The sequence below is a fragment of the Perca flavescens genome, chromosome 8 (assembly GCF_004354835.1).
Source record: "Perca flavescens isolate YP-PL-M2 chromosome 8, PFLA_1.0, whole genome shotgun sequence".
Classification (NCBI taxonomy): Eukaryota; Metazoa; Chordata; class Actinopteri; order Perciformes; family Percidae; genus Perca; species Perca flavescens.
Window position 1 is genome coordinate 11,646,296 of NC_041338.1, and position 144,179 is coordinate 11,790,474.

General features: G+C 39.7%; 2 protein-coding genes and 1 long non-coding RNA gene across 9 annotated transcripts in view; 1 reads left to right on the forward strand and 2 right to left on the reverse strand.

The window, feature by feature from the left end:
* LOC114560798 (interleukin-17F-like) overlaps positions 1 to 2,115 on the reverse strand; it is a 3,068-nt gene extending 953 nt beyond the window's left edge. Inside the window, exons 1-2 of the mRNA XM_028586432.1 lie at positions 1,929 to 2,115; positions 1,597 to 1,820 (exon numbers count right to left, since the gene is read on the reverse strand). Coding sequence (XP_028442233.1) covers positions 1,597 to 1,820; positions 1,929 to 1,943 — 239 coding nt within the window. The 5' untranslated portion in view covers positions 1,944 to 2,115. The remainder of the gene's footprint in view (positions 1 to 1,596; positions 1,821 to 1,928) is intronic.
* Positions 2,116 to 15,787: 13,672 nt separating this feature from the next.
* On the reverse strand, positions 15,788 to 70,931 carry zc3h18 (zinc finger CCCH-type containing 18). Of its 7 annotated transcripts, none has more exons than XM_028584749.1 (20): positions 70,849 to 70,931; positions 67,407 to 68,416; positions 57,533 to 57,617; positions 54,509 to 54,657; positions 53,899 to 53,994; positions 51,239 to 51,381; positions 49,336 to 49,365; positions 48,783 to 48,897; positions 48,180 to 48,451; positions 44,852 to 45,034; positions 38,497 to 38,622; positions 35,160 to 35,252; positions 34,512 to 34,790; positions 25,762 to 25,866; positions 24,383 to 24,391; positions 23,991 to 24,202; positions 22,638 to 22,855; positions 21,759 to 21,858; positions 21,038 to 21,134; positions 15,788 to 17,062 (listed from the first exon to the last, which is right to left on the reverse strand). In XM_028584749.1, the coding sequence occupies exons 2-20, from the start codon at positions 68,403 to 68,405 to the stop codon at positions 16,822 to 16,824; spliced, it is 3,552 nt and encodes a 1,183-aa protein (XP_028440550.1). In that variant the 5' UTR covers positions 68,406 to 68,416; positions 70,849 to 70,931; the 3' UTR covers positions 15,788 to 16,821. The 7 variants fall into 7 exon arrangements, with proteins under 7 accessions (XP_028440550.1, XP_028440552.1, XP_028440553.1 ...); XM_028584751.1 differs by lacking the exon at positions 70,849 to 70,931 and adding an exon at positions 70,682 to 70,842 and having other exon boundaries at positions 44,852 to 45,031; XM_028584752.1 differs by lacking the exon at positions 70,849 to 70,931 and adding an exon at positions 70,682 to 70,842 and having other exon boundaries at positions 22,638 to 22,852.
* Positions 70,932 to 72,003: 1,072 nt separating this feature from the next.
* Positions 72,004 to 74,956, forward strand: LOC114560850 (uncharacterized). The gene is made up of 3 exons (XR_003693252.1): positions 72,004 to 72,111; positions 74,243 to 74,450; positions 74,616 to 74,956. It is a non-coding gene; the product is annotated as an uncharacterized LOC114560850 (long non-coding RNA).
* Positions 74,957 to 144,179: the final 69,223 nt, after the last annotated feature.

The window sequence follows — 144,179 nt, forward strand, 5'->3', positions numbered from 1 at the left end:
TGCAGTGTTTTCCCCGAGGTTTGTGGAAGACTTAGTATTCTTTTTCAAAGAATTTTAAACCATTATTATAAACATATCTGAGTAAATATGCAATGTTTACATAATTTTGGACCATATTATTACCATATATGTGTCTAAAACATTGGAAAAGCTAGAGTAGCTAATAAATAAATGACGTTCAGAAAAGTTTTAAGACAAAACTTGCTTAAGAAATCCACCAACTACAATCATATCTGAGAAAAGTCATTTAGTTAGTATTGATGCTCACATTGATTTTACATTATTTCGGCTTAGGTGGTGCCTAACAGCTTGTGTGCTGCGCCTAAGCCTAAAAAATGTATCTTGTGAAGCACTTTGTGACATTGTATGTAAAAGGCGCTATATTACATAAATGTATTATTATATTATTATTTTTATTATTAATTATTATTATTATTAACTTTTTTTTAACTCAAACTCAACAAAATAGTTGGCCCCAGCTCACTGTGTGTTAATGGGATGGTCTTGCATTAATAGTAGGGCAGACCAGGGACGGTTGTAACACTTTTAGCAATTTTCCCAATAAATTAAGAACCATTTACACTGCAATAGCCAATTTGCTATATTATACACTTCACTGTGTCACCTACTGAAAAAAAATGCATTTAAGTTGTTTTATGAAATTGTTACAGGATGCAAAATTTATTTGAATACAGTTACTCCACTGAGTAAGTTGCGCCCCCCTAAAAAGGGTCTAAAATCGCCAATGGTTGCGGCCCTATAAGTTCAATCACAAACTTTGCTACACCTAATGCTTTTTATTCAAACAGACAAATCAAACAGTGAGCTCCTAAATGTAAACAATAGCGCTATAGGAGGAGGACTTTGGAGCATTACTGGACTATTAGACTTTAGAAAGCTTAGGGCCGCTACAAGTTAACAAGAAAGTTACAAACTCTCCAGTCAACCACAAACAGGCAATTAAGAAAGTGCAACAGTGAAGCAATTCACAGTATTCCCAGCGGATAGGCTATGTGGCAACACAGCAGCAGCGTAGCTACAGGGGACTTTCCCTTTTTTTTTTTAGAGATGGGGTGTGGCGCATATTAGCGCGTCATCAGCGCTCAGAGCCTATTGACCAAGTGCACCTCACCATTAAGCCTAATTAATAAGGTGAGGTGTAAAATGATGCACGGATGCAAATGTTGTGGAAATATTAATTTCATCATTTCACAAAAGCTTAGGATGCTGAGTGATACCTGATCTGTGGCTGCACCATTCCATCACATGCAAACTCTTGCTTGAGCCTATCACCTTAGAAAGGTTTTCTCCTAACATGACATATTTTGGGAGGCCTATGAAAACTTTAAGAACGTTTAGGAAATTTCCCAAGACATTCGACTCTTTGTGATAGGGGATTTTTTTTTTTTTTTTTTTTTTTTAGATTATTCTGAGCGAGTTAAAGTTATTATCCAGGAAGCAAAATCACAGCAGCATCCGAGGCGAAAGTTCATCATAGTTCCCTATGGGGCCTGTCTGAAAAGTTTTTTTTTTTTTTTTTTTTTTTTTTTTTTTTTTAAATCAAATAACTGTGGAATGCGACAGGATGCTACTTACACGTATCTCCAGGGGGACAGGGACCTGTCGCCGAGGTCATTCGACTTCTGAGGGAAATGCTCCACGGGGCAAGAGGCAGGTGAGTCAGGGGCCGCGGTAGCCGGACGCTCTGTAGGCCGCGGGTAGCGGCTCTTCAGCCTCCTCTCTGCTGCCTCCTGCAGTTCGCGGTCGTCTTGATAGCACTTCGTCCACACGGGCACGAGCAAAAGCCCAAAGATGAGAATCTGTGGATGGGGCGGACAGAAAGTCAGAAGGCAGCTGAAGTGATGGAGGTTACATACGATACAGCAGCCGGAATCAGCAGCTGACCTGTCTCTCTGTGTGTCACTCACCTGTTTCAAGTCCATCCTCGGTTTCTTCTTTGCGTCTGACTGACTGTTTACGAGGGAATCTCTTTTTGTATTGACTTGCAATCATCCTCACCGGTCTACTATATATTGAGCCGATTGCACCTGGGGAAACCCGTGGCATGAGGAAATGGAAACGTTTTTTTTTTAGTTCCTCACTTCCTCTTTCTAAGTAAAAGTAAAGTAGGTGTGAGGGATACTGCATGTGTTGTCATAGGAAGGTATTAGACCGAGGGCAGGCCAGGAATTTTCTGCACACAGGCACACGCACGCGCGCGCGCACACACACACACACACACACACACACAGAATCAGAGAGTGCAGAAAGGCTGACGTCATACAGGAAATATGCTGTGAAACACACTGTGATGAAACCAGAGACTGTTGCTCACAGTCTACTTTAAGAATGCCCTCTTGACCTGAGAACCAGCATGAGGCAATAATCATCATCATAACATCTCTACAAGTCTTTCATTGGCTGGATCGTATGTTACCTCTGTATTGTAGCCATAGGCGTAGATTTCAGTGGGGATGCCGAGGATATGTCCCCCTAATATTTAGAAGAGGTTAATTTGTCCCCCTCAAAAAAATGAAAGACAACCCACTCCCCAAAAAAAGTCAACATAACCATTTATGGGGCTCAAAACATGTATGTATACTTCTTACCTCTAAATATGTTTCCCAATGATTTCAGACACCCCTGCAGCGCACATTTGTGTTGCAGTGGCTTCTGCTGAGCTGCCGGTCTACGGTTGTTATGCAGAAATGGGGTACTTTTTTCGGCAGGATGATTTTTTGGTTTTTGTTCGCAGGTTGGGTAGAGTAGACATATATTGCATGCAAATAATATTCATAAATATAAAAACCAAAATCACTTAATGAAACAATGTAGCCTACCCATGCCCCACCAAACTGACTTCAGATCAGCAGTCATTTATTTTATATATACAAACATTTCCACAGAAGATATTGCAGTTACTGTGTGTGATTACCATATTTACATGAGTGATACAGATCTGAGAATTCTTCAGAAGGACACACATACAGACACAACAATCTACTTTTAAAAGGACAGTATGGGGCCTGTAAGAGCAGCTTAATCTCTTATGGGAAAAATAAAGATGTGATTTCTTGTCATTTTATGTAGATTCAAACTTTGGCGCTTATAGCAAGGTCTAATTCTCTGTTTTTGAGATATACACAATTCATAAAAAAAAAAAAAATATCAAGAAATGTGATGTTTTGATATGTAGAAAGTCTTAAACTATACAGGAGAATAATTAATAAAATAGTTAAATAATAATAATTTCCTTTACATAAATAAAGACATTTGCAGCATAAATTGATGCGGAAAGGATTTGTTGCATAAAAATACGACAGAATGCAGGAAGGGAAGTGTCAAAATGTTCTGTGGGTGGAGAACCCCCCGGTTATAACGCCCCCCCTTCCCCCCCTTGATGTCAGTCATCCAACCAGTTTAAAAACAACTGTCAAAACAAATCCCATTGCTGTAACTTTAGCACAGGATGACATATTTGTAATACCTGTTTGCAATAATCTAATTTTGTTCATAAAAAAAGGACTGCTTTACAAAAACACGGATGCAAATGAGCATCAGCGCATACTGTGGTTTCATTTTGTTTTGCTAACCTTTTCAAACATGAGTAACTTGTTGGCTATCACATGCCCATGTCCTTATTACCATTAAAAACCTCCACATTGGGGATGTTTCCTGTGGTTGTTTCAGATTACAGTCACACTCCTTATGAACACTATTGCAGGTTTGTTTGGACAAATTTAGCTTAGCCACAGAGTGACAATTATCTCTCATAGTTCCAGTGATGAATCATAATAAAAGTCAATTAGCACTGTAAAGATAATGCCACATCTTTAAAATGATCTTTAATTTATAAAGAAAATGTTTCTGCTACTCTGCTGTACGTGTTTCCCTGTGTTTTACAAGAAGCACAATGGATAGCACTTCCATCACATTTTGGGAAGGCGTTTCTTTGCTGCCATAGAGCAGACATAAACCCAGACTTGTGTACTGTGTGCGGAATAAGAAGCAGCAGGGAAGGCGATAAGGGCTGGATGGGATGGGGGAAGAGATGATTATTTTGAACCGCATTCTGAAAAAGCATCATGGAGACAGCATCTGTCAGCGAAGGGTTACCAGGCTATGTGGCAGATATGATCCGTGGTGCACTTGACCACCATCAACACACACATTCAAAATTGCAAACATATGGTGTCTTCTGACCACATTCTCTACCATAAGCTGTTTTAAAGACCGGTGTCTGAGAGGTTTTTGGAGGATTGATCGATACAGGATTGTGTTCGATACATAGATATATTTACATACATAGCCGAGTAAGACCATTTCTTTTACTATTTGTGTACTCATAAAGAAATACAATACAGTTTTAACTTAAGAGGACATGAGTAATTGAAAAGACACCCACACACACACACACACACACACACACACACACACACACACACACACACACACAAAAACAGCTCCCGGCTGTTTCAGTTCTGATGATGTAATACATCTTGTTTGAAATACAGGTTTGGATTATACAATACAGGTTAGCAGGATTTCTTCATCTTCTTCTTCTTATTATTATCATCATTATTATTCATCCTCTCATGTTTTTAGTGCCAGCAGAATTTCCAGCAGAGGTTTGCATAACTGGCCCCGTAACATTGCCAAACATCCTTTGTAAGCAATTAGGTGTCAGCTATTATTAGCAAACCTTTGTGGTTATATATCAATGGCACTGACGCTTAACAAAGTCTTTGTTGTGACGCGCTCCACGGTCTCATTGTTTGATTAGAGTGATTAAATTGTTGACTATCACCTCACCCATGTGATGACTCCAAACTTACAGGATTACAACTCTCTCTCTGTCTCTCTCTCTCTTTCTCTCTCTCTCTCTCTCTCTTACATCCACTTGATGTAACAAAAAACAAATAACATGTGCATGTGCATATATGTATTAACATGTTTTACATGTTTCTCTTTATTTACTTACATGGAATTATTAAAATCTTTCTCCCAGGTCCATTGTCAGGGAATGGTCTGTTGCTTACAAAAGAAAGTAAAATAAACAGTTCAAAAAAATTGAAAAAATTTGATCGAAGGCAGGCGTGCTTGGCTCTGAAAATTATTGTAAAGATTTACAAAGAATATATTTATGGCATTTACGGCTAAACGCCGACCTGTCAATCATATCACATCTGCAGGACAGAGGCTTAGCAATGCTAACCATGGCACTGTGTACATTAAAATAGCCGTGAACTTGTTTTTTGGTGTTGTCCATGTTTTCATTTTAAACTTAAACCTCTCACTACTGTGTGTTTTCACTTCATATAACTGCTTGATTATGGTTTGGCAATGATTGGGGTCATGGTTAAAAAGGGGGAAAAAAACAATATTGACAGTTGGTAGGAAACAGCACACAAACAGTCATTTTGGTGACATGTCCAATCACCTCAACTTCCCCCTGTGGACTTTGTGGCTCTATAACAATGTCCCACTACTTCCTCTTTTGCTTTCGATGGGCAAGAGCCATTTTGAATTGCAAAATGTGTGTAAAGCAGAAAATGTGTTTAGACTTTTGGAGACTTGAGAAGATGATTTTCTGTGTGTCAGTTTAAATAATTCTGCTATGGATGTCATTTTACAGTTTTTTACAATCACTTTGGCACTAATTTCAGAACCTCAATGTCATTTTTCAAAACTCTAGACACAAAACTCACAACCAATGATCAAAATACACATTTTTTCAAAACTCTAACACTTTTTTCAATTGCTTGGATACAATACACATAAACCAAAGATCATTTGTTCATTTACAGTTTTTTTACAATCACTTTGCTACTAATTTCAGAACCTTGATGTCATTTTTCAAAACTCTAGACACAAAACTCAAAACGGTCATCACTTGTAACACAGGCTATCCAATGTTCAAAACATTGCATTGTGCATTCATATCTAATAAATCTTGCACTTGCACAATCACTGGTTCAAATAACAAATTTATTGTGAAATACCATTGAAACATTACTTTAGATCACCCACACACAAGCTACCCATAGTTTCACTGTGTTATCATTCTCAATCGACTTACCTGGATAAATAAAGGTTAACCTTTATTTTTCCAGGTAAGTCGATTGAGAACAAATTCTCATTTGCAATGACGACCTGTCACATTCACACAGTTCCACATTCATACCTTTAACCTTTATTTATTTATGTGTGTATGTATATATATATATATATATATATATATATATATATATATATATATATATATATATATATATATTATATACTCATACCACATTGGTCTGTAGTATTCTCTCTACTACTGCAGTACTTTTACAGGTATGTATTTACATGTAGTACCATAATGAAACATGTATCACCTATTTTGTACTACAATATGTAATATGTGATTGTACCAACGATGACACAGTGAAACTATGGGTAGCTTGTGTGTGGGTGATTTAAAGTATCGTTTCAATGGTATTTCACAATAAATTCGTTTTTTGAACCAATGATTGTGCAAGTGCAAGATTTCTTTAAAGATATGAATGCACAACGCAATGTTTTGAACATTGGACAGCCTGTGTTACAAGTGATGACCGTTGTGAATTTTGTATCTAGAGTCTTAAAAAATTACGTCAAGGTTCTTGATAAAAACTGTATATATATATATACTGCTCAGTGGCCAGCAGATCAGACTGGGGTTGTACTGGGCAGCTTCCAGGTATGAATGTGGAACTGTGTGAATGTGACAGGTTGTCGTTGCAAATGAGAATTTGTTCTCAATCGACCTACCTGGTTAAATAAAGGTTAAATATATATATATACTGGTAGAGGGGCAGTGAAATGTCCATGTGGGTCTCTAAATCAGAGAACGTGTGTGTGTGTGTGTGTGTGTGTGTGTGTGTGGGCTTGTTTAACTATGTCCAAAAACCGGGAGTCCAGTATACTTGTGGGGTCCCTATAGCTTTGTGGGGCCAAAATGCTGGACCCCACAAGTTTAAAGGGCTGTTTGAGGGTTAAGATTTTTGGTTGTAGGATTAGAGATAGAATTAGGTTATGGTTAGGTTTGGGTTAAGGATAAGGGTTAGGGTTAGGCACAAAGATAGTGCCACAAACCTGTGTGTGTGTGTGTGTGTGTGTGTGTGTGTGTGTGTGTGTGTGTGTGTGTGTGTGTGTGTGTGTGTGTGTGTGGACTTGGACACTGTTATTCATGCTCTTATTTCGTCTCGTTTTGACTACTGCAATTCCTTATATTGTGGGGATTTATCACGCCTGCAGCTTGTCCAGAATGGGCTGCTAGATTGTTGACTGGTACCAGAAGGAGGGACCATATTTCCCTGATATTGGCTTCTCTTCACTGGTTACCAGTCAAATATAGAATTGATTTTAATGTAATGTTAGTTGTTCTTAAGAACTTACATGGATTAGCCCCTTTATATATTGCTGATCTCCTTACTTTACATTACTCCCCTTAGATTGTCTAATCAGTTCTTTTTAGCTATTCCACAGTCTCGGATGAAAAGAAAGGTTGATCGTGCCTTTTCAGTTGTGGCCCTGAGATTGTGGAAAAAACTTCCCATTCTCATCAGGTCCTCAACACACTTTTATTCTTTGGCGTTCGACTCAGTTTAGGGGCATTTTTACTAAAGTGTGTTGTTGGAATCATGTTTTTTATTGTATTCTTTGTTTTTATAATATGATATAACTTTGTACAGCACTTTGTTCAGCTTAGGTTGGTTTTAAATTTGCTTTCTACATAAATTGACTGTGTTGAATTGTGTGTGTGTGTGTGTGTGTGTGTGTGTGTGTGTGTGTGTGTGTGTGTCAAATACAAAAAACTAAAATGAAAGACATTCGTACATTATTGTCACATTATGCCACGTTGGTAATTGAATTCAAGTATATATAGAAGTCGTCATGAACGCTGCTCTGCTCATCTGACAGTACGGTGGTTGACAGGGGCAAACGCACTGCAACTTAATGATTAAGAAAACATCTTCATAAATTTGACAACACATGCACAGCATTTATCAAACGCGCTGCAAATACACATAACACAAGCAAATACACAAATGCATTGCAAATACACAAACAATGCAAAAAAGAAAAGTACACAATCCCCGTAAACAAATGCAACAAAAAAAACGCTGCATATTACACAATGGAAGTTCTCCAGGCCTCTAGGGGGAGCGCTAAGTGGAACAGCTTGATGTTTGACCCCACGGGAGAGAGCGCTGTGCCTTTTTATTACCACGAGTTCACAGACACGTCTCTGCTGATTATCACCTGTGACCTGAGCCAATAAACTAGAGACAGCCGCCAAACAAGAGAAAACATATCTCAAACATAGACTTAATATTTACAGTCTATGATTTCAAAGCAGTTGCACTGATTGAACGTGCCCCCGTCTCTCTCTCACTCTCTCTCTCTCTCTCTCTCTGGGGTTGAAAATTATGCTGTTCCAATTAGCGCTCCCCGTAGAGGCCTGGAGAACTTCCGTTGTGTAATCTGGATGCAGCGTTTTTTTTAAGGGATTGTGTGCTTTTCTTTTTGCATTATTTCTGTTTTTGGAGTTTGCGTGCTTTTCTTTTCACATTGGTTCTTTAATTGCAGCACGTTTGTGTATTTGGTTGTGTGTATTTGCAGAGCATTTGCTAAATGCTGAGCATGTGTTGTCAAATTAATGAAGATGTTTTCTTAATTTGCTTGTGTTTTGTCTATTTGCATGTGTTTCATTAAGCTGCAGTGCGTTTGCCCCTGTCGGCCACTGTATGACAGGGATCATAAAACACAGCAAATGTATGTATTGTATGCAAACAATGGACAGCTAACGCAGCTCTGTCGCATGTCATATTTAAATGATGTTGCTTTGAAATGACAGCTCCGGGCATGGTGAAATGCCTGTTGCCTCAACTCCTCTCTCCTCCCACCTCTTCCTCGATTCCTCCGCATGAAACCTGTTTAAGACGCCAGGAGAGGAGGTGAGGAGAGGAATCAGGATGCATAATCTGGGAATTGGGAAAGGCTCCATGTCTACATGACTTAAATGCAGTTAGTTGCTGCCACATAATTGGCTGATTAGATATTGGCGTTAAGGACAAGTCCTCCAAACCATACAATGATATGAGTCGTTTATTCCTATCCTCTAATATGACCCGCAGGAGCATTTTAAAAAAAAATACAAGGAAATACAACCTTATATCTAAACAAGGTGAACACGGTTTGAAACATGTCATTAAGGTTTTGAAACAGTCACAGTTTGGTTATGTTTAGGCACCAACACTAATCAGTTAAGTTTAGAAACGCACGGGATGCAGAACGTTACTTAGCTCCGTTTATTCCATAAAGTTAAAAATAATCTTCCTGTTTACTTTTATTTTATTAACAGGACTCAAACCCTGGTCTCCTGGGTGAAAGTGAAAGCTAAAGCTTACATCTACAGCGTAGCAGTGGACAGCCCCCTGGCCGTCACAGTGTACGTGTGTTTGTGTGCAGTGGGATAGTTTGTCAATACAATTCCAGAGAGAAATGTCCTGTATCAACATGAGTGAGTTAGGGGCATTCATGGCTAACTTTCCACTGGTCAGTCCCTTCGGAGTGTACTGAACAGTGTGAAGCCTCTGCAGACACATTTGTCTTTTTGTATGCAGAGCAGGGACTTCGGGGAAACTGCTGGCAGCTAATGACAGGTAAGCCAGTGAGACATTACCAATCAAAGGAGTAAAAGAGTACTGATATGTTTCAGTTTGCTCCACATATTAAAGCTAATGTGACTACTGCCTCGGACTGGCTGACATGTTCAGAAACTAATTTTAAAAGACAACCTGCCTCCAAAATGTGAATATAGCCATGAATATTGTGCAAATACAACTTCTGGTTTATCAAACTTTGAAAACCACCTTTAGGGATCATGTCAGCAAACATTTTAGACTAGTCCGTATATTTTAGTTGTGTTGCCAGATTTCCCTCTGTTCACAAAATCTGTCTTGAGAAATATCAGGTAAGCTCATATAAATAAAATAAAATGTAATTAAATTGACAGACTATACAGACAAGAGGCAAGACACAAGGATACCGTTCACACAAGAAGGAGAGATGGTCAAAAATCACACCAAGATTACGCAGACTAGACCAAGAACATGAGGAAGAGGCACCAAGGTTCTGCCTGATCGCTGACTGAATGTTATCAGGGGCAAAAATTAAGACTTCAGTTTTGTCTGCATTTAACTGCTAAAATTGTTTTCCATCTAGTTCCTAATTGCATTTAAATAGTTGTTCAGTACAGAACGTTAATGTGCCTCATCAGGTTTAAATAAAAAATACAACCAGATGTCATTAGCACACAAATGAAATTATTGTCTAAAACTACTGATAATCTATCCTTGTTGCATCATGTATATGGAGAATAAAATGGGTCCCAAAATCAATCCCTGGGGGACAACACAGGCCAAACAGCAGTGTCCGACACAAACTCACCTACAAAGAAAAAGTCCTATCTGTGATATAGGAGGTGAACCACTCCAATGCAGTTCATAAAATGCCCAGATGATTTAGCATGTGCATTAGAATATGGTGATCAACACTATGCTGCACTAAGGTCCAAAAGACCAAGACTGAACAATCTCCATCATCTGCAGCCATTAAAACATCATTAAAGACCTTAAGGAGAGCTGTTTCCGTGGAATTCAGTTTACGGTAATGAGATTGAAATTTAACACCCTGCGCATTTCCAGTATTGAACACGTTGCTTTTCAACAACCATTTCTAAACCTTTTTGAAAAGAAAGTGAGTTTAGAAATAGGCCTATAGTTCTCTCAGGGTGGGTCCAGGTTGGGTTTCAATAGAGGATGAACAATGACCTGCTTAAAATAACACACCCTTATAAAAGAGAGTCGTTTGAAATATTGATTGTGCATGTTTAGCAAGGCTTTAATATCATCTATGGACACAGTACAAAAGGAGTTTAAAATGGATGGATTTTCTTGCTGCAAGATATAAGATTAGAGAAGTAAGAAGATCTCTCAGCCTTCACCATGACATTAAGGGTACTCATATATTCTCTGAGATGCAGTCCGTGTAGCTTTCTACATGTGTTCAGTCATTCGATATTTACACTTTAAACACCGGATGGTTTCATTTATCCATGCAGATTTTTGGAGGGGATCTTTCAATGTTAAAGAGCAGCCACTTTATCCAGTACTGAAGAGCAGTGATCGTTACATGATTGGACTACAGTGTCAACGTTTTCATCATTTGAATCAATATTTCTGTCAAACACCATAAAAGAAAAATTGAGAGCCACAGCCTTGTTTATGAAACGGTCAATTTAATTTACATTTAAACAGATACATAAAGCCTTAGAGCCAAAAGATTCAATATCTACACCTACCTGTGTACAAAAAATGTCCAGAGTGTGCCAGAGTGTAGAGTCAAATATATAGTTATATGTAGTATATAATTTGAAACACGGCTCCGCACCATGGAATCAAAATCATATGCTTCCATAGCTAGCGAGCGCTCCGTAACTGGTGCGGGCCAACATACTGTAACTTCTGTTAGCAGTCCCTCGGCAGGCCCCAAGCCTGTTAATTAATCCTAAACCTAAACTAAACTTTTAAGTTTGAAAGCCTTATTCTTAATCTTCTACATCCAAACATTACAGCCAATTATATTTGTTGTTGTTTACCCAGCTCCAGGTCTGTATTCTGAATGGCATTGAAATTGAAGATTTAATAGTATTTCCACAGAATCCTTTGTTATCAGACATTCTTTAATAACTTTTGAATTCTTACTCCCCCACTATACGAAATTAGATAAAAGTGTCTGCACTAGATGCCTATCTGACAGTGCTATAGCTAAATTTAAGGAAGATATTCCAACAGCATTTAACTCAATGTCGTGCCTTAATATAACAGAGGACTCTTATGTTAACTTTAGTCACTCCCAAATTGATAATTTTGTGTGCTACGACCTTGCTACGGACAACTTTAGACTCTGTTGCTCCCCTCAAAAAGAAGATGATGAAGCAAAGTAAACCCATGGTAAACACTTAATTACTAGATATGATCAATATGTCTTTATTAACAGGTTATGTACCGCAGTCATTTAAAGTAGCTGTGATAAAACCTCTTCTGAAAAATCCTGCCCTTGATCCTGAGGTCTTAGCCAACTATAGACCTATATCTAATCTCCCCGTTCTCTCCAAGATCCTTGAGAAGGTAGTCGCTAATCAGTTATGTGATTTTCTACATAGCAATAGTTTATTTGAGGACTCAGTCAGGATTTAGAATGCATCATAGCACAGAGATGGCGCTGGTAAAAATTACTAACAACCTTCTAACTGCTTTAGACAAAGGACTTGTTTCCGTACTTGTCTTACTAGATCTTAGTGCTGCATTCGACACTATTGACCATACCATCCTTTTACAGAGCCTGGAACATTTAGTTGGCATTAAAGGAATCACACTAAGCTGATTTAAATCCTATTTATCTGATCAATCTCAATTTGTTAATGTTAACGATAAGGCACGCTAAAGTTAGCCTTGGCGTTCCACAAGGCTCAGTGCTTGGACCAATTCTATTCACCTTATATATGATTCCGCTAGGCAATATTATTAGGAAACAATTAACTTTCACTGTTATGTAGAGCACACTCAATTATACCTATCAATCAAGCTAGACGAAACCAGTCAGTTAGCTAAATTTCAAGCATGCATTAAAGATATAAAATCATGGATGACCTACAATTTTCTGATGTTAAACTCAGACAAAACTGAAGTTATTGTGCTGGGCCCTAAACACCTCCGAACCTCATTATCTAAAGATATAGCTACTCTGAATGGTATTGCCCTGGCCTCCAACACTACTGTCAGAAATCTAGGAGTTATTTTTGATCAGGATATATCCTTTAACGCCCACTTAAAACAAACCTCAAGAACAGCCTTTTTTCACCTTCGTAACATTGCCAAAATTAGGCACATCCTGTCTCAAAACGATACTGAAAAACTAGTTCATGCATTTGTTACTTCCAGGCTGGACTACTGTAATTCCTTACTATCAGGTTGCTCAAATAAGTCTCTCCAGCTGATCCAGAACGCTGCAGCGCGTGTTCTGACAAGAACTAAGAAAAGAGATTATATTTCTCCTGTATTAGCTTCTCTGCATTGGCTTCCTGTAAAATCCAGGATTGAATTTAAAATCCTTCTCCTGACCTACAAAGCTCTAAATGGTCAAGCACCACCATATCTTGAAGAGCTCATAGTACCTTATTGTCCCACTAGAGCACTGCGCTCCCAGAATGCAGAGTTACTTATTGTTCGTAGAGTCTCTAAAAGTAGAATGGGAGCCAGAGCTTTCAGCTATCAGGCTCCTTTCCTGTGAAACCAACTCCCAGTCTGGGTTCGAGAGGCAGACACCATCACCACATTTAAGAGTAAACTTAAAACTCTCCTCTTTGATAAAGCTTATAGTTAGGGAGTGAGGAGTTGCAGTGTTTGCCTAGACCGGCGGGGGAGGGTGTATTTCTGCAGACACGGCACCCCTTCTCTTTCTCTTCTTCTCTTCATAGTCGTCAGATTCATCTCCCAACCCTTATAGAACTGGCTCGGGTTTGCTTTGCACCAGCTCTTAATTATACTGTTATAGTTTTAGACTGCCGGGGGACTTCCTTTGACACACTGAGCTCCTCTCTCTTTCTATCTGTGTGCATCCATGTCCCAGAAATGCTTGTTACTAACTTAGCTCTGGGGAGCTTATTATTTGTATATTATAGAGTGTGGTGTTGACCTACTCTATCTGTAAAGTGTCTTGAGACAACTCTTGTTATGATGTGATACTATAAATAAAATTGAATTGACTTGAAATATTTCTTGCTTAAAATCAAAGGACTCAGTGACTATGAGATATTCAGAGGCAGTATTACATTCACGTCATCAATGTAAATATTAAAATCCCCAACCACTAGACCCTTGTCCAGCTTTATAATAGATGATAAAAGGTCTGCAAAATCTGATAAAAAGGGGCTGATTGGGCCTGGTCATTACCATTAATAGAATCGACTCTTGACACTTGCAATTTAAAAGAAGAGTAAAGTTCTGTGTTTTCCAGCTGGCATGTAAACTTGTTTCTAAAAACAACAACAAGTCCACCTCCATGGCCCATTAGCCTGGGTGTACTGATAAAAGAACAACATGCGAGACAAAGCTTGATCAGGTGAGAATAATTCATATAATATATAATAATCCAGAAGTGCAAAAAATAAATGTTCAGACCACTACAATAAATGTGTGTACAATACGCTGAAAGATTATTATGTATTTTTTGCTTAATGACACCAAAAATAAAGTGCCTACCAAAGCTTTAAGTGATAATGACTTTTACTTATGATGGAGTATGTTTACATTGTCGTATTAGTACATATTAAAATGTAAAAACTACAATTCAGGACTCATTTATTTGTCATAATAATTATACTCTAGCATCGCAGGATTTTGTAAAATGATAGCCTCCTCCACATTGGACACTAGGTCTCTATTCCTTCAAATGTCAGGACCAGGGCCTGAAAATAACATATCCAACCACGCACCGAATGCAGATGAATTCTGCCATTGGCAGGTGAAACTGTCAATCTACCTGCCATGTTGGCAGGTAGCCAATGAGAAATGAGTGATTCATTGTTTTTTGCCACTGTTCTTTCACATTTCAACCAAGTCCTCAATTTCCTTGGATTTGAGGCAAAATAATTGGCTTGTAAAAAGCTGGTAAAAGTGTGACTAGTGGTTTTTAAAATCCACCTGCCATAGTGGCTAGTGGCCAAAAAGTTACCTTCAATTACAGGCCCTGTCCAGGACACTCAAAATGGTCAACAGTCCATATTTGCATGTCACAGTTACCAAAGTTGAACTCCAAATAAAAACACTGCATGGATCACTAAGTCTACGTCAGAGACTCCACTGTTTGGGGAGATTCCATTAAATTTGTTGATTTCTTTACACACACACACACAGCCTGATTATAGTATTGTATCCTACCGTAGTCTTTTTGAAAGGGCTATTTACATTTTTATTAATATATAGTTAATAGAAAATGTGGTTGAACTGGTTACAGCTGGCTGACACCTTCATAGTGTGATGCACAACATATGACTAACATTTATGTATAATTGACTGGGTGAGGTGAAAACGTTTCCACACACTTTGACTCAAAACTTGGAATGGTTCACAATTCTTACATTTCAGTGTGCAATAAATGTGATACATCTTTCCACTGGTAATGTTGTGCTCTTACAGGGAGGTTTATACAGTCATGTCAAACTTATGGAAAAATAAGCAAATTTGTGGCTTAGATAAAAGGTCACAGGGAAGGATTCCTACATGCAAAATGGGATGGGGATGTCTATCAAATGGGATGGGAATGTTTGTTTATCAAATTCATGACATTTCTACTCTAAACCCCAAATGTGAACCTTTTGGTGATGGTAGAGGAAAGGTTAGGGAATCACTAATGTCATTAGGATTCTTCGCCTGGAGAAATTCCACTAAAAAACTGTGAGTGGGAGTTATTTTAGTCTGACCAAAGTGATGATAGACCTCAATCACACTTTCATGTCTAAGCTGTCCTGTCTACAATAAACTACAACATATTCTTTTTAGTAAATATTTTCCACATTATTAATGCTGAACACTTTATCTACATGCGTCCAGAAACATGTGCAACAGTACATCTTTTTAAAAACAACCACTCCCTTTGTCTTGCACAATAGCAGAGAAAAAACAGGCAACAGACCTTAGCTTTATCAAAATAGTTTATTTAGAAGGCTTTTGTCACAAAAGCAAGACATATCTTGTCTCTAAATGTCCCGTTCTACCTCTCACACTCCAACTAAAAATGTGACACAAATAAAACATCAGTTTATCACTTAAGAGCTAATAAGAAAACAAAATGCTGTAGATAAAAAAAAAAAAGAGCAATACTTCACATCACTGTTGTCTATAATCATATGCTTGAAACAAGTTGATGACTTGCTATTATTGTACAAGGTGTGACAGTAAACACTGCCCTAAAACAGAGAACGCAGACAAGTCAATGGTTGGTGAACATTGGCCCCCTTTGAACAAAGCTTGGGCTCGTGATCGCTTACAGGGGCTGAATACAAATTTGTAGATTTATACAAAGAAGCGTTGTGAAGTCCTGTAGACTGTCAGTACACTGTAGAGCTGACCCAACAGTCACACCACTCCACAAGAAAATATGTGACTACAAGACAATAAAGGGGAGCAGAGAAAGAAAGACAGAAGTAGTAGATTCAATGTGTATAAATCTGTTATCACACCAGATGAGGAAGATGCTTCCTTTTGACTGCAGGAACAGAGTGAGCAGCAAGTGATCAAGTGCTCCTTACTACCCTTCTGTTTCTATACTGCAAAGTCTACACAAAGTACACTCCATTCCTGAGATGTCCCTACTTCACCAAATGCCCAAATGCTTTCTCCTGTTTTTCATTGATGAGGCAAACTGTGGACATTCAAATACTTTTAAGGGGAGCTAAAGTCGGGCATATGGGAGTTAACAACACTCTAGAATGGAGCAGAGCCAAACCTCTCTGAGGGCAAACAATCAGAAGATGGTTTTTCGTGGCCGCCACTTCCTGTTTACTTACACAATAGCCTTTATACATGAACCATACAACATTTTTACATGTCCATTGAAGGCAGGGGAAAAACGCTCAATCCCATGGCCCTCACTGTTGCCCCGGCGCACAAGGCCACACAGGCAGGCAGGCAGACTGGCAGGCAGGCGAACAGGCGAGGAGCGGGCTTCCGTTTATTTTGCAGGGATCTTTGCTCGTTTTCGGGCAATGGCGTCCTCCACAGCCTTCAGCTGTTTCAGCAGCTCCTCACGGCGGGACAGTGTGTTGCTGGGTTTGTTGGAGCCCGAGCCCGAGCCTGAACCTGAGCTGGAGCCTGAGCCGGCGGCCGAAGTGGAGCCCGGGGCAGCTGGCTTGCCTGATGGTGCAACAGGGCCTTTTCCAGATGTCTTGGGTGGTGGTGACAGAGGACGTTTTCTGTGGAAGAGAAGCAAGAGTTGGGATCACATTTTTACTCATGTCAGTTCATACAGGCATATAGCATGACTCGATTTAGGACTAAAAAAGGAAATAGCCAATTATAACCATTATAACTGTGGAACCAGCTCCCAATCTGTGTTCGTGAGGCAGACACCATCACCTCATTTAACAGTAAACTTAAAACTCTCCTCTTTGATAAAGCTTATAGTTGGGAGTGAGGAGTTGCAGTGTTTGCCTAGACCGGCGGGGTAGGGTGTATTTCTGCAGACATGGCACCCCTTCTCTTCTCTGCTTCTCATCATAGTTGTCAGATTCATCTACCGACCCTTATAAAACTGACTCAGGTTTGTCCTGTATAGGGCTGGGCACTGAACGTCGATACTTTGATGGCACTGAAAAAAATTCTATGAGTATCGAAAAAAGATTTATCTTTCGGTGCCAAGTTTTATTTCCAAAAGCGTCTGAGTGCAAGCTTATCCGTCCTCTCTGCATATTGACACAGAGCGCATCGCCAACCGACACACACGTGCAGAGGTGCGGACGTAGTAAAGTATGAGTTACGGCGATGCCGATAAAGTGATTTCAAGTGTGGTTACGGTTTTTCAAAACTTCACGCAGATAGCGTTTGCTTTAGTGTTAGCGTATGATATTAACGGGGAGCCGAAAGCGCTCGCATGCTGTTGTTTTACACTTCCTCTGAGAGAAGCAGGCACAACAGTGGTTTCTGTGCCCTGATGACTGACTGACAGGCTGAGGTTGTAAGGAAAGGCAACTTTACTTATACAGCAACTTTCAGCTAGCCTAGAAATCTGGACGCACCCTACCGGCAGCAAATGTAATTTGCAGCCAATGGTCAGTCTAGCAACTCTCCGTTGGCTTGTGAGCTGGAAAAACCAAATTCTGGTCAGGCCAACCACATTGTGTATAGAGTCGGTGGGCGGGCTTAACATAAGGACGACAAGAGTTGCAACGGTTCACATTGTGGCTGGTTGGCTATGAGTGCAGAGGGAATTTGAAAGACAACCGTTTCTCCCGCCCCTCAGATTGAGCCCTGCGAATGGTGAGTTCCCAGACCCAACATCTTGATGTGGGTCTGGCTTGTCAGGCTACCTTTCAGCAACAAGGCAATTCAATTAAATTCCTTTGCACTTAAGTTAGTTCTTCATTAGTTCAATGTTGACAACAGGGCAGTCACCAAGTTTACTGTTAAAGGTTTGTGTCATTATGCAGTTTGCTCTTAAAAAGTCTTTGTTCTTTACATTCCTTAGCATTTTAGTTAGTTCAATATTAGCCTGTACACAATGTATTTTGTTTATTTATTTATTATTTATAATATGTTCATGTTGTGTCAAAAAGGTTTCTCTTTTTTTGTTAATTTTTAAAGTTGGGATTGATACCAATCCTAAGTAGTTTTATTAATGTTACTCTAAGTGAGCAGTGTTAAGAGAATTGTTTTATTTTGATAACAGTTTTGATTCACAATTAAGGTGGAAAATAAAATGTTTGTGTTTAATGTATTTTTGTTGATGGTGAAATGGATTTTAAAACATATGAAAAAAGTATCATTAAGGAACCGGCATCGAAACGGAGGTATTGAAATTGTCACCGGATCGAAAGCTTTTGAACGATGCCCAGCCCTAGTCCTGCACCAGCTCTAAATGATGCGGTTATAGTTTTCGACTGCCAGGGGACTTCCTTCCTTTGACACACTGAGCTCCTCTCTCCTTCTATCGGTGTTCATCCACGTCGCAGAAATGCTTGTTACTAACTTAGCTCTGGGGAGCTAATTCCACAGAGTCCTTATGTTTTTTTCACCCAGCGGTTTTCCTTGGATTAGGGTGGCACCTAAATCATGGTTGCAGCTGTAGCTGTGGTCCTGCTCTCCGGCATGCTATGACCTGCTACGCCCTGCAGTGCCCTGCTACGTCCTGCTACACCCTGTGGCCCTGCTACACCATGAAATACTACAACTATTATTTCTAGTCATAGTTTCATTATCTTTATTGTGACTATTACTGCCACTGTTCATCACACCCACAACCGGCACAGACAGACACCGCCTACCAAGAAGCCTGGGTCTGTCCGAGGTTTCTCCCTAAAAGGAAGTTTTTCCTCGCCACTGTCGCACTAAATGCTTGCTCTTGGAGGAATTACTGGAATTGTTGGGTCTTTGTAAATTATAGAGTGTGGTCTAGACCTAATCTATCTGTAAAATGTTTTGAGAGAAATGATTTGATACTATAAATAAAATTGAATTAAATACAGCAACAACAAAAAATAACCGTTGTTAACATCAAATGTGGCTGCAAAAGTATGGCACAGCTGAATATACCGGCGCCGTCGTCGTTCTGCATGCACAGCAATACGTTGAGCCTTAATTGTTTTTTTTTCAACCTGGAACCTATTTTCCTGTTTTGTGCCTAAGCCTAAGTGATGGGAACAACAATCACTGACATCGGTCCAGTATCAAGCAAGACCGCTGCTGTCGAAACTGTACAATGAAGTTATTCTGACAGGCTCATAATATTATTCTAAGTATCTGACAACATTATGGAAAGCATTTCTGAGGAGGTCAACCTTTCTGTTTAAGAGTAAGATTTTAAAAAAAATTTTTAAACATGAAAACATCCGCAAAATTGCGTTCGCTAAAGCCACCAGACTCAATGTAAATAAACAGTAGTTTCAGCAATGTAAAATACACTTCATTCAAAGTCGACAAAGAAAATAAAACTATGAAAAGCAGTTTTGGGTCGTCTTTCCACTCTTCCAACAATAACAACTCTAGTTTTGGTTGAAATAAACAGTTTACAGATTTACATGTGAAAATATGTGGGCCGTATACACACAGTAAAGGTATTGTTTTTTCTAAATGGAGTTTGTTGGGTTTAGGTTTACCTTAGTGTTAATGTATGTGTACAAATACCTGAGTATGAGCGCTTGTGGTTGTATATATGCTAGGGATGCATTATGTTTTATGTTTGTATTGGCAGAGTGCTTGTAACCAATAACAATAGTAGCTGTCCTCACTCTAAACTTACATGTTTGTATTTGTGATGCTTTGCTTTCCCAAATATGTATAGTGTGCTTTGCTGTATATTGGTTGTCTAAATATGTTGCACTTTTGCCTGTTTATTTGCATTTGGAAAAACAAGTATTTCCAAAAAAAACAAAAAAGAGAGACATCAAACTACTAATTGAGACCATTAACTCATTATGAAATTGTTTATGGAGGTAATAAATCAAGGGAAAAGTAGGCTCATTTTCCCATATAAGCTTCTACCCAATCGGACTTTTGCAACCAGTGGAGTCGCCCACTGCTGGACATTAGATAGAATGCATTAACTTTTATGACCCAGAAGCTAAGTCCAGTACTTTCCCACAGAACTGACACAAACAGTCTCCTGTTGCGTGCTAGGGAAACTCTGGACGATACTGGAACTTGATTCCTCAGACAGTGTGTGGAGTTCATATGTGAAAATGGCTTTATTAACAAGATGACAAATGCTGCCAACTACCATGAAACCTAATAGGACTCAAAATTATGACAATAGTCTATCTGCCCTCCATCCCCGGGATCTTAATGGAACCCATTTTCAATGAAGCCCTATTACAAAGCACCTCTTTCATACTGGGAAATTTGTGAAAGAGCCAGTACGTATTATTATTACGCAAAGGTGGTGTAATATTTGTGTGCTTCAACTTCTGTGCCTTGTTCCTCATTTGGGCTAAACAATAAGTTGTCAAGCAAACTTCATGCTCTGAAAACTCCCAAATTAACATGATCACTGTTGACGATATGGATGATGTGTCGGAAATAAAAGTCAACTTAAGAATTTCCGCACTCGAGCTTAAACACCCTTTTTAAAATTAGTTTTTTGATGTTGCTACTTTTGACTTCTGATGTTGTATAATAAAATGTTCAAAATAAAGATGACAGTCCCACAGCAATAACATGCGTAAGGTTGCACAAACCTGTCTCCTTGGGGGGGCATGGGTCGGGGCCCTTGGCCTCTGAGCCGATCCATTCGAGGAGAGAGTGGGGGTCGGCCAGGAATCCTCTTATCACGGCCTGAAAAACACCAGTTTCAGGGTTATTGAGGCTGTTAATACTAAATTGTTTTTACAGCTGTAAATCTCTTTAACAGCGGTTACACTTTTCATGAAATGTCTTAGCTTCCACATTGGGCAAGGTATATTGGTATATGGTTATGTGTGAACATGAAAAAATGAAATCATGGAGACGTCTGAGACTTTTTTTATTTATTGGTGCAGCTCCCTGTAACCCCTTATGAGCCACTTAATGTACTGTATATATTGGGAAATAGTGTACCAGCAAGTATAGCTAAAACAATTAGTCAATTATTTAAACGGCCAAAAATGAATCAGCAACATTAAGCAAAAACGCAGAAATACAATGGTTTCAGCTTCCAGCTTAGTTTTAAATGTAATATATTAAATATCTTTGGGTTTTAGACAATTGGTTGGACTAAACAAGCTATTATTTAGGATTGCCCACCTTTTGAAACTATATTCTGCGTGACATAACCGGCAGACTAATTGATCTTGAAATATTCGTTAGTGCTATCTCAATTATGTCATTAATCAACATGAAATGCATTGGTTGCAGTGCTGAATGTTAACATTTGTGTTAGAGTGAACAGTTGTGGATGCCGTTTGTCAGCATGTTTCTCACCTCTGTCCGGAGACATGGCCATTCTCTTGCTGGCGGGGGAACCTGGCCTGTCTTTGTCTAAAGGCAGGTACCTCTTCCTGTTGCCCCTATCGCCCTGCTGCTGGAAAACGACAGGGCATAATGGAGTCAAGCAGTGATAATAAGGAGTGACATTTAAGGAAGAAGCGAGGTCTGAGTCCAACTGATTTCTTTTCATATCAGAGTGCAACAACAGTCAAGTACAATTTCAAGTCATTTGCAGGTAGAATTACCTGGTGCTTTTCAGAGAAAATATGTGTTATCTTGTTTGTGTGATCCTTACAAAAACCAAAGTGTAAAACCATGGTTTCTACAGGTTTTACCAAGTCAAATGTAAGACCTGTTAAGACCTTTTTAAGACTATTATGAATGAAATGTAAGACCTATATCAAGACATCATAAAAAAGTCAAAGAAACAATTCCCCAATTTCCTCATCGGAATTATCGGACTGGTGTCTAGATTGGCTGTAATATAAGTTGCATGTTGGTCTCATTTGTAGTCGTAATACAGCAAATTATATTTGGACTAGCAACAGCAAGAACTACAACACCACAGAACTAAAAAAAAAAAGAAAAACCATTCTAAAGTGCCGTGGGAACATTTCAATAAGCATTAGTGGTGGCGTTACATTTACGTAGGAAAATTAAGACCTGTTGAACATTATTTAAGACCTAGAACACAATATCTAAGCAAATTTAAGACATTTTAAGGCCTGAAATTTGGATTCTTTTTTCAATTTTTAGTTCTTCAGTGGGTTATGAGGTTTACCATTTCTTGCCTAGGAGCAGTGGCTTCCTAGATATGACTCTTGACAAGACAGAAATAGACCCTTTAAAAATGGAAAGAGAAGCAATAGAAACCTTATTGAGGAGGGTGAGTTTGATGTCTTTATGGGAACCTGAACCCCCGTAGCTTCCTGGGGGCCCCATGTTGCCAGGTGGGGGATGTACAGGGTGGCTACCCCTGCTACCAGGTCCTGATCTGGGCATGGGGTTTGCTCCTCTAGGTGGGGCACCAGATGGGTCGATCTTCCTACGGTCCTCCCTGAATGGTTCATCTTTCTTTGAAGGTCTCTCTGCTATGAGGACAGAAGACATAAGAACTGACCAACCATGCAATGCTAATCATCTAACTATAAAGCAAGGAATCTGTTTAGCATATTTCAAGAAATGTTAATATGATCTACTTCATACTCAGTGGGTGTATTGTTGGGGACCCAATGACTTGCTTTGTGTCGAATTTGGTGTAATTTGGCCAGATGGTGTCACTATAGATCGAATCACGTGACGTTGCACCAACCCAAAAATCCCTTTTGGGTAGACTTCTGGCCGTTATTTAAATAACGGCGATAAGCGCAATCTGGAAACTTGTTTGTTTCTTCTGTGCTTATTTTCTGTACTATGTTGCTTTGCTCATGACTTTGATAAACCAAATGTAGCATTAGGAAAAGCAACATAACCCCGTCGGTCAGACGTTTTATCAAACGGATGTTCTATACTAAAAGCCTTCTAGTCATACAATGGGCATAAGCCCTACCTTTTCTGATAGGCTTTTACTTTGAAATATCTACAGCTGAGTTTAGTTGAAAGGTAGCTCATCAACGATCATAAAAAACACTGGAAAAGCCACTGGAATTAATTCGTGAATGAAAAAAAAAGAGAAAAACAGCAGTATACAGAGTATGACAAGACATTATTAAATTAGTGCTATGGAAATACAGTACATTAAGCTGAATTAACCACAAGAACAGAAACATGGCCCATGCAGTTACACAAACCACTTAACACTTTTTTTGCATCCTGTAGTGTATTACTTGAAAATCGTAATGCAACGTGAGCGTGAGTGCTGCAATTGGAGCGTTGCCGCTAGGGGTGCTATAGCATGAAGCAAACTTTCCGTTTGGGTTAACTTCTGCTCAAAACTACCAAAGAAACTTCATTCAGACAAATCCTTCTTAATCCCATCGTATGTTTTCTTTTTTTCTAGGTTGCGCGTTTGTGCCAGGTGTTGTGATTTGCGTTTGCATTCTTGCGTGGACCATGTTTCTGCCTTAGGAGCCAATGGTGTACAGGTAATTCAAGCCGCCTCCATGTTTTGTATCCCAGCCTTTACTTGTTTGTGGTGGCTATTATTTGAGACTTGGCCTTGAATACTGGTTTATTAGAGAATGTATGATTTGTGCTGCTGTGTATCAGCCTGCTGCCCACACTAACCCCTGTTCTTATCTCTGTCTCTGCCATGTGGAGGCCGGTCCCGCACGGCCCCTCGCTCCTTGCGAGGGTGATTTGGTGTTGGCGAGCGGGAGCTGGCAGAGGACACCGGACTGGCCAGGTCAGCATACATGTCATCTGAGTCGGCGCTACGCACTGAGCTGCTGCTGGACGATGCCGATGACACCGATGACACGCTGCTCACACTCAGCGACCTGTGGCAAGAGACAACAGGTTGACCGTGAGCTGCTGATTCTCAGTCACACAGGGAAGATAACTGAGGCACTGCTGACTGGGTGCTGTCAGCACAGTTGTATGTACACTGCACAACACGCCCACGTGTGCACGACGCGCACGCACGCACGCACGCACACCCTTAATAACAACTAGCATACCTGGATTTCCTGGAGGGTTGCCCAGAAGAGACAGCACGTGTAAGCAAAGAACACAGAATAAAAAATATTAGGCTGTGTAATTTCAATAACCCATTATATGGTATATACATTTAAAATACCTTTATATTTTATATTTAGCTTGCAGACTTACACAGTGACTTAAGATGAATGCAACAGATCATAAGGTACAATCCGAAAAACTCAAACTCGTATGATCAGCTTGTTACTAAAATAGCTGGTCAACCTTAAAGGTCTGTCCACCTTAAGTGAGATAAAGACACAGGAACTTGACTTCTTTCTTGAGGAGTTGGAGCATTTAATCACCGACAAATAGCCTAAACTGTACACACACTGCCTTGCCATGTTTACAGCTAAAGCGTTGCTACTAACTTCCTTGTCATCGCCACACACTCTCTTACAACACTGACCAAGGATTCTTCTATTCCACTTCTGTGTGTGGCAGACATCAAAATTCTACACAGACTACTTTTATCAAAGCTACGGCTGTGGAAGATGTTTCCTACAGTCTACCCCCTACGTGACTATAGAACATATGTTCAGGAAATGTCCTAGACTCTGTAATTATTGGGTCAATATTTTCCAAACTCTGTCTAAAGTTCTTAAAGTACAACTCAAAACCATTTACAATTGGAAAAAGTTCAATTCTCACTCTTTTTGATTTGTTTTTCTGCCAAAACAATCACAAGCCACAGACCACAAACTTATCAGACATTACAATATAAAAGTACACCAGACCGATTCATTTATATGTCAAGTTTTTCAAGAATAGTCTTACAAAGATCCAGGGTCCTTTATCTCCACGTCCTATTTATAGAGGGCTGATGCAGCCCGTTCCATTGACAGTATATCCATGAAGTCCTTTAACCAATTGTCGATGCTAAAGCAATTGGGTTTATGAATTTTCCAATTCATCATAATGATTCGCTTAACTGACAAAGCGATGATGCGCTGAATAAGTGTTGACAATATATTTTCTACCCTACTGCCTAGAAGGCAGATTAGCGGGCCGAGTGGTATTTTCACATTCAGAATCGAAGACAATCTAGAGAAAACCACTTTCCAAAAACCCTTCACTGAGACACATTATGTGTATCCTGCCTCACCACAACCATGCCAACATAAATGTGAGCGGGTGTTGTCCATTTTCGTTGCTGCTTAGGGTTATATAAGCACTGTGTAAACATTTAATTGGAAGAATTTGTAGCTTACTTATTTAGATAAAGCTGAGTCTTAATGTTGATAACAAGATATCTCATACCTTGTAAAAAATGCAATATATGGTCGACAACATCTCTTTAAAAAGGACGTTTTTGGCAAACTGCAGTGCTGTTGACAGTGAGGATGTTCACAGCAAGTACCTGGATTTTCTGGATCCGGAGCGTGAGTTGGAGGAGGATCTGGATCTGGAGCTAGAACCAGTAAAACTGCTACCACTTCCACTAACACTGCCACTGACAGTACGCCTGGAAGACACAGACACATAAGTGAGAACACAAAAAGTAGTTTTTTATGAAAACTATAAAAATCAAGTTGTCCTACTGGTTCCACCAGCCCATTGCAGTAGCCCTGACCAATCACTAATACCCCTTTCACACCAATGGCTCAATCAGGGTTGTACCCAGGTCGACTGTGTGTTTGAATGGGTTAACCCTCCTCGATCTACTCAGCTTCGGGACCCAGGTAGCGAGGTGAGTTTGATCAGGGTAGACTAGGGTCGATTTCAATGTTCAATCGCGCACAACCTGGGTCGCTAACAGCCGGGTCGGGACAAATTATGGGATTATGGGACAGTCGTCACAGGTCGCCGCCTATGTTCAACGTACACTTTGAAGAAAAAAAAATAAATAACCGTTTTGTCTCACAGTGCTTTATGCTGGTCTTTGACTGTATAAAACTAAGATGTTCACAGGCAGCTTCAAAAACAGCAGAGCGGTTCAATTCATTTCTGAACGGTCCGCTGGCAGTGGGTGCCCGGATAGTCACTAGTCTGCCTTTTGCAGAGTGGTAGTGGTAAAAACCCAGCGTCAGAACGTAAACGTATGAAAATAAGTTTTGTTTAATTCTCTCTGCACTGCCGCTCTTAGTCCCCTCTATTGGCATGAGACACGTCTCCAGCCTGAAGTTCAGTGCGGCTGATGGGTAGCACGAATCTTTCTCTTTAAATAAAAAAAAAACCCAACAAAGAGAAATGTTCTTCCCTCGTCTAGTTCCTAGTGCTAGTTCCACTAAAAGTCAAACTTTGGACAATGATCATACAGCCCACCCAATCTAAAACCTACATTGGGCTCTTGAACAGAAAAAACACACAGCAAGCAAACCCACCAGACTCCATTTAAATAAATATAAATTAGTAATATTATAAATAGATGAAAGATGTCAGAAAGATGAAGGAAAAAAAAAGCTGCTTAAAAAAGAACACAATCCAAATCTTTATCACATTGCTGAAAAATTGATGTTAAAACTTCTGCCTAAAGTATACTAAACTATACAACTTAAAAAACACACACACACACACACACACACACACACACACACACACACACACACACACACACACACACACACACACACACACACACACACACACACACACACACACACACACACACAGAGTAAAGTTTAGTATACTTTAGGCAGAAGAAATTATGAAAGACTGCACTACAAAACATCAACGTGAAATCCAAAAACAAAAGAACAGGATCTTCAAATTGTCAACAGATGGCTGACAAATCGGTACCTGTTGAAAGTTTTCCCTTAAATATTTTACTACTGGATAACAATCAAAGATACAGCCAACAATCACAGGTATCGCTGCACCTGTACAGGTATGAGTGCGGGGGTGGGGAAGCCCTCGTATAGTATTCGGGATGTCAATCCGGGGAGCAAATGTGATGAAATTACTGCTCTTCTAGGTAGAGGACACGTGAAGATACTGGGAAAATAGGTCAGTGGTGTATCCTGCGATGATGCGCATCAAAACGCCTCTAGTGTGTGGCCACACAGGAAGAAATGGGTGCAGGTGCATTGACATGTAATGTGCTGCCAATGTGTTGCACTTAAATTACAGTGAATCTTAAAACATGTATGTCTGTAACTGAGTTATGACTCAGAGAAGGAATTACATTTTTGTCAAACTTGCAGCAATTGGGGGCCTGTTTAAGTACCTTAACTGGCTCCATGCTGTGTTTCAAAGCCACTGCTGCAGCTGCCTGTTGGTGAGCAGACCATATCGGCGGGGGCAACTACAATAACTAACTTTGCGTTGTTTTCTGGCATGCACCTATCCCTTTCACCTCACACAGTATCTTTGCTTCATGTCTCTACCTCCACATGGAACAAATTTGATGCTGGATCAGGGAGGTTGGAGTTAAGACGCTGGGCAGCCCTGGTGACAAAGGTTGCCCTTCTCCTCTGTGTACCGCATCCTGGGCAGCATAGTCCGCTTCCAAAGCGACCAAGCTGAACCTAATTAAATGTATCACATTGCAGGGCTCCAGACTAATATTTTTTTTTTTTTTTTTACTAGTAGCACTGTAGTCCCCCAACTGTAAATTTTAGGGGCACAGGGAGAAAAGTTAGGGCCGCACACCTTAAATCGACATGCAACGCAATTTTTAACTTTTTCCCCCATTTTAATTGCATTACTGATAAATGCTTTAGTAATAAATACAGAAACTACAATATGCTGTCATATTTTAGTTCACAGTCACATTTTAATTGTTAAAAAGCTGTTAGTAGCAATAGCAATAAATGCGTGATGCTGTATATTGGAGATTTTTTGCACAAATGTTTATGTCTAAGCATCTGTGCCTATTCAAATAAACATGAAATTTATTGAATGGTGCTTAACAAATGCACATTCAGAAATGTAAACAAAGAATTATTATTGTCAATGTGCTGTATTTTTGCCTCTGCCTCATACAGGCGTTCCCTCCCTCCTCTGTCTTTTTTTTGTTAACACTGAAATAGCAATCATACCTAAAGTGATTAAACGTCCACACAAGTGTAAATCACATCCATGCGTTACCCACGCACTTGACTACTCACGAACCTGCCACACACATTGGCCAATTCTGGTAGACTCGCTCTCCACGTTTTTCTACATGAAATAAAATAAAAAAGTTAACAGTCGGCAAATTTGCATGTCACACGTGTGCAGCCAGTTGTAAAAAATACTCAGTCTTACATTTTTTTGCGCAAAATGTGTTGCAGCCTGGAGCCCTGCATTGCTGCTCACATTACTAGTTGTGTCAATCTTAAGCGTGATTTATAGGGTTTGGTATCGGTTTCCTACGCAAACGGTGATAGGTTTGATAACAAACGGTAGTATTCGGACCGGATTAGAGCGCAAATTTCGGTTCCTCATTTTGGTTCCGACTGAAATATTTTCCCTCTGTCGCTCCGGACAGCAGCAGACTCTTTTTTTCCTTTGTCCCTTTTCTGCCAAGTGGCGCACGTGCCCGCCCGCGGTGTGAAGCGCGTGTCTGCGCTATTCTTGGACATGCACTCTACAATCACTGCTGATAGACGGCTTTTTGTACACGTTCCGAAACGGACATAAAAAAAAAAATCACACTTTCTCCGTAGTCTACCGTTAGCTAGTATCGTAAACGTAGGCTACTTTTAAAATGCCATATTTCCACAGCTCCAGCAGGGGACCCCAAACTTCCCTTTCCCGAGCAACATTCACCAGCTCCGACTGGGGGATCCCGAGGCGTTCCCAGGCCAGGTTGGAGATATAATCCCTCCACCTAGTCCTGGGTCTTCCCCGAGGCCTCCTCCCAGCTGGACGTGCCTGGAACACCTCCCTAGGGAGGCGCCCAGGGGGCATCCTTACCAGATGCCCAAACCACCTCAACTGGCTCCTTTCGACGCAAAGGAGCAGCGGCTCTACTCAGAGCTCCTCACGGATGACTGAGCTTCTCACCCTATCTCTAAGGGAGACGGCAGGCACCCTCCTGAGGAAACCCATTTTGGCCGCTTGTACCCTGGATCTCGTTCTTTCGGTCATGACCCAGCCTTCATGACCATAGGTGAGGGTAGGAACGAAAACTGACCGGTAGATCGAGAGCTTTGCCTTCTGGCTCAGCTCTCTTTTCATCACAATGGTGCGATAGATCGAATGTAATACCGCACCCGCTGCGCCGATTCTCCGACCAATCTCCCGCTCCATTGTCCCCTCACTCGCGAACAAAACCCCAAGGTACTTGAACTCCTTCACTTGGGGTAAGGACTCATTCCCTACCTGGAGAAGGCATTCCATCAGTTTCCTGCTGAGAACCATATATATATATATATATATATATATATATATATATATATATATATATATATATATATATATATATATATATACAGTGAGGAAAATAAGTATTTGAACACCCTGCTATTTTGCAAGTTCTCCCACTTGGAAATCATGGAGGGGTCTGAAATTGTCATCGTAGGTGCATGTCCACTGTGAGAGACATAATCTAAAAAGAAAATATCCAGAAATCACAATATATGATTTTTTAACTATTTATTTGTATGATACAGCTGCAAATAAGTATTTGAACACCTGTCTATCAGCTAGAATTCTGACCCTCAAAGACCTGTTAGTCTGCCTTTAAAATGTCCACCTCCACTCCATTTATTATCCTAAATTAGATGCACCTGTTTGAGGTTGTTAGCTGCATAAAGACACCTGTCCACCCCATACAATCAGTAAGAATCCAACTACTAACATGGCCAAGACCAAAGAGCTGTCCAAAGACACTAGAGACAAAATTGTACACCTCCACAAGGCTGGAAAGGGCTACGGGGAAATTGCCAAGCAGCTTGGTGAAAAAAGGTCCACTGTCATCATCAAACAAACACACTTGCAAACAAAGGCTACTGTAAACTTGCAAACAAAGGCTACTGTACCAAATATTAACATTGATTTTCTCAGGTGTTCAAATACTTATTTGCAGCTGTATCATACAAATAAATAGTTAAAAAATCATACATTGTGATTTCTGGATTTCTTTTTTTAGATTATGTCTCTCACAGTGGACATGCACCTACGATGACAATTTCAGACCCCTCCATGATTTCTAAGTGGGAGAACTTGCAAAATAGCAGGGTGTTCAAATACTTATTTTCCTCACTGTGTGTATGTGTATGTATGTGTATATATATATATATATATATATATATATATATATATATATATATATAGGAAGTACTTTAAAACGTTAATATATTTTAAAATTTAAAGAATTTCCAATAAAAAAAAAACTCCATAAAAAAAAAAAAGCCTTAATTTTTCAGTTTTTCAAGAATCGTTTTAGGAATCTGAATCGTTGTACCGGTTCGCCATCGGAATCGTTCTGCGCATCTTAAAATCGTTAAATCAAAGCCGTGGCTACGTACATAGGTACGTGGAGACAAGGACCCTACGCCGTAGCATGACACGCACCTCTCGAAAAATTTAACTACACGTCGCTCGGCCTTGGCTTGGTAGCGTTGCCTCCATAAACGATACCGGTGCTAAAACGATACTTTTAAAAAGGTGCCGGTGCCTAAACAGATACTTAAAAAAATAGGGTAATAGGGTATTTTACAATAACTTTGAATGCACCATGAGGCTTACTATTTGTAGTTACTGTATGGTACAGCTGCAAGTTATGGGAAAATATACAATAACGTTGTTAAACGTTGCGATTATGATAATACTTGCGATAAATAAACCAATATTAAAATGTACTCCATTCTGCTTTTCTGCTGCTTTCAGTATTCTGCTAAAATACAGCACATTGCTTGTTGAATTAAAAAAACCGAAAGAAAATAATTGCCATCATTTTATAGAACAAATTGAATTGATCATAAAGTGCAGAACTAAAAAAAGTGACAGTTACAGTTTAAAGTGTAGTTTTCTACAGATAATCTCTTTCAGCGAACTCAAAAAAACTAAGTGTCTTTTGCGTCTTTTGTGTGTTCATTGCGCAAGTTGATGATCACAATAACGATAAAAAAAAAAAAAAAAAAAAAACGATATGTTGTGCAGCCCTACTGTAGGGAACCAGTCCTTAAAAAGACTGCTACAAACAGTTGTCTTCTCAAACATGTTCAGAATATTTTCATCCCCCTACCAGCCAGTATCACAAACCTATATCATATCTGTCAATCGGGGGGAAGTAGTTACATAAAACATATTTATATACAGTACAGGCCAAAAGTTTGGACACACCTTCTCATTCAATGCATTTTCTAAAACAATTTACATTGTAGATTCTCACTGAAGGCCTCAAAACTATGAATGAACACATATGGAATTATGTACTTAACAAAAAAGTGTGAAATAACTGAAAACATGTCTTATATTTTAGATTCCTCAAAGTAGCCCCCCTTTGCTTTTTTGATAGCGCTGCAAACCCTTGGTGTTCTCTCAATGAGCTTCATGAGGTAGTCACCTGAAATGGTTTTCACTTCACAGGTGTGCCTTGTCAGGGTTAATTAGTGGAATCTTTCCCTTATTAATGGGGTTGGGACCATCAGTTGTGTTGTTGTGTCTGCAGAAGTCAGGTTGATACACAGCCGACAGCCCTATTGGACAACTGTTAGAATTCATATTATGGCAAGAACCTATCAGCTAAGTAAAGAGAAACGAGTGGCCATCATTACTTTAACAAATGAAGGTCAGTCAGTCCGGAAAATTGCGAAAACTTTGAATGTGTCCACAAGTGCAGTCGCAAAAACCATCAAGCGCTACAACGAAACTGGCTCACATGAGGACCGCCCCAGGAAAGGAAGACCAAGAGTCACCTCTGCTGCTGAGGACAAGTTCATCCGAGTCACCAGCCTCAGAAATCGCAAGTTAACAGCAGCTCAGATTAGAGACCAGATTAATTCCACAGCCAGCAGACACATCTCTAGAACTGTTAAGAGGAGACTGCGTGAATCAGGCCTTCATGGTCAAGTAGCTGCTAGGAAACCACTGCTAAGGAGAGGCAACAAGCAGAAGAGATTAGTTTGGGCCAAGAAACACAAGGAATGGACATTAGACCAGTGGAAATCTGTGCTGATGAGTCCAAATTTGAGATATTTGGTTCCAACCGCCGTGTCTTTGTGCGATGCAGAAAAGGTGAACGGATGGATTCTACATGCCTGGTTCCCACCGTGAAGCATGGAGGAGGTGGTGTGATGGTGCTTTGCTGGTGACACTGTTGGGGATTTATTCAAAATTGAAGGCATACTGAACCAGCATGGCTACCACAGCGTCCTACAGCGAGATGCCATCCCATCCGGTTTGCGTTTAGTTGGACCATCATTTATTTTTCAACAGGACAATGACCCCAAACACACCTCCAGGCTGTGTAAGGGCTATTTATACAAGAAGGACAGTGATGGAGTGCTGCGCCAGATGACCTTGCCTCCACAGTCACCGGACCTGAACCAAATCGAGATGGTTAGGGCTGAGCTGGACCGCAGAGTGAAGGCAAAAGGGCCAACAAGTGCTAAGCATCTCTGGGAACTCCTTCAAGACTGTTGGAAAACCATTTCAGGTGACGACCTCTTGAAGCTCATCAAGAGAATGCCAAGAGTATGCAAAGCAGTAATCAGAGCAAAGGGTGGCTACTTTGAAGAAACTAGAATATAAGACATGTTTTCAGTTACTTCACACTTTTTTAATTAAGTACATAATTCCACATGTGTCCATTCATAGTTGTGATGCCTTCAGTGAGAATCTACAATGTGAATAGTCATGAAAATAAAGGAAAAGCATTTAATGAGAAGGTGTGTCCAAACTTTTGGCCTGTACTGTATAACAGAATAAACATGCTGGAACTAGTTTTCCAGGATGGTTTACACAGTGTGACCCATTCAGCCCACGCTGACACCCACACGCAGAGATTAAAAAGGTATCACACCCTTAAGGTTCTTCCCTGCCCTGTAACTGTTGTTCCTCTCTGGCAACACACACACACACACACACACACACACACACACACACACACACACACACACACACACACACACACACACACACACACACACACACACACACACACACACACACACACACACACACACACACACACACACACACACACACACACACACACACACACACACACACACACACACACACACACACACACACACACACACACACACACTCCTCGAGCCCTCCACCCACTCCCTCACCGATACCCAATCTCTATGGTCTTCCCCTGTGGGATACACCTGCAATATAACTTTTTGCCACACACTCAAATATGCAAATGTATAGGGCAACACAGTTCTGCTTATTGCAAATTAATCTGTTCAACAATGGCATCCACTGTTGACATACTTCCGTGCAAATGCGACTCTGGCAAGCAAACATGCAGGAAGGCCAACATTCTTGCACAGACACGCACGCAACTGAAACAAATAACACAGCACCCAGACAGTTTTCCTGCATGCCCACGCTTTGATCCCATTACACATTTTTAAACCTAGCCAGGCTTTCAGTTCATTGTGACTAAAAACTTATATCATGTCTGCAACAAGAGGGGGGATTCATTAATTTCCCTGAAAACAAAGAGATTGTCTCCACAACTAAACTGTAACCGTTCAAAAAGAGTTCAGCAATGCTGTGGCAATCCATTTTTTAAGTCTACCTTATTCACATTTTGTGCTGATTAAAAAAAAAACAAAAAAAAAAAAAAAAAATATATATATATATATATATATATATATATATATATATATATATATATATATATATATATATATTCGGTGTAGGTGTCCACAGTAGAGGTCAGCAGACTAACTGGTGCGGCAGATCAATCGGCGCTGCTTCCGCCAGTCACACGGTGCGCAACATGTCAACTGAAATGTGACAATGTCACAACTTTAGAGTGCCACAAACTGTTGTCTAGTAACAGACTCTCAAGTTTGCATGGACTAACTGGAACAGAACTTTGCCTTTTCCTGATTACTGCCATAAATCAAATTCATTTTGCAACGTAATGTAATTCAAACAATTTTGAGTTGAATCTGACCCTGTAGGGGTTAATGTAAAAGATCATCTTTTTTATTTAACAGCACGGTTGTACTGTTGCGTCAAAATGGGCCGAGCGCTTGAAGGTGAGGCACCTACCTCCGTGGAGGATGCTGCTGCCGCTCTTTCCGCCTGCCTTCCCTTGGGTTGGAAGGTTTTCCAGGTTCCCTTGGAGGCAGAGGCCTACCCGCTCCACCACTGCCTGCCCCGCCACCTGTGTCTCCAGCCTCCCGGTGATTGGTGGGAGGCTTCCCTCCCTCCGGCAGGGGTTTGGAGGGCCTGCCCTGCGGTCCACCAGGTGGAGGAGGACTGGGAGCTTTCTTCATGGTAGGCTTGTCCCTGCGAGGAGGGGGCATGGCACCCGGCTTCAGCGGCATGCTTCGGGATGGAAAAGGCACTTTTTCAAGCATGCAGACAGTGATGGGCAGGCATGGGTTGGCAACTAGCATGTCAGCAGAGCACATGCAATGCTTTAGCTAGTGATCAATAAATAATCAATAAATAGGCATGATGCACTGTGATGCCTGAGTAAGCCCAAACTACGGACTTCATTGTGCCTTGTTATGACAATTTATGACTTACATTATGTACTACCACACAAAAAGAAAAGAGTGGACACTAATGGATTAGCATACATATAATGGATACTAATGAGAGAATATGTATTTAAGGAGAAACAAAGATAGAAGCAGATAATAGAAACATGGCTGAATATGGATTAAATGGATGTAAGTGCTTAAGATTTACCCTTTAGGTAACACAGGGGGAAGATCTGGTTTGTTCTTAGCATTCCTCTGTGCTGCTGGACTCGGTGAGGGGGATGTGGAGAACGACCGTGACCTATAAATCAACAGTAAAGTAGTCATAAAAATGACACATTATCACAAATCACATTACACAAGAATACAATGGTTTTATAATGCTACATTATGTCACTCATAAAAAAGCAATTGAAGAAATAAAGCTCATGTGCAAAGTCAACAAACATGCTGAGTTTATTGTTTGTGCAGTGTGACTTTATTATCTACAACTGCTTAAAGACACTAACAAACTTTTCCCTCTTCAGTCCCCCTACAGGTTGGAAGCGGAATTGTCCATTACATTACATTGTCCAGTTCATTCGAACTACAGATCCGCTACCCAATCTGGCAAACTTGCATAATGTAATGTAATGGACAATTCCACTTCAAACCTGTAGGGGGACCGGAGCGGGTTAAGTTCTCTAGTGTTGCTTTAATGCTCCACTATGTTCACTAGTTGCTATCTTTGTCTGTGTGCCTTTCAGGGCTAAGTAGTGTACATTAGGTTTTTAGAGGTTTAAACTGAAAACAGCTGCCTGCTGTGGCCGAAAATTGTGTTTTGAGAGTGAATCAAAACAGTTAAGTTGTGGGCTGGACAGCTAAACAATGAGCTGAAACATTTTCACCAACTCTAAAGCTCACTAATGAACAAGTTATATCTTGTTATTTTTTAGTTTTTTTTCAAAATTATTTGCCATCACTCTGATTTATTGCTTGCCCTGAAGGGTTCTGTTTTTGATGTTGGGGGAAACCAGAGCATCTGGAGGAAACCCATGCAAACATGGGGAGAACATACAAACTCCACACAGAAAGACCCGGAACAACCTGGATTTGAACCCAAAACCTTCTTGATGTGAGGCCAAAGTGCTAACCTTTGGGCCACCATGCTGCAGTGTGATCACTGAGCAAGAGATGCCTGTCTTTTCCCTTTTTGCAAAGCCGTTTGCAGGAAAGATTCCCTCTTTCTCTCTAACAAAAGATACCATTACAATTAGAAGTTCTCTTATAAACTAACTTATACAGTACAGGCCAAAAGTTTGGACACACCTTCTCATTCAATGTGTTTCTTTATTTTCATGACTATTTACATTGTAGATTCTCACTGAAGGTATCAAAACTATGAATGAACACATATGGAATTATGTATTTAACAAAAAAGTGTGAAATAACTGAAAACATGTCTTATATTTTAGATTCTTCAAAGTAGCCACCCTTTGCTTTTTTTGATAACTCTGCAAACCCTTGGTGTTCTCTCAATGAGCTTCATGAGGTAGTCACCTGAAATGGTTTTCACTTCACAGGTGTGCTTTGTCAGGGTTAATTAGTGGAAGTTTTTCCCTTGTTAATAAAAAAGCAAAGGGTGGCTACTTTGAAGAATCTAAAATATGACATGTTTTCAGTTATTTCACACTTTTTTGTTAAGTACATAATTACATGTTCATTCATAGTTTTGATGCCTTCAGTGAGAATCTACAATGTAAATAGTCATGAAAATAAAAAGGAAACGCATTGAATGAGAAGGTGTGTCCAAACTTTTGGCCTGTACTGTATACTAAGAGATAAAATCATTTGCCTTTCCAGAAACCGTTTTGACAGTTACTGTATTTACCACAACCACACATTTCATACATGGTTTCTTATTAAGGACATGACATAGGATTATAAGCACTGTTGATTTTCATATTAATAATACCTTTGCCTCATTTACTCAACTCAAAAACTTGAATTTGGATGACCACCCTCCCACATTACGTTCCAATTAAATCACACTTTTGAAATATATAAACCTCCAATTTTGTCTACAGGTGTTGTCAGTGCCAGTCAGACACTAAGAGCCTGATATGCAGGTTTGTAGATTTGTTTTCAGAAGAAACCGCAAGGCTCCAGGACATTTCAGTTTTTGTACGGATTAAAAAAACAAGATACAAAATAAAATGTCTTAATATTCCTTAAACTACGCTAAACAAACTATAGAGTAGCAGGACAGTAAGTATGAATAATTTCATTGTCATACTGATGGAATTGGTGCTATAGAAATGTATTATACTGAATTTGTCGAGACAAATTGACACAGGGACAGATCAGAAAACAGCTGGGCTTCTTCTAAAACATGGTAAAATACACTTGTCTCTCATATCAGCCGGTTTCAAAGAAAGGCCTAGTTCTCTCTACAGAGGAGGTAGATAAAGGGCACCACCACAATTTGAGAATTTACGGTACAGTTTCTTAATGCCAAGAAATAGTTTAGTAGCATTTAGCTTCCACCCCCCCATACAATTTCAACTTTATTTTATCGTCATTTAGTCTTATCGTCTTATAGTCTATGAATTAACATGATTAAGTGTCTCCTGGCTCTAGTAAATATGAGTCATCCCGATCTTCTCATCTAACTCTCAGCAAGGGGGCAAATAAGCAAATATTCCAGACTATTTCTCTAAGTGCTTACTCACCTATTACCGATCTATATTAACCTTTACTTAAGGTTAATGATCAAGGCTGAATAATTAATCATTTTCAAATCTAAATTGAGATTTGAAAGAATGCAAATAGTTAATCGTGAAGACCGTGGTTAATCGAATGTGCAATATTTAGTTGAAAGTTTGGTGTAACATTTGGTTTCACATTTTTTATTCCTCTTTATTATTATATTTATAGTTTGTTCATGAGATAAATGCTGGAATAATGTCATATCACAGATTGTTTCCAGAAATGTCTTATTTTCAGTGGATATTTTAATTTAATTTTGTATTCCTTTTTTAACATGATTGTAGAAGGTGCAATATGTAGATTCTGCTATTATTGAACGGAGGCATATCAGAAATTTCAGTTTACAGGAAAGTACTGAATTTTTTTCATTTGAATTTTTTCTTTTTTTTTAACTTTTGTGATAAATGTTCTGTGTCTGACTATTCAAGGTTTCATGCTTATTAAAAGAAAAACACTTATTGCTGGCAATTATGTATTATGTATGTATGTTCTCATCCTTGTTTAAGAATATAGAACCATTTTGATGGTTTCATGTTATAATGCTCCGTGACATGTTTTATCTATCTACCCATCTATCTATCTACCCATCTATCTACCCATCTATCTATCTATCTATCTATACACAGTGAATACTGAACTTTAGCCAAACTTTAAAAAAAAAAAAACTCTGCATAAACATGTCTGCAGGTTGTACAGAAGTAGATGAAAGACTGTATGACTGTGTTAGTGCAAATTCAACAGCTAGGTGTAGTGAGATACACAGATATACACAGACAGACAAACAAACATTTGCGTACCTAGAGCGGCTGCCACTGAAGGAGCTGTGCTGGGAGGAGTGGCTGGAGTAGGAGCTGAATGAGGAAGAGCGGCTGCGGGAACGAGATGACCCAGAGCCTGTATAGGATGAAGAGCGAGACGAAGACCTGCAACATACATATACACACAGCACATGTAGTTAGGATTAATGAACAGCTTCTTAAACAGACCTCTCTAGAGTAGTGAAAATGGTGACAAGATATGAAACTAAAACTAGAAAATGCATTTCCTGCGGAAAATGTGTGTGAATGTGAAGCTAAACTGGATTAATAACTTAAATCTGTAAGATTAAGTTGAACTAGTGAGAATAGTTGGAAAAGTGGGAATTGTTCTAATTGGTATGAATTTCATTGACTAGTTGAATAACACCACTAATGTAAAAAAGACGTGGAATAATTAAAGTTTTTTTTTTTTTTTTTAAAAGCTTATGCTAAACTGGATTGCTGGTTAAAATGTGTAAGAAGAAGGAGAAGTTGTAAGAAATGTGGAAGTGATAATGGTTTTAATTAATATATCTTTAAAACTTGAATAATAGCCATATTGTATGAAAGTTGTAGGTGTTACAACAGTGGCACAGCAGTGGCAAGCGAACAACATACAACAGTCTGTAGTTGCAATTTGACTGTCCGGCCACTTACTAATAAGTGGCCTTGTTTGTAAACAGAGGAGATCGCTTTGATTTCTGATGTTTGTAATCAGCTAACGACCTGTTCACCTGTGTTAAACTGCTGCCATTAAAAGTGGTAACACACCAACCAGACGGCCGACCCTCGGCAGAAAAGCCAGTGGAAATGATCGCCCGCGTCCCCGAGGTCCAAAAAGTGCCACAGAACACACCAAAAAGACGAGACGAGACGTAATACATCTCTATAACCGCAGGCGGCGCTAATCTGTATTGTTGCCCAAGAAATGAAAACCGGCAGCTGATTGGACGAACGCGTCACATGGGTTTGTTTTCTCCAGAAATTCAAAGCCAGACTGTCATGGCGGCTGTTCAGAATACGATCTCATATTGTACTAAAATAGTTCACTGAAACATGTTTCTGAAAACATTTTAAGCGAGAAATAGGCCATGCAGTTGCTGAATCTGTCTTCATTTCAGCTCAACAAAGATCAGTTTAAAAAAATTTCATCAGATTTTGAGAGACTCTAGTCACCTCATTCCGCTCGCCATTTCCGGGTGAGTCCCGACTGCCCTGCCGCCGACCGAACATGTCAGGTCGGCCAAAATGAACGCCGACAGCCCCCCAGACTGACGACGGCACGGGACACACCGAACAGATTCGCGTCACTGACCTCGCCAGACTGTCTAACGGCCGATAATCGGCTAAGTGTGTGTCGGCTATTAGGGACACAGAGCGACCGGTGAAAGAAAGGCTCAGAAAGCCTAAACTATAGGTGGCATAAGTGAAATGACCTCATCTTCAGCGCTGCAAGTCCTTTGGTAACGTATTGATGTAAAATTTATGTGGAAAACTTAACAAAAGTAAAAGTAGACAAGCATACCTAGATAGATACATTTTTATTGATCCCAAAAAATGGGAAATAACAGAATTATACGTTTTGATGTATATATGTCGCATGACAAGGAAAAATTGTGGGCGTGAAAGCAAGTTATAGAGAAGGGACTAAGATGATTTTTTAAGGCTCCGTGCTCTATCGATGACATCACCCATTGTAATTCACACAATACATACACATAAACTTTCTGAAAGGAACAACTGAAACTTAATTTTCACAAACTGCTGAGATAGAGCCAATAAGTTTAATTGGAGTATGTTGGTCAAAGTATGAAGTAGGAGTAGCATTTTGAAGTAGAAGAGGATTTGAAGCATGCTCTCATTGACTTTAATTGTAAAAAGAAAAAAAGAATTAAAAAGCTTGATACTTTAAAAAGTATAAATAGTAGAACAAATATTGAATAAGTCCCATCATGTGCTTAAAGAGCTCAACATTTTGATTTTTCAATGTTTTTTGTAGGTGAAGATATGCAGAATTTAGAGGCGATCCAAGAAAGTTGAAGAATAAAGGATCGGATAACAATACTGTAAATGCTGCTGAATCAGCATCCACACAATCAGGTACAGGGTTCCGGGGGCATTCTACCCCCATAACATATTTTCAGTGATTTCATTATGCAAATTAGGGCCTTTTTAGATTAGAATACTACGAGAAAACAACATCATGTATTGATAAACAAATGTCAGGCAACCTGGGAGCAGTTCTGGAACCTCTCCTGCTGCCACTCCACACTGCGTACTTGGTCCGTGCATCACTTCACCCGGCCAAGTCCCCACAAACTGACCTACTGCCACCCCATTTGAATCACCATGTAAGTGTGTCATTGGGATTGTAGCCTAGATGTAAATGTAGTGGAAAAAGGAGAAGAGAGGAAGTTTTTTGTTGCAGACATTCATGTCAGCTAGTGCAGTCGTGGTACTGATTTTTTCCCCTACTGCACTCATTTAAACCACCGCGATTAGCACCGTTAAGAAAATATTTTCAGTTATAAAATAGTTCCTGATGTCAGTTGGCATTCACTGGCATTTAAAATATTACATATCAAGATACCACTGATTTAATAAGCTTCTTTTAAATGGCCAATGAATTCACGTGGATAATTGCATTCTTAATTCTGCAATTTTCATGCTTTAAATCAAATATTCACATTCAAATATTATTCAAAAAGCAGTGCAATTATAGGTCTGTATCCTGTGAAAGGGCTAGTTACTCAAGTTTTTCACAAGTGGTACTGTGTACGTTTACAAACCAGAATACAAATCTTAAGGCGCCTGTGATGAGACTGCCAGTCTGTAGTACAGTACTGTAAGTGACACGGAGATGTGAAGTTCTGATCAGCAGAGATTGGTGTATCAGTCAGCTCGCTTTCTTTAAATTAGAGTTTAAAAAAAAAGGATCTGGAATGAAAAAAAAAAAAAACTGCTGGGAGTCGAAGCATGTAAAGCACCACCATGAGCACTGGCCTCCAGTAGCAACAAGGCTGCGGCTATTTGTACTGTACAAACAACATTACACACTGAGGAAATGTCCTCAGAATCTTCTTCTGATATACTAAATGTATGTTATAAAAACATTTCAGACAACGACAGCTCAGCTCAAGGGACTGCTCAGCAATTTGTGAAGATTATTTTTATTGCCAATTTATTTCCAAAGGGTCAAACCATATTAGCCCCGATAATCAGCCAGGCCGATAATTGGTCGATCTCCGAACAGGAGGTTTTATTTTAGTGCTCAACCACACATCACAAAGTCCTGCGAGAAAAAATTACCCCAAGTCTGCCTTGCACATTAGTCAAGTTACAAAATCACCAGAAAGGCCAAATATTTCCACACTTGCAGGCTCAACTTGCAAGCTTGCGCTCCTAAATGTTGTGCGAGTCAAAAACAGGCATATATTTACAATAAAGAGTGAGTAAACTAGACTTCTTCAGTTTAATTGACTCCATCGGCACAGGATTATGAGATTTTATCTATGATGATGATTTTTTTAATACACATCATGGTTAATTAGTGAACAAGTCAATCTTCTACTTCCTCATAACGTTTTAATAAGCATACCTCATACCTAACTTTGCGTGCAATGCAAGATAACTACTTTATAGGTATGCCTGGACATGTTTTATTGTTTTACAACTTTGTATCACGGTCGATGCGATTAGGCTTTTGACATTAACAGAAATGACTAATACAACGGTGTTGCATTCCAGTTCTCAAAATGGTGTCATTAGAAGGACGACTGCTCTTCAGCAGCCACATTTCAGTATTGTTTTGAGTTTTTTTGCTAACATTTTAAAAAGCAAATTGAAAACATGTTTGCAGCTCATTTATGACTGATGTGGCAACAAATATTTTGTAGCTGTATTTTACACATTTTCTCCATCTGTATTTTGTATCTGTAATTCCAGAATAGTTTGTGTTAGCAGAAGTACAACTGTGAGCAAAACTATTTTCTTTACTTTTGCTGGATGTAGGTAAAGCAAGTAAAGGAAGAGTAAAGGAAAAGCCTCATAAAAGTACATTGTACCAAATATATACATTATAAGTGATAAACACCCGAACCCTCTACAAGATTTTTTTGAAATATCAGCTTTAAAATGTAGCACTCTGGTGTACTCTGAGAAGACAATTAAGGAGGACAATATTTACTTCAGGCAAAACCATTTATTATTCAGTGTTTATTCCAGTGTTTCTGCTCTAAGTCACTTTTTTGTTTTAAACAATTTTATCAGGAATTTTTTTTAACATAATGAGCTGCAAACATGACAACAATTTTTCCATTGTTTGCTAAAAACTGTGCAAAACAACAGATGCGTAACCTTATCAAAAGTGCAACTGAAATATTAATTTATCTTAAATAACAATAAATACAAAAATTCCAGATTAAGGATAGGCTTGATTATATGCTATATGGTCAAATTTAAATGATAAATTTAAAATTTAATAAAAATAACGACAACTTCTTTCACCAGTCAATAAGGACATAAATTAAGTGATATCACCATAAAACTTCCCCAGTTGGTTACAGACATTAGGACAAATATATTTTGTATAACAAGTTTTCTGAAATAGTTTAAATATGAAAATGATGCCTTATCTTGCTAAATATGTGCTAATTTGCATACATTTCCAGAAAAAAAAAAAATCAGAACATTGGATTAAGCCAGATTCAAATTTCTTGAAGTCAAGAGTGGTCAGAGCTTTGTGAAACGGGTTCAGGTTTTCTGATTTGACAAAGCAGGAAAGAAAGTTGGTGAAGACTTGCAGTTAATTGTCATGCAGTTTACGGACGAGTGTATGGCTGCTCTGTAGGGCTGTAACGATATGTGTTATGAAACCAAAATTGCAACACTCTGACCCATGAACCTGTGTTGCGGAGTGAGAAGGCAGAATCGCGACACACCCCTTCCAACTCCCAGAGTTATCCTTCCCGTCCGGATCCAATGCTACCACATCTTTAAATTACTATTAGTATTAGTCGTTTTGGTGCCTTATCCCCCTTTTGTCGGGTAAGTTTAGCTAACTGTAAAGACGGCTAAAAGTGAGGGGGGTAGGGGGTTAAACACTGGTAACGCTAACAGAGGCGTAACGTTAGGATTGGCCGCTGTTCTGACTCGGGTGCCCGGGGCTGTTTCCCGACGGTTCAGTAAACTGCAGTTGGTGTCCTTAGCACCGGAGTTAAGTGCTGACCGGGTTTGGATTGCTGGCTGGCTGGGGGCTGACTGTGGATGTGTCCCCGGGCCGGGCCTGTTGTCAGCTCTCATCCTGACTGAAGCCTTGCAGCGCCGGGAGAATTAGGCAGACAGACAGGGGTGTGCTAGCTGGCTAAATTATCGACGCACACACCAGCACACAAGTATAAACATCAGACCACTTACGTGGGCTACGGTGAAAGCTCAGAACTTCCTGTCAAAAGCATAGTGTTTGTGTTTAGTCGAGGGTCTGATTTTTAATAAAAAATTTAAAAAACTGAAGTTTGATACCAATATATGTCTTACTGAAGGCATTTAATGGTCAAAATAGTATTAATAAATATTCCAATATATTTGAATATTAATAAACAAACAAACTTCAAATATGATTTTTGGGCAAAAGTCAAAGCCCTATGAACCACTGAAACGATTTTGGAAACATTATTTAGAGCTACAAAAGAATCTTTGGTGTTGGATCGATCAATATTGAAATCAATCAATATAAATAAATAAGGTCTCTGTTGCATTACTGTGTTTATTACCCTTGTACATTTTTTACTGATGCTTTTCCAGTCCGTTTTCACCTATCTATGGTCTTTACCATCGCGGTTGCAACCTCTCTCCAGGCATTTTCCAACTCTATTTTATTAGAGTGTAATTGCGATCAACTATAAATGCGGATATATATGTATAAGCTTGCATAAGTTTTCCTCTTTGCCCACCATTGTATTCAAACCTATATATACTTGAAATAATGTACAATACTTGCAATGTCGCCCCACCGACAACGCATAGTATTGCGTGCATCAGCGTGTCGCGTAACAAAAACTGGGACGACACATTTAGCTACTCATAATGGCGGCCAAAGCTTACCGATGCGTAGCCTTGCGAATGGGCACCGATGCGTTGACTCTGTAACGGCCCTAATAGTTTTTAAAAGTTACGTAATTAGTTAAATGTAAATAACTCGATCACGCAAGAATGAATCGGAGAACTTCAAAACACAGCATTTGTTCCTCCATTCGAGGGAAATAAACTTTTAAACTGTTCAAATAAAGGTGGGTCATGGCATTCACATATTATAATAATAATAATAATCATATATCATCATAAACATATCTCCTACCTGGAGGAGTGGGACAGAGAGACTGAGGAGCCTGAGGGCCGATGTCGCCGGCGGCCTCGTGGTGGGGAGCCCAGCCCGGGGCGTCTCCTGGGGGATTTGGACCGACGCCATGGGTCCTTCCACTCATCTGGTCGTCTCATGACTGGAACAACCTCCTTCTTTGAGGGAGGTTCCATCGGCCTGCTGAGTAGATTGAAAATCAAAACCAATGTCTGATAAGAGACAAGTGTCTTTTTTCATCATTCTAACATCTGCTTGTCTGGGATATACTAGATGTCCCTGAGCAGTTTTGTTTAAACGAGTTGATTTGTTCAAGCCGACTGAGTTAAAAATGGAAACTGACGGATACCGATTGAAATTCTATTATGAATAATGAAAGTTAAAAATCAATACAGCATAGTATCGCAATATTTTCCTAGGCAATACTGTATCGATACGCAGATGCCAAGTATCTTTTATTATATATGCGTTTGTCTGCTTGACAATCCCATTTTGCGGCAATAAAATTGAAGTGAGATGAAAAGAGAAATGTATCTTTTCAGATAAAACCGATGTTGACAAAGTTTCCTTTTGTATCGTGATGGATATCATCACTTTTCTAGCCTCTACAAGCCTCACGATACGTATTGTAGCTAGAAAAGTTCTCAGCTTCTTCCTACCCCTTTTAAACATGAACAATATTAGAGTTGCTTATTTGTTGCTTATGATCTTGTTAGTCTTTTTTTTTACTTTGTTTGTACTTTGTGTTTGTATTTTTATCTTTTTAAACAGGTTCACTGAATTAAAATTAAAATAAATACATAAAACATTCTGGTGTTTAAAATATTGCATATAATTCACTTGACATTTTACCAGCACATGTATTGTTTTAATTTGGTGCCTGAGCCTGACGAGCAGTTATTATTCAATATCACATTTAAAAAGCAATAATTAAACTAACACCAATATGGAACAGGGATACATACTTGGAATTACATAATCATCTGTTCAACCACGTGTCCTTTAGTGCAAACATAAGTCACATACGCCCCAGTGAATGAGGAATTCCGAAGGTGTGATGCAAGAGCAAACAAGTGACCCAAGGCAAAGCTCATATAGTTTAAAATAGAATCACAACACAGGAGCTATTTTTAGCTCTCAAATATGTTCCTATCAACAGAATGTTTCCTTTGAGGAAATAAAAAAAAAAAAAAAGGAAGTGGGGGCAAACCCATAAGGCACATTAAAATGGCAAAAAAATAAGAAGCAGCAACAGTGAAGTAATAGTGGAGCAACACCTGTGTTGCGCCAATACAGTTGAAAGGGCAATGGCCAATGGGGAAACACAAACACTGATGTAATCACACTCATTCCAACAATGGTGGAACTTCATTTTTACAGATGGGAAACTCAGATCAACAGAGTAGTATGTCTTGATCATATTGTTGTAGTGACTGAGTTTGCATTAAATGGGGAAATTAGGAATAGACCCATTTCCATATTAGGAATATAAGTCTGTTCCAAATAAAGGCAATGCCTCTCCAGTTTGGCTATGGTAAAGTTATTTATCATTTATGGGTAACCGGTAGATTAGTACTGAGGTCAGCTATTGTGTATCAATATCATGTACTATACACAGTACATTTCTTAAATCTTTCATTACAATTTTTATTTTTCAATGGGGGCAAATCATAAAACACAACGGCAAATAGGAAAACAAAACGGTAAATAGGAACAGACTGACTGTCTTTTAACAGGAAGGAGAGGTGAAAAACACGGAAAAGCGCCTACTTTGGCTATAAGTTATACTTCGACCCAACATCTTGATGTGGGTCTGGCTTGTCAGGCTATCTTTTCACGGCAACCCTCCATAGAGATGTATCAGCCTACTTTAAGTAACAGCGACAGTAAACATTTATTTTAAACTATTATTTTTATTATTATACTAAATTAATCCACGGTTCACATGCATTCCAAATCGTGAGTGTTGATCCGTACAGACCACGGTCATACACCACTACTTACTATTGCAATACAAATTATTGCAATATAAATTAAATGTACCGTGATAATAGAATTTTATACATTATCATCCTTTTTTAACATTAACCTGCACACAGCCAGACTAAAATATGAGATTCATACAACTCACATTTCCGTAGTTTTAAGTTAAAACGGGGAAAAAAAGGGGGAGTTGCAACATCCCTAGAAGGCTCATTGATTGCGGTTCACTGGCTACCGGTATCATGCAAAAAAAAAAAAAAAAATCATCCGCCCAAAACTGATTGCTGTCTAACTACATGCAAATGATGAAATTAATCGTACACAAACACGTTAGATGAACTCTTGGGTTAGGGTTAACCCTCTCGAGCACGTTGCCGGTTGTGCACATTTCTCTCTTTCTCTGCGCAGTAGCAGCATCCCCAGCAGGCTGAGCCGGGCTCCCTGCTTCCCCCGCCCGGGCTAAGTCGAATGAGGAATGAACAGGACATGGGACACCTATGTCATCTTTGCAGTAGTTAAGACTTCAACCATTACCCTTTTTAATTTAACATAAAAGAACTACAAAGATGTCAAACAGACCTCTTTTCATGTATTGGTCTTGAGAACGCCACGACTGAAAATGCATTGTTTCGGTGGTGTAGTTCCCTTCCACTCTCCCTGGCACATGTAAGGTTGGTAGATGCCTGAAAGTTTGGGGGCGGTAGGTTTCATGTCATGTTGCTGCTCCTACCGGAAAGTAGCACACCTAGCTTGAATAATAATGGTTGTGCTTTTCAACTTTCAACAGACCGCAAGTTTTACCATGTATAATTAAGATTCTTTTGCTTTTGAAGATGACCCAACAATAACAAATCCAACAGGACCAACAGGGTAGTTAACTTTTGTTTCATTTCCCATCACTATTAGGGAAGACAATTACACAGGGTTGGCAATGCTTTTCTTTTCTTCGTCTTGATTCCTGCAAAGCTTTCTACACATGTACAACACAGGCTTTCCTCAATCGCCTTCAATTAGTTCAAAATGCTGATGCTGGGATTATAATCAATTCAAGAAAACAAGATCATATAACTCCAATTTTGGCCTCCCTGCATTGGCTCCCCATTAATTACCATATTGATTTTAGGTTATGTTTGACCTTCAAGGCTTTAAATAACCAGGCCCCTGATGCATGTCTGTCTGCTTCAACCCCACATCTAATAATTACAAAGATATAACGGTGTCAAATAAAACGAAAAATCATAATGACTGGGAATTACTGTTCTGGCTCCTTACTGGTGTATCAAGACATGACGTCAAAAAATTCTGCAAAATAAATCAACCTAAAGCCAACTGAAACTTCACTTACTTGGGTGGCAAGCTGAGGGGCGGCGAGCGCGGTGGTTTCAGTTTTTCCTCGTCTTTCTTTTCCCTGGCGTCCCTAGGAGGACGCATCCTTGGTCTCTCCTTATCATCCCGCTTCATCCGGTCCCTCTCCCATTCTTCTTTCCGCCGCATCCTCTCCTTCTCGCGCTCCCGCTCTCTCTCCCTCTCCCTCTGCCGGCGCTCCCTCTCACGGTGATCTCTCTCCCTCTCTCGGTCCCGGTGCCGCTCCCGAGGGTCGCGGTCACGTTCACGCTCCTGTCGGAATGGATATGTTCAGTTTTATAGCAAAAACTTTTTGGCTTCCCTACCCTGTCAGTGGCACTCAGCCCCAGAGCCATTTTTAACACTGAACTGTTATGACTCACAAATACTCGGTTTAATTTCTAAAGAATAGGTCTCAGTAATTTTTGGGTAAAAGCTGGCGACCAACAGGTATGTATTGTCGTCTGTATAACTGTTCTCGTATATTTGTGCTATGCACTGCACCATTCACATGTTGTCCTCGACTTGGACTTTATGATTAGACATTTTTTTTGTTGATGTTGTAGTACTCACACATTTTGAGCAGATTGTCAAGGATACTCACGTTGTAGTGGTAAGGAAGAGGAGCTTCTGTGTACTGCACTCGGAAGTTTTCATACTGGCCTCCTCGCCATAGGGCCTCCATTTCATAGTCATAGTATGGATCAGCATATGGGTCACTATTGAGGGAAACACTGTTTATTGAGCACATAGGGCAAAACCATTCTCTGGTTAATTTTCTTTCATGTTATGGTGTATTTAAAAACTGATGTTAAACATCATATTTTACAGAATTATACAGAATTGTGAACATATTTCTGAAAGAGATATTTCAGTTCAGTATTTTCAGTTGTTCAAATTTCAATTCATTGAATGGCAGTCTGTGAGTCAAACAGAGACCCTATACACTACTGTTTTGTGAATGATCTCACTTGGATTAGCAATACCTCCATCTCTGACAAGAGACATGGACCAAAAAGCTGTGCATAAATCAGTAATGGTCTTCTTAATCATGACAAACATTGAGCAGTGTTACAGCACGTTACATTTACATTACATGTCTACACCATGGTCTATTGAAGAGTTTATTAAGGCTATTTAAGTTAGTCTACACTTACCCGTAAATAGGATCTCTGAATTCCATTTCACTGAAAGAGGAAAACAGAATAGTTTCAATGACAAAATCTCGTATTACATTTGGTACATTTACAACACACTAATAGCATGTATGCTACACTAGGTTATAGTGTGTCTGTTGGTGGCCGCAGGGGTAAACACACACACACCAGCCTGCAGTTCAGTGTGTCCGCCCGTTTATCTAAAAAAAAAAACTGTACCGAGACACCATCAGAAAATAAGTTTACATTTTTTTTTTATAAGCACCCTTGTGTTTTCTCTCTCGCGAGACACACGTCTACAGCCTGCAGTTCAATGTGGGTCGCCCAATCGCTATCTTTTTCTCTCCTGCCAACTGCAAAGCCTAACTTAACTTTTAATGTTATCAAACAAAGAGAAATGTTCTCATTGCTCACCTCTTGCATACCTCCAACTGAGAAACCATTATAACAGGGATCTTCAACAGAGGGTCCAGGACCAATTCTCTCTTTTTTTGTCAAAATGTTTTGGTTTCATTACAGAACACCAGCATTTACAGATGGACTGGTGTGATTAAACTAGTGCCTTGCCCATTTAAAGTGAAGTGAATTTGAAGTGTGCCTGTTCGGAACGGGGCGATTGCTTGGTTCCGCGTGTGTATTTTTTTATTTTCTTTTTTGCACTGCTGAAATCAAGATTTTATACATCATCTGACAAAATCACCAAACACATAAGTTAAAGACAACACCTGTGTTGTGAGTTCGGCTGCACTTACGTGATCACACAGAGACAAAGTTAGAAGCAATAAAATGTATTTCTTACTTTTCCTCCTGCACAGCGCACAGACCCCATCTGCAGTACTACACGACACGGCCACTACATATCGCTGCTGCACCTCAGTCAGTGACAGAGAGAGGTGATAGTAGAGCCCCTAGATTTGTCGCTAGTCGTTTATTTTTTTAACCCGCCCCCGCTGCTGTACTGTGTATGTGTGAGACACACACACATTCAGAGAGATTCCTCGATTTATAGTTCGATATAAAAACGTAACCAATGACAAAGGCATAAGGTGGTAAAAGAATCAGAGATGTTCATTGGCTTATTCATGTGAGAGGTGTAGTGAAATAAAGCTGTTATGTAACACACGAATGAATGATGTAGTGAAATGAAAATGATGAAGATACAACAGCATCTCTTAATAGACTACAAAGCACAAAAAGTCTGGACTATATTAAAAAGGTCTTGGGAGTTATGTTGGACTTTAACTACAACCCTGTCATGTATGGTCTACAAAAAACAGAAAAAAAAACAATCTGTTCCAACTGATAATCAGTATTGTATGTGAAAAATCTGAAGGGCCTATACACATTCACAGAGGTTTTTACTGACTGGCCATTAAGGACACAGACTTCTCTATGTACTTTATTACTTTGCCCTGTATATTATCGTAGTATAGTAATTGTAACTTGGTTTATGTAGTCAATGTGTTTCACTTCTGTAAATTCTAACCTTGTTATACTCATAGATTTGTTAACAAAAACAAAAAAGAAGTTTCTCTCTACTTCCTTAAAACAGAAATTGGTCAGCTACCAGCATCCTCATAAAGTCTTCCGGCTGACTGAAAGTTGTAACTGGTGGTGGAGTCACCCAAGGTTCAAATATCAGAAGGGAGTGTTTCCTCCCTCTAGTTTCCTATTTTTGTATGTGTGTATTTGTTTCAATTACTCTGTAGTGCGTCATCTCTCCAAGCTTTACTTAAATTATGCAAGTCTGACGTGATTGTTCGACTAAGGATTTAAATCATTTAAAAAGGTAAACTGGGAAAGAAGCTTTTCGCAAAGCATGTACTTCAGGACTGGAGGTGCAGGCAACTGCAAGATAAACAAGGAATCAGAAAAACTGTGTTTTAATTTAAGAAGGTAATACTCTCGAATGATGCGGTAGCTGCGTTCTCTGAGGAAATCATTCTCTTTGTCAAATTCTCTCTCGTCTTCTCCGATGGTCACATTGAAACGCTTCTCCTCAAAGTCTGGCTCCTGCTCCTTACGGATGGTGGCCTTCTTCAGCACCTATGAGACAGAGCCAGATACAGAATGTAAGGCACGGCACCTGTTTTATACCATGACCTGGGTGAATACTTCAGTCCGACTGGCTGCAAGGTGTCCATTGAAAAGGGATATAGGACACCTAAATAGTTCCAGTGAAACTGTCTGTTTACAGATGTAAATGAACGCTCTACATTAAATGGAAAAAAATGGGAACGTCTTTCACGCTGAGTTTAGTCCTTCCATGCCTCGTTCTCTTGAACATCACAGGATGGCGCTAACACACAACGCTGCAAGAAGTACATTACACTGCCCTCTGAACTTACTTTGTATCACATTTAGCAATCATCTCATATCTCATTTGCTGTTCAGCGCTCTACTTCAGGCAGCGGCTGATAGTACACGTGGTGTAGTATTTGTTCGTAAAAGTTTTGATATTGATTTGGGGACAATGGCATGGCTGGATAGCTAGCTTGTCTGGTTGTGAAATATACTGTTGGATCATATTTACAGTTTGTCAATGGTACGTAACGTTACTGACTTTGAATTTTGCTAGCATAGCGTTCGCTTTCTGGCTCTTAGCTGAGCGAGCGTTTTATGAGCTGAGCAGACTAGAAATATCTCAAGTTGCCAAGTCGTATCTAAGGTCCGTCCTATTTACTGGAGCAGTGATCTTTAAGAACCTTAAATGAGACAGGAATGACTCTTAGAGGTATTAGTTAAACCCTCAGGTGTTACCAGGGAAACGTTTGAAAAAACTTCAGACTTTGATTTCATATAAATGAATGGCCTTGAAAAAATGTTTGTTGGCAGATGACCATGGTATAAGCAGCTTGATGCCCTTCAAGCTGTCCCTTATCCCTTAAGTAATAATGGGCTGTGGAGGAGGCAACTGTTCTGGAGGGTTTGGCCTCGCCGTCATCCATTATTTTCTAATAATGGACACCTTGTCGGGCATTAAACCTTGAACAGCCAATCAACTCATAGCGTAGTCCGCTGGTCAAGTCAGTTACAAACTGGTCGAAATGACTACATTTTGGATGGAGGCTCAACGAGCGCCTGCGAGCGAGAAAGAGCAGCGGTGGTTGAGTGAGCTAGAGAGTGAATGAAAAGAGGGAGCGATGTTAGAACAAAGCAGTGAATCAGAGAAATGAAGCATTGTTTTCACTACTAGAAATGCAACTGTAGCAAGTATGTCACTATTCTCATTCATACTTTAAGACACCAAAAATTAAATCCAGCCCCAATAAAGCCTAAAAAGAACCTATGTACAGAGGTTCGTTGCAATTGAGATGATATACTGTCTCGTCGCATTGCCGTGATCTGGCAGGTTTCAAAAAAAGCTGCAGACCAGCCCACTGCAAGTAGTTGCAAGTTTCAACTGGTATTGTCGCAAATCTTTGTTCTGATCTGGACTTAAAGGGTAACCCGTTTTGTTCAACCTGGATCCTATTTTCCTATGTTTTTGTGTGCAAGTGACTGACAGGAAAAATAATCTTTGAAATTGGTCCAGTACTAAGCGTGAACGCTACAACCGACAGCTACAGACCGGGATACAATGTAACCCTATGGGGCAAATCTGCATTGTCAATTTGGTCCACTAAAAGTGCTTGTTTTGCCACTGAAAGGCTTAGATTATTATTAACATTATGGAAAGGATCCCTACCAAGATGGGCCTTTTTGAAACCTGTTAAACCTTGCTGAACCAGAAACAGCGCTGAGGTCGCTAGCGCTAAACCCACCAAATCCATAAAAAAGAAAAACTATCTAGCGTGTATAGAGCCAACATATTTTTACATGTAAATCAGTACACTATGCGTTTATTTCAACCAAAACTAGAGTGGTGATGGTTGGAAAAGTGGAAAGACGACCCAAAACAGCTTTTCATAGTTTTATTTTGTTTCTGTCGACGAATTAAGTGTATTTTACATTGCTAAAATTAGTGTTAATTTACATGGAGACCAGTGGGTTTAGTGAATGCAATTTCGTGGATGTTTTTATGTTTAAAAAAAAGGACCTTACTCTTAAACAGAAAGGTCGACCTCCTTAGAAATCCTATCCATAATGTTGTCAGACACTTACAATATTAATCTGAGCCTGTCAGTGGTAAAACAAGCACTTTTGTAAAGGTAAATACAAGCTGCACAATTGCCCCATTAACTTACATTGTAGCTTGTTTCGCCGCGCCGACTGCAGCAATCTTGCTTAATACTGGACCAATTTCAAAGATTGTTATTCCCATCAGTCTCTTAGACCCAAAAACATTTTATCCAGGTTTAATAAAACAAAAATCAAAAACCAAACAAACAAACAAACCGGTAGTTACCCTTTAATGTAACGCTGGTCCTATTTCTTACATGAAAAAAAACACGTTTATAATATATGAATAATATAAAAAAATATTTAAGCTAACATCACAGAGAATCATTACACTAACAGGTATACGGTCCAAGTTAGTTTACACACTCTGAGCAGCATGACAGTAGTTCCATTTGGCACAAGCTCAGTTTGGTTTCCTATAGAAGCAGTTAAGTGGTTTACCTCTTTGGCGTGCCTTAGGCCTCGCTCCCATGCACTCTCAACAGGAGGCTCCACTGGGGGAGGTGGTGGAGGGAGCTCCTCCACTGCAGGTCCAGCCTAAAACAATGACAAATTGATTCAGTAGTTTCTCTTACTCAGAGAGATGTAGCAGCCAATGCTAGTTGGTAGAATTGCATATGACATAGATCCAGTTCCTACGCATTTGTACTAGGGCTGGACAATATAGTGTTTTATCGCCATTGCGACACTTTTTCTGTCAGTTGAAAGGAAATATCAGTAGAAAACTGCACTTTAAAATGTAACTGTCAGTCATTTTTTTTGGTGGTGTCTTTTATTTTCAATTCAATAGTCAATTTGTTCAATAAAAGAATGTTAGAAACAAGCAACAAGTACTACTGTAAGCAGCAGAAATGCAGAACTGAGTACACTTTAATATATTTTTATCGCAAGCAATATTATTAACATATTATATTGTGCAGCCCTAAATTGTGCTTTTTATCTTAGGATTTAATTGTTTCATGTTTGTAACGAAATAACAGCAGTCTGTACACTTCAAAATCACAGGTATTATACACCGTTTGAACTGTTTCACAAAAGTAAAAAGACGTACCCAGGGATTATTGGGTATGAGTGGGTGTGGTCCTCCAGGAGGCGCTCCATTAGGTGAGAAGAGGTCTGGTTTACTGATCAGGGAATAATTTCCCTTGTCATTGACGCCAGGGTGGATGAACCTACAGTTCATACCCCAAGTGCAATTTCCTGGAGGAAACAAAATGTACCAGTGTAGTTTAAATCATTTGCAGGGAGTTGATAACACAGACACAGGTGCCAAGAGTAACAAAAAAATAAATTATTTTGGGGTACTTTCTTCGATTAAAAGGTGCCGTAGGTAGGATTGCGAAGATCCAGGACTTAACAACTTCTCAGTCCCTCCCCCCTTCCCGATAAAGCTCAAAACGGTCTCCTAAGCCCCTACCCCCACAAGGGAGAAGGACTGTGTGTGGATGAGCAGTGATTAAACCGCAGTTAGCCTTTGAGAAAATGAAAGCTCAGATGGGCCGATCTGGAATCTTGCTACTTATGAGGTCATAAGGAGCAAGGTTACCTCCCCTTTCTCTCCTTTGCCCGCGCAGAGAATTTGGCCCACCCATGAGAGAGAGACATCATGGCTTTCAAACGAGCAAAGTGGCAGTTGGTCAAGGACACACCCCCACCTTGCCCAATTACCACCAATGAAAAGGGTATTACAGACATTTATAGTAATGCTGTATCCCCCTTGTCTATTCTTTACCTAAAGATCAGTAGAACAATTGTGAACCTTTACATTTGTTGTTAAAGGACTATTAAACTGCCTTTTAAAACTACTCTGTCTATATGTTGTTGTTTTTTATATGTATATTAAGTACAACAGCTCCCCCTGCTGTAGAACAACTTGCATAAAGCTGACAAACCATAACATTCCTCACATGTTCTTCATCACAGTAACAAAACAGATATTATTACAATGTTAGATATATCTCTAAATTATACAGATAACCGTTTTATAGTTATCATTAAATATTCAAGAGGTTTGAGAATTGTAGTCATTGTTCAGAGTGAAATCATTAATTATGTCTGGTCACTGTGTCTAATCTTAAAGATCCAACAGCATTATTTGCGTTCCTGTGTTAGCAAACTTAAGGCGTAACTCTTTTTGTGAATGTACTTGAGTCAAACTTTTGTTTAAAAGCATATTTAGGATGGAAGCGCCACTTTTAAGATTTACCGTATTTTCATTTTTTGGTCAAGTGGCCTTTTGAATGGGAGTGGTAGGTGCACTTTTATGCTAGCCTCAAAATAGCTATTTTTAAAACACTAAGAAGGCTCGACACAACATGAAACTATGCTCGAAGTATCACCAGGGGCTCTACACCTTAAACGAAAGCATTGACAACATTGTTTGTGTACCCAGAGTTTACTAAAAAAAGAGGTTTTGAACAACTCACCGTAGCTCTTGTTGTTTCCGGCCGCAGCCATTTTATCAGTCAAAAACAATTGATTTCCGGATGCAACGTAACAGGGAGGAGAGTAAAGATGGAAAGCTTTAGGAGCTTTCCATCTTTACTCTCCTTTCTGTTCCATAGAAATGCACGGATAAGTCGGCGTTTTGTCGTTATTGAAAAACAATATTGACCTTGTAGTTGAAAAAGGAGCCTCATCGTTTTGACTGCCGAGGTGGTTGTGGCCGGAAACAACAACATCTGTTGTGAGTTGCTCAAAAACCTTTTTAGTAAATCTGTGTACACAAAGAATGTTGCCATTGCTTGTGTTAAGGTGTAAAGCTTCTGGTGAAACTTGAAGCAAAGTTTCATGTTCTGTCGAGCCTTCTTAGTATTTCGAAAATAGCTATTTTGAGACTAGCATGAGAGTGCCCTATCACTCCCAAAGGCCATTTGACCGAAAAACGAGAATACGGTGAATCTTAAAAGTGGCGATTCGGTCCTAAATATGCTTTTAAACTAAAGTTTGACTCACGTACATTCACAAAAATACCCTAGGATGCATTTTGGCGAGAGTTATGCTTTAACAGAAGTCAAAGCCTGTTATGTTTACTTTTGGCACTTCTGCATAGGCTTCATTTTCAGCACCAGAGGGTGCCACTTGGTAGGAATGTTAATTTTGACAGATAATTACTATTAGTTAAACAGTTTAAAACATTACAAAAGAACATTTTTAACTAAAAAAAAAAAAAAAAAGTTTGTTGCATGGTAAAAGAAAAATTGCAATTTATTTCTTAACTGCTGGATAAAAGTTGCAAAGTTTGAACTAGCAAGTTGCGTTTTGAGCTCCTTTTTTTCTGGACAGCAGCCACACACATGTTGATGAGTGACAACTGACGGCAGTCCTACACACAGAGCATGCCAGGCAGACAGAGATGACTAGGGCTGGGTATCCGTGACTAATACATTACATGTTACGTTTGTAATTGAAATTGGGTATTGAATGACGAGGCATTTTTCGATACTCAATACTTTAGAGGCAAATCGGTCAGTGCCTATAAATTATCGAATTCGGTACACAGCCCTACAGATGACACTGACAACCTCGCAGGTGGAGGCAGGACAGCTGCATACTTGTGTCGGTCGCTGGGACGCTCAAGCGGTTCCAGGAAAACGGCTGCATGTGCATGCAACATCTGGTTGCGCGACTTGTATTAGTGTCCGTGAGCATGTCCGAGCCTCCGGGACAGGTAAACGGTGACTCAGTTGCCTGCTTGTCGGTTCACGGTCAGTTAACAACGGTCGGCTTTCGGTCAGAAAAATAAATCAAAATTGACACCCCCTACACGTAAGTAATCAGTTGTAAAAGCTTTTATTCTATTGGTGTCCCACTGTAAATATCAGGAATAGAGTGGTTATTAAAAGAATTCTGACTGTGATATGTACTGAGTGAGACATTTTACTGTTGAAAAATTAACTCATCAGTGCTGTCTGGTGGCCAGTGTGGCACTGCAATTACTGGTTACTTACCAGCTTACATACACCTACTGATGTATCTGTCATAAGTTAAATTTGGCAGATAATATCGGCCATGCTAATGTGTGTGTGTGTGTGTGTGTGTAGCTCTGGGATGAGACCTGCTCAAGACCACCTACCTTTGATGAAGAACCTGCAGATGGGACGTGGTCTGATCTTCCTGTCCGAGGGATCTTTGACCTCCCCCTCCTCCAGGTCATCATCCTGCCCACAGATACAAGAGGCAAATCATGACACCTTAGATCGTATAATTGTATCGTAAAAAAATAAGGTATCTAGAGAGTGTGTTATTTGTATTTAATTAGTGTAGTGCGGGGTCAAAAAAGTTGGGACAAAGATTGTGCTTGTTTGGACGGGCAGATTGCCCCCAAATTTACAGAAGGCCATCAAAGCACTTAATATAAAGTAATATGCATCCCAACTGTACACTACTGACTTACTATGTACTTCTTCCTCAGAGGAAAACACTGTATTGCTGCTCCCATTCAAAGTATGCCTGTTTGGAAGGGGCCAATTGCTTGGCTTTCTCCAGAACCATTGTACCCCCAAATTACTAACAGAAGGCCATCAAAGCACTTAATATTAGCCAAGCTGGATCCGAATATTCGTTCAATGTTTAGGTATTTGATTTTCAATTTTGGGATTCAAATATTCGTTTCCATGCAGGCTTACTGAACGGGATAATCACAGACCAATAAAAGCCCGACCTTGTGTGTTCCTTAAAAACACCCATACTGACAAGTTTTGTTGTTGCAGGAAACATTCAGCTGTTCCACAAACTCCTGGTTGGCCACAGCAATAAGTTATAAGTTAGTGATGTTTCGTTTACTGAACGTTTCACACCGACCCTAAAACACACTGACAAGTTCTTCCACGGTTGGCCAAAAAGTTAAGTCTGTCTCAACTTTTGCGTTTTTTTGAGTGTCCCCTCTGCGGCAAACTCCGCCGCAACCTAACTGCACTACCCCCATTTAAAATGAATAGAAAGACATGGCCGGCTGTGTGTATGAGGCCTTAAGCAGCTAGCTGCTGGCTAATTTATGCAGCACTATGTCGTCCATCTCAGCCAAGAATGAGAAATGTTGAGTTACAAAGCAAGCAGTCTGATGTGTGTAGAGGTCTGTAATGGTTAAACTGTATTATCCTGGGGTCGTTTTCAGGCGATTTGATTAAAAGTAAAGATAGTACAACCGTTCATAACACTAATGCTCTAGTGAAACGTGGGCTTGGCTGAGCATTCATTCACAGACACTGTGGAAGAATTCACTCGTCAGACAGTCCGGCAAAAACTCCGGTCTTTACATTTATTTTGAATGCCTAGAGCAAAAAGTTAAGACCGATTTAAGTTTTGGAAACAAAGCAACTGGACGTCCCCCTGCGGTAGACAATCGTGTAACCGGAGATCAGACTCGTTAACGTTACTGTAAACAGGAAACATCACTGCCACAAAAAAAGTTGCAAACACTATGGAGGGTAAAAAACTTAACACAAGCAGTGAATTGCCGAGTAGTTTGTGTAACAATAGATGACTGTGTCCTGCAACAACAAAGCAAAGTCGCTTCAACTCTCGCTTTTTTTTTTACACCCCTCCCTGCCAAACTTCAATTATTCGCTGTTGATAAGTACCGAAGCTTTGAAGCTCAAAAAAAAAAAAAAAAAAAAAAAAAAATAAAAAATAAAAAAAAAGGTATAGGTGGTACAGCCCTACTTAATATGCAACCACACTTTATAACCTAGTACTGACTTTCTGTGTATTTCTAATTCAGATAAAAACATTGTACTGCATTTACCTGACAGAGAACGTGTAGATTCGGAATTTACTCACAAAATATCACAATTAAAATGTGGAGTAATCACAGACATTTGCCTCATGGATTCATGGTGCGGCCATTAGCAAATATCTGCGTCAATCAAGCACCAGAACCGGACCGAGTAGCCTACAGAAACAAACTCGCACTCACAAAGAGGGAGTGCGAGTGTGTTGCTTAAGAGAGAGGTGGGAGAGAAAAGGTGGAAGGCAATGCAAATAAAAGTTTTTCTTTAACTACATTTTAGTGTCGCTTTTTTGTCAACGATATTGCAGTGTTTAATGACGGTGGTGCTGTCGCGTCATATATCGTCAGCTCCGAGATGACGTTATCTTCTGCTCTGTGCTTAGAAGTGGGGAATTTACAGGTCATGGCAACTTAAATACTATAGTGTCTGGCTTTTTGTTAAAAAAAAAATATATACAACGAATCGATAAAATCGATAAAATTTGATTACTAAAAAAAGTTGGCAACGAATTTAATTATCGATTCGTTGTGTCGCTCAACTATTAGGCCACCTAGTCGCGGAGATAAAAAAAAAAATTTAGTTGAGTGCGGAGCAGCGCGGAGCGAAAGAAAAGAAAAAAAAGAGCAGAGCGGGGGTAGAGGAAATACGGAAAGAGACCGGAGAGACCCGTAACGTTGTTCTGAAACACTCGGCGGAGGCAGAGAAATCAGTACGACCCAAGTCATCCAAGGTGTGGGAGCATTTCACACTAAATAAATCAAAAACGTGTTAATTGCAAGATAAGCAAAAGCGACACGGCATGGCACGGGCGCACCACGGTGATGAGTCAGCACCTAAAACGTAAACATGTTTGAGTCCTTGATGAGAAGGAAGGGAGTTCAACAGCAGGGTAAAGTCACTACACTATCCTACTTCTGTTTCCGGTCTGAAGTGAGGAACGTACCGTCCCTCCAGTAGCTCTTCTGGTGCTGCCGTTTACTCGTTATCCAGCTGACTAGCATGACAAGCTAGCGTTAGCTCGGTGGTATACTTTGCAAGACTAAAGACACTGTTTTATTCACTCGCTTTTTTTGGCCCATTAATTTTTCAATCTGTTATTTATATATTATATGCTTTGTCCCATATCAGTTATTGTTGACAAATATAATAGTGTGTGGTGTATAAACAAACTTAACTTGCACTTACTACAATGATGGTAATAATTTAATGAATAAGTGTGTGTGTGTGTGTGTGTGTGTGTGTGTGTGTGTGTGTGTGTGTGTGTGTGTGTGTGTGTGTCTGTCTGTCTTGTCTGTATCTGCTATTACCTTTACACATTACCTTTACACAACTATTAACTAAAACAATAAGTCAGCATGTATTGAGTTGATGTAAATTAATGCTTTTTTTTTTATCAGATTCATCGATTAATCGAAAAAATAATCGACAGATTAATCGATTATTAAAATAATCGTTAGTTGCAAACATTTTTGGATTGATTTACCATCTGAAATAAAAACACAAACCAAACTGAAAAAATTGAATAGAAAAGGTGAAACACTGGCTGAAAGAAAACCAAACATGTAGCCACTGAGTCAGGTCCATAAATGCAGGAGCACGTACACACACACGAACACACACACACACAGACACACGCGAACACACACACACGAACACACACACGCGAACACACACACACGTCCCTGTTGTAATGTATTGTTTGTGCTAGATGCCTGGCTGTTTGCGCATGGCTGCCAAGGTTCACCCCGCGGGGCGGGGTCTGGGAGCTTAACATGTAGGGTTGGGACAATTTGCCGACGTAATTGATGGCTTGTTGTCAAGCATTTGTGTTTTTATTAATCATTACTTTATTAGCCTAATTGGGTGGGGAGAAAGCTAGGACTCTCCAGCTTCTCCCGTAGCTCTAGGTGCATGTGCTAAATCGTGTCTCCCCCAACTGTAGCACTGTCTTTGATAATTGCGCAACCAGGCCAGATTGTTTGTTTGTTTGTTTGTTTGTTTGTTTCTTTCTATATATATATATATATATATATATATATATATATATATATATATATATATATATATATATATATATATATATATATATATACACACACTCTAGTGTTGACAAAAATGCCTTTTTATCAAGTTTCCTCTTTGCGAAATAGTTAAGCTTGGCTTTTATTGTGAAGCGAAATAGTCTGAGTTAATTCAAGCAGGACTTTTTCCATGACTGATGTTAATGGCCAACCCTTCCCCTTTAAAGCTGCTTACACACCAACCAGACAACCGACCGTCGGCAGAAAAGGCAGTTTGACTGATCAGTCTCCCCAAGTTGGTCAAAAAAGTGCCTCGGAACACACCAAAGAGACGAGACGTAATACGTCTCCATAACAGCAGGCGACGCTAATCTGTATTGTTGCCCAAAAAAATGAAACCGGCAGCTGATTGGACAAGTGCGTTACGTGAGTCTGTTTTCTCCAGAAATTCAAAGCCAGACTATTATGGAGGCTTGTTCATAATCTCATATTGTACTAAAATAGTTCACCGAAGCATGTTTCTGAAAACATTTTAAGCGAGAAATAGGCCACGCAGTTGCTGAATCTGTCTTCATTTCAGCTCAACAGTTTCAAACAAGATTTTCATCAGATTTTGAGAGACTATTCACGCTCATTCGGCTCCCAGTTTCCGGTTTAGCACTCTACCAATCAGATGGGTCATTTGAGTCTGACTGCCGGCAGTGCCCGCCCCGCCGATTATACATGTCAAATTGGCCAGAATGAAGGCCGACGGCCCCTTGGACGGACGACGGCACGGAACACGCTGAACAGACTCGAGTCACTGACCTCGCCAGACTGTTCAACAGCTGATTATCGGCTCTGTGTGCTGGAAACTAACGCTAATCTACAAGTGTGTCTGATATAACGTCATTTACACCGATTTAAGGGTTCCTGATACATAGAGTTTGTTGCTAGCGCGTGACATGCAGGCTCTGCATGCACAGCGAACCACTAATCACAATCAATGTTGATCAATTAATCAAACAACTAACGACCCAAGCCCAATTTGGCATTATTTATTATATCAGACATAAAAAACAATAAACTAGGACATTTTTAGAAAATAAATGTGACCTTCAACAGTATGTGCCAGTGCACTGTCACACGGTCAAAGTAGTACGACATCACAGGTGAAATAAATATGAAAGTTTCCCAACTCAAATTCAATAAATACATGAACAAACTCTGTTCATGTAACTCTCAAACCTGAACTGTTTCAGAATGATAAGGCATCACATACCTGTCAAGGCAGCTTTACTGTTATTTCATGCCATGATACTCTCTCACTTATCCTACTGTGTTACTGTATGGGTCCAAGCCTCTCAGATTCATAATAATTATATACATCATAACATTATTCAAACAGGCACTAAAAAAAATAATGGATCAGAAACCAACAATGTGGCACCACTGTTTGATTGTACAGAAATACAAGCTTTTAAATTTTGATAGCTTTATTAAGTTCTCTTTCTTAAATTGACTTTTAAATGCACAAATAATCTAGCTCTCGCCGTACTTTGTCCTTTTGTGACTAAAACAAATACAACGAGAGTGGCCACAAGGGGAGCAGTAGGTGGCAACTGCATAGCAGAGGGGTGCCAAACCACTTTCGGCCAGTCACGTTTTTTTTAGTGATAAGTGACACGTTTTTGGATTGATTTACCATCTGAAATAAAAACACAAACCAAACTGAAAACATTGAATAGAAAAGGTGAAACACTGGCTGAAAGAAAACCAAACATGTAGCCACTGAGTCAGGTCCATAAATGCAGGCACACACACACACACACACACACACACACACACACACACACACACACACACACACACTAATGTATTGTTTGTGCTAGATGCCTGGCTGTTTGCGCATGGCTGCCAAGGTTCACCCCGCGGGGCGGGGTCTGGGAGCTTAACATGTAGGGTTGGGACAATTTGCCGACGTAATCGATAACGTAAATGATGGCTTGTTGATCAAGCATTTGTGTTTTTAATAATCATTACTTTATTAGCCTAATTGGGTGGGGAGAAAGCTAGGACTCTCCAGCTTCTCCCGTAGCTCTGGGTGCATGTGCTAAATCGTCTCTCCCCCAACTGTAGCACTGTCTTCGATAATTGCGCAACCAGGCCAGATTGTTTCAGATATCTCACGAGTCCTTTATAACGTCAGTTATAACGGCCCACGTATTAACAAATTGTTAAAATCGGGCTTGGTAGGGCTTGATTTTTTGTGCCCGATCTAAGCGTTACACCCAAGCATGTGCGATTATCAACATAGTGACACGCAATGTGTTCCCACTAGAAGCCCAACGGTACGTTAGTCCGTTGATTCGTTTTAATGCCCCGCTATGACTTAACATTAAGCATCATCAAACGCTGTCAGTCGGTTGTGTTATTCTTTTGGTTTACCATCATCATGAATTATATTAGACACTCTGCAACTTGCCTTATGTTGGATTTATTTGATTTCATATGTTGCTAAAATTGCACTTTTTCTTACTGTAAGATTAAAGGGTGAAGAGCTTGGATGTTAAACAAGAACTTATTCATTATTTTACCTACTACTGTTTTAAAAAAAAAAAAAAAAAAAAGCAAATACAGGGTACTCTTTTTGCACTTGCTCTGTTTACTTTAAGTTTTTATTTTTGTATTCCTCCTGAAATTGACTTTATTTTGTTGTTGGATTGATAGCCTACATCTGGCTTCAGGTTGCACTACTAATTAATTTTTCTTGAACAGTGCAGTGTTAAACAATTTTAATAAATAGAGATTTGAACCTTACTGAAATGTGTTTGTGTAAATGGTTAATAATTGAGCAATGGGAAAATAATCGCGAATTGAAACATTGCAGTGCGCTGCTCATGTAATGTGGTCATGAATCTGTGAAATGTTGATGTAATATATATTAGTACACAATGCATCTGCTGCATGATTGTGTAACACACACTATGTAGTTCTTTAAAAAAATATATATTTGGATTATCTTTTTAGAAAGGCCTGACCAGGGAATGGGGTTGCAAATTAGCCTAATGGCTAGAAACATTTTATGCAACACATCTACACATATTGTTATGGCTTTGACTGTGATAATTGTGTATGTAATAATGTGCGCTGCATTGTCCCTGACAAATAAACAAATAAAAAAGTATTTTGAGGACATAATATATGGGCGATATTCTAGGGTTGACAATTGGTGCTTTAACAAAATATCTTCATACTTATAACACAACAACTAATAACCCACAAATAACTCTCTTTAACAGGATAAAACACCATAGCACACAACAATTTCTAACACTAATAATTTTACATTTATGGGTAACATTACAGTTGCTAGCTAGCCAGGTAGCATAACAGTCTGTTGTTCCGAAGGTTTTCGTTTCTAAAATAAATCGGACATAATTTAGCCACTGTTGTTGCCCGTCGCTCTACCATTACTTGGTTGCGCTAACGTTACTCGGCCGTGCCAACGTTAAAGACATGTCACTTCAAGCAGCGGAGCAACATTACAAACGCAATAACAATCCAGCTACGGTCCCGCTACAGACCGTTGAGAAAGACGGGTTCAGAGCAATGATTAAAACACCAGATTTAAGATGTCTTTCCTCCCTGAAATACGTCCGCCAACCTGCTAACATTATTCAAACAGTGAAGGAGGCTGACAGAGGAGCTACGTTCAGTCGCCCACTTTTCTACAACAAACTAACGTTACCCGTGGCCAAGGTAGTGTTTATACAACTAGCTTACAACTATTTTGTTTTGAAAGGGAAACAATGTTAAAGTTGTTTGTATGTGTATTCATTCGATTTGAGTTTATTTTACTATTTTGCAGTTTGCACAATGAAAATAGTTTAGATTCTGGAACTGTTTCATGGATTCCCCTTCATTTAACGTTATTGCATAACTTTGTGGAGCCAAGCAAACCCTTTAATTCAATTCAATTTTATTTATAGTATCAAATCATAACACGAGTTATCTCGAGACACTTTACAGATAGAGTAGGTCTAGACCACACGCTATAATTTATTATTTATTATTTATATTTTAGTAATCAAAGCTTTTAGTAAGCATGATGACATTAAAATGTTTTTGTGATATTCTATGTACTCCTGACAGTAGAATAAGCCATTATAAACCTATATAAAAAGGTGGCCCAGTCAAGCAAAAGAAAGAAAATACCGTGATATACCGTGAAACCGCCAGAATCTTTAAAAAATACCGTGATACAAAAGTTTGGTCATACCGCCCAGCACTAGGACAAAAGATTTGAGAGAGCACAAAAATAATTCTGAGCTCTACCCAGTCTGCAAGTGAACATTCAAGAGTGCAAGTGCATAGATTCATAGGAGCAAAATCCGATTTACGTATGCAATTCCAATAGTGCACGTTTGTTTCTGAGTCTGCTCTCTCAAGTTTCTTCTGCTGTTTTTTGCAGCTTCTGGGCCCTTGAGATCGCAAGAATTCACTTACAAAAATCTGCAACTTTTACAATCTGTGACAAGACACCCTTGCATCCTGAGATCAGAATCATGTCTTTTCATGTTAAAGTCGGCACAAGGAAAAAAGGTTTTTTTAATATACTAGTGCAGTGCCTGTTCATTACATTTGAGATTTAGATATGAAAAATATTGAAGTATGTTGCCATTTTGACACATTGTAGCCAAAAAATAACTCACAAAAGGCCTCCAAATCACTTATTTATACTTATTAATATGCAACTTAACTGTATACTATTACTACTGTGTACTTTTACTACAGACCGTGAAATGTTGCAGATTCAAAAGATAATTAAAACATGGACTATAATTCATTAAGCTATCCAGCATTATGATGTTAATATTCAAAGCTCCACCTTGAACAGATATGGAGTACATTTCACTCTGCAAGACTACCCACTTATACCCTTTTTCCACCCAAATTTGTGTGTGTGTGTGTGTATATGTATGTATGTATGTATGTATATATATATATATATATATATATATATATATATATATATATATACACACACACACGTTTTTAAACACCTGTAAAAAAAAAAAAAAAAAAAAAATAAATAAATAAGGGGGGGGTTAACCTCCAAACTGCGTGATATGTTGCTTCTCCACCGCAGTATGAAAAAAAATCTAGACCCTCACAGCCCTACTTGCCGCTCCACCAGAAACATCTGTAAATGCACAGTAGGGTGCAGAGATTATTTTTCATAACAACAACAAAGTTTTGATAGTAAGTTGTATAGTTAGTCACCTTAATATCGGTGTGGAAAAAACAATGGGCGATCACCCCTCTAATCGATGATATACGATCTGATTCCCAATAGCCACAAGCCTAAAGAACATAAATCAACAGCTGCAGCCAAGAAAAAGCTGCAGGTGTGTCTGCAGCTGCAGGAGGGCACATAGAAGAAGAAGAAAAAAAAAAAAAAAAGTCTCTAATTTGCCTGCTCAACCGCTGCTCTCGGTTTTGCTCAGCACCACTCCTCGATTACCATTTTGTATTTCATGTGAAATCACTGTAACATACATATTCTGATAGCCCGGTTTGTCCCGAAAAAAAAAGGTGATATAACATGCTTGTGCATTACAGTATTAAGGTTATACTTGCATTTTAAGAGCTATTTAGTAATTGTGCCATTCATAATCTGAATAGTCCATTATTCGTTTCTATAATTGATAGATTATTCGACTATTAAAATAGTAGTTAGTTGCAGCCCTAGTTTTGTGCACTGCACGGGGAAAGAGAGATCTAGAGTAGAATGTTAACAAATCATAACGTTTTTTTTGCCAAACTGGACGTCAGAATTCAGAGTCACTCGCAATCACACTGTGCCAAAATGATTTTTCACATTACCGGTACTTTAATTTTCACTGTCCTTTAAGAGTGACATGCACTGTTGGCTGCAAAGCAGGAGAGCAGTGTACAACACCAGCGGGCTAAGTTGGACAAAACACAGGAAAGTGCAGTAAAGAAAGTAAAGCCAATGCCAACACATTTAAATGTGTCCGGATCGGCCCCGATACGAATGCTTTGGACCGGTGTCTATTGTCCTGCCATAACTGCAGTCTATACATTTAAGAGATACTATTTTACAAAGTTTTGTACTGATGAATTTACCTGCACCCAGCCAATCACCTCACACTTAACATATAATAATTATGTAATAACTACAATCACTTACATCAATCTCTCCTTCATCAATCTCTCCATCATCCTCATCCTTCTTCTTGTCTCTGAAGGAATCTCTGCGCATCCTCTCAGGCCCTTTGGAGTCACCTGTCCTCTTGAATTCATTGTCTTTAGGAGATGGGGGGAGGATTGGTTTCTTCTCCTTTTTCTTACTGCTTTTGTCCTCAATCTGCTCTCGTTCTTCTCCCTCCACTTTTGTGTCTTCCTCATCTTCCTCTACCTCATGTGCAGGGATGCTGGGCTCCTCTGGGACCTCCTCGTCATAATCCAGTTCGTGCTCGTCCAGCTCCCGGGAAACGGATGCTGAGTCATCCTTCATCTCCCTCACCGCGACTGCTCTCCTCCTCTCCTCTTCCTCAGCTCTCATCCTTCCATACGCCACGGCCTTGCTTTTGTCTTCTTCCTCCTCCTCCTCCTCCTCCTCGTCCACCTCAGCAATCTCAGGATCTGGCGAGTCGTCCTTTCTGTATTCACCGTATCCTCCCTCCCCGTCCTCTCCATCCTCTTCAGCAATGAAGCTCTTGCTCTGTTCTGGCTCTGAGTCTGGAGACTGTGGGGTGTCAAAGATTCTATCCTCTTGCTCCTCTCCTTCCTTCTCGTCCTCTCCATCAAACTGGTCCCCCTGTGGACCGTCTTCATCCCCCTCCATCAGCAAAATGGCCCCATCCTCCTGTCCCATCCCTTCGGTTTCTCCTACAGGCTCCTCATCTTCTGTGTCAGAAACAAAGTCAGGGACTACCTCATCGTCTTCTTCCCTCTCCTCCTCTAATTCCGAACCTCTTCCTCGGCTTTCCACCATGTCCTCCTCCTCCTCCTCCTCCTCCTCCTCATCAACAAGCCCCCCATTCTCCTCTTCATGGACTATCTCACTGTCTGAGATGACCCTGCCCTCTTCTTCATCAGGTGAATCCAGCAGCTCACTGTCAGAAAGGCCCTTCTCCTCTTCCTCAGGAGACTGAGGGGACTGGGTAGGGCTTTCAGGAGTATCCATAAGAGAATATTCTGTTGTAAAAAGAAAAAAAACAGTAGTCTGTAAGAAACATGAATGAGAATTGTAAATAAAATCACTTACAGAGCACCAACTAATTCACTTTTCATCAAACTAAAATTTAAAGATATTGTTGACTTTAAAACTGCACAAATCATGTACAAAGTAAATAATCAACAGTTATTGAACAGTATCCATGGGTTGTTTCAAATGAGAGCGAGCAAACATCACTTAAGAGGAACTTTTGTATTTCAAAAGAAACTTGTAAGAACAAATGCTAAATATCACTGCATCACAACCAAAGGAGTTAACTAATGGAACAGCTGCAGTGAAGAGATGAAATAATGTAAAACAATGAGCAATTTTAAGAGACTATTTAAAATGAATATATTGAATGGATAAAAAAAAAAGGACTTGAGGTGATAGTATTGTATACCGACTGTATGGTTCCTGGGCTTATATACCAAGTCTAGTTTGGATGGGTTATTATTTGGTTTGATGTAGATGAAAAAGAAAGAAATGTGTAAGAGCGCGCGCACGTGCGTGTGTGTGTGTATGCATGTATGTACGCATTAAGGGTGTCAAGATTTCGAAATTAAGTCACAATCTTGAATATCGAATAAAAAAAAAAATGGAATCGTCGATACTGCCACGCCCCCATGTCACGTCCGGTTGCCTTGTCAAGTGAGAGAAAAAAAAACACGTGTTGAAGTGCTGCGAGTCAGTTAACCTCCTGTAACTTAGCTAGAGCCAGTCAAAAGATAGCATGCCAACTGCAGATGCTGGAGACCCATGGACAGAACTTGAGCCCCCTCCTCTTTCACTGAAGTGTGTGAAAGTATTTCGGATTTCCTGTGAGTTACGTTGACAACGTTCGCATTGTCGACAAAAAAGCCACAGTTTGCAAGCTCTGCTATGTGCGTCTACCATATTCTGTGTGTTCAACATTGCACATTAGCCTAGCAGCTATTCCTTCTGCTTATAGTTTTATCCCAACAAAACCACACGGTTGAATTTCAGCCTGCATGCATGTTTTGTAGTGCAAACAGAGCAGCTCATACTGGTTATATTAGAGAGAGCAACAAGTTTATTGCATATTTTATTTATTTATATATATATATATATATATATATATATATATATATATCTAAAATAAAGTAAACTAAGAACCCACACTTTGATAATAAAGGTTTACTTTCCTGTATCATGAAAAGAACATATTATTCTAAAGAATTGTCAATTTAACATATTTACACGTCCGCCAGGTTACATAGCAGGTAGGAGTTCAGAACATTAACTTACCATTAAAGTTGTTAAAATATAAACACACACAGAGAAAATATATATAAAATGATTTTCCAACTACAAACCACAATACTACTTGGGAAATGTACGGTATTGCGTATTCAAGAGTATTTAACTTACAAATAATCAACCTAATACTATATATATATCTTAACCGAATAGAAAGAATAAAAGAATTGCCTTGCCAGACGTTTAAATAAGTTTGGCATATGAAACTCTTCATTATACAGTAGAGCATATATCGGACTAAGGGGTGATTTAGACAAACAAGACAAAGACAAACTAGTTAGCTAGCTTCCTAACAATCCTAACAATCTCAATGGTGAAGACAAAAAATTTAACTCTAGAAACACTTAATATGAGATTTAGACATAACAATATGTTTATAACTGACAACAGGATTTACTTCATGAAAAGTTTACGTTAGCTTCCGGCGCTGCAAGATCAACAGCAAAGAAAAGCAGACTAGCTAGCTAACAACTAACGTTAACCCATATAAATAAATGAACTAACCTTATCTGCCAATGGTAGGAGCTAAAACCTCATATACTTCAAATGTCTCGTAAGGTTTAAACTACCTACTAATGTGAAGATAATTTGACAACAAGTCCGATTTTGTACATACTAAAGTTGACCTGCAGCTTAACATCACTGGTAACCAACACTTCTAACAGCTAGCTAGGTCGTGCTAGTTGGCAACAAGGCCCATAACTTCAACGTCAACGCAAAGAGAGCCGGCTAACCAACCAGCACACTGCACCACCGAACAACAAATCTTCCTTTGAGAATATAAACAAGAAAACCGGTTGTCTTTACGTCATAACTAACCGAACATAACGGCTTCAGCAATGCGCGGACATTATAGCACACCCGTCTGTCTTTCAATTAACGATGCAGCCTCCGCTGAAGCTAACTTTAAGCTAAAAGCGCAGCTACACTTTGCTAACGGCTAACAACCACACATTTATATTCACCTTGCCGACCCGGAGCTCTTCAAAGACAGCACTACTGCGGTAAGAACTACCCTCTCTCCTGCTGATGTTGTTTTTTACAATCTACAGTAACTATTATACGGTTTAATTTAACAGCTATGGTGGAGAAAATAAAACACTCCTCACGGCACAACGAGAGCGGCCATTACCTTTACGTCATCAACATACGACAGTCCAAGGGGGGCGGGGGAAGCGAAAAAGCGGGGATCTCCATGGGTTGGAGGAGCAGATCAATATGGATGCCGTTTTATTCAATAAAAACATAAATGAATAAATATGCCTATGAAATACATCCTGAAATAAGTAAATGAGGCAATAAATATATATAAATAAATATAATATACAGTACAGGCCAAAAGTTTGGACACACCTTCTCATTCAATGCGTTTCCTTTATTTTCATGACTACATTGTAGATTCTCACTGAAGGCATCAAAACTATGAATGAACACATGTGGAATTATGTACTTAACAAAAAAGTGTGAAATAACTGAAAACATGTCTTATATTATAGTTTCTTCAAAGTAGCCACCCTTTGCTCTGATTACTGCTTTGCACACTCTTGGCATTCTCTTGATGAGCTTCAAGAGGTAGTCACCTGAAATGGTTTTCCAACAGTCTTGAAGGAGTTCCCAGAGATGCTTAGCACTTGTTGGCCCTTTTGCCTTCACTCTGCGGTCCAGCTCACCCCTAACCATCTCAATTGGTTCGGTGACTCCCCACTAACACAGAACGTTTAGGGAACGTTGGGGAACGATAGTTTTTGGTTCTCTAAAGGTTAGTTCGAACCAAACTAATAACTGTTTAGGGAACGTTCCCTCAAGGTTATAACGTTCCCTAAACGTTAGGGGAACCAACCAACTGAAATGTTCTCCTGTGGTTGCACTGTACCTCCACACAACGTTCCCGTTTGGTTGTTTTTGGTTGTTTTTGGTTGTTCTCAGTGCAGTTTTGAAATGTTTATTTAAACCAGCTCCATTTAAGTTTTTGAAGTAGCATATAAAAGGTTTGCAGTCACTTGACTTAGATTCACTCAAAAATGATTGGTCTTATAAAATCTAAGTAAGATAAACAACATAGCAAGATAATATTTATTTTTAGGCTGATATCAATTTTGCTAAAAACTATACTTTTGTGCTTGATTTCGTTTTTTTTTAACTGTATTAGGTGAAAATACTTAAAACAAGAATCTATCGATTTTCACAACTAAGAAAATTCACTCCTTTCATTTCACTTCTAACAAGTGGCTCAGTTCAGTGTTTAAATCCAACCGCTACACCCCCACGCCAGTAAGAGAAGACCGTTCTTCTGCTCTCAGGTGACTGATTCACTTCAAGCCCTGTCCTCCTGACTTCCATTTGATACACAGACAAAGAAGATTCAATTTGCTTCGCCAGACGGTCTCACGAAAGAGTAAGTGAAATACGTTACAGTTTCATGATGTTATGGTTGTAACGCAACGGTTTGGGATTTAACCGTATGCCCTTTCCCTCGTAGTGCTTTGTTATATTCCGGTTTTGATCAGACTGACCAAAAAAGGTTCAACAACTCACGTTAGCAGTTGTTTTTCCCCTCGTTGCTATCTAGCAAGTCAGGCAACGAGTTGTTCAAAACTTTTTCTTTTTGGTAAAATCTTTGTGCACAAACAATATTCTCAATGCTGGAGTTCATGAGTAAATCCCCTGGTGAGACTTTGTGCAAAGTTTCATGTTGTGTCGAACCTTCTTAGTGTTTTACATATAGTGATTTTGATGCGATAAAAGTAGCCCCTTTCATTTTGGCGAGAGTTACGCTTTAAATGGACTGCATATATATTGCGCTTTGCATATACACTCACCTAAAGGATTATTAGGAACACCCTACTATGACCATGTTTGACCCCCCTGCGCCTTCAGAACTGCCTTAATTCTTCGTGGCATTGATTCAACAAGGTGCTGGAAGCATTCTTTAGAAATGTTGGCCCATATTGATAGGATAGCATCTTGCATTTGATGGAGATTTGTGGGATGCACATCCAGGGTATGAAGCTCTCGTTCCACCACATCCCAAAGATGTTCTATTGGGTTGAAATCTGGTGACTGTGGGGGCCATTTTAGTACAGTGAACTCATTGTCATGTTCAAGAAACCAATTTGAAATGATTCAAGCTTTGTGACATGGTGCATTATCCTGCTGGAAGTAGCCATCAGAGGATGGGTACATCGTGGTCATAAAAGGATGGACATGGTCAGAAACAATGCTCAGGTAGGCTGTGGCATTTAAACGATGCCCAATTGGAACTAAGGGGCCTAAAGTGTGCCAAGAAAACACACACCACCACCACCAGCCTGCACAGTGGTAACAAGGCACAACGGATCCATGTTCTCATTCTGTTTACGCCAAATTCTGACTTTACTATCTGAATGTCTCAACAGACATTGAGACTAATCAGACCAGGCAACATTTTTCCAGTCTTCAACTGTCCAATTTTGGTGAGCTCGTGCAAATTGTAGCCCCTTTTTCCTATTTTTAGTGGAGATAAGTTGTCCCCGGTGGGGTTTTCTGCTGGTGTAGCCCATCCGCCTCAAAGTTGTGCGTTGTGGCTTCATAAATGCTTTGCTGCATACCTCGGTTATAACGTGTGGTTATTTGAGTCAAAATTGATCATCTATCATCTGGAATCAGTCGACCAATTCTCCTCTGACCTCTAGCATCAACAAGGCATTTTCACCCCCCAGGACTGCAGCATCCTGGATGTTTTTCCTTTTTCAGACCACTCTTTGTAAACCCTAGAAATGGTTGTGCGTGAAAATCCCAGTAACTGAGCAGATTGGGAAATACTCAAACCAGCCATTCTGGCACCAACAACCATGCCACACTCAAAGTTGCTTAGATCACCTTTCTTTCCCATTCTGACATTCAGTTTGGAGTTCAGGAGATTGTCTAGACCTGGACCACACCCCTAAATGCATTGAAGCAGCTGCCATGTGATTGATTGATTAGATATAATTGCATTAACGAGAAATCTTACAGGTGTGCCTAATAATCTTTAAGGTGAGTGTATTTTGTGCTTTGTTTGAGTCTTTGTTTGCTGCTGTGCACGACATGTATGCTTTGCCGCATTGTGTGTTTTGTGTCAACCTGTTTGCGTTGTTGTTACAAATAAGGCATACCAGTTCTTTCAATTAGTTTTAGTGTACTGTACACTAAAACTAATTTGATAGCCAGTACAATCAGTCATTTTAGGCAAGTCACTAGGCAGCCACCTTGCAACACACTTTGGGTAGTTATCGGCAAGCTATTTTCCTATTTAAGTGAATGGGGAAGCATACAGGAAGAGACGGAATATGTGTAGGCTACACAGCTGCCATACTGGCTTTACAAACTAACCCCATGCATTTCTATGGATGCTGTGTCTCCCCATTAGAAAGTATCTGGGCTACAATGCAAAAGTCCTGAGAAATGCTGTCACATACAATGTTTATGTTGTAATGTCTATGTTTACACTGTATACATTCATATATTCTTTTTGCAATCAGTAGAAATTGTATGGTCTTTTATTTCAGATAACTCTGGTCCACAAGCAAGAAAGCATTCCAGGATGGAGCGTGTGTCTGGAAGCCCTGTCCGTTAGTTAACATTTATACATGCATTTAAGAAACCAGAGTCATATTCCAACCATGGAACTACTTACATTCAACCTGGTGCATATCACGTGACTGTTCTGATGTGTTTTTTCAGATCAGTAGACATCACTGCCTCCACCACCTGCATGTAAGTTTTTTTTTTTTTTGCGATTGTCTAACGTAACAGAGTAGTTTTGCAATGGCATTTGCAAGAAACCTACCATAACTGAATTGACTTCTCTTACAAAATGAGATTGTACAAGCTCTCCACTTTGTTCTACATGTGTAATTTGTATTTCTATATGTTTTACAGCAACTTTTCCTGACAAGCCTTAGAGGTTCGACAGGAGGTACTGCCATCCGTCGCATGCTACGGCGAGTGGCAACCAATGACGTTTCTAAATCAGTATAGCCTGTGGGGCAGAAAGGCAAAAAAGGCCTTCCAGGACCTGACAATCTGCAGGGTTATAACATGCAGGTGTTATTTAATTGTTCACATTTTATTTTTTATTAAAGCAATTGTATTTGTGCCACTTTGGCCATTCACCTACACATTACATACTTCATCATTCCAATATGCATCTTGCACACTACGTTTGCACTATTTATTTGCACTACATCCTTTTATCTTTTTTGTAATATATATATGCCTGTTCATTCATTTCTGCTAATATATAATAATTCATTCCTGCTCATGCATAGACAGTTTCAAGTACTAATACAATTGGTATGGTTGTTTAAGTTTGTTAAAGGTTAGGGGAATGTAAAAAAGAACGATAGGGGAACATTCTCTAAAGGTTGCAACGTTAGGGGAACGGTAGGGGAACGTTCTCTAAAGGTTGCAACGGTAGGGGAACGTTCTCTAAAGGTTGTAACGTTAGGGGAACGTTAGTGGAACGCTCTCTAAAGGTGGCAACGTTAGGGGAAAGTTAGGGGAATGTTCTGAGAACGTTAAACCAACTTTCCATTACAACCAAACAACCAAAACCTAACCAAACCCAACCTTCAGGGAACTTTCCTGCAACAAAAAACGAACGTTCTGGGAACCAAAAATTGTTAGCTGGGCTGTGGAGGCCAGGTCATCTGGCGCAGCACTCCATCACTCTCCTTCTTGGTCAAATAGCCCTTACACAGCCTGGAGGTGTGTTTGGGGTCATTGTCCTGTTGAAAATTAAATGATGGTCCAACTAAACGCAAACCGGATGGGATGGCATGTCGCTGCAGGATGCTGTGGTAGCCATGCTGGTTCAGTATGCCTTACATTTTGAATAAATCCCTGTGGAGGTGTGGAGGGAGTGTGGGGAGGAGGTGGTGGCTCAGGTGAGCAGGCAGGGAGGGACTGATTGTTACAGCTGCAGCAAGTTGTCTAATCATGCTCTCCCTTTAAAGCAGTAGTGAGCCGGAGCAAGCTCTTGATGTCCGACTGTGAGAGAGGAGACGTGGACACTGTGTGGTGGGCTGGACAGCGCAAGTTTTGCCCTCGCGACCAAGAGCCTCGGGCCAAGTGGGAGCGAGGGAGCTCCAGACGGATTGTGGGACAATTCATTGCTGATGCAATCATCAAATAAAGAGCTGTGGCAAATATTTCTCCCTGTGTGTTTGTGGTTACCTGTGAACAGAGGTCTACAGCAGTGGAGCTGCTACAGGGGCGCCCAACGTGCCACTGTTCACATGGGACATCAGGCGATGGTGGATTCAGGCTGCATGCAGTCCTTAATCCACCAGAACCTGGTTCGTCCCGGGGTTTTGGTAGAGGCATCATGGGTTGAGATAAGATGTGTGCATGGGGATGTTCACCGTTACCCTGTGGTATCGCTTGAAATTAGAACCGGGGGGAATAAATACAGAGTACGGGCCGCGGTTAGGGTTAACCCTATCCCGCGGTTAAACTGCACATGATGGCAGACAATGCTAATGTTGTTGACCTGATTTTGGCAAAGCCATTTGAAAGTCTTCCTTACAAGGAGAAACTTAGAATTAAGCAGCAGGGCAGATCAACACCTAAGATTGATTTAGTGCAAAAGACAGGGCAAAGTAACAGGTCATTTCAGCTCTCCTGGTATGACAAAGTTAGCTGGCTGACTGGAAGTGCTGTGACAAAGAAAATGTACTGCTGGCCATGCCTATTGATGAAACCATCTCACTGATATAATAAATTATTATTATTATATAATTATATTATTATTATAATTATTATATTCTAATAAATAAATGGACAATTTTTATGATGTAGGCCAAAAATTAGCTTCCCCTCTTTGAAAGACCAGCAGCTGCCACTGAGTTAACCATAGTCCTCATAAATCGACCGGAGTTTAAAATTCAATCACAAAGAAGGCGGAAAGTAACGGAAATCCGGCCAAAACTTTTCGACAGAACAAGAGCTATCCCGGAAGTGGAACATCGTGGATATAGACTAATGCAAAAGTGAAGCTAAAACATTGATCGCCCCCTGGTGGCAGGTACATATCACATACATTTTTACCAAGGATGGTTTCTACCATTTTAGGTCATTCTTATGACGTTTGTTGTAGTGTTCATTTTTCTTTTTTATTAGTTATTTGATGCTATAAAAAAATTGGGTAAAACATCATGAATGATAGTTGTGATTGATTCTCCATTGGTCGGTGAATGCATGATCCACTCTACTAAGTAATGCGGAGTAGGGTGGGACACAGCGATTCCAGGTTCAGAGTTTTAGGGGTGCCTGGGACCATTTTAACGTAATATTTTAAAACGTTATTCTACTTTGCTAACATTTTAACATCATTTTGGACCATCATGGTAGGGGGAAAAACTGAATTATGTATCTAGTTGTCAGAACTCAGATGCGGAAACTGTAGTGGTGCAAAAGAAAAATATTTATTTTGATTCTGAGTGAGAATTTGTAGTGGAAGAAATCTGGTCCATAGTGGGTTGGAGACTGGCAATGAAGATGGCAAGGGAAACCGGGTTTGAGGAAGGCAGGAGACTGGTGTAGAGATGACTGGATCCCAGGTCTGGTAATTGCTGAAGGTGAGTATTCTTCTAAAACACAGAAACAGACAAGTTAGATTAAGGCAATAGTCAAAACTGTAACAATCCGGGACAGAGAAGAAGGTCACACTGGTTCTTAAAGGTGGCTGATGAGCTGAGGCCCGTTCCAGAAAGCAGGTTAAGTGAAAACTCTGAGTTTGTTAACCCTGAGATGAGGTTTTCCGTTCCAGAAAGAGAGGTAACTTAACCTCGGAGTCAGTTACTATGGTAACTGAGTCTGTGAACCTAACCTGGTCAGGAGCAGGTTTTCTTCAAGAAACCTCGAGTTTCTCTCAGTGAGAAACAGGGGAAAAAACTTGAGTTTCTCTCAGTCATTTCCTCATTCATTCATTCAGTCTGTATCAGGCGCATTTTAATGCAGTTTTATCTGCATGAATGAAAAAACGTATTGGTTTATATTAGGCAGATTATAAAACGTTTTTTTCTCAAACATGTCATGTCCTTTTGTCGACGATCCCATTGATGAAAAAGCTGTATTAATTCACAGAGAGTTTACGTCGGTATTGAGTCCCAACTAGATGTAGGCTATTTTCATTTCCACATAACCGATTTGAGAGGTATTTTTTTTATCACAGTCCATTAGATATGTAGATACCTTATCCGTCCTCATATCACTAACATCAACCATCGTGGACAGGCTTTAACATCCCAGCAGATTCTTTGTATCGCTTTATGTTTTTTGCAAACGACAGTTTTCTTTACAACAGTGTAGCGGATCACACTGTAATAGTAAAGCCACTGTAAGCAAAGCCATCAGAAAAGTGTGACTCACTCTGAAACGTTTTTTAAACGTTTTTGTAGTGTTCCCTGGACAGTAGAGCCATTGAAAAGAAATAAATGATTATACATTATAGTTCTGTTAATGATCATGGTGCTGCGGCCTCAGAATGGGATTAGTATAGTTTACTTTTTCGCCCACAGGATTGCACCTAAATGAAATTATAGGTGTAATACAATTCCAGTTTTTACCAGTAATATTATAAGTTAACTGTGATTAAATATAAAATTAATACACTTTGAATGCGTACGCATTGACTCAAGCAGCAATTTTTTCCCACACCAATTCTCTCTCTTTTGCAGCAGCAGCCGCTTTTTTAACGAAATACATGTTCAAACTCGCTGTTTGTGCGCATGAGTATTTCCGCCGACCCGTTTGATTTGTGGTTGTTGCCATGGTGAATCGTAGTATCATGCTACCCGGGTTACCCCTTTTCCAACCCAAAATTGACAGCTTGTAAACGTAGTCAATGTCACACCAAACCAGACAGTCACTGGGGCGTGAAACTAGTAGAAAGACACCAACAATTCTAAGAAAAATTACCTTAATGCTGTGCCATATATATATATATATATATAAAAATTACCTTAATGCTGTGCCATATATATATATATATATATATATATATATATATATATATATATATATATATATATATATATATATATATATATATATATATATATACATATATATATATACATATACAGGTGAGTTGGTATTACAAATTAAATTGTATATTTATCCATGGAACACATTTCCAAAAAGCAGTACCAATAACTTTTGAAAATTAGAGATTTATGCAATTTTGACTAATGGCTGACAAGCACTATTTCTGAAAATGGCTCAGAATTTTCTTCTGAATGATCTCTGCATCTAGATTCTGGGTTTAAGTTTCATGATGCTGGGATATTCCCAGAGCAGAACTCCTTAGTTCACAACAGATTAACATTTTTATAGCTATTATTTTTTTAGGGGTACCAGGATCAAGTTCAGCACCCCTCAAAAAGGGCTAAAATCGCACCTGGTGGGAGATGCCTTCGCCATCCTAGGAAATGCAAATTTGCACCCGGTCACTACGGCGCAGACTCTGGCTCCATTCTTACAAGATGGCAGCACCCATTTTTGGCTTCACTTTTATACAGTGGGAGGAGGTGGAGATGCGTTGTCTATGTTTTTTTACAGTCCATGGTCTACAGTGGTAACCAGATTTGTGAAAACTCTCACGAGACTCACTGCCCAACGTCTTATCCTTACCTTAATCATTGGAGGTCAGTGCCTAACCTTAACCATCTAACCGTAACCAATGGGCAATGTCCTTGTTATCCCTCATGCAGCTGTTTTAGTGTAGCAGAAATGACAAGCCTGTCTTTAGTTATAACCCTGCAGAAATGGGAACAGTGTTGTCCTTGATGGCTAAACCCATTGGTATGAAACCCAATGACTGGATGCAGCTTTGTGGAGAGGTCAGGCAGGAACCTCCTTACATAGTGGCCAAGGACCTCACGCAGCTCTTTAACGTTGGTAGGACATGGCAGTTGCGTGACAGCTACATTTTATAGAGTGACTTAAGATGTTGTTTTCTATTAGGTTGGGATTTCCTCTACCTCCATGTACTGTATACACCCACACTGAACACGGTTTGTGTTTCTAAAGTTATCACTGGAAAAAGCACAAACTGTGATTAAGATAGACTTAAAATCTCTTTTTGAACTACTACAGTTTAGTAGTGGAGAAAATCTCTTCATTTTCAACCCCTAGGTCCTGTCTGGAATGAGTTTTTATTCACACTGCCTAGGTTCCTTAAAGTGTAATGGAAACAAGAAAAACTGTCTGGATGCTGTGTTATTTGGTTCAGGTGCATGCGAGTATGTTGGCTTTTCTGCATGCTTGTTTACCAGACTCGCATTTGCAAGGAAGTATGTTAACAGTGGATGACATTGTTAAACAAATACATTTGCAATAAGCAGAATTGTACATTGGATATTTGTGTCTGTGTCTGGGAAAAGGTTATACTGCAGGTGTATTCCACAGCTGAACATATTGGGAGAAGACCATAGATATAGGTTATAGTTGAGGGTGTGGGCGTGTGTCTCTGTGTGTGTGCGTGTGTGTGTGTGTCTGTGTTTGTCTGTTTCCCTCCAAGCTCGTCAAAAAGCTCAAGGACCTGGGATTTAACACCTCACTGTGCATGTGCATGCTTGACTTCCTGACAGACCCTGGGTGGTGAGGGTAAGCGGACACACCTCTTCCACCCTCATCCTTAACACTAGAGCACTCCAGGGCTGCGTTTTGAGTCCCCTGCTGTACTCCCTGTACACACATGACTGTGTAGCCACTTTCAACTCCAACACCATCATCAAGTTTGCTGACGACACAGCTGTGGTGGGTCTGATCACAGTCAACAATGAAAAGGCCTACCTGAAATGAAGTCGAGGACCTGACCTGCTGGTATCAGGAAAACACTAAAGAGATGATAGTGGACATTTGGGAAGAGACAGGGAAGAAACAATGTCCCCAATATCAGCAGGTCCTTTGTGGAAATCTTCAAGTACTATAGGGAAAGAGTCAATAGGTTTCCATTAAAGTCAATGTGTATTTCCACTGACTGCGGAACTGCTGCGTTCGGATTCTGTCCCAGCTCCGGCGATCCACAGCCCTCCGGAGGGGATACGCAGAGCTTCTATTTCAATTCAGCACAATTCAGATTGTGCGGGACAGGACGTCAATTTAATTTAATTTTCAAAATAAAATACACCATGCTCACTACACCTTGAAAACACAGCACAGAGTTGTTTGCCCTATACTCCTCTGGATGGAAACAATCTGTTGTTGGTTTTGTGGTTCTATTCTACGTGAATTCGCGAGATCTCGTGGGTCCTCGTGACTACAGCTGTCAGTCATGGCCGCAGCGGTTCTGCAACAAATCCGGAATTGAAGGACGGTGGAGCACGGAGCCGACACGCAGCGGAGCCGATCCGCAGCCGTACCGTAGTTGGTGGAAATGAGGGGTAAGCTAACTAACTGTGTGTCCCAAGTCCATACATTATACAGGGGATACAACTTTAATACTGAGAATAACACATCTAGATTATAGAAATATTTCTACAATACCTTGGTGACCACATCACTGAGGGTCTGATCTGGGTACTGCATACTGACTCAGTGGTGAGAAAGACAAGGCAGAGACTGTTCAACCTCCGAAACCTAAGAAAATTCCAGGTATACCCTCAAATACTGAGCAATTTCTACTCCTGCATCATCAAGAGCGTCCTGACGGGGAACATCACTGCCTGGTACATAAACTGCCACCGAAGAGGACCGCCAAAAACCACCTGGGTAAAAGCCTTTTCTCCCTGTTGAGGTCAGGAAGAAGGTACAGGACCAGCACTGAGAGACTAATGGTACGTGTCCATGAAGACAGATTCAGCAACTGCATAGCCTATTTCTCGGATAAAATGTTTTCAGAAACACGTTTCAGTTAACTATTTACGTAAAATAAGTATTCCAGGGGCGCCCTGTTGGTTCACCTGGTTGAGCGTGCACCCCATGTACTAAGGCTCAGTCCTTACCGCAGTGGCCCGGGGTTTAAGTCCGACCTGTGGCCCTTTGCTCCATGTCATTCCCTCTCTCTCTCTCTCGCCCATTTCCTGTCTTCAGCTTTCCCATTGTATAAAGGCCAACCAAAATGCCCTAAAAAAATTTCACATGACAAATAATAAATGTATTGTATGGTGGCCTATATGGGACTTAATTCAAATGATAATGTAAATGGGAAAATTAAAAGGCACACACACAATAGAATTATCATTTTCACAAATGCATGTGTTTTTAGAGTAAAAATTTAAATGAAAATGCAATAATCCAATTTTCCTTTTCACAATCTTGTATGGGCATTATATGATTATATTAAAATGATAATGCATTTTGCTAACAATATGAAAATGTAAATACAAACTCCATTCAAACCTTTAATTTTAAAATCCTACCTCTGAATGCTCTGATATCACCCGAGTGACAGTCTAGGGTGGTGTACTATCACTCTGAAGTGAAATGAGTCTGGCTAAAGAGGAGGTTTCGTTTTTACTTCTTCTCCTTACATTTTAAAAATAGCCTGGTTACTCCTATTTCATTAGAGTGAATTTGATTGTGGTTGGATGAGAAGTATAAACATATACCATTCCGACACCCTTTTGGTTTGTACGTGATCCATCGCACTTGCACAGACCCGGTGCTAATACGGCACCGGTGCCTTAATGACCGAACAACCGAATTGCAACGCGGATTTCGGTGCCTTATTTAGGTGCTACTTAAATGCCTGCGCTTCTCTCTGATGCTCTGAAAACGGACGTTAGAGGGAACTGAAACATAGTCGCACGGGACGCTAGTTAACACTACACTTAGCAGCAGGTAACGTTAGTCTACCGTTAACTAGCAGCTGAAGTAAACACGGTTAAAATGCTGACAGCTAAATGATGTAAAAGTGTGTTTGTATTTCACTGGAGAGGATTGTAACACCAGACTGTAGCTGCAGTTGTCTGAAAAACACAGAAGAGATGTGTCACCTTTTTCAGCCCTTCTGAGTTTGCAGGTATGATTTTAATATAACATTATAGTCATTATGGCCTTTAGAAAAATGTTTTTTTGTGGAGGTGGGGTAGTGCACTATTAGGCCCCTGTGGGGCGGGCTAAGCTTTTTTTTTTCTCTTACATTACTTTTACTTTTATACTTTAAGTAGTTTTGAAACCAGTACTTTTACACTTTTACTTAAGTAAAAAGCTTGAGTTGATACTTCAACTTCTACAGAGGTCTTTTCAAAATCTACTTCTACTTGAGTAATGAATGTGAATACTTTTGACACCTCTGCACCTCAGGGTGATAGGTCACCACCCCCAGACTGTCAGTTGGGTAATATAGCACTATTCTGTTGTAGGATTTTAAAATTAAAGGCTTTGAAAATGTCCAATATAAGCAGTGCTGCTGCTATCCATTTTGGTGCCATAAGCATAATTCCTTTATGATGGTCACTAGATTTAAATCAGGATAGATCAGGGGTCAATCACACAAAAGCCCAAAAACATATATCGGACATGTTTAAAGCAGTTGTGGAATCCCACCATCTTACAGATATATGGAGGATGCACAACCCTACTAGCAAGGATTACACATTTTCCACACATCACCTCACCCACTCCTGCATTGATTATATTTTGTGCTCCAGTGAGCACGATAGCAATAGAACCAGCGATTCTGTTTGATCACAATGCGCTGATAACCGCATTGCATTGTGATATGTTAGGAGAAAGATCTAGGAGGTGGCAATTTAATAATTCCCCTCTCCAGAACACAGCTTTTGATGCAGAATTTAGAGCCAAACTGGCTGAGTTTATATCAATCCACACCGACTCAGTTTCTGACCCTGCATTTACCTGGCAGGCAACTAAAGGATTTATTAGAGATTTCACATCTTCCTTCGCGGTCAACTTGAAGAGGAAAAGAGAGACAATTGCGGAGTTGGAAGAACGCTGTAAGTCTTTAGAGCAGTCTCTTAAAGTGGCCATATTATGCTCATTTTCAGGTTCATAATTGTAATTTGAGATTGTATCAGAATAGGTTTACGTAGTTTAATTTTCAAAAAACACCATATTTTTGTTGTACTGCACATTGCTGCAGCTCCTCTTTTCACCCTGTGTCAGGTCTCTGTTTTAGCTACATAGTGAGACTTCTCAACTTCTGTAACATCTTTGTTGTCAGTTGCACATGCGCAGTAGCTAGGTAAAGATTACATGAGCTAGCTAGCTAGCCGGGAGACTTCTTCTAAATGAGGGCGCACTTCCAAACAAAATAACACCCCAAATCCCAGAAAAAGTGATTTTTTCATAATATGGGTGATAGGTTGGATATTTCAGCCTAAATGTTTCAAATGTATTTTATATCTTGTATTTAGTGTACTACACAAGAAGGTTAGTCTGGGAACAACCTTCACCCACAAGAATGTGTAGAATCTATTATGAGTTTGCGTACAACTTTCACACAGAGGAATTGGAGCCAGGAATGTGGGCATCTATTAGGAGCATAGGCCATAAAAGGTGTAGTTTGGAAGTAAACTGTTGCACTGAAATAGATAGCTTGAAGTGTGTGAGGACAAAAAGTATAAAGGAGGAGTTATTCTGATGTTCGTAGAGACACTATGGGTACATGCTCTTAGGAGGGTGTAAACATGGTTATCTTCCTTTCTAGGAGAGAAACCTTGGCATATACATTTGGTGCATGTCAACTGTTCTCCCTTTCATGAAAGTATGTTTGTTTGTTTGTTGTGTGAATAAAGCTGCATTAGTCTGAACTCATTGTACTCAGCATTTGTTCAGTCTCCATCTCATTTCCAGATATTTCCCAGATATCAATTGGCGTCACGAACAGGATGATAGTTCAGCCTACATGTTTCAAATGTATTTTATATCTTGTATGTAGTGTACTATACAAGAAGGTTAGTCTGGGGACAACCTTCACCCACAAGAATGTGTAGAATCTATTATGAGTTTGGGTACAACTTTCACACAGAGGAATTGGAGCCAGGAATGTGGGAATCTATTAGGAGCATAGGCCATAAAAGGTGTAGTTTGGAAGTAAACTGTTGCCCTGAAATAGATAGCTTGAAGCGTGTGAGGACAAAAAGTATAAAGGACGAGTTATTCTGATGTTCGTAGAGACACTATCGGTACATGCTCTTAGGAGGGTGTAAACATGGTTATCTTCCTTTCTAGGAGAGAAACCTTGGCATATACATTTGGTGCATGTCAACTGTTCTCCCTTTCATGAAAGTATGTTTGTTTGTTGTGTGAATAAAGCTGCATTAGTCTGAACTCATTGTACTCAGCATCTGTTCAGTCTCCATCTCATTTCCAGATATTTCCCAGATATCAATGGCCACTTGTTTTTCTAAATCTACACTCATCTTCTAGTCACAAGTCGAACAGAGCTAAATGATCTACTAAGAATGAGAGCTGAATTCATAATGCAGAGTGAGGCAAAACTATTATTTTAATGGCTGTAAACCAAGCAAATTGCTTGCTCTGAAATTAAAACAAAGCAAATCCAGAGCTACTGTCAACAGCATCCGCACAGATCGAGGTATCTCAACATATCCTAAGGATATCAGTAGGGTTGGGTACTAAAACCCAACCCTGTTCCTACGCAAACGGTAGTATTCGGACCGGATTAGAATGCAAATTTTGGTTCCTCATTTCGGTTCCGACTGAAATATTTTTCCCTCTGTCGCTCCGGATAGCGGCAGACTCTTTTTTTCTTTCTCCCTTTTCTGCCGAGTGGCACACGTGCTCGCTCGCGGTATGAAGCGCGTGTCCGCTCTATTCTCGGACATGCGCTCTACAATCACTGCTGACTGTCCGAAACGGACGTAAAAATATCACACTTTCTCTGTAGTCTACCATTAGCTAGCTACCGTAAATGTAGGCTACTTTTAAAATGGCATATTTTCCCTCTGGGCTCACCAAAACGTACGTAAATGCATATTAACAATTCACTGACTGCACGTGATTGCTAGTAAACATATTACACTTGCTCTGCTAGTCTATCGTACCCTGTAGCCTGGTGGTGGGGGAGGCAGGACAGCCTCCTCAAATTGTCTGCCCTTTCAAACTCATACCTGTGTGTACAGTCCTCTTCGACACCATCTGAGAAAGGTTTCTCCTGTGCAGGACAGGCCATAAGTCAGGAGAGGTGTAGTATATTGCCAGAACCGCTAAAGTTTGAAGCTGGTTGGCATACCAATTGTTACTTCTTAATAGTGTAACTGTTATTTGTTAAATTATTGTAGTTGTGTGTTAGGTTACTTAGGTTTACTTATTATATATTTAAGTACTTTAAAATGTTAATATATTGTTAAATTTAAAATAATTTTCAATTTAAAAAAAAGCCTTTCTTTTATGTCATTTTTCAGTTTTTCAAGAATCCGTTTAGGAATCGGTTAGGAATTGGAATTGTTTTAAAAGTACCGGTTTGGCATCGGAATCGTAAAAATCCAAACGGTACTCAACCCTAGATATCAGCGCCACTTTTCCATCCTTTTATTCAAAGTTGTATGAGTCCTCCTGCAACCCAGATCAGACACAGTGCCAGAAGTTCCTAAAAGAACTAAACCTGTCTCTCCTTGACCCAGAGGAGGCAGAAGAACTGGGTCAACCTATTACGTTAGAGGAACTTAAATCAGCATTAAAAACAGTTAAAAAAGGGAAAACGCCAGGGTTGGTGGGAATTTCATCAGAACTTCTACAGTATTTTGACATATTAGGACCTACCATTTTAAAAGCTCTAACTTCAGCCATAGAGAAGGGTACTTTCCACCAACAAACCAACACTTTGCTAATTTCTGTTATACCCAAAAAGGGCAAAGATCTTACGGATTGCTCAAATTTCAGGCCCATCAGCCTCATCGGGACTGATATTAAAAGGTCCCATGGCATGAAAATTTCACTTTATGAGGTTTTTTGACATTAAAATGAGTTCCCCCAGCCTGCCTATGGTATGGCTGGGGTGGCAATATGGCAATAGGTGTAAACCAAGTCCTGGGTATCCTGCTCTGCCTTTGAGAAAATGAAAGCTCAGATGGGCCGATCTGGAATCTTGCTCCTTATGAATGCATAGTGTTTCACAGTAAAATCTCAATTTAGCTTTCACCTAAGTTATAACATATTTGAATTTGCTAACATTAACAATAACGTCAGCTAGTTCGAGGTGTATGCATAGGCTAACCAATTACATTAGCAGCACATTTCCCGTATTTAAGAATGATTAAACATGGACTTACCTGCAAATGATGCACAGACATCACCTCACAGTTTCTTCTTCTTTCTTTTCTCTGCTCCTGACTCCTGCTGTCTTTTCGAGGCCATTTCCAAAAAAGTTGACTTAGCCTACTGTCAAACTTCGTCAGATGCAATCCAACAGACCACTGAGATAAGGAAAGGCACCCACGGGGAGTTTGGGAAGTTGAGTGTGTGTGTGTGTGTGTGTGTGTTTGGGGGTGGGGTGGGGCACATTCGTTACTTTCTTGAGCAACTCTTGTCCTGCCTGTTTTGTGATATAAATGCCTAAAAAGTGCGTAATATTTCTATACTGAAATAATATCAGCATTATTATTATTTTTCATTAGGCTATTTTGGTGCCCCCCTCAACACTTGGTGCCCTACCCCCTAATACCCTAACTGTTTTTTTTCAAGGTTGACGGGAAGACCATAGAATACATGTTGGGTAATGCACCATAAAATGATGCTTCGGTAGCAGCCTCTTATTTGGAAATAAACGCTTGAATAACCTGTGGTGTTTTGTTTCAAAAATATAGTAATACCCTTTGATAACATTCGAGAAAATAATAATGTTAACAATTTGAAGCAACAGCAGTAGCAGATACCAGTGCTGATCATTTGGACAAACTAAGTCTCCAAAGATTAGTGGTAGATTGCGAAGTAAACACCAAGATTGGATGGCATTTAACCCCAAGTCTTCAAGTTTTCACATGTATTGAAGTACCGCAAGGAGTTTAGAATGCAAGAACGTTTAATAGCCGAGACACACCAACCAGACGGCCGACCGTCGACAGAAAAGCAAGTCGGAATGATCAGTCGGATCCTCGAGGTCCAAAAAACTGCCTCGGAACACACTGAGGCGACACCGACTTGAGAAACGTAACACGTCTCCATAGCAGCAGGCGGCGCTACTCTGTATTGTTGCCCAAGAAATGAAAACCGGCAGCTGATTGGACGAACGCGTCACATGGGTTTGTTTTCTCCTGAAATTCAAAGCCAGACTGTCATGGCGGCTCGTTCAGAATACGATCTCACATTGTACTAAAATAGTTCACTGAAACATGTTTCTGAAAACATTTTAAGCGAGAAATAGGCCATGCAGTTGCTGAATCTGTCTTCATTTCAGCTCAACAAAGGTCAGTTCAAAAGATTTTCGTCAGATTTTGAGAGACTCTAGTCAGGTCATTTCCGGGTGAGTCCCGACTGCCATGCCTCCAACTGAACATGTGAGGTCGGCCAAAATGAAGGCCGACAGCCCCTCAGACGGATGAAGGCACGGGACACACCGAACAGACTCAAGTCACTGACCTCGCCAGACTGTCCAACGGCTGATTATCAGCTTGGTGTGTCTCAGGCTTAACACCCATCACATAGAGAAGACTGGGATTTGCCTTCATTTTTTGGCAGGGTTCTGCATGAAGTGCTTGAGTTCGCATAACTATCTTGGGTGAATCTTCATTAAATCCTGTCTGAAAGTCCTTTTTCTCAGCAAGACAAAAGCGGCAACAATATCCATAAAGACAACTAAGACTTTGGACCCCAGGAAGACTAGCTGGTCGTCTGAATCTGAATTGCATGCTTCTGTTTTGAAAATAGAGCATGATTCTTGAAAAGATCTTCATCGCACAAGTCTTTAAGAAGATTTTCTCTCAAACTAAAAACATCATCTCCTTTATATTAGGGTGGTTGTAAATAAACTGTAATGTTTTCAAAATTGGGATATAAACAAATGTATTAGTAACAACCTGATCATAGGCTTCAGTAGTCCGATTCTTTCTTTCTTTATTAGGATCCCCATTAGCTGATGCAACAAATGCATCCGCTACTCTTCCTGGGGTCCACACACAACACATTACATGAATAAACAAACAATCCTACACCGAGACAGCTGATTCTCATAAAATACAAATATACATATATACACACTCACATATGGACATATACATGCACACACACATATACCTCTATACACATACAATATATTCTATCTACCAATACAAGTTAACATAAAAAATTCTTTTATTTGTTTTTTAAAACTCACAATATTTTGAATTTTAGCAATATGACCTGGAAGAGAGTTCCATTCAACCATAGCTCTATACAACACTGTACGTTGTTTTGAGTTTGTTCTAGATTTTGGAATAATATATTTACCAATTACGGCATGCCTCGTGTGATATGTATGTACATTAGAACTCAGAGTAAGTTGCTTTTAACCTCTCATCAACCGGTAACCAGTATAGTTTGCTGTGCATTTTGTTAACATTCGCTCTTGTCGTACAACAAAGGGCTAAACGTGCAGCTCTATTCTGGACCCTCTGTAGTTTCCCTAAATTCTTCTTTGTAGTTCCTGACCAAACCACAGAGCAGTAATCTAAGTGTGATAACACTAGTGTCTGCAAAACAGGTTTAATTAAATATGAATTTAAAAACGAATAACACCTTTTAACTACAGATATATTTCTCCCCATTTTTTTCACCACTTCATCTATATGTCTTGACCACGACAAAGTACAGTCTAATGTTACCCCAAGAAGCTTTATTTCATGTACCTGTTCAACAGCAACATTATTTAGTACTAAATCCAACCTGGGCCTTGTTTTTAGTGAACATTTTGTTCCAAATAAAATACTTTTAGTCTTGTCTATATTCAGGACAAGTTTATTATCAATTACCCAATTAGATACCATCTGCAACTCATTGTTGAGAGCTGCAGAAATGTTTTCTAAAGCTGATGCCGGCATATAAAGTGTTACATTATCCGCATACATAGACACAGAAGCTCCTCCACAGACCAGTGGGAGATCATTCGTGAAGATAGAAAAAAGCAATGGTCCTAATGAAGACCCTTGTGGAATCTCACATGCTACAGACCTCACCTCAGAGAAGCTTCCATTAAAATACACCTTCTGTGTTCTATCTGTCAAGTAGCTCTCTACCCATGCTAATGCGGATGGTGCAAAACCATAACATTTGAGCTTCCCCAATAACAGACTATGGTCAATTATGTCAAAGGCAGCACTAAAATCTAATAATACTGCTCCGACAATATTTTGGTGATCAACATACTTTAACCAATCATCTGTGATTTGTACCAGAGCTGTAAAAGTTGAATGTCCTTCTCTATAAGCATGCTGGTATTTACTTAACAATTCATTTTTGATGAAATAACCTTGTATCTGGTTAAATAATTTTTTTTCTAAAAGTTTACTTATAGAAGGTAACAAACTAATTGGTCAACTATTAGAGCCAGAAAAAACTGCAAGAGCATTTTTCGCTAAGGGGATTACCTTTGCTTCTTTCCACACTTGTGGACACACTGTATTCTTAAGACTCAGATTATAAATATGACATATGGAAGTGGCAATGTGGTCTGCTACCATCCTTAATAGCTTTCCATCAAGGTTGTCCGTCCCAGATGGCTTGTCGTTATTAATAGACAATAATAGTTGTTTTACTTCTTCTCTTGACACTTCTTGAAATTTAAATGAACAATGAATAATATCATTCATTATTTCTTCTGATATACATGAATAATTTGACTTACAGTATGATGTTGGCATTTTCTGCCTTAATTTACAAACTTTATCAATGAAATAATCATTAAAATAATTTGCAATGTCTACAGGTTTAGTTATAAACGATCCATCCACTTCAATCCATGATGGGGTCAAATTACTTTTTCTACCCATGATATTATTTAATCCAAAGCTCCAAAGCTTTTTTCCATCATGTTTTATACAATCAATCCTAGATTCATAATACAGTCTCTTCTTCTTTCTATTAGAGTTGGTGACATAATTCCTCAATTTACAATATATTTGCCAATCATATAAGGATCCTTGCCACTTCTTTTGCATTTTCCCTTTGACCCATATATCCTTTTAATTCCTCATCAACCCAAGGAGCCCCAGCAGTTCTAACAGTCAGCCTCTTTACAGGTGCATGCTTATCCATAACAGGGGCCAACAATTGCATAAATACATTAAGTGCAGTATCCGGGTCTTTCTGTTGAATGACATCAGACCAACAGATATTTCCAACTGACTGATTGCGCAGTGTATTAAATCTTGTACCAAGAACGTATTCAACTGGGTCTACCCTTCCCCACTTTTCTGTAAAATACTGCCTTCTCTTTGTTTTAGAATTTACACCAAAAGGGTTTTCCATTTTTTCAAAACACTGATCAATTTTACACTCAATGTCACTTTTGATAGGCTCCTAGGGCTGTGCAATTAATTGAATTTCGACTTCAATTTAGATTTTGGCTCCCAACGATCACCAAAATAGTATAATCGAGAAAAAACGATTATTTATATGTTCTATTTTGCAAGAACACTCTTATTTTGTCTTGTGTTCTGAATGGCACGCGCACATCTGCACGCGCACATCCGCCCCTCCTGAAGCCAGTCAGGGAGGCAAGTCGTGTGCATATCATCCGCTGGAATTTAAAAACTCAGCGCGAGTGAAGATGGCAGCAGCGTTTGGTGAGCAAAAAAAGGCAAAACCAACTCAGTTGTCTGGGAACAGCTAACATTCACTAACCCTGCGGTCCCACTGCCTTTGCTCCCCCGCTGTAGTATACTGTCTATGGACGTTGTATTCACTTACTGTTTAAAACTTTTTCCAGCTTAGTGGGGGTGGATATAGGCATACTGCTCAAAAACAACATGAAAAAACATAGTAATGTTCCCTCAGCATTTAGTTTTGTTGTTAAACTGTATGTAAATGAGCAGGGACGTTAAATCACCTGCTTCACGTAACGTTACTCTAAGGTACCGTCTATGTGCTGGATTGTTCCTAAGGTTAGCTAGTAAATAAGCCCACTGACGGCGACATTATTGTTGATATTTTGGCACAAAGTTTCGTAATGACAAGCAACAATCATATACCTGTCAGTGACTGATGTGGGGTCTTCTTTTGTCCCTGTGATGATTCCTTTTGAACAAATTTCAGTCTCCATGCCAGATACCCACTCCCATCTTCTGCATTGTAATAATGATCCTAAAGTAAGTAGAGTAGTAGAGTAGAGTGTTATTCAGTTATTCAATTTTTTCCACAAAAACTACACATGATGTGAAGATGAAGAATTTCTCTATCAAGGCCAACAGGTCTGACCCTTGCAGCGCTATACTCAACTGGGCTTTGATACCACCATAGTTAAACTTAGGAGAGATGATGGGCATACAGAAAAGTTAACAGATCATGCGTTAAAAACATCACCCAATAATAAAACAATTTAAAAATGTACATTCTGGGCAAAAAAAGTCATGTTTAAGAGTCCCAGAGAAGTGGGATCAGCCAGGTATGGAAACAAGGTAGTGATGCCCTTTGCATAGTCCTCTTTAACATGCCTCGAAGGACTGGTCCTACACACACACACACACACACACACACACACACACACACACACACACACACACACACACACACACACACACACACACATTTTATGAGATTGAAACTTAATTGTATAAATGACAACTTCAGCAAAAAGACGGGTGTTGTAATGCCCTTTAAAGGGGTGATAGAATGCAAAACCGATTTTACCCTGTCATAGTTGAATAACGACAGTTCAGTGGGTAAATAGGACATACATAGAAGCTCAAAGTCCCATACACACCCCTTTACTATGAAAATCTCATATTTTGAAACTGCCGCTGAAAACGGGCGAATCTCAACAAAGCTAGTTGCTTACGTAAGCATCTCAAAATCCGGAACCTTAAGAGAACAGTCACGCCCCAACATTTACATAGGCTACACAACTGACCTGAGATCAGGTAGTCTTCTGAATCTAGCTAGGTCACGCAGATCTCTGCTATTCCATTACAAAATTCACTTCTGAAACTTTTTTATGCGAGAAATCAACTATGTAAAGCTCAAATATGGGCCGTTTTACGAAAATGGATGGCTAATTGCAAATTTTGTCCAACTGTGTGTCGGAGTTCAGCGCCGGTTCAGCTGTTTATGAAATGTCATAAAGTCGCAGAGTAGGCTAGTCTGCTCTACTGATCTCAGGCGAACGGTCAGCCGCTCTCTCTCTCCCCTCTGAGGCTGAACAACTGGAACAGACAGCTACAGTTTATCAAAAAATAGTCTTGGGCACACTGACTTTGATGAATTCACTGTTTATCAGACCCCAGATGAGACAAGAAGCTAACGTTAGCTAACGTTAGCGAACGCTGCGGTCCCTCTGCCGCCCCCGCTGCAAAAAAAATAAATATTTGCGTTGGCTGGAAAGTGGTTAGAAAATATGAAATCGGAATCGGCTAAAATCGGTATCAGCAGTTCAAACTCAATGAAAAATCGGAAATTGGAATCGGTCTAGAAAGTTGAAATCGGTGCATCTCTACAACATACCCATGTTCACTTGTCATATGAGCAACCAATATCTTCTGCTATATGTTAGGCTTTTTGTCCGAGCATATTCATTCAAGATCCTCTCTCCTCCAGGTTTGTTCTTGAGAACGTCTTCAATTATCTTAGTGGGAATAAAAAAAACAAAAAAAAGATGTTGGGTGTTCTGAAGCATTTAAAATGTTAGTAAAATATCAAGTATGTTTATCACTCTGAATGGACAGCATCACAAGAATTAGAGGAGAGTGACAAGGCAAGGTGTGATTTCTCTTTTTGTTTATTTGTTTGTTTTTATTTTCCTCGAGACTGCAGAGGGTGGGAGGTGGGTTTTTGGGTTTGAGGGTTTTTGTTCTTGTTCAATTGTATCTGTATGTTCTGTGTGTTCTAAATATAAAAAAGCAATAAAAAATTGATCTAAACAAAAAATTGAAACATAGACTCTGATATGTGTTAAATCAACCAAATAAAAAAAAAAACTGTCTGACTGTTCAGAGTAAAACACGTGTTGCATTACCAAACTTCGCCTGAAAACTGTCCGCCTAACAGATAAACCAAGACTCTGTTACATCAGTCAAACTTCTAAAAACTGTCCGACTCTGTTCAGAGTAAAACACGTGTTGCATGACCAAACTTTACTAAAAAAACGTAACTAAAAAAAAAATTTACGGTAAACTAAGATTCTATTTCAAGTAAAACATGTGTTGCATCAACCAAATTTCACCTCCCTTAACTGTAAACTAAGGCTCTCTTTAAAGAGTAAAACGTGTTTTAACGTTACCTGCTGTCGGCAATGTCTGCTATACTGCTGCTAATACCTAATAACGTTTCTGCTCTGTAGAGAATGTAATGCCAACGTTGCACCGATTCACTTGGCATTAATACTGCCCATAAACCGACGAAAGTAGCTAGCTAGTGTAATGTTATTAAAAAGCCAACGTTAGACTAATGTCGAACAGTTCAGTAAGCTAGCTAGTCTAACATTACACTGCAATGCTAATGTTGCTCAAAAATATTACCTTACACACATTAAGTTAATAATAATAATAATTATAAACGTAAAATTACCTTGCATTTTATACCGAAATGAAGTAAGCAAAAGGTATTCTGTGAATCTCTTCTGTTGTTCCTCTGCAAGTTCCTCAGTCCGCTTTTTCCAAGTACGCAAAAGACTGTAATGGCGGCAGAATTGAAACAAGTTACATTAGTGAGTGTGGTCATGCTAGATTACTCCAATAGAATTTGTTCTGTATCTTTGCTCTCACTCTAATGGCTGCAGGTTATATTTACACTCCAAAATGATTCAATATTATTCCCTGAGAGGAAAATAATATTTACTGAATACTTCTGAATCTGCCTTTGGGGTCAAAACTAAGTGCAAACCGTAACAAGTAGTCAATTTTGATTGATACTTCCAACCTGACAGAATGATCTACCATACTTTTTACTTCATTTATATAGGAAGTAGGCATTCTGATGGATATTTGCTACCTATCAGAATGAGCTACCCTACTTTTAACTGCATTTATAGAGAAAGTAGTCTCTTTTGATAGATATTTCCTACCTGTCAGAATGAGCTACCCTGCTTTTAACTGCGCTTATAGAGAAAGTAGTCCATTCTGATATACATTTACTACCTATCAGGATGAACTACCTTACTGTAAATTGCATTTATAAAGAAATTACTTCATTCTGATTGATATTTCCTACCTGTCTAAATGAGCTACCCTACTTTTAACTACAGAGGTAGTTATAAATATTTCCTACCTGTCAGAATTAAATTCAATTTTATTTATAGTATCAAATCATAATAAGAGTTATCTCAAGACACTTTACAGATAGAGTAGGTCTAGAACAAACTCTAGAGAATGAGCTACTCTACACAAAACAAAATGTATAGAGGAAGTAGGCCATTCTGATATATATTTCCTACCTGTCTAAATGAGCTACCCTACTTTGAAATACATTTATTTCATTTCAATTAGCATTACTTAATGCATTAATAGGCATTAATTAACCGTTAATTAAGGTGTCTAATAAACATTTATTAACAATGCTCATGTTTGTTCATGTTAACTAAGGTATTAATTTCAGTTCAATTCTATTTATATAGCACTTTAAAAACAACCTGAGTTGACCAAAGTGCTTAACAAGGTCCAAAATCAAAGAGATAATATACGCAAACAATACACAATATACAAAATAACCAACAGTAGAAAAATAAGCATTATTTACCATTAGTTAATGCCTTACCTAACCGTTAATCACAGTTAATTAAGGTGTCTATTGTATCATTAGTAAATGCAATATTAAGCCTTGACTAACTGTTAATAACAGTTAACTAAGGTGTCTATATTACTATTAGTTAATATAGAAAAAAGCCTGGACAAACTGTTGTTTGTAACAGTATGGTTGTATGTAACAGTTAACTAAGGCGTCTCTTTACCATTTGTTAATGCCTTGACTAACTGTTAATATGTGTCTATTTTATCATTAGTTAATGCATTAACAAGCCTTGACTAACTGTTAATAACAGTTAACTAAGGTGTCTATTTTACCATTAGTTAATGTAGTAGCAAGCCTTAACTAACTATTAAGAACAGTTAACTAAGGTGTGTATTTCAACATTAGGTAATGTAGTAAAAGCCTAAACTGGAAATAAGAGCTAACTAAAGTGTCTAAGTAAACCCTTAGTTGATGTTAATTAAGGTATTTCCTAATATTACTAGGTGGTTGATAAATATGTTTGATAGCATGTATGTCTTAAGGTTCACAGCATCTCATTATGAGAAAACCTTTTATTGTTTACTTACGGGTTATGGTTGTCCACATACTTTTGTCCACTATATGTATCCACCCTCCAACATATGACTTACTTTTGGTTGAGGGTGAGATCAGTGAAAAGACTCCATAGTGTCCATGCAGAGGTTTGCTTGTTCCTTTTATAATAATACAGAATAAGCATTAATAAACCATAACTAAACAGTTATTAATGCTCTTTGGTATCCTTATTGTAACGTTAAGAACATATGCACCTTAACTAACACTTGATAAATGCATAACAATACTGAATAAGCATTTCTAAACAATGATTCATAGTTTATTAATACTCTTTGACTTAAACATTCACTCAACTTTTAAACATTAGTGAAACATTGTCAATGTGAAATCAAATCTTCATGACAACCTTCTGTTATGCACACATATTCAAATTGTAAAAAAGGTTTTCATTTGATTCTCAGTTTTCTTCTTTCTCTCCACTGAAGACTCAGAGCTATAACAGAGTGAGTCCTGTATGGAGATTACACTGGACAATTTCCCCCTCTTTTCATCTTTACTGGCATGTCTTCAGGATAGTTGTCCTCTCTTGAAACCTAATAAAAGCCAAGTGGGATATATCAATTAAATTTTAGATGCATGCAAAAGCTATGGAAACGTTTGCTGTTTGGATTTCATTCTAAAATTTTGACTTGGAAAATGGAAAAGTATCCATAGCCAAAAACAGAAAATTCAACCATCAGAATTGTTGCACCGCAGCCATCAGTGTATCATAACTCTCTGTTCATGTCTGTGTGTTTTTCTTCTGAGTGATAGAACCAAGAAACCACAAAATCAGACAAAAGGAATTCCCTGAGCAGAGTTGGTCTGAATATCTCAGCAATATGCTTTTCATTCACTTGAGGAATATGAGTTTCACTTTTGGAGCCTCCCATTGTTTTCCTATTAGAAACAGGTGCGCATGGTGTCTGATTCTCGTGGCTGGATAAGAGTAAATGTAAGAGAAAACTTGAAAGACACAGTATTTAACCTCTAAAAGTCTATCATATGGCAATTATTTTCTATTGTATTTTCCGAAATTGTGCTGTATTGTATTCTGCTCTGTTAAATTTAAAGGTGTTACTCTTGGTATTGTTTTGAAAAGGATGATGGCTTCCTCAAGACAGTTTTCATGCAGGGAGGAGGATGGCTTCAGCTCTGCTGAGTGAAATGTTTGAGATAAATGTTCACGTCTAATAACATAACACATAATAAGGTCATCCGTGTTACAAAACGGCTTGTACAATATCTTTGTTAATTTGTTTTCATTAAAAACTAAAAAGATAAGGGATAAGTGTTTTATCATTTAATATAACAGTACAGCTAAACAATGAGCACACTGTATAGTCAAGACAAATTCAATCACTGTTCCATGGAAGGGTTTTAGAATTAGAAAATGTATTGAAAGATCTACTAACACAGGATAAATTATTGACAAAAGGTTATGTTGTGTCATGAATTTTCCTGTAGCCCAAACTCATGCAAAAAAAAACCTGTTGCCCCATTACTGCTGTCACATATTCTTTTTGTTCTGTGAAGAAACATACATATACTTACAATAAAAGATGTCTTCTCTATAGACTCTTACAAAAACAGAACTATGTTGCCATTCTGCATGAAATTACTGAGCTTTAGGTTAAGTCTCACCTTTAGTCCGACATGGTGTGACACCTGTTCTGATGCAGCAGTAGAAAAGACCAACAATGACCATCCTCCAGGACAGCAAGGTGGCCTGATCGCTCTCACAGTGTTAGTTGCATGTAATTGGGACTGGACAGAGGTCTCAACATCTCCTACCACTGTCTCTGCCTGTTAGCTCCCAGTGTGCCCTCCTGTTGCATGGCTTCCCTTGTCTCTACTGTGCATCTGCACTATACACCTTCTTCATCCCTGCTGTTCTCTCACTCCCTCTGTCATTAGGAGTGTTTTCTCCCCCCCCCTTCCATCCACATCTGATCTCTCTCTTTTTTCCTTTCTCTACCCCTCATAAGCCGACTCTCTTTTAATGGTTTCAGCTGGTTGTCATCAGGTTCGCTGCAGACACACTTGTTTTTAAATCCTTCAGATCTCAGCATTCCTCTTTGTGGTTTATATATCTTCTATTCATTGTCTCTGAAAGGTTTTCCTCTTCATCATCTGAGTACTTTATACAATAATACCTTGTGCCCCTGGCTCTTCCTTTAGTCAAAACTGCTGTTTTTTAATGCAACTCATCCATTTATGCAGCCATACTCCTTTTAAATCTGATTATCTGGTTATATAGCTAATTTGCAACCAGCAAACCATGTAATCATGTCCAATATACATAGTCATTATTTTCTGCCTCATTTGAGTTATCTGCCACTGTCGTTTACAGTCTGATCAGCCTTGGAAGAAGTTTATATTTTGTGTCTGTCGAACATAAAAACAACGTTGGAGCACGAAGGGTGAATTTGCTTGGCTTCTATTTGTGGGCAGAATAACTGATCCGGTGAGAGAGCATGTTTATTTTCCCCTTGGACATGTTTTTTTGTGTGTATCTGTAAGCTATAGTTCTGTTTTTACCAACATTGTGGTCCCTCAGCGGGTTGGAGCGTATGTGGCGGTGCCAGGATGACCACGGGCAACCAGCTGGGTTTGTGTTCTTCAGGAGGACAAATGTGGAAAGTTTACACTCCTAAGTGATTATTTCTAATTATACAATGCACACACCCCGAGTAGTGGACAGAAAACATATGCAGAAAACACAAAGAAAGACTTTGTTCACTGCTTGGCACAATTCACCTCCTCCACATGCCTTAGGAACAGTTACCAGAAGTACAACCTTATAAAATAACTTGTATTTGTTTTAACACTATTTTAACATCAATTTAGTTCATCTGGGCATGCACACTGACGCCAACATGTATGCACACCGTTCCATTTTGTAGAGGTCATTTCGATACATCTGGCCGCCCTCAGGAACTCATATGTGCTTCTGTGAAAGTCAGAGGTGGACAAGGCTGTGTCTCAGCCTGAGATGTAGCAGTCGCGCTGCTGCTGCTGCAGAGGAATGCAGACACAGACTGAAACTGGCAAGAGACCTGTGGCCTCTGTGAAACCTCCAAGAATTACATGAACAAGCATATTATTCTTTCAATGGGCAAATTCAATGAAAATGTTATTCTAGGCTGTACCCCAAATCATTTCCTTTTTTAAATTGACTTGACTTACTGAGTGACTCAGAGGTGGAAAGAGTCCTGTGTTTGGACTAGGTTTATATTTTTGATTATATCAAATAACATAGACAATGGATAATCTCCTGGTGGTAAGTGATAATGAGTCAGTAATTGTAATCACTAAGGCTTGATGTGTATAATGTCACACTTCAACTCCTTCCTTGGGGTGGCAGTAGCTCAGTGTGTAGGGACTTGGGTTGGGAATCGGAGGATCGCTGGTTCAAGTCCCAGTATGGACCAAAGTACAGAGTACTGTCAGGTGCTCTTGAGCAAGGCACCGTACCCCAACCGCTCAGGGCGCTGGTCCAGCACTGGCAGCCCACTCACTGAATAGGTCCTGAGCATGTGTGTGTATTTCAGGCCTGTGTGTGTAGTGATTTCTAACAAACAGAGTGTAAATTGTAATTTCCCCTCTGGGGATCAATAAACAGTATAAATTAAATTAATAAATTTACAAAAAACAAGTTGGCAATGCTGACGAGAATAAAAGTTGAACAGGACACGCCTGTGGATAGACAGCAGCTTTTTCACAACAGCAGAGAAAAGCGTCCACGTAGTTCTGGCTGAATGTTTGCACTTGGTGACTCCGCTTATCTTAATGTTGATTCAATAGTGTCTGACATCTCCATTTATACTGTAACTCACTACAATGTAAACTATTTATAAGTAGCTAGTCTATATCACCGATGTTTCACTTCCGGGATTGCTCCGGTGCCGCCGGAAATTCCGCTGGATGTCTTTTCGCCGATGTCCCTTACCTTCTGCTTTCTTTGTTTTGGAATTTTAAACTCCGGTGGATTCATGAGGACTATCGTTAACTGCTCCTCAGATCTCTGCAGGGTAAATCCAGACAGCTAGCTAGACTATCTGTCCAATCTGAGTTTTCTCTCGCACAACTAAAACAACCTTTGAACGTACACATGTTCCACCAAAACAAGTTCCTTCCTGAGGCCATTTTGCAGCAGCTCATGACGCCCATGATGATTCTGATTGGTTTAAAGAAATGCCAATCACAGCCAATTATTTTCCCATCCTGGAATGCTGTGTGGACTAGTCAGACCCTCCTCCGCAGCTCAGCATTGTGGAGGAAGGTCTGGCAAAGGGAGACTAATAGTAAACTACTACACTATGCACGTCAGTGTGTGGGTCGGAGCCCACACACAGACGTGGGGGCTCCAACGTGGGTTGGCAGGGGGAATGGTTAGACGGAGCCCAGACGAAAAGCAACTTTCAAATCTTGCTAGCTTTTTAACTTTTTAACCACCCTGCTTTTAAGTAAAGGATCTGAATCAAGGGTGCCAAACATAGGGCCCTTGGGCCAGAACTGGCCTGCCAAAGTGTCTGACTAAATTTGCAAAGTGTGAAATTTGCCGAAATGCAAAGAAGCAAAGCTTTAATTCCAAATTTTCAATATTCCTATTTGTACAGTGAGGCTTGCGCTGTCCTAATAAGAGTAGCAGTCCCTATGCTGGATATGCTATTACAGATCCAGCGTGCTTATGTACGTACAGTACAGGCTACACACTGTCAAGCATAGGCTACTGTTCATGCAGGAGCCACCGGTGGAAAATGTCTTTGTCAAAAAGGAAAAAAAGGAGACACAATGTCAGGTTTTCCAAAAAAAACATTTACCAGTTCCTATTTCTTATAGGCAGCCAGCGTGCTTGGTGTGTTTACGGCACCTTTCAGTGTTCAAGGAATATATTCAGCACCACAATCAGACTCCCTTTTCTCTTTTTTATGCCCTATAATTTTCTTTCTATTGTGAATTATGATGATGAAGACAGAATGATTATGTGAGCAACTGTATGTATTTGACTGGTTTTGGGCTTGTGTTGAGTGTTGTGTGCTGATGTATTGTGTTTATTTTTTGTTATGTTATGTTGTGAGTATGAATGTTATGTATATAAGTTTATGTTTTGTTGTACCTTTGGTGTATGTTTTGTTGTTCTTTTGATGTACTGTGAGCATTTATGTTATGGGTGTATGTATTTCAGCTCATTTAATATTCTAATGAAATAATAGAGACCCCAGGAAGAGTAGCTTCTGTTTAAGACATAACAACAAACAAACTTCCTTTTCTATCTTGACCTTAATACAGCTGACAACTGAGACATTGTTGAAATTGCACAAATGTTTCTAAAGATATCTCATTTTCATCATCATCTATGAACATGTTTTGTAAATACTGTGGAGGGTTCATTATGTAGGCTACTTTGATTTGTTAATAATCGGTTATTATACAACAAAGTTGTATATCTACAGCCCCCATTGATGTAGGTGGCCCATGAATGAAATGAGTTTGACACCCTGATTTAAATACTTCTTCCACCACTGAGAGGAAATGAGCGAGGGATTCTGGACACGGCACAGACCTTTCTCATGGCAGGCACTTGAGCCCCAGTACATTAATATATTTCACTCCATAGGGAAACATTATATAAGGCATAGAGTCCATATGTAAATGCAGTTCGCAGTGTGACAAAATATTTACTACAAAAAAATTGACTAAAAACACATAATGACGGGTGTAGAATAGAAGGATATGCCTTTACCATTTCTATAAAGCTCCTAAAATTTGTAATAGCTTAACTCATCCACTAGATGGTAGTATCTTTCTGTATTTACTTTAATTTACTGTGGCCTGCCTTACAGTGATGGACAACCCAAATCAACATTTTTAATTGAGATTCTTCTACTTCATAAGAACTTATATGATAAGCGTGAAAATGCGTAACTGATGTGAACATGCATCACAATTTTGTAACATATATATTAGCTTTGGGGTCTAAAATTCCACTTAACTCAGGAGCGCTGAACTTTGAATACCTCTCTAAACACACAATCTTGGCAAGCTGTTGTATAGCTTTTATAACAACACATCAGCATTTCCTCTGCCTGTGTTTGGAGATACTGTATACAGCATCCACGCACCCTGGGCAGTTGCCACTTCACAGCCTGGTACTGCAGACATCCCAGATTTTTCACAGACCATCTGTCATCACTATGCAGTTGTATTGTATTGTATGCTGCTGTCTTCGGGCCAAACCCAGTTTATGATCCGCTCAGCCACCCTCCTGCTTTTGAAATGATACTAACTTCTCATATTTTCTGACTTCTGGGACGCGGTCCCTGACCAGATCTTTTGCTGGCGCAGTAATGTGTCACAGAGTCAGACTGTCAAACCCTTTGTCCATCTGTTCCTCATAGACACAGAGCACAAGAGCATAGCCATGACTGTAATTAGCTGCATGGAGAAGTTCAAAATCCCCACAGACTGCAGTCGAAACGTGACTTTCTGGGACAGTCTGCATCTAAATAGCAACCAAAAATAGCATTGTGGGAACACAACAGATTTTGGACCAAACACAGTTTCCGTACTTTGACAAATGAGCTGCGTTTTTGCATTCTGGGTTTAAGTTGCAACAAATATCCAGTCCTATCAGGACGTCAAAACAGCAACTGAATTGTTTTAGAGCGATGGGAATAAAGTGCTCGGATGGTATTCTTTTTCTCTGTGGTTTTAAGAAGACACAAAGGCAGACTGAGCGAGAAAGAAAAAAATAGGTTAAACAGCTCTTTGAGTGGAAATAAATTACAGATGGTGGAAATCTATATATATAAAGTATTGTTCTCCTTAAAGGAAGAGTTGTTTTTGAATGCTATGCACATCTAGGACTGACAACACTATATGGAAATCATTTTAATGCAATTTATATTAAATTTTTTCTATATGTGTGCCTGATATTTGATTTACAGTACATTCTGTACATTTGTAATTCCAGTTTTAATTTTTAGGTTTAAAAATGAACCATGATTGCCAACATTAAAAAGCAATTAACACTGGCTATTTATTTTTTTTTGCCAACATTAAAATGCAATTAACGCTGGCTATTAATTACACCAACAACAAAGTGTCTTTATTTGTGCATATACAATTAAAAAGAAGAAGAAATATACAATAAGATAATAAAATGCACACACTGGGCCTCTGACTCTGAATTTGAATTAGCTCTTTAAATGTAATATTCTATTTTACATTTTTTATTTTAATAAAAGCTAATTTTTTCCCTAATTTTTGTTGTAGTTCAGGAAGCATATTAATGTACATGTCAATTTGACAATGAAATGTGCCCCATTTTACAATTAGTTTCATTAAAACAATAGGATTACACTTATAAGGATACTAAAATGTGTCATTTGAGTTTTAGTTTGGCAATACACATGCATTTTAAAACATGAAAATGCTAACTTGTATTTTAATTTAGTCATTTACTGTACCATGCACACAAATAACTGACAGAAACATTGTTCTGAACTTCCACACCTTTCAGTGTATGGAAAATGACTGCAAGCAAATCCTTGAATACACTTTCCGTTATTGCTTCTTGTTTCATTCAAAGAAGGTATTGAAAGATTTTAATCTTCAGACAGAGAAAGAGACACAGTGTGCCTCCCATTCTGGACCCATCCCTGCCCCTCATCACTCACATTCAGATCTCACTCAGAGTCTTCGTGTGAGGCTGTGTGTGCATGTGTGTGCACTTTTATTAGAATATGCTATGTTTGCAAATCCTCAGCCAGATCCAGAGTAGTCGCTTATGTAAATCCAAAGTCTTTTGCTCCTTTCTTTACATATCCCTCTTCCTTCACATCCTCTTCAGCTATTTGTGCCGTCTCCTCTCATCCGCCTCAACCTTGACATCTGCCATCTACCTTCAACTGTCTTCCTTAGAGATCAGAGGGAAAACGTAGAGATGCACCGACAATGACGCAAAATCACATGCGAAAAACATTTTTCTTTCAGTACTACACAGGCAATACTTCAGTTTACAACCAGCTCACTTCCATTCCTTTGAAGTGAGGTTGGTTCCATTTCCTTCCCCTAGTTAAGCGGTAGTAATGGCTCAATAATCTGGGCAAGTGACCATAGGGCTCTGTTTCAGGCTGCACACTCTTGAAGTTCAAGGCCATTACCCCAGTTTTAACTGCAGCTCCTGCTGAGAGCTGGGAGGTTGGTCTGCGTCTCACCCTACTGGCCACAAAGAAAATCATTTATTTAATCATAAAGCAAAATATTACAAAGAAAAGGAAAGGAAATTGTGAGCAAGGTCTGTAACACTGGTGTGTAAACACTGAAATACTTTCAATGTCGCACTCAATCCATTCGGTCTTCTTTTTCTTATGCTGAACAGCTATTTTGTATATATTTGTTTCTGTTATTATTGTTTATTTCATATTAATGTTTAATATGTGTGTTTGTTTATGTATGCCCCAATCACCAAGGCAAATTTGCCGTAAGTGTAATTTACTGTGGCAATAATGCCACATAATAATGGCACGTCCTAAGGAAAGCTCATTGTGGGACTGGCTCGTAGTGGCTGTAATTCTACACCAAAGCTGAATTTCGGGAAAGAGACTTCAGATACAGTATTAGGGGACCACTAAGGTCTATATAAAAGCATCCAAAAAGCAGCCTGTCATAGGACCTTTAACAGGCAAATGGAGATTACATTAGTCCCCTTTAGCTCCTACTGTCTCCTTCACTCGGTCTGTCCGTGTAATCCACTTGATCTGAGCTCTCCCTTTCTTTGTTTTTCTGCCTTCCTCCTCTTTAACCATAGTGGTATGACATAGGGATGATAATATATGTCTCTGTCAGTCCACCTCTTTGGTCCAGACTGAAATATCTCAACAACTACTAGATGGATTGCCATGCCATTTTGCACAGGAATTCACAGTCCCCAGAGGATCAACGCAACTGACTTCAGTGATCCCCTGAGTTTACTCTAGTGCAGAGGTTTTCAAAGTGGGAGGCGGGCCTCCCCATGGGGACTCCAAACTGTTTTAGGGGAAGCTCAGTGAATGGAAGAGAAAAATATTATATTGGTTATCAAATGAAGATCACATAGAATAGCCTAAATATGTGTGATTTGGTTAAAGAAATAGTTTCAAGATAGTTTTGGGGGAATTTTACTGAGTTATAAACCAAGAAATGGCTAAGGACATACCTTCATTTAAATTTTGGTGGTGTGGGTTATTTACAGTACCATCATCAATTTATTTATTAATTTATTTATTTTTTCCAGTTTTAGTTTTATAACCAAATAACTCCAAAACTAACAGCATTCCCATCAGCCTCTGTCGTAGTTTGTGTTATATGCTGATTAGCAAACTAAACTAAACTAAGATGGCGAGCAAACATTATACCTTTAAATCTGCTATGCGACATCAACGTGGTGTCAATGTGAGGCTGTTAGCAGGCTGACGTTAGCATTTAGCTCAAGTACAGCCTCACAGAACCCATAGCAGGACAGCGGACTCTTACTCACGTTTCTCTACATCTTCTTCGACTGTGTGGGTGGAACTGAACATCTCTGTTTCTGTGTGACAGGTATAGTGTGACCTAATCTTGTCATCCTGATGGCTTTCTTTCTCAGTAACCCAGCAGCACTGACAAGCAATAGACAACTCACTCTAACCTGCTTCAACATTTCTTGTGTGAATATACAGGTACAAGCAAAAGCCCAAGCACAAAATGATTTTAAGCGAGTAGAATTGGGATACAAATGTGAAATGATAGTTTTTACAGCTGTTAACTTGGCGCTGATGCTTCAGGCTGGAGTGAGTGGTATGTACAGTATCAGGCAAGCTGAGCTCAAAAGGGGGGAAAGGGACTGGGAGTGTGCTTTAACAGTGAACAGGACAGGTTGTGCTGCGACGTACGGGGGAGATGAGGGTTAGTTGCAGGTGATTGATGGTGCTGCCTGCAGCGCTGTCATTGAGTAATTGACCAGAAGACATCTGAGTTGTTAGTATTGAATCAAGCATCGGTAATGAAATCATAGACCCAGGCAGTGCTAAACGCAGGGATCTGGCTCTAATGCAGCAAGAGTGATGAGGTTATTGCTGCACTCATGTTTCATGTCCCTGTGTGCGGGTATCCTGGTTGGACTTCAGTGGGAGACACAGAGGTAGTAATATTCTCTAATGATTCATCAATTGTTACATATAACATGCTGTTTTTTTTTCTTCAAAATGATTTACAAAGAATCTATATTACACCTGTTTGGGAGACAGAGGAAAATTGGAAAAGCCAGCTCAACTGCAACCAAGAGAATGATAGCTCAGTGCTGGCTCCCCCCCCCTCCCTACCCCCCACTCTTTCCCCCACTCGCTTTGTATAAAACAGTGGTTGGCATATTTTCTGGACATAGTGGCTCGAGCTCTCTACAGCAAGGATTAACAAAGCCAAGTCATCGACTATCAGCCTATGGGAAAGCGCAGCAACACAAATATCAGACTTATGGCGCTTTTCCATTACATGGTACCTGCTCAACTTGCCTCGACTCTACTCGCCTTTTTTGGTTTTCCATTACAAAAAAAAAGTACTTGGTACCTGCCAAAAGGTACTTTTTTTAGTACCACCTCAGTCGAGGTTCCAAGCGAGCTGAGGAGATACCAAAAGGTGACGTGAAAGCGACAGACGGGGGTGTCCTGAACAAACCCGCCATTTTTAAATAGTTTAGCTAACTGTGTTTTTTTTTTGTTTTTTTTGCTGCCTGCAGCTTCATTTGAAACCAAATTTGTCTTCCGGCTGTGGCAACAACAACACACCTTTGATGTTCTGTGTGTATGTGTCGCATTAGGTCACGGCAGTTTACTGCGGCGCCGCTATGATGACCAGCCACGCTGAGGCGGTATTAAAATCTGCAATGGAAAACGGACGCACAGTGAGTCGAGGCAAGTCGAACATGTACCATGTAATGGAAAAACGCCATTAATGACCTCGCCCCACAAGAACTAGAGGAGAGTGATTAGGCAAGGTGTGATTTGTTTGTTTGTTTGTCTTTCCTCGAGATCGCAGAGGGTGGGGGGGTGGCTGAGGGTTTTTGTTCTTGTTCAATTTGTGTTTCTGTTCTGTGCACCATCTGCTAGTACCGGTCACACGTTGTGTAATTTGTTTTGTATGTCTGAAGGTGCCAATAATAAAAATTGATCACAAAAAAACAACAAATGTACAAAATAATAGATTTGTGTAATCTCTGTATAAAGAAGTACAAAGTATGTAGTGATGATGATGCAGTATTTGTAGTTTACAGTGCTGGATTAAAAACTTTTAATCTTTTGCTTAAGTAAAAGTCGCAATACCACAGTGTAGAATTACTCCGTTACAAGAGAAATTTGTATTGGGTAAAAGTGCAAAAGTATTAGCATTCAAAATATAAAGTAAAGTAAAAGTACTTACTATGCTGAATGGCACATTGCAGAATATTGCATGTTATTGGATTACAGTTATCAATGCATTAATATGAAGATCACTTTAATGTTGCAGCTGGTAATACAACTTAACCTGTTAAGTTTATACGGTAAAGTAATACAACTTAACGTGTTAAGTTTCACCTTGTATAAAAACTTAAACGGTTTAAGGCAACGGGTTTCCACACACACTTCTAGTAAGTCAACAGTGTACATAGAAAAATGGAACTTGCAAAGAAAAACTTTAGAAGTGACAGCAGTGAATACAGTACATATTAGTCTGCAATCAGCATTTTGTGCATGTTCGATGTATTAAAGGTCCCATGGCATGGAAATTTCACTTGATGAGGTTTTTTTAACATTAATATGCGTTCCCCCAGCCTGCCTATTGTCCCCCCAGTGGCTAGAAATGGCGATAGGTGTAAACCGAGCCCTGGGTATCCTGCTTTGCCTTTGAAAAAATGAAAGCTCAGATGAGCCAATCTGGAATCTTACTCCTTATGAGGTCATGAGGAGAAAGGTTACCTCCCCAGAGAGAGAGACATCATGGCTTTCAAATGAGCAAAGTGGCAGTTGGTCAAGGCCACACCCCCGCTGTTTAGGAGGGTTCAGGTTTAGAGGTTGATTGCCATCATTGTGTTGTGAGGCATTTGAATATTATACCCCATCTCTTCTCAGATCGGCGGCCGATCTTGACATTGTATGGTCCAAAACAATCTGTTCCTGTTGAGTAGAAGGAAGGTTTAAATAACCTGAGATGAGCAGCAGGTAAATCAGCCATCTTTGGGAAAATTGGTTTCGCTCTCCCCTGCTGACATGAAACACAGTTGCGCTAATGTCGGCGTACTGCCTCTCGTCCTTTCAAGATCCAAAACTTTCGAAGTATTTCAGCAAAGAGTCTCTCTGATCCAGTGTGATGCAGAATTTCATCATAATCCTGAATGATCAGTTTTGTCACATTGTGAGTGGGATCAAGTACAATTGGATGAATTGACTCCACATCTAGTTGATCGTTTTGACGTAATTGACCTCCAACATGAATTAGTCCAGTGGTACTGCACAGTTCTGGGGATAAACATAGTAAGCGACTGTGTGGTGGAAGTGGTTTCTTGTCTTGGAGAGAAGCTAGGTCCTCACCAAAACTGTCCGCCTGTGCTTGTCGAAGGATTTCCTGTTCTGCTTTCAGGTAGTCAGTTGCAGAAGGATTTTGACTAGTCAGGTTGGTGAGGGATTTGGCAGTGACATCCAGAAGCTCTTGGTAAGTCTTGAAACTATTAGCAGTGTTGATAATACCACAGAAGTAAGACCTTTTCAACTCCATCCAGTCATTAGATTCATCAGGTTCAACAGATTGAAGTTTGGGCCAAGTATCTGGTGGTCGATACAAGAATGGTGGGCCACTGTTCCATCTGTTTGGACGTTGTGTCTCTGATTGGTATGGTCAGTTCTTTTCTGATAAGGTCACAAAGGTGTGCACCGGTTAGTGCAGCACATAGCTCCAATCTTGGTACTGACAACTGCTTCTTTGGGGAGACACGTGAACGGGCGAACATGAAACCAATCTCCACTTGGCCTTTGTCATCTTCGGATCTTAAAGTATGCAACAGCACCATACGCATGCTCAGAAGCATCACAAAAGATATAGATGTCTTGCACCGTGGGGGAAGTATCCATCTCTTTAGAAGTGTAACATCGAGGGATGGTGATTTGAGGGAGGTAGAGAAGTTCCTTTTCCCAGGATATCCAAGCTGCTAGGATGTCCTGTGGAAGAAGAGGATCATCCCATTCTCTCTCCTTTCTCCATAGTTGTTGAACCAGAATTTTTGCACGAGTTGTTTAAGGTAGGAGGTAGCCTAATGGGTCATACAGACGAGCAAGGACTCTGTAGATGTAACGCATTGTTATGGTATGTACTTCCAAGGTTCTGTATTTGTACCTGAAGAGGTCAGGTTTGCAGTCCCACAGCAATCCTAGTGTGCGTTCTTGGGGATCAGCTCGGCCTTCAGAGAGCCAAAGTTCACTGCTTTCGGATCTTGCTTCAGATGGTAAATGGCTGATCACAGCAGGATCATTGCTTGCCCATTGACAGAGGTCAAAGCCTCCAGTTGAAAGGGTAGCTCTTAATTTGTCAAGGATTGTTTGAGCTGCGACGGATGAAGGGAAGCTTTGCAGGCAATTGTCAACATAGAAGCACTGGGTTACTGAATTCTGCACCAATTCATCAGGTTCGTTGTCCTTCACATGTTTCTGCAGGGCATAAATTTCACAACAGGGACTACAAGTGGTACCAAAGGGTAGGACTTGCCATTGGTACACTTTAGGGGGAATATCTTTGTTCATATCACGCCACAGGAATCGAAGAAGGGGCCGGTCTGGAGGCAGGAGACTGATTTGGTGAAACATGCCTTTAATGTCACCACTTACTGCTATGGCATGTTTCCTGAAACGCAGCAGTACACCAAGGAGTGACGGCCCAAGGATTGGTCCTGGTAACAGATACTTATTGAGGCTTTGTCCTTGGAAAGTGAATGAACAGTCAAACACAACTCGATCTTTGTTGTTATGCGTTACCATATGGTGAGGAATGTACCAAGCTTTGTTGCTGCTGTGAACCTCTTCAGGGGTCAGCTTGGCCACATAAGCAGCCTTCTCAAGCTTAGCAATTTGATCACAGTATGATATGGCTTTCTCTGGATCCTTTATAGTCGGGTTTCAGTGTTATGAAGTCGTGACATTACTGCAGAATGGGGAATGTTTAGAAGAGGAGAATTTGCTAGCCTAAGAAGAGGAGTGGCATAGCGTTCAACTCCATTGACTTGAACTCTCTGTGGCCTGTTCAAGACGCTTCAGGGCTTGTTTGTCTTGCCTTGATCTGATGACTGCTTTCTCACTGTGTATAGGTAGAGTGTCAAGTTTCCAGAGTCTTTCAACATTGTAGTGCAATTCATCTGCAGGGGAACGGAAGGATATAAACAGACATTGGACAGGCACAGCCTAATCTTGTGGTTGGAAGTCTGTGATAGGGCCTTGAAGTGTCCATCCTAGACAGGTTTTGACAGCTGCTGGTGACCTAGGAGGGCCTAGTCTGACAGGAACAATAGGACTGATTAAGTGGATATGATCTGAGCCTATGAGCAGCAGTGGTGATGCTTTGTTAATGGATGGTAATGGAATCCCTTGGAGATGCTTGTATTTCCTTTGAAGAGAAAGCACAGGGTAGGTGTGATTCGAGAGTGCTAACTGGCTTGCAGTAAATGCATGATTGATGGTGAAAGTTTTCTCAGGGTATGCAACAGGAGAGAGCTGAAAACTTACAGATGAGCCATGAAGAGTTTCAACATCTTGGCAAACAGTTCTGAGTGATAGTTCTTCAGCTTTACCTTTCAGGCAAAGATGCTGAGCAGCTGACTGCAGAAGAATGGTACGTTGAGAACCATCATCAAGGACAGCATAAGTCTCCAAGGTTTTCTTCCCATTCTGAAGCAGCACTTTTACAACTTTCAGGAGTACGCCATTGCAGTCACTTGGTCGGTCCAGATATAATGTCCTCACAGAGGTAGAAGGATTATTGGATCTTTGATTCATCTCACACAGTATTTGTAGAGGTCTTCCTTTGCAGGTGGCACAGGACTTCTGCAAGTCACACTTAGCGGCTTGGTGAGTGCGAGCACAGCGCCAACAGCGTTTATTGTCCTTTATCCAGTTTACCTTTTAAGCCTTTGTCTTATCTATGAACTCAGAACATCTGCTGATATGATGTTCACATGATCGGCAGTATGCACAGGTTGTTCTTGACTTTGGAAGTAGTTCTTGAGTTGGCGTGGATTCATTGAGTTTGTGTGCCCCATGTAGAATTGTGGTTGGAGCAGGTATGAACTTACGGGGATGTCTTTGTTCATTGGAGAAGATGGAAATCTCTTTTCTGGATTGACAACGAGCCTCAGATTGCAACCAAGATGAAAACACAAGCAAGTCATACTTCATGATACCTTGGTTTCTGTAGACATGCCGTTTAAAGCGACTGGAGTGTTCTGCAGGCAGCTTGTCAAGTAGACGATCCACATGAGAGCCACAGAGAAGTTCTGCATGTCCTTGATCTTCCATAGTGCTAAGCAGACCAACCAGTGCTTGAACACGAAGAGCAAAGTTATCGAGAGCATGACCATCACCTGCTCTAATAGGAGGGAGATCCATGATGTTCCGGAGCTCCTTCAGTGCTAGTTGTCTAGGTTGCCCATAACGTTCATCAAGAGCGTCAATGGCTTGTGTGTATGGGTCAGAAGCATAGGAAAAGGCAAGGGCTAGTCGTTTGGCTTGGTCCACTTTAAGATGATCTAGGAGAACATGATATTTGAAATGCTCCGTTTCATTGGGATTGAGTAAATTATTAAGTGCCATCCGTAACATCCTGTACTGCATTTCATCCTCTCGAGTAAGGTCTGGGAAAGAAGGACCCTCAAGCTTGTATACATGTGTTCTGCCTGTAGAGAGTGCCAAAGGTCTCTGTTTGTGGTGACTAAGAGATGTAGAAGACTGAGGCCTTAAAGGGGAATACTGCCCCTGCTGGGGGGAGAAGGAAACAAGAGGCTGAGCACATGAACTTTGTAGGTTAACCTGTGCTGGTGCTGCAGGAAAACTGGGAGGTGGCAGCTCTTTTAAAAGGATTGGTCCAGGTGTACCAGCTGAAGGAATTGCATTATCGAGGTTTGGAAAGTCAGGTAAATAGGGCAGGCTCGACGATATAGCAACAGGATGATGTCTGATCACTGGTGGACAGGAGGAAGAGTGATGTTGCAATTCAACACTTGGAAATCGAGCAGCTTGCGGTTGTGCTTGAGAAACTGCTGTTGAGTGTCTACTCCCTGTAGATAACCCAGGCCGGGATGAACAGGAGGAATGAGGAGTAGATCTATCCATCATATGCTGAATACCCCTCATTGTCACAAAAATTTCCTTCATGATTTCAACATGATCAGTTGGCACAGGAGGATCATTCATCTTATCTTGCCCTTTACTGTCATCCTGCGACCCATGTGTGTCTGTTGTAGGATGTGGGCATACTGTCTGGCAAGCAGCACCTTTCACTCCAGGATATTGAACTTCATAATCTTCTAGATAAGCAGGAGGTTGAGTTTTCCGATCAGAACGTTGAGGAGTCCCATCTAATGGCTTTGCATCCATGACAATGGTATATTCCGGCTCGAAGGACCATGTTTAGGAGGGTTCAGGTTTAGAGGTTGATTGCCATCGTCATGGGGGCATCGGTCAGAATGCATGAATAAGCCAGAGAGAAGTTCAGTCCATTCAATGAAGATTTATTTTACAAAGGGTGAGGCAAATGATACTGGATAACATAACAGAACAGACACCCATGGGTTGGAGAATCTGGGAAGAAACAAAATAGAAATTACAACTTAACAAAGTTAATATCCTCACATGATAATCATAAAGTAACTAAATAAAGCTGTCATGCAAATATCAAACAGGTTATCAAGAACAAAAGTGCAAAGTAAACTTCATCTTACCAGCTGCCGCCCCATGTGAAGGTGTTGAAGAGACTGACTGAGAGTGAGTGCAGTCTTAAATAAGGAGTGACCAGGTGAACTCAATCAGGTAATCAGAGCAGAAACAAAAGCCATTGATGAAGACAGGGGAGAAAAGGAAGTGAGGTACAGGAAGTGAGGTAAGTGTGAAAAGAAAGTGTCAGAATAACATAAAAATAGGGATCTTTAGTACACCCGCCCTCCACCTTGCCCCCCCTCTCTACTTCTCAATAGCTACAGACACAGAAATGGCACATACTATGGAAAGCTCATTGTGGGATTGGCTCTAGTGGCTGTAATTCTGCACCAAGGCTGAATTTCGGGAAAGAGACTTCAGATACAGTATTAGGGGACCACTAAGGTCTATATAAAAGCATCCAAAGAGCACCATGTCATGGGACCTTTAAACACTAGCTACAGTCCAAAGCTTTTCAAGGTAGATGACTAATAATGAAAATGCTGCACTTGGATGACTAGACTGGCCTCGTGGCAGGTTGCATTGTTTTACTGGAATCAGATTTGTGCAGTCTCAGGGATAATTCCCCTGTCACATGCGATACAGTTTCAATCCAAAAAACGTTTCCCTTCTACGGGAATGTTGGGTGGGTGGCTCACTCCTCCTGTGGTCTGACCACTAACCGTGTCACGCACTAAAAGGAGGGTTTGGTTCTGTTTGGAAGCAGGTATTTAGTTCTTCGTGGTACTTACCGAAAATGACCGTCTTGAGGAACCCGCTAAATTTCATGGCCTCAGGGAGCAAATTGCTGCACATTCACCATTTCACAAGCACTTTCAGTCCTTTTCTCACTCAGCAATTCTCATATGCGGTACAGTATGCATTTATTTTACGTATATGCAAGAACTCATACAAGGGACACAAGGCAAGCAATATAATATACAAATTACAGAGTATATATTGATTCAATAGGGCAGCTACAGCTGTATCATAAAATAATAACAGATAGACACCATGGACAATACGTCTGCCAGTGGATATAAAAACCACATGGTCAACAATGACTAATGGTTTGTCAAAGGTAGAAAACAAGGATATGAGCAATACACTGATCGTAAGAAAAGGATCTCTGACCTGTGGTTACACCATCTATGCTGGCAGGAAACAGATCAATGCTGACTCAATGGAAAAAGACAGTCACAGACATTTATAATACCAAAACACAATTATAGCGAAATATAAATATTTTCATCCGGCTTTGTATTGAAATAAGGGGATTTGTATCGCAGATACTGATAGATACAAAGAGGTTGTAAGCTTTAAGATAAAGAAGAGCTGCAATTTGCTAATAAGTGATTCCTAATCTTGTATACAGTACATACCGTGTAAAAGATTACTTTGGGTGTGTGTATAATTAATAGAGATGAAGCCACGTGTCTTTGCACTCTGTCATTCTTCAAACATCGCCAACTACATAACTGAAACTTCATTGTCTGGTAAAAAAAATAAGAATACAAGGCAGTTATTTCTTTGTGTAATGACCTCATCTGCTGCACAATCATGTCAATTAACTTGGACAGGTTGTTAGTTACACTTTGTGTAAGTGGGTGGAATTGAAAGTGGGTGGAATACTTGGGATAATGATTTCAAAATATAATGCAATATAAAAATGAAGGCCAGATTGCTAGGTTGCAGTCATCATGGAAATGATATGTAATGTATGTAATATAAGCACGTATTGCATATGTGGATCAAAAATAAACAAGCCAAGGATACTGTGTCATCAGAACAAATTAATTACACAATGCAATAACTTTCATTTCATTAATTTATCTCCTTTTGTAATTATAAGGAGGGAGTAGCGCCTCACTACAGTGTAATTAAAGGATTCCTGTGTGTTGTTCTGGCTCTAAAGGCATTTGTTTTGGTAGCTTAATTAACATTCTGTGGGGAACCGTGACATTTCCTCGCTGACTGTATCTGCATGGACATTAGCAGGCCCAGAGAGCTACTCTTTTGGTGTTGTAGTGAAAGGTGATATGTGAGAGCAGCTGTTTGGTCTCCACATCTGCCTCCCAGCAGCTGATGTGTCTGTGTGTGTGTGTGTGTGTGTGTGTGTGTGTGTGTGTGTGTGCGTGTGCGTGCGTGTGCGTGCGTGCCTGCGTGCGTGCATGCGTGCATGCGTGTGTGTGTATACACACGTGTAGATATGTGTTACAGAGAGCAGTTATCACAGAGCAGTTATCACATAAATCAACGACTCTGCTGAGGATCCCCTTGTTGTCAAACCTGAACCATGCTTTTGTTACTTTACATTTTCCATTTTATTTGCGTTGTAACTCTGTGTGTTAGGATCTGGGGGAATTTGAAAGAGGTAAAGAAAACAGAAATTACTCACACATGTACATGTGTGTGTAAAACATAGTGGATTGAATAACCATTTACATGATTTAAAAGGACAGAGCCTGTTTATCCATTATTAAATTACTGTAGAACTTGTCTCTGAAGAAGTCTGAAGGAAGTAGTTATGCAAGTTTCACTGTGTGTTTAGACAAAGACTGCAATAAAATCCTGACCTCATACTGCTTAAATCAAATTTTGCCACAACCTCACTTCCAACCAAGTGCATGCTGGGACTGAGTCCAGACCCCTGTGACCAGGAAATGAAGTTGGTAAGTGGTTAAAAAAAGAACAAATAAAGGAAATACATTTTGCCACTTTTGTAAACTGACTTTGGGTTTTATCCTGTTTGTGTGCTAAAACCTTGACAAGTTGAATAAATAATTGTCATAAATAGTTCTCCGCAGGCTAAAAATTGAGACCTGAACCTACTCTGCCTCTGATTGGCTAATACTCGTTGCCTTCGTTGGTTGGGTTGGTTAGGTTGGTTAGGTTTAGCCAAGAGGAATGAGATTAGGGTATGAATATCAGGGTAAGCCAATCAAAGGCAGACTAGGATAGATCATGCCTTCACTCCCATGGCTATGGCCATCCTAAAAAGAATATTTTGGCCTGTACCCATACCTTTAAAATTCAACCCGGCCAGGCTGAGCCCGTCTGGTACTGCTGACTTTGAGACCTTAACCCAACCTGAGACCGAGATACGAGATAACATCTTTTTTAAAGACAAAGCTCAAACCGAGTCTGAGAAGTACAGAAAAAGATGGGTTAGATTGCTAAACTCTACTTATAAAATTATTAGTTATTAAGACTTATCCTCTGAGAACCATGAATATCTGTACATAATTTCAATCCATCTGAAATCGAAAGTCCCAGATCAGATGAATTAAAATGAGGAATTGGAAAATCAGCAATCAATGAAACCGCTTTTTCTTCTTTTAGTTTACTTCACAGATATTAATACATATGAAAGTTATTTCTATATAGGTCAGAAATCTCATGTTGTTGAGACAGAATCATTCGAGATTATATGGAGCTAGAACAGTCTCAATAAAGATAAATGCACACACTAAAAAGCACAGAAGATTCACAAAAACATACAAAATTCACAAATGCACACAAAATTCATAAATGCACACACAATTCAGAAATGCAAACAAAATTTACAAATTCACACAAGATTCAGAAATGCACAGGACAAGGTTCAGAAATGTATTTCTGATGCACACACAAATATATCTTCATTTACAAACTGCTTGCGGTCTGTGGACTTCTTTGCATTTGTGTGTGAATTTTGAGACTCCCCTGATGTGGCTCAACTCACAAATGCATTTTTTTAAACAGGGAATGATCTGCAACCAATCAGATATCTCCCTTGTTTTAGCCAATCACAAGAACGCACCCCACATGACATACGTCACGATTTGGGAGGTGCCTATGGCCTGAGCCCGTCCACCATTTCGGCATACCTACACTATCGGTAACCAGGGGCAACCATAGACTGTATATGGGGCAACAGTGTGAATGCTGCATTTCAAAACACTTGAAGAAATCGATGTGGAACTGTGAACTGGGCTGTTTAATTTGTTTTGTTGAGATGGTGAAAGTGAATCATGCTTGCAGGAGGAGAATATTCTGTCAGCAACTTTGGCTGCAATGTGCAAAGGTAGGTAACGTTACTACCGTTTTCTTATTTATCCCATGTCAATGAATTAAAAACTTTTCAAACATTCATGTTTGTACTTTGTTGTTGTCATAACACTTACCGGTAAGGATAAGTGCATTAATTAATCTAAATTACATTAAGCTTACAGTAGCTAACAGTTTACATTAGCTTGTAGTTTACTGCATGTAACATTAGCTCATTGTCCAGTAGCTTCTAGCTTTCAAACAAATGCGGTGCAAAATATGATCAGCAACTACAACAAGGTAAACACTACCAGCTAATGAAGGTTGCCACAGGTAGTATGATATGCAGTAAACTGTAAGTGAGAAAGGTTAAATAGTACTGTAAACGCACAAGCTACAAGGCTACAACCAACATAAGAGCTAGGTGTAGCTAAGTGTGTTAAATGATCAACAGTCAGTTAAGACCATGATAAATAAACTACACCACTACATATTTACATGAAGTACCTTCATGTTACAGTATGCTAAAATATACTTGTGATACAATTCTAATCTTACCAGGACAGGTTGGATAACTACTGGACTAACCTAAAGCTTTCTCTTTCTGTCTGCAGCCTGGAAGCAACACCATCATCGGCAGCTGAGTCTGATCGTCGCTTCATGTTAAATATACTTGTGTACAGTATATAGTCATGTTTGAATAAATGTTATAAAAAAGATACATGTTTCGTTAATGTCTTTTAAGAGCTTGTATACCTAACTAGTTATTAAAACAGGTAACATCTGAGTATAATTATTCAGCTAGAAGTTTCCTGTCTCCAGGTCACAATTTGATGGAAAGATATTGAAAAACTGTTAACATTATATATATATACACACACAAAAGACACAGACAAATTAGTTAATTTGATGCATTTATTTTTTGAATGGCAATCTCTGATATAGCAAATAATCTATTCAACATCTTTTGCTTTCCCTCTCCTCCTCATCTCTCCCTTCTGGTGATGCTAGTGCAGCCTCCGTTTGTTCCTTAGTCCCTGTTAAAAGACAGCAGCAAACACAAGACAAATGTTTACCGTTATGAATGCTCTTCACATGGGAAACTACTTATACATTTTAGCTTTCATTTAATGTTGCTAGTGAAGTAAACAAGGTGCAGCTTTACTTCCCATCCTGCAGCTACAACTGATAAACACACATTTCTAAGTCACTGCTAACGTTACGCATATACAGTAACTGCTTATAAAAAGAGATGAAAATGACACCGGACATTAAACTTTACAAACACAAATGGCACGAAAGACAGCGACCCAGCTAACAGCCTTGTGTTAAATGATTAGCATGGGTGTGTTCACTTATGCTTAGCAGGCAAGGCCACAACGTTAGCTAGGTGCACTTCATGGCTTTAAGAGCCGACAACATAAACACATTTTAAGAGAACTTACCCGAATGAATATGCAGAGAACACACTCCCATCGACTGGGAGATTAGGTCAAAAGTAAAGTCCTTTCTTCTAATTGCAGCCACCAGATGAATCCGACGTCTCTAGAATAAAGACCTCCGCGACCAACATAAACAATGAACGTGAGCAGTTCAAAATGGAGGAAGGGGGATCTCTGGGGGCGGGGCGCTGTGCCGTGACAACACCTCCTCATTCTCACTTGGCTAATAAGTAAACAATCCCCCACGTGGGGTGCGTTCTTGTGATTGGCTAAAACAAGGGAGATATCTGATTGGTAGCAGATCATTCCCTGTTTAAAAAAATGCATTTGTGAATGCAAAGAAGTTTACAGACCGCAAGCAGTTTGTAAATCAAGATATATTTGTGTATGCATCAGAAATACATTTCTGAATCTTGTCCTGTGCATTTCTGAATCTTGTGTGCATTTGTAAATTTTGTTTGCATTTCTGAATTGTGTGTGCATTTATGAATTTTGTGTTCATTTGTAAATTTTGTTTGCATTTCTGAATTGTGTGTGCATTTATGAATTTTGTATGCATTTGTCAATCTTCTGTGCTTTTTAAATTTTGTGTGTGTATTTGTGAATTTTTTGTGCATTTGTGTATCCTGTGTGTGTATTTATGAATCATGTGTGTGCATGTATGAATCCTGTGTGTGCATGTGTGAATGTAGTGTGTGCATTTATCTTTATTGAGAATGTTCTAGCTCCATATGATTAGCACTCTGTCCATTTAAAACAAACAAGATACTGTAGGTCTACACATATTGTACTACAATTGAGACAAGGAAAATTGCTCTAACAAAAAAAGTATATGCAAATTGTGCAAAATTAACCTCTCCAGGTTCAGTATACTGTAATCATTTTTCTGTGTATTTCCACAGCAGTTTATCACTATGAGAATGTTCCTGTTGGAAAGTCTCTTTGTGTATGATTTTTTTACAGAGATTTTGACTTTGGTATTTGTTGGCTTCACTTGTAGCCAAAGGTTGATGATAAAATGTTGCGCGTATCCATTAAAATGTGAAGTTATTATATCATTATAACAATTGCCACAAGTTTAATAGAAACACAGTCTCACCCTTTCACCCTGACCCGTTCTACTAAGTTTGGGAATCCAACAGCTGCAGACAAAGCTTGTGGTTACAGTATAGAAGAAGAAAAAAAGGATTACATATAATGTTTCTGTATCACTAAGTACAGACCCAATGACTCAATTGTGTTATTAGTTTAACGAAAGAAAGAAATGCTTTTAGATCTCAAATGCACGGCATTTTGTACGTACATTTATTGTTGAAAATGACTTTGTGCTCTCAACTCTGAATTGTCCTCCAGTATAGCTGCTGACCTTCCCTTCCTGCTGGATGTGGCAAAACATGATCAACGCTGCAGGTATCAAACACTTCATCACATTAGGCCCTGCTTCATCTGTTCTGAAACTCTACAGCAATGCTCTCTTGCTGTGCCGAGCGCTCCATACCAGTCCTTCCTAAACATGATGACTCTTACCTAACGCACATTAGTCTTAATTAAACTAAAGTGTTTTCTTTCTCTAGACTGCATCCTCCCTCCTTCCCCCTCTTCACTCCTTCACTACTCCAACCCTCCCTTTTCCGTCCCTTTCTAATTTTTTCCTCTCGGTCCTTCCAGCAAAGATTCATCACGTTTAATGACTTGGTTGTCTGTTCTCATGGGAGGTACAACCAGTTTACATTCATTTATTCACAACTGGAGGCAATAAAAACTGACATTCAGTTCACAAACCAATGGGATGTTTCCAAGGCATTTGCAATGACTCTCTACTGTAAATCACTGTGTGTAACGCATGGTACAGATCTCCAGGCTCTTAGTATAGAACCACAAGTGAGCACGACAAACATTGTTTTGTTCGGAGCTGATATAATTTTATACATGAACATATTTGACTTTACACTAGAGCTTAGATCGTGCACAAAAAATCAAGCCGTACCCGAGACCGTGCACGTTGTGTCCGAGCTCAGCCCGGCCCGACACATTAACTGGAATTATAAGAATGAGCACGATTTAAACCTGACATTTTTTTAATACGTGGGGCATTATAACTGACGTTCTCAACTACAATTCTGAGTTGTTTGAACTACAGAAATGTGTTTAGAATTATCTTAATTAATACCGGTAATGCAACAAGGACGAAGCAAGTAAACTGCGCTGTTTGTTTATTCAGAATGGAATGGATCGCAAATGGATCCGAATGAAGAAACGTAAAAAACAACCTCGACCCTCGCTCCCTCAGTCAAATAGTGTGGGTAACAGCTCAAGGCAGCAACATAATCAAAGCCCTGGAACCATATAGGAGACTTTCTTCTTCGGTCTGCATGCTGAGGCACTGGCCGGCAACAGTGCTGCAGAGGGGGGGGGGGAGACACGATATCAGCACAGTTTACCTCACACTCAAGTCAGTGCAGGATATGTACCCAGAGCTACGGGAGAAGCTGGAGAGGCATAGCTTGCTCCCCACCGAATAAGGCTAATAAAGTAATGATTAAAAAAACACAAATGCTTGATCAAGGGCCCGGCCCGATCATAGCAGCGTACAAAATCTATCTAATCTCTATCTAATTAAACCAATTACAATCGTCATGGGCCGCTGTAAAATAGTCATGCGAGAGAAAACTCAGATTGGACAGATAGTCTAGCTAGCTGTCTCAACTCACCGTGCAGATATCTGAGGAGCAGACAACAATAGTCCTCATTAATCCACCAAATTTAAAATTCCAACACAAAGAAAGCGGAAGGAAACTTTGGTTTTGGTCTTTTCATTGACAATAAGAGACATATGGAATAACACCATGCAGACTTACTGTATACTTTAAGCTTTTTTTTTCATGCATGTTTCTCTTTAGTTTATGTTGTGCAAATGAAACCTGTTTAAAACACAAAGGACACAAGGCACAAATAGTGACAGTGAACTTGTTTGATTGCGCAACTTGTATTTCTTGTCTTCTCTGTCAAAAATCTCTCCCTCTTGTACTTTATATGTCATTTGATTTCTAAATGAATTCTGCTAGCATGAATCTGTCAGTCTCAGAGAAGTCCTGTTTGTTTGAAATGATTCAGTCAACTACATATTCCCTGTAGAGGCTTCCCACATTGCAGTCAGCAGTGCTGGGAGAGTGACCTCTTTTATATATACCACATAATAACTTTTTTGTGGAATTCGTGCACAGTTTCTCCAAATAGATAAATAACCTGAATATAAACACTGATTTGTAATAATAAAGTATGAAGAGATGTTCAGAGATGATTTTATTCTTCTTATTCCTTTGGAAAACAATAAACGTCATTATCGGTGGCTGGTTTAAAAACAGAAAAATACCTCTGTTCCAGCTTGGCGCTGTGTCCGCCGGCTTCCTTCCTGTCCCTGACCTCAGAGGTCATGGCAGCATAATGAGCGCACTCTAAGGTTTCTCCCTCTCCTCTGCTCTGTCCTGTCAGTGTGCCTTTTGCAAAATATCACTGTTTCAAAGTTGTTCCGCTTATGCTGCTTCAATATGACCCCCTGAGTGTGAGTTTTTCCACTTGTGTATATTCAGGGACAAACGGCCAACACGTATGACAGTGACTTATGACCAAGAGGAAACAGGACTGGCTGCAGAAATATCACTGATTGTGATCAACGTAAACACACACCTCAGCCTTTAGCTGAAGCTCTGCTGTAAAACAGTCATATATCAATGTCTCACTGGCTAATGTACAGTTCACCGCATCAGAATAATGTTTGTTGTCTTGTGGCTGATGCCATCTACCCCAGACACCATTACCCTATCCATATATGCTCCCCATAAGATTTAAATAATTACATAAACTTGAGTATTAGAGAGTAACTTAGCCGTACGGCAGACCACAATACCTTTGGGTAGCAGAGTTTGGTAAACCTCATTAACATTGCCCAGAGAGAAAAGCCCTTCTTAAAGCCTCCAAGTGGACTGTAAAAGGGACTGGGTCAATTAAGTCTTTATTTGTCTATACACAGGCTGTCAGCAGGTTCTCTCTGTTGTTTTCCTGAGAGTCACTTTTGATTTAACATATAATCCATTCTAATACAGAGCGGCGACTGCAGAGCACTGAAGCTTAAGTTCTAACTTGAAAGAAAACCATTTGCCAAGGAAATGCATGGAGTGAATCTATTTCAAATGTCAGTGCACGCGGTGAAGGTAAGATTAGATTTGGCGGCGCTTACTCATACCTACTACTGTTACTATGTTTAAATCACAGCCAAACAAGCATCATACAGTAATTTGAAGTTATAATCCTTAAGGTGAAATCAAATTCCATTTTTATTTTATTCTGTGGTTAGCATTTTTTTATTGCTACAAGCAGAGTCTGCCATTCTCACGCTGGATTTAGACTGCCTACCTATGCACACAGGAAATGACTAATGCATGCAATCTAGCACAGTTTTATGACATTGATATCAGTCTTACTGTTTACTGTTCACTCTCTTTACACCGTGTCAGAGCTACAGTACATTAAGTTACTGTGCAAACGGAAAATCATACTGGTGCTTTAAATCCAAACCATTCGACTGGCAAAAGACGGATTGGCTTTTTTTCGTGGAGAAGCCAAAGAAAATGCAATGCATTTGTCATCAAAATGCATCCACAAAACAGGCAACACTTTTTTTTTTTTTTTTTACTGTGGACGAGTTGTCCATATTGCAGGAAGTTTAATGTGGCTACACTGTAAATACACACAACAGTTGCTCTTCTGTTGGATTTCTGACAAGTAGCTGCTCAATTAGGTGCTTCTGATAGTATTAAACTGCACTTGCTATTGCAACACATTCTCACTCCCGACTCGACAACATACTGACACTGTTACCATCAACTGGTGGTAACCAAAACGGAAATCTTAAGGATTACAACTTAAATCACTTTACAGATAGTAATGTAATATTGTCTTAAGTTAGGTTTGAGCTGTCATACATTACAAGCCAATCTAATCAGTCACTGCTCATGTTGAGAAAGATGAAAACTGAGGGAAGAGAGGTTGAAGGTTTCCGTAGCGATGCCTGTGCACGTCTGGAATGTCTCTATATGTGCTTGAAGCTCTCTCCGTCCCACTGTGCTGTGGATCCCTGTGGTGGAGAAACCACTCAGCCTCTCAGCTTTTGCCTATAGCACAATTTTATTCTCTTTTTTGGCAGTGTATAAAAGTGCTGGCCAAGGCTGCACAACTTATCAAAGGCCGCCAACAAAGGTTGTGGCTAGGTGGAGGAGGGTGGTAGCCTGCTGGTGGATGTATAGCTGCAGTGTGCCCCTGTAAATTAAACATCAGATAAACCTCTATCTGCCTTCGAGGCTGTGGGAGTGTGGGAGTGTGGGAGTGGAGGTGAAGAGTCCTTTGTGGATGGCAAGGCAGCTGAAGTCAAGGAGGTGCAACACACGCTGAGATGTGAAGAGGAATAATCTGCTGATGAAGAATTGGCGTTAATTCTAGAGGATGTTTTAGAAAAGGGAGGGTGGGCAGTTGAATAAATAACTGGTTTGTGTCTTTTTCAAATAAAAGAGGACTAGTGTTCTTTCTTTAACCCCTGCTGGTGGAGGAACCATGGAACGCTTAATCTAAAGTAGACCTCACTACAAGAGCTGGCATTTTCCCCTCATCTTAAAATGATCAACTGCCACTTTCAGTTTTTTGTCTGCACTTTGTATCTCATCTCTCACCTCAGCTGGATCAAGCTGGAGGTCTGGCACCAGACATCCTGATAATAAGGAGAAAATGAGAGGAAGCCCTGAAAGGAAATATCCCTTCAAATGTGCCCCCTTTTTCTCCCTTCTGCCTCCGCTCCCTCCTCTTTGTCCCCACTCCAACCCTTCAACCTCTATTCCCAAGCTGCACACCAAGCCGGGCCCTCCATGGAGAGCAGGAAGCTGGACTGGGAACTGGGAGCCTGCTGTCTCCAAGCCAAGGCAAGCGGGTATGAGATGTCTGCCTAGGAGAAGGTGGCCACTTTCCCAACTATGAGCCAGAGTCAAATTGACAGCCATGTACAAGAGACCCGGGGGAAATTACAGAGTCTGAAAAAGCCGAGTGCACAGGGGCAAAACTTGAAAACCAGCACCCAGTGGATGAGCATAATAACACACATTGTGCTCACCAGTCCTTCATATGAGGAATAATTAAGCAAAGCTCTATCTGGCACACAGAGAGCCTGGGAAAGATTTGTTGGGCTTAAGTGTCTTTTGGGAGGCTTGGCAAACCACAATCCAAAGAACTTTATGAATCCAAGTTTTGTCACCAAGCAAAAACCACCAAACTTTATCCCCATGATTACAGATGTACACAATAATTTGTTGCTGCCTCCAACATGTTTTTTGGATGATGATGAAATATGTTGTTCATAGAAATTGTGTGAATGTAATTTTTTTGTTGTTGTACAAGATGTCAAATACTTCTAAACATCCAAAGGGCTGTCATACTAATATAATTCACGGCTCTACCACCACAGTGCAGTGTAATGTGCAATAATACTGTAGTGCAGATTTCATAATTGTTACTGTGGCGTTGTCTTTTGTCCGATCCCACAAAAATGTACATTTTGCTTGAGGGAGGGAGCCTATTTTTGTATGAAAATCCAGTAATCCACAGTCAGCTTGATCTAAAAATTAGAAACTTATGACAAGCCTCTCTGGCTGTCTGATTAGCAGTGGGCGAACAAAGACATTTTATTTTCTAAACTGTGATTCATTGAAAATGAGTATTATGTAGACTTCAAGACAGGCAGCTAAATGAAGCAACCTATGGTCAAGCTGGTTTCATATAATTGAAAACATACTGCTCACTCACATTCTTGTGGCGAGAACAAGACTTGTTTTCTAGAGGTTAACCTCTCTCTTTTTGTCCTGCGTGTGTCATACGTGAATTATACTTTAGAAATAAGATTTAACATCTTCCACTCTGTTCTCACCCTGAGAGCTCTTTTACTGTAGGATGTTTTCAACCACATCATGGAATGTCTCAAACATTAGTTAGATGCTTAGAAATTGTTTCTTAAGTGCTGCGGAAAGCTGGTTTTTGTGTTTGGTCCAAGGGGTTTCCATAAAACATGTTTTGGATTTGATTTAACTGTAAATGTAAGCTCTGTGGGACTATTTAATTGATTTAAAATAGCCCTCAGATGTTAATTAATGTGCAGATGATAAAAATAATGAAGAAAAAAAAATATTAAAATAAAAAAGAGATTAGGACATTTACTAGATTTAACAATTTGAACCACAATGCCAATAAATGTCCCCCTTTCTTCTTCTTGAAGGGTCAGTTGACCCAAATTTTCTCACTTGCTGTACCTCTAGCGATTAACCAGTCATGCAGGTAGTTTGGTTTTTACTATATATGCAACATTTTTTAATGGAACTTATGTCATCTGTTGTGACATATGTGGTGATAAAATCATTGAAAAACTACATTTTAAAAAATCATTACAAACATGTTGAAGTCAGCCTCCCCGTTACCCTAGACCATCCACAGCTCTTGCTGTAAACAGTTTTTATTTCAGGGGCGAGTTCAGTAGAGACTATAGTTCCAATGAAAAATGTTGAATATTCTGTTGAATATCCACAGTACAGGGACACTGGTTCTGGGTAGACAAGATGTCGCTGACTTTTTAGCAGTGCTTACCGACAGGACTCTAGGGATGGCAAAGTTGGTTGTTGACAGTTGGTAAGTGGGTCCACCACTTTGGTCCAGACTAAAATATCTCAACAACTATTGGTCCCAGGCCAGATTCGACACATCATTAAACTTTCAGCTCCATGACCCTGCATTCAACCATGAATTTCAAATACCTCCCTTGTTGGAGATATTTCATTCCACCTCTAAATTGTATGTTAGTAATATCCACAATATTACTGTGAAAAGGCTAAATGAAATAGCAAGGAACGCATGAAGCTAAATATGTGAAGGCGTATCTTGTTTGTTCTGAATGGACGGAGCACTAATCTCAAAGGGTTCTCAAAGGATATTTTTACGACAGCAATTAACCACAACACGACAGCAAATTGCACAACACAAAAACAATCCACCACTACACAACAGCTATTAACCACCAAACGACAGCAAATCGCACAAAACGACAGCAAATTACACAACACAACAGCAAATTGCACAGCACGACAGCAATTCAGCCCAACACAACAACAAATACCCACAATGCCTTCAGCACCTTCATTGAATATACAAATACATTGAGATATCCTTCAGAAATTCAAAATGGGTTAATATAACCAAACCGAAACTATTTGCATGGCTGGATAGGCCACGAGTAGACCCTTCAAGTAGACATAACATACCTACAACAACATCTCATTAATAATCAGTATCTGGAGAGCAAATCTGATACGCTGTTGTTTTTTTTAGGACGGCAGCATCTAGATATGCTGTGCATCATTTTCTACACAATTCCATGTAATTCAGCCCAACATTTTGGGTATCTTTTGAAGCCTTTGTCTAGATTTGAGAATAAAGTACTTTGGGTTTGAACAATACTTGTTTGCACAGCATGAGTATGTTACCAAACCAAACCAAACCAAACCAAAGGGTTTGTGTGGTTAAATTGCATCACAAATGAATTATTTACTGGTTACTATTTGCAATTGCTCAGTGTTAAAAACCAAATGTCTAGTATGTCTTATACCCGCACTTACAGTATTTGTTCCCTCTAGCATTCTTTTAGACCCTCACAAAAAAAGATTGATTGTCCCAATGCCCTGTGAGAACTGACAGCTGGTCCCTCATCCCCTCGGTGGCCTTGCTAACCAGAGAGCTGTAATCATTTTTGACTGGACAATATCTATGAGAAGAAGTGCAAGCTGAGGGCAAGGTGTCCTGTTATGTTATGCCGAAGATATTAAAGGAATCCATCTTCATCTTTATCTTTAGGGAGCTTTCTTTTTAAACCACTCAAAGGACGGCTGGCCCTGTGTGCTCTTCCTCTTATAGAATATTGAAGGATGGGTGCCTTGACACACTCATAAAGCTGAGAGACGAGACAATCGTATTATTTCTTTGAAATATTACAGTATTTCCAGAACAGATTTTGGGGTCACGTTATATGTGCCGACATAAATAGCTGAAACCTTTCCCTCTCAAAACTTGGTATTGTATATCAAAACAGAAAAAAAACTTTGCCCATTTCACATGGAGTCTAAACTTTGGAATGAATAAGTAACTGAAAAAGTTTAGATAAAAACAAGGGCATGCATCGAAAAATAACACCAGAGCTTCTGTCTCCATATTTGGAATATGTTAGCAACTAGAATGATCATCTTTGCTCAATGCAAAAACTTCAGCAGTTCCATAATTCAGGAAAGAATGACTAGATCCATAATTTAAAGCATTTGGCTCTTGTCTGACAGAGACAGCAGCAACATAACAATTGTATACATATATGTACTAATACATAATTCAATAGTTAGTGAGTTATAAAAAGTGCCATCCAGCCTTTTTATGGAGAGAGAGAGAGAGAGAGAGAGAGAGAGAGAGAGAGAGAGAGAGACAGAGAAGGGTAAGGAGAACCAGATTACAGCATCATGAATCATTACAGATTGATGGATCGGTGCAAGTGGAAACTGGGATTAGGCCTTTCGACGCGGCTTGTCATGCTAGAGTCTTCAGCTACTGTGGGACTGCGGGACTATCTGACTGTGCCTAATATTTCAAAGCCTCTTACTCAATGAGCGTGACGTCCACGGACGGGAACAGGCATCATGACAACTTCAGACGAGCTTACCACATTAAACATCCAGTATTAGGGATTTAGCTTGATCTGCAGTGGGACTAAAACCAAAAGTTAGATTGCTTCTCCAGCACATGCACGACTCCGAGTTTAGTTTGATTATAAAAACTTAAAATTAGCTGGCGCTTTTAATCATTAAGAGGAAAGGTTGAGGTCTGGAAAAGCAACGGTATCCACGTCATTGTCCTGAATATCATTACTGTCTTTCAGTTTTACTGCCAAACAGATGGTTTGTTTGCTCTCTCCACGCTTTATGGTCACATAACCTCCATGTGTATAATATATGATGACAGTGCTCTTCACTCAAAGACTCAGTGCACTGTTTGAGCAAGAAGTGATAAAGTTTTGTTAGAGTGCTGCTGTTATCACAGAGGGAGGTCTCGGCTAAAATAGGGCACTTTTTTTTATATCTATTTGACTTTTACAGGGTCATGAAAGTAGGACAGACTTTACTATGTAATTTCATTTAAAAGAGTCTTTATACTGCATTATTACTATTTCCAGAGAAATTCTCTCAGCTTATTTACTCACTAAATGCATGCCTGCTGTTGAAGGTTGGTCAGTTATTTAGCTCTGAATGATATTTGCCTTGATTCAAAACTGCAAAAAGTCTGTTTAAAATGTTCACTGAAATTAATTAAAATGTATTATTTTGATTGTATTACATTATATTCAGCAGCAGTCAAATGTCCTTAGGATATTTGTTGTGATTATACTGAAACATTCTGCTGTCATTATTCCCTTATCGCCCCTATATGCTGCTGAAAAGCGTAACACCAGGCACATCATGGTAAACTACTTGACCTCTGAAAATGTTGGATGTAACTTCAATATATGAGGCCCCCTTCTAGCCTCCCACAAATAATGCACAGGGATACTGAAGGCAGAGCCCAAAAGTGCAGTTTTTTTGTATGGACAGCAGTTTGACCCCTTTCCAAAACTGGAAAAATGAGCAGACCAAAAGAAATGAGGATTTGATGAGGGATATAACAATCCAATATTACTCAAAGAACATTTCTGGTAAAGACAGGTATTTAATAAATTTAATACCTCATAGCCCTAATCATTTATCCTTTTACCTCTCCTTTAAGGAAAGCTACGTGCATGCAATCAGGGGTGGGTCTGTCATACAAATCATACTGCACCACACACACACACACACACACACACACACACACACACACACACACACACACACACACACACACACACACACACACACACACACACACGCACGCACGCACACACCCACCCACACACACACACACACACACACACACACACACACACACACACACACACACACACACACACACACACACACACACACACACACACACACACACACACACACAGAAATTCTCCCCCACAAAAAACAAAATGATGCATTTCTTCTTCATGCCAGCAGAGGGCTACACATTGCCTATTACTGTAACGTTTCCAAAAATATTTTTGAGTTTTTGCCCATTGCTCACACAGTAAAAACGAATGCTTAGACCAAAGCCTCAATACCTAAACTTCTTGTAGCATACCTTAAACACAGTGTAACCATAGCTTTAACACATTGTCCACTTTTCACTTTGTTTGCAATTCTTTAACACACTTATTGCGAAACACTACACACGTTTTCTTACATCACTTTGTTAAAAAAACGAAATCCCCTGTTGTCATTGGGAAAACACTCTGTTCAAAATGCAAAACTCATCTGGCAATTGTAGGCACTTACATACAGACCTGAAAACACTTGCACAGAAAACAGAACACCAATCGGTCTGAGCCTTAGCACTACAAATAGGACGTGGAAGAAACATTTCCTGTGATGTTGACAAGGTCCCCCCCCCTACCACACACACACACACACAAAACAAGTCTATGTTTTTTTTTTCCAATAGCAATTCATCCAGTAATAGTTTTTTTTACTTTTGTTTTGTTTCTAAATTTGATGATTTGTGATTCTATTTTTCTTTATTTCTGTACGAATGTTTGTTTTTTGTAAACAACTCTTGTTTGATTACTGCAAAAATTCTACTTTTGAGTTTTACAGAAGACTGAGTCTGAGAAAATGACAAAAAAAAATAGAAACACAAAGACTGCAGTGTTTTATATAAAGCCCATCAGTGTGTTGCTGGTGATATGAAAGAGTAATTCAAATGGTGCTTGTGTGTATGATTTTGTTGCAAGAATTTCATTTTTAGAAAGGAGTGTTTCATTTTGTCATAGATGTGAGTTGTTAATCTCCAAGTGCTATGTCTGATTGGCTTGTGTGTAGAGTTTTGACATAATGAGCCAAATTCTGAAAAAAAGTGTGGAAGCAATAGGCAAAAACTGTAAGTTAAGAAAAAAAGAAGATATTCTGTATACAAATGTCATTAGTATATAAAAGGAGGGAAAAGTTGTAATGTTTTGTAGATGTGCAACATCAGGAGTAAATGTGGGTGATAGGTTTAACTTCAAGCACTTTATGATCGATTCAACCAGGTGAGATGAAACATGTTGTGGTTTTTGTGAGAGCCAGTTTATTTATTTTCTAAGTTGAAATGGTTAGTTTAAATCAGTGGTTCCCAACCTTTTTTCCTTGGCGCCCCCCCTACTCATGTCTAAGAAAAGCTGAGCCCCCGAAACCTAAGTTGAGGTAACTCTCGAGATAGAGCCTTACTTTCTTTTTTGATACAGAGGAGTTATCAGCACTGTTACGTTTCTCCGCCATGTTTCATTCATAAAATAGTGATGCCGTGACGGCAGGAAAAACGAGGATACAACAGAATATAAAGTTTTTATATAGACTTTTGTATACATTATATATTCTAGTGTATTATCATAATTTCTTTAACATGTGTAAATATTTTTTTTTTCCTCAACCTCAAACCAAATAAAGACTTGCGCCCCCCCTGTGATCTTTGCCGCCCCCCCTGGGGGTGCCCGGACCCCAGGTTGGGAACCACTGGTTTAAATGATTAAATGCAAAAAGCTACTGCCAGATCATGTTATTCCAGGTAATCTTTTCTTCCAAATCCAACATGTTTTTAATTAAGAAGTCTCAACATGTTCACTGATGCAAATGTCCCAATTCTGACGGGTTGACAGCTTTACCCGCACTTTTTATTTCACAGCCTACTGCCAAAGCTTGTTAAACATCAATAAATATCACACCCACCCTGAATTTACTATGGTTTAAATTCTAACCTGAGATAAGAGAATAAGCTCTGCTGGAGCTCTTTGGTTCAACTGTTCCTATTTCAGCATTTACTTCTTAAATGACTTGGAGAGACTGGAGCCTTGTCCTGTCATTAGCATGAATATGCCATCACAATTATGCCTGAGAGATAAAACAATTCAATTTTTATGCAGTATGTTAATACATGAATCACCCTTTAAGGCATTATGTAAAGATAATGCAAGCTTTGTGTGCTTTCTGCATTAACATGCTGCAGAAAATGCATTAAATCCCCTGGGGTGCCTCTTACTTTCTGTCGCTGTCTCCTCAATCACAGTCGGGCCTTCTTCTGTTCCGTTTAAATGTAAATGTGCAATAAAGGGCCCACATACACGTGAACTTACAGAGTGGGAGTGTGCAGCTGCAGGGAAGAGCTGCCACTGAGGTGCAATTACTCGGCTGGAGAGCTTCAGAGCATTCAGAGCATTGACTTCAGTCAGGCCTTGAGATGTTTGATGAGACATCAAACAAATTCCAGTAAAAACTTGTGAATGTGAAGATTCTCCGGCTTCTGGCTCCTCTTCTTTTGTCATGAAACAGATGAGGGATATAATGAGGCAGGCACGACGACACAGATGGTTTGCTTCACTTGTTTCCATCCAGCCGTCTTGTTTGCCGCGTTCATTACATCAGTTTTCACTGAAATCTGAAATCCCAGCTCTCCTCTCCTCTCCTCTCCTCTCCTCTTTCTAACTTCATAAGATGACTTTGCTTTTAGTGCCAGTCTTCCAAGAATAGTGCCCTGCTCTTCGCTGTAATGTCACAGCTGTTGCTGATTTCCCCTTTGCCAGCTTCGCCACAGCAAGAAACCCCTGCTGCATCCTGGGTCCTTGATCCTCTGTTGGCATAGAGTCACTAGGGGGAAGCTGCAGGAATTGACTTAGAACATGTTTTTGTGCACATTGGGGATCTTAAATGATGACGGATATGCCTCTATTTCAACATATTCTTGTACATTCAGATTCTTGGGGTTGGAATAATGGGAACAATAAATGAATTAAAGGCAAATTCACAGATATTGAAACAAGCCCACACAGTCAGCCAGGGGCTTGTATAAAAACACTCCAGCAAGACACTCATGGCAATGTTTCTGCTGTATTTGAGAATCTAATATTACACCCGCACACATTCAGTGACAGAAGCCGGAGGCTCAGACATGTTGAGAAGCTCATTAATCACCAACCTGCTGCCAGTGTGTTTTGTGTGATAGATTGCAGCGCGCAGACAGTGTACAAATGACAAGGAGAAGCCTCGGTCTCCGCGTCTGTGTGCTGTGATACCACTACGCGTCTGTCCAGCTGTGTATGTGTTCCTGTGCTTATATTTAACCCTTTGCTTCATTATGAGTGATGCATTGTGACTTTGCACAAACATGGCATGACTTACCAGCAGGGGCATACGGCGCTGGCCACCTTGAGGCAGATGGCTGTGATTCTGTTAACATCTGTGTCGGGCTGCCCCTGCTGTAAAACAAATTTCCCCTCTCGGCCTGAGACACGGCTTTGTCTTCAGAAGCGTTAACATGCCATGTAATCACGCCGCGTCTGTGAATGTCATTAGCTTCCTTTTGAAATACGTAAGGGGATAAGAGGAAGGAGGCTTCGCTTTTTAAAAACAGGTGTGTGCACGTTTGCTTCTTCCTACGAAAAAAATGGTTTTTAAACTAGGGACTGCTGTGTGCCAGTCATTTTCATAATTCACATGAAATCAATCAAAAGAATAAGACAGCTCCAGGAATGGTGCACTGTTTCTCATTCATGGACGCTGTGCTGAAGTCTTAATCATACAGTATATTTACAGTAGCCACTCCAGCAGCCGTATGCCTTACAGTATATGAAATAAATTGTGATTGTACACTAATGAGCCTTGAAAGAGACCATATTCCACATAGGTTTGCCTTTCATTTGTCAAGTTAATGCTGCATTCAGCAGAACAGGCCCCGCAAGGACTGACCTGGCAACCTACAGTCCTTTCCTTTCCTTTCCTTGTCCCTTTCATGTCTTTTTCCATTCCTTCTAAGTAATTTCCTTTCCTTTCTGGTCCCTTTTCAATCCTTTTTCTTTCCTTTTCCTTTTCTGTTCTTTCCTTATGTTCCTTTCCTGTGCTTTATTGTTCTTTTCCTTACCTTCCAGGTTTGACTACAGTACTTATGTATTCCACAAATGAGACAAACTTTCCTTCTTACACTGGCTTCTCTTTTGGCTTGAAATTTACGATGCTGAGGTGCAGCAGGGGGTTTTGCCCTGAGTACTAAAGGGAGAACCATGAAAAGGGCATTTTTGCAAGCTGTCCTCTGACATGCCACCCGCAGTCCTAAACAGGGTGTTATCCTCTGCAATAAATCACATGGGTCATTAAATCACACCCCAGACACTCTTCTGCCCTTTCTCATCGCAGTGGTTTCTCTTCATCTTTATTCAATTAGGGAGATTAATGGCCCAGGACACATTGCCAGGTTGACATTCTGTTATGGGGGACATCACTGAAAAGTCCAACCCAGTATCACGGCAGTTTGTGACGGCATCCCGAAAAGAAACCTATTAGATTGTGATACCATCACGATATTATCTTTAACGCCAGTATCCCTTCAATGTACATATTTAATCAGAAGTTTTGTCACCAGCAACAACATGTTGCTCAGATTTGTTCCAGTAAGTTATGCACCGTAATAATGTTTAAAGAAATCAGCGGAACACTCCGGAAGTGACGTAGTAGTTACCGCTCGTGGATAGGAAAGATACAAATACTTAATATTCGTAATATTTATGTTTGTATTTGAGGATTTAAACAATAAAGATAACAATAATAATAAAGTACAGTTTAATGTATTTGTCTCATGTACTGTTTGCTCGGTCGGCGGCAATCTGAAATGGAATGAAGCCCATTCACGGCAGACAGCAGAAAAACAGGAGCCGAACAAGTCCACCCACCCTTCCCAGAAGAGCTACAAGTGCACCAGCTACAGTAACAGGTTCTAGCAGCAGTGAACAAAAACCTTGGCAACAATCTGCTTATCCTTTTAATTTCCTAAAAATGCTTCCTAAAACTAGTCCCTTCTTAATTTTGAAAAGGTAGTCTATGTTAAGGCTACAAAGGTTAGGATGGCTACAAGCTGTACTGTAACCACGGTGATTGATATGAGGATCATCTTCTGAATATAATAATTAATGTTAGGCAAACCATAAATTGTTATTTCAAAAAAGTCATTTATGTAAAACAACTAATAATGCAGTGTGATGTTAAACCAAACAAAGTCCCACACATAAATATCCTCATGTTTTTTTCCCTTTAGTCTTTATTATTAACATTCATCAACCGCAAAATTGGAAAATTGCATTTTTAAATAACAATGCATGGAAAATGAAATAAAAAATGCTTCTCTTTGTTTGTTTTTCACAACAGTACAAGTCAAAACAAATGCACATTTGTCAAACAAGCCATTAGGCTGTATTAATAATCACTGAACTGTATGTTTTTTATATAGGCCTAGTATTTTTCTGCGACAAGGCAAATCAAAGTGCTTAGCATAAAACACTATTTTTTCATTATTGGTATTTTTATTATACAAATTCTCACGTAAAACGTGCAGCAATCTTTCACAGACGAGGAGCGCTGATTACTACATCACTTCCAGAGTGTTCCGCTGATTTTTTAAAACATTATTACGGTGCATAACTTACTGGAACAAAACTGAGCAACCACTGATTATATATATATATCTACATTGAAGCGATACTGGCGTTAAAGACACGCTGATCGCTGTCCGATTCTCTGATATGAATGCCCGCATTGCATTGTGGCTAATGGGCTTAGAATGCGCCTCGCTCGGCCCATATCGTAGTGTTCTGTCTTACAGCATACTGTAATATTTCACCGGTAATAAGACAGAAATAATATTATTAAAATAAAGAAATGAATACCATGATAATATCTAAATAAATGTTGATGGATGTAGACTTATAGTTTTAAAAATATCAATAAACCACAAAGCAATCCAGGTTCCCTGGCAATAAGACACATTAAAAGAAATACATATAAACCATGATAAGATCTTGTGAATAAATGATGATTAAAAGAGCAGTTGTTGGGCTAAAAATATCAATAATAGCAAAACTGTATACAGCTTCTTTGCTGCAGCTCGACTGGCAGAAAGAATCGTGCTGTGATCACGAAAGATGCTTCCCATTGAAATACATTAGTTCAAAAAACGTGACCCCATCACAAAAATCTTTAAAATTTCGTGACGGTATCATGATCTAATAGGTTTCTTTTCGTGATGCAATCACGAACTGCCGTGAGACTGGGTTGGAAATGTTACAGTGTGAAGAGGGCAGGGAAGGATGTGAAAGGATAGGGATGGGATGCTCATTTTATCTGGACACATGGTGATAAGCCACACTTAGGGGACTCTTTATCCCTGTTTAGATGGATAGATACACCTGTTGCTACTGGCTTGATATGGATTGATACAAATTTAATTTATGTGCATTTCAATGGAGAAAAACATATGTTTTTTTTTTTAACGTCGAATGACAACGCAGACTTAAAGTTCTGTCCTCACCAGCACCATGAATGAAACCTCATCACAGCGTTTCAGACAGAAATCATCCTTTCACCGTGACTCACTCTGAATATAAGCGGTGCTCTGTGAAGCTATGGAGACCTGAGGACATGAAGCTCACTCAGCAAGTCAGCAACAGCCAGAACCCACAGTATTTCCCTACAATAGAAGAGGAAAACGAACTGGAGATTGACCAGTGTTTCATCTGTCAAACAGTGGACCACATCTGAATAGAAGCCCTAGGCAAAGGCTTTGAAGCTTCTTGTAAGTCTTGCCACTAGATCTGCCACTGTAGTGTAAATTAGGTTGTCAAAAAAAAAACCTGTTAGGTAGAAATATGAAAATGTAAAAAGGAAAGACACTAATTGAGAAGAGCGCTTGCTTTGTAATGTATTGTTCTGTTGCCATGGAGAGCAGATCTCCTGTGGGATACTTCAACACGATCTTATCTAAATATAGATTTAAAATGCATATTTCATACATTGGTAGGCCTTGCTGCGATGGTGGGATTAGGATGATAAGATACTGAGTTGAATGGTTTTAAAGGTAGAATAAAGCCTTTCATCTGTCAACTGAGATTTTTATCCAGCCATGTCAGCGGTGCAGTGTCTGGCATATACATGATGCAGTGAAGGGCACATTAAGAATGAGAAAATAGGATTTTTGTGGATGAATGAATAAGGGCTTTGTTGCATGAGAGCAGCTATACTACTGCTTACTGTGCTTTACAGCCAATGCTAATGGCATGGCTCCAGAGATTCTAATGTTGATCTGTTGGTTAGTCAATTAGTTGATTGGCCCACAACTTTAATCCAAATCTCTTAACAACTATTGGATGGATTTCCATTTTGCATGGTCCCCAAAGGATGAATCCTACTGATTTTGGAGATTTTGGTCCCCCAACTTTACATATAGCGCCACCATAAGTTTGACATTAGTGGTTTTAAGTGAAATATCTCAACCACTCTTGTATGTATTGTATACACTTTTCATGTTGCACCATCATCAGGTCAAAGTTTTAATTTGTCATTGTTTTTTGACCAAATAGGCTACCTTAAAAATCCCTCCAGCCTGTACTTTATGTTTAGTGCTGATTAACAAATGTTACCATGCCAACGCAGACTAAACTGAAATGGGCAACGCGGTTAACATTATACTTGCTAGACATCAGGGTGGGGGTGTGGCCTTGACCAACCACTTTGCTCGTTTGAAAGCCATGATGTCTCTCTCTCATGGGTGGGCCAAATTCTCTGGACGGGCAAAGCAGAGAAAGGGGATGTTGCTCTTTATGACCTCATAAGGAGCAAGATTCCAGTTCGGCCCATCCAAGCTTTCATTTTCTCAGAGGCAGAGCAGGATACCCAGGGCTCGGTTTACACCAATCGCCATTTCTAGCCACTGGGGGACCATAGGCAGGCTGGGGGAACGCATATTAATGTTAAAAAACCTCATAAAGTGAAATTTTCATACCATTAGACCTTTAACTACTGTGGCTAAGTACATTACAGCCAACAATGATGTGTTGACATCATTACTGTGTTAGGATGTAAAATGCCCTGCTTCAAATGCAACCAATAACTTGACTCATTTCTAATTTGAAATTTGTTATTGTTAACCCCCTCTCCCTGCCCCCTTAAAGGTGCCCTGTCACACATATTTCAGTACTTTGTGGTATTGTCTGAAGTTCTACCATGGACTCTGTAACATTTTTTTGTGGAAAAAATGCCTTGGTTACCTTGTTTCAAGCCATTCTAGTGTGGTATAGAAAGCCTGCAGGAAGACTCAGCTCGATTTGTGCCAGTTCTCATTAATATTCAACAAGCTAAGCTGCTTGACTCTGATTGGCTAACAGCTAGCCAATGAGAGCCTGGCTATCAGCATCCTTTACCCAGCGCAACTGGGCGAGCTCATGAATAGTGATGAGCTCCGGCAACACCACATCAGACTGGCCAGCTTTTGTAATTGGCCTGATTTTTCCTCTTCTTTCTTTTCAGTGGCTAGAGCTAACAGAGGAGGTAGCAGTTCATTTTCAAATTCACGACATAACACAAACATATTTAAAAAAAACGGTGTTTTCCCCGGTGTTTTGTGTACCAGGGCACCTTTAACACACTCCCAGGAAAATGAATGCGGGAGAAAGGAGAAGGTCTGGCTGTCTGGCACCGTTCTGGTCTTGGTATTGACTCGGTCTCAACCCCTCAAAGTCTAGGACTTGACTTGGTCTCTATACACTCTGGTCTTGGTGATGACTTGGTCCCGGTTTCAGTGGTCTTGACTACAACACTGGTTTTCACCTTTAATTTGACAAATTTATTTTTATATATGTTTATCGGTTTATTTGAAAATTTCTTTATTTACATTTTGTCATAGAATATAAAAAGAAAACTGTTCTTATTGTTTGGAAACAAGATTTGTGTTCGTATATTTTGGTTTACTGGTGTTTTATATTGCAGAAAAAACAAGAAATGTTACTATTTCAATGTTTTACAGTGATTTTCGTCCTTTTGCAGAAAAAAAAACTTCTGTTCGTATTCTGTTTGCAAATTCACATTAATGGAAAAATAATGAGCCGGTCTAACATAAATTGCAACAGCTTGTATCCCTTTAAACTCTTTCCATCTGTGGAGGCTTTTCTACATTATCTACATTTCGCTTACAGCATGAATTGTTTCTGCAAGTGTTGTGTTACGCTTTCCACCTCTAATATATCACACATATGAAATGTCTCTCCCTAAGGAAACAGGGAGAGTCTGTGTGGTTTGAATGTCAGGAACACTCTCTGAAATGGGCTCATTGCTGTTGTAGTCCGCTTATCAAAATATTATGGTTACTATGATTTCAACGTGGTTGTTTTCATTTCATTAACTATGCTTTCAACATGAAAAAACAAAGTGTAACATGATTCATAATAGTGTTATAATGATATTTATAATATCTGCAACAAACTAAGACATTTGAAATATGCATCTAATGATTATCAAATGCTAGAAAGTTTGCCTGAATCTGCACGGTGTTGCAAAAGCATCTCATCCACAAAAAAGTATTTTTGCTTTTATATCACCTTAACGTTTGACTTCACATAGAGTTTGAAATCAGCTCAGTTCTCTCATCTTATGACTCAAGCTGCTGTTGGCTGGTTAGTCTCTGTCGTCATCTGGTAGGTGACTGACAAGAGGCGGCCACAGCATTGTTCATGAAATGGAAATCTCCTGGGAGCCCTTAGCAGACACCACCACCACAAACACACACACACATTTACAAGCCCTTGCAAACACAGACAGGATTGTCTACCATTAGTTAGTATTCATTTCTTCCACTGACTGATTGTCAGGCTCTGGATACCATTGTTCAGGTTGTGTAGTGTGGTTTTAGATGTTGTGTAATGTGACAGTTATTGTTAGTAAAGCTGACTGGAGCCTGGCAATACGCTTGTTAAAGGTCCAGTGTGTAACGTTCACAAACGTACACCCTTTTTCATGAATATTTACCTCCACCATCAATTCCAAGTATTCCTATTGCCTTGAAATTTTACACTTGCATTCGCATGAACTGGGGTAGACGCTCCATATTCATGCGCCATCTTGAAATACGTTAGCCGGTAAGGGACATACAGGACATACTGCTCTGCCTTTTGCATTTTCGCTGTCACATGATAAACTCACATGCTGCTTCCCAGCCCTGGCAAGTTTGAAGAAGGAACAGGAGTCTTCTTCTTCGCCCAGAAAAAGAAAAAGGATATTGAAAAGAGCAAGAGAAGTGTGAAGGCTACCGTAGCTGTAATACGTACTTTGAACTGCGTGATGAGAGAGAGTTGATTGTGATATATGATCTCAACGCTAGATGGGAGAAATTTCTACCCATTGGACTTTTAAAGAGGAAATGAAACATGTTGTATCAAACTGAAATTAAATGATATGATAAATGCAAATACTACAAGGCATTATACAGTTTCTGTCAGTTTAAAATAGCCCTTTTATTTCAAAATTTTATTGGCAGTTGGCACATAGGACTCCTTTGTGCATTGCTTATATAATTAACCTTTAGTCATCCGTGCAAGCTGAAGCACAGTGGAGCAAAACAATCATGCATATGGCGTCATGCTCACAGATACAGTTTGTCTCTGATGAAATGAAATATCTTGGCATCGGAAGTAATATGATTATGCAGGGACTCGCAGGTGTAACATTTCCAATTACTGCTGCAGTTTAATCAAAACACAACCACCCCTGAGTATCACCATCTATATGTTTATGAATTGTTTAGAGGGTTGGCTGCACTGTGTGCTGTTTGTACTCTGGGTGGCACACAGTCAAAGATACTTAAATAATAATTTCCTGTCAGTGCTCCATTAACTATCAAAATCAGTCATTCTGTGTTGAATCCAGTCCGGAAAAGTATGTCTTCACAGAAATAACAACAACAAGCATTTTAGCTTAGGTGTTTCATTAATTTGTATGCCTGATTATAAAGTGTGATTTGCAGCTTGGCACTGGTTGCATGTATCCAATCCTGTGAGCGTTTTGGCAATCAAACATTTGAGATGATTCCAAAGCCGAGACAGCAAACAATAGCAACTGACTGTGGCTTATGGTAATGAAGCAGAGCAATGCAAACAAAAGCCGACAAAACAATTCCTGCCACATTCCCACATTTTCAACAAACACCAGTGACAAATGTCCCATTACATTCCAACTTACAAGTTACACACATGTTGCACAAACTATTGTAAAATGAGAAGTGTTATTTGTGTTCGTGCAAGGTGCTGACAGAAAATAGAGGAACATTTCAGACATTGCTTTTTTTTTGTTTCCTCCAAAATGTTAGCAATATGATGATTAGAACACTGTTGCTCTTCATCTGACAAAAAAAATCCTGTTATTACGTCCTCAAAAGGACAGTTAAAAAAAAAATGTATTCCATGCATTCTTCAACTCTTCTACCTTGTCAAAACCTGGTGCCCACAATGCAACTCAGCCGCAGCCGCCAGCCTCAATCAGAGATGAATAGGAGGCTACAGAGGTCTGGTAAGCTTACTAAATTCTAACTCCACACCTCCAGATCTCATTTTCAACCCCAACCGACGCTGCCTTAAGGTTATCTACTTCATGCAGCTCCCTATGAGCCACAAAAGGCTATTCACGCCACTACTGCGTATGTTAAGACCAGAAAAAAGGACAGTATACAAAGATGTTCTAGCATTCCTCAAAGAACTACTGATGCACTAAGTAAAGGTACAAAACAGAAGGACGAAAGATAAATTAAAGGAACACGCCATTGTTTTTTGAAATAGGGTTATTCACCGTCTCCCCTATATTTAGACAGATGGGCAAACGCATTTTTGTCTCAGTGCATGCGTTGTCTTAGTCCGGCAGCACTGCCGCTAGTTTAGCTTAGCGTAGTGAATGGAATCCTTTGTTGCTGGTTAGCATGTCATGAGTAAAAGTGAGCCAAAAAAAACAAAAAACGAATTACTTCATGTGGCCTGCATATTCACATCGAGTAGAAATAGCAATGCAGATTAAGACTAGACCATTTCCTAGGCAGATATTGACTTGGGACTATATTGGGTGGAAGTAGGCTACAGCCGAACCACTGCTACTCGGTAACAGAGATATCACGTAGCAACTCTTTGTGAGTACAGGTCTAATATGGGTTGATCTATGCCGTAAAATAAACATGCGTCATGTTTACAATAATCACTTAATCTGTCGACAGCTGTTTACGGGGTCCATTTGGCATTTTTTTTTTTCAGTTGACTTTATCGCACCGAAAAATAAGTCAAGGACTACAGGATGGATCAACGCAGGGAAATCCTCGGTAGCTTTGACACAACTGCGGGCACGCTCATCTTGATCTGACACGTTGAGCCTGGTCATCGATGGCAGTACCTTGTCCCACTCGCTACAGCACAGACACTCTATTTCAGTCGGCATAGGTTGGTATATTCCTCCATACTCACACTAACAGTTCGTGTTGGCTCTCATCCTCATGTCCTCGGGCTGTTGAGCGATCGCAACCTCCTCCTCCTGTTGTTCTATTTCCAAGGCACACAGCTCCTCTTCTGAAAACTCTGGTTCGTAGAGGTATGGTTCTGGATCTTGACTGTCTGAGAAGTCATGTTCATCGCCATTCACTGTCTACTTTTGGAAAAATAGCCAGGTCATATTCATGCCGGTATGTTGACGGAAGTTTGAGGGGTTTCAGGTGCTGCGTGATATCTCTGCGCCCAAGTAGCAGTGCTTCGGCTGTGCTTCGGCCCAATATAGTTTCAAGTCAATATCTGCCTAGGAAATCGTCTAGTCTTAATCTGCATTGCTATTTGTACTCATTGTGAATACGCAGGCTACAATAAGTAATTCGTTTTTGTTGTTGTTGTTGGCTCACTTTTACTCACAACATGCTAACCGGCAACAAAGGATTCCATTCACTACGCTAAGCTAAACTAGCGGCGGTGCTGCCGGACTAAGACAATGCATGCACTGAGACGAAAATGCATTTGCCCATCTATCTACTAACCCTATTTCAAAAAACGGTGGCATGTTCCTTTAAGGCTACAACATTTCTTTAAAAATCTGTTAGTTTTGCTGAATGCATGGGCAGAACCATAGAGATGTTGATGTGAAAAGGCTTTCTTTCTCCCTTTTCACTAGGCCCTGTTCCCAGCGTTGGTACTGTTTGGTGTCTGCTTAGTTCTTAATTTCACTGTAATGTTGTAGGTTATTGTTTTAGTTTATTTGTTACTTTATTATTTGACATAGGCCTGTTCGGCAGGTTTTATGGGCTCATAGTGTGTTGCTATGGTTCTGCCTGTGATGTGGGGGGTAGCTCAGCTGCTCACCAGCTTAATCAAGGAGAGTGGATGCAGGTTTGCCTCATTAGGTCTTTTCTGAAGGGAGGGGCTGGGCAATCCTAAGGTGTAGAACAATAGGTAAGATAGTTCTGCAGTAAATTACATTTTTTATATTTGGCGTGCCTATTGTAGTGAGTGCACATATATGTATAAATAGTTACATCAGCAGTAACTGATCTATCTAATTGTAATGATGTTTTTAAAAACTAAGTGTTACTGCTGTTTGCTTAGGTTAGCTCACCCTATAATAATGGTAGGTTCCAATTAGGGGAGGCTGAGTTAAAAAGGGCTTCAGGAGAAGGTGAAAGAAGGTTGGCGGCTTTCTGTGAGGTGACCTGTTTGTTTGTTAGCTGTTAGGTTGCTGCAATTTAATATTATTTTGGTTATGAGTATCTTTTTTTGGTGTCATTTTGGTTAATAAAATGCACATTGTGCATTTGAAAAGCCTCCTCTCCAGTCTTCAATTGTGACAGTTACGTACATACAGATGCTTTTATTTTATTAAAATCTCTTTATTGTTTTTTCCAAGTTAGTGACATTCACATAAACAAAGTGTTAATACAGATAAGCGATACATACAAATGTTTTGACAAAAATACCTTGCTGTAATAGTGGTGATTGGTAGACTCACCTGAGACACTGTGTCCGTAGCCTAAGACGAGCCCATGATAAATCGGTTCAATTTGATTAATATTTCAATATTTTTCCAAACAGGAGTGCAAGCTGACATGTTACGTTAGTATAGTCTGCTGTTGTTTCTAGTGCAATTTGAAGGTTAACTAAACACTGAATCAAATTAAGCATTGGTTTTTGGATAGAAACAAAAGAAATACACAAATCTTTATTACATGATAGTAGAAGTGCCAGTGAAAATATGGGTTACTCCTTTGGTTTTCCAATGTGGCCACTGTTGTGGCAACATCAAGGACAATTACAGCCATATTTTCATTAAATGGCCTTGTCACTATGGAGAAAAAAAATCTTGTCTTTGTACTGGCATATGTCTTTTCAGGAGCTTTTTCAACAGTCTTTTTGGCCGGCAGATATCAAGCTGTGGCCATATTGTCTGCTGAGAATTCCACAGGCCTACAGTATAACTGAATGTGGACTCAATCAGACCTTCAGACTAGGCAAATACAACTTAAAGGTGGATGGACCTTGCTTGACAGAAGGAAAATGCACCTTCATGCCAGAATAGCTCATACTATGCTCTGTGGCTGCAGCA

Coding starts and splice junctions, on each gene's coding strand:
- zc3h18 (XM_028584749.1), bottom strand. CDS start 68,405: ATGGATACTCCTGAAAGCCCTACCCAGTCCCCTCAGTCTCCTGAGGAA. Junction 48,898..49,335: donor TTCAGAGATCCTATTTACGG/GTAAGTGTAGAC, acceptor TTCCCTCAATAG/TGACCCATATGCTGATCCAT. Junction 25,867..34,511: donor CAGCAGCATCCTCCACGGAG/GTAGGTGCCTCA, acceptor TGTGTCTTCCAG/GCGTACTGTCAGTGGCAGTG.